The sequence below is a fragment of the Acanthochromis polyacanthus genome, chromosome 23, assembly GCF_021347895.1.
Source record: "Acanthochromis polyacanthus isolate Apoly-LR-REF ecotype Palm Island chromosome 23, KAUST_Apoly_ChrSc, whole genome shotgun sequence".
NCBI classification, from domain to species: domain Eukaryota; kingdom Metazoa; phylum Chordata; class Actinopteri; family Pomacentridae; genus Acanthochromis; species Acanthochromis polyacanthus.
In genome coordinates this window covers 6,577,141-6,721,319 of record NC_067135.1, presented here as the reverse complement: position 1 = coordinate 6,721,319, position 144,179 = coordinate 6,577,141, and the positions used below count along the sequence as shown (strand labels likewise).

General features: G+C 41.5%; 1 protein-coding gene across 2 annotated transcripts; it reads right to left on the bottom strand.

Moving 5' to 3' along the window:
- Window positions 1-42,861: 42,861 nt before the first annotated feature.
- Window positions 42,862-134,909, bottom strand: serpinh2 (serine (or cysteine) peptidase inhibitor, clade H, member 2). 2 transcript variants are annotated; one of them, XM_051944085.1, is made up of 5 exons: window positions 134,854-134,909; window positions 65,973-66,616; window positions 58,867-58,959; window positions 58,075-58,307; window positions 42,862-45,431 (listed from the first exon to the last, which is right to left on the bottom strand). In XM_051944085.1, the coding sequence occupies exons 2-5, from the start codon at window positions 66,607-66,609 to the stop codon at window positions 45,132-45,134; spliced, it is 1,263 nt and encodes a 420-aa protein (XP_051800045.1). In that variant the 5' UTR covers window positions 66,610-66,616; window positions 134,854-134,909; the 3' UTR covers window positions 42,862-45,131. The 2 variants fall into 2 exon arrangements, with proteins under 2 accessions (XP_051800045.1, XP_022049711.1); XM_022194019.2 differs by lacking the exon at window positions 134,854-134,909 and adding an exon at window positions 68,109-68,209.
- Between the last annotated feature and the right edge of the window lie 9,270 nt (window positions 134,910-144,179).

The window sequence follows — 144,179 nt, the reverse complement described above, 5'->3', positions numbered from 1 at the left end:
GCAAAAAAAAAATCTAAAATATGTAGCATAAGGGCCAACATGGCAGCTAGTTTTTGGAATTTTGAGGAGTGAAAGGTGAGTTTTTTCACATTATTTGTACACTTCCATGTACCACACACACAGAGAGAGAGAATAAAGTAGAAAAATATAGAACATGATCAGCCATTCATGGCACTGTCGATATGCTTGCAACTCATTTCCGGGCTAGAAGTTCATTCTGCCGCTGGCTGTGAATCACCTGTATTAACTTTACATCCTGCTTCGTATATTGCCATAGCAACCTCAGCAGAATTCTGGATACACTTTCAATACACACTAATCCTCAATTTAAATCACGTTTTGATGTTTTCTTTCCACAAATGAACAAAGAATATGAACATCTATAAAGAGAATACCAATTTCTAATATTCGGCCATGAATTTACTTCACTTGCTGCTTGGACAAGAATAAAAAAGATGAGCAGCAAAAGTAGAATCTGAGTCTGTTAAAAGTGGAGCAGGCAGCCGAAAAAGCAAGTGAAGGGACGATGAGTGAGTGTTGGGGATGAAAATACAGGAGGTAAAAGAGCAAGACAATGGAAAAAGAGTCTTTACTCAGGAGAGTGGTGTTTATATCTATGGGTGAATACATAAAGTTGGTTGAGCGTGAGAAAGAGGCTCCCAGTGCAGGCAGCGCACACTGGGAAGCTGAGACAGACCTCGGGGCTCTCAGAAAGCTCAGAAATCAACGAAGGGTGGATAATCTATACACCCAAACTATTGTGGGAAAAGTGCCTTTGCTCTCGGTGTATTAAAGTGATAGAACGGGCACTTCTCTATGGTCCATTTATGGGAGGAAAATGGACTGTGGTGTAAGTGGGTGATGGCAAACTGCAGAGATATAACAACTTACAGTCAGGTAAACTGTAAATACAATATAGGAGGAGAGAGAGGGTGTAAATGATGCAAGTATCTCCGGTCCACATATGAGAATACAAACACGTAATGATTATCAGACCAGTTGAAGCCATTAAATAGATGAAAAAAAAAACCCATCCCACACACACTCAAACACACAAATATGCAGAGAAGGGGAAGCGGTGTATTGATTTGACTAATTTCAGTGTGCTGAGTCGCTATGAAACACCTGCCCCAGACACAAGCGCAGCTGTTTGTCTTGGCAACAACATCACAACCCTGTAACCCCGAATGACCCCAATCCATCATCCGCGTTGCAGCACACGCAACGCACACACGTGTGCCGCCAGCAGACGCCTTTCTCCAAGACCTTTAGCCAAGTGTCAGGTGAGCGAGGGAAGGCCGGGGCGAGCCCTCACAGATTCATGACTTACAGAGGTTGTCCTACACTGTAACACGCCAACGTGTGAATATATACATGCACAAACACACATATTGCATCTACACATTCACGTCCCGCAGGCAGCTCATCCATCTTTCATCATGTCATCCAGATTACAAGTCAAATGACGTTGGCAGCTCTGAATGACAATGAAGGGGGCGTTTCTTCACGTCAGGCTCCACTGGGACGTAGATAGATGACACGTGTGCACACAAACACGTACAGAAACAAATGGCACCGCAGGCTCATTTATCCGGGAGCCACATCCTAACTATGCGTTTAATGTCAAATTAATGGACACGCGGATCCTTGTGGACAGGCTGTCTAGACGCTACAGTAATTTGCTGCACTTTGGTTTGAAGCGGTGGACAGCAGCCATTAGTCCATATGGAGGACGTAAACAGTTCAGTGTTGTGTGTGTGTGTGTGTGTGTGTGCTGTATGGATGTGTGTGTGTACCGCTCAGCTAAGAAAATGTGTTATTTTTATTATTTAGTATATATTGTTGACAATCCTAATTCTCTACTCCTTCAAATTTTGGCAATGAGACAAGTTTTTCGCCTACTCAAACTGTCTGAGCTGCACTGATATGTTGCATTTAGACACAATGTTTAACCCTCGTGTCGTCCTGCAGGTCAAATTGACCCGTTTTAAAGTTTGAAAATGTGGAAAAAAAATATTTTCACAGTGAAATGTCTGATGTCCACATTTTTGATGTTTTTAGAAAAAAATTTAACATTGTTTCTGTGGAAAAAAGAAATCTTAAAAAAAGTTTCTTGAAGAACATTCAGAAAAAAAATCAACCAAAGTCCAGCGAAATTCGCTGGACTTTGGTTGATTTTTTTTCTGAATGTTCTTCAAGAAAATATTAGAAGTTGTACTGATATATATGTAATCACTTTAGATATTTTCAGGATTTTTTTTTGAAGATTTTTTACCTTTTTTTGTTTAAATATTTACAAAAAAAATTGTCAAATTTGTGACATTTTTTTAAAATAAAATTTTTAGGGGAAACTTTTCAGGAATTATTGGAATTTTCTTCCTGAAGGTTTTGCAAATTTTCAGAATTTTTTGCTGAAGTTTTGGATTTTTTTCAGACAAGGGAACAATATTTTTTCATTCCCAGAAATGAAGACAACAGGAGGGTTAGAACAGTGGCATACGAGACAAATCACTATTTATGATGAGCTTTGGAACAAATGCTGCTTTTATGCAAACAAAATGAGAATCTAGTCATGCGGCTAAACTCCTGGGTGGGATGTTGTGCGTGCATGTGTGTTCCTGCTAGCCAAGGAAGCCGTCCCGCCTGACAGCTGTGCACAGCTTTACTCATTATTAACTGAAAAATGGTGAAAAAGATGACAAAACACCTTCGCCTGCATGTGTGTGTGAACTGGCATAACAGAGGAGATATTTTATCTCGGCTCACGGGGGCAAAGCGCCGACTCCGAGGGAAGAAACAAGATAGATTCTCAGCCGCGGCACATTTATCTCTATTACTTCCAGCAACACCAGCCATCTAAATTCTACTGATGACAGCCCAGGGATTTTAGACCAGTTATCAGCATGATCCTCTAATATCAAATGTTTAACGCTCTTCTGGCTCAAAGTTAGTTATTTTTTTCGAGAGAGAATAAACAGCGAGGAGGAGACGGTCTTGAAACCTGCTCTTTAGAAATTACAGACGAGACAGAGTTATTTACTCCTAAATTCGGTAGCAATGCGGGTTCAAGTTTCTCGACTTCACTCCCGGCTGTGCTCGGCATCCTCAATGACAGAACACCTGAACAACTCAACTCGAGAATCAAGTGCATAACAAGAGAGGAGCTTTAAACTTGGCCCAGCTAAATCCCACTGAAACCTCTCCGGTGTTTTGTCCACAAGTGTGACCTTTCAAAGGACGCAGCTTTACTTCTGGAACAGTCAACAGTGTTACAAAATATATAGATTACTAGATTAGTCCTGAGACGCATCTTGGCACACAAATTCAGCCACCTCAACTTCGCCTTTAACTTTGATATTGATATTGTCAGTATTCATTCTTAAGATTTGCACTCGAGACTTTGTTTTCTGTAATAAGTTTTCTTAACTGAAGCAGAAATGGCATTTTTCATTTGTTCTAGCTAAATTTTTCCAATATTTATCATAAACTGAACCAGAATATAGTGCATAAGTATTAGTAACTTTATTTTTTTGCTCTTTGGTATCTGCTATAAACTTATCTTGTATTTCAGTGTCATTTTTAATAAGTGCACTGTTGCAAAAAGAAAGTTTGTTTGTTGTTAATGCATAATCTTTAGATTCACGAAAGTTATTATGTAAATTACTTTCGTGACTAATAGTATATGCTATTAAGTCTTTTAGCCTTTGGTTTAAGCATGCATTTTATAAGGTCACTTATAACTTCCAAATAACATTTGTCAAGAAAATGAAATTAACTCTGTAAAAGTGATATTACTCGAAGTTCCTGTGCAGGCTTTTAAGCTTAAATGATTTTGTTGTTCTGAATAGCTCCCCAGCATAAGAAGGGATATTACACTGCTTCCACACTAATATGCTTCTGTGTTTTAGCATCATTTCAGTAAAAATCTGTGTGCATACAGAATCCCTTTTCAGACAAACAGTGCTTATGCTACCAGCTAGCTAGTGCAAGATGCTGAATACCTGACAAAGAAACTATACTTATTAACTCTCCAAATCCCTCTAAATGCAAACGCTATATATCAAGAAAAAACAAAAAAAATACAGACACAGCCACTACTTTACACCACAGACTTAACCTGTCATTTTGCCACACAAACTGTTTCCTTTGGACAAATATTGGTGCTGAAGGGTGAAAACAGCCTTCCCCCAATCCCTTCATAAGATTTCCGGCACAATTTTTACAGAAAAGACACGTTTGGATGCTGTCAGATTAACAGAAGGGAGTGAAAGTCTAAAAAGGGCCGAGACAAAACCAGAAAAGTCCCATCACATCCATCTGCGTACAGTGTGAACATGGAGCAGGGGTTTGCTTGCTTATGTGCAGAAAATAAGGACAGCTACTAAAACAGACAATGCCTGCAGCCTCAGAGGTTTCTATATTGAATTAACTAGCTGAAGTCAGGGCATACGGGTTTGTTTTCGTCTGGGAAATGGTTAAATACAGTTACAAGGCGGCACAGAAAGCAAACATAGGTGTCCATGTCTCAGTTTCTGTTTCTCCACACTAAATGAATCAGCACCGTTTCCAAAAGTCTCCTAAAATTCAGGAGCGGTGTCGAGACAAGGTGTAAAACATAACAGTGTGGTTGTAGCTGCAGTCTGTGAATAAAATGCTCCCAACCTTCACCACAGTTTACTACACTAACAAATTTTGCTTTAGTGCCCCGGAAAAAGTAGCAGCGGCACATGTTGCTCAAAATGTCGGATTTTCTCAACTGCTTTAAAGGCCATTGGTTAAATTCAATAACGCCCAGCACCGTAGCTTTGATCTAAGACGCTTTCATACTGCATGAGCTCTGACAACTCATACCAGCTAATAATTGTACTGACACTCGCGAGGCCAGGAGGGTTACTGGGGCCCATATGTGAGGATACGGCGCAAAAAACAGAAAACAGGGAAAAAATGTCATTGTCCTTTAAAAATAAATAGCACTACCTGTTGTAATCATTGTACCAGGTGGTGTTTTTGACACCTGGGACGGCGGTGCCAGCACACTGCACAATGTGTGGATGGCGGTGGAAGTTGCTCCGTATCTCCAGCAGGCAGAGAGGCTGACCTCCGGCCCCTGGCACCGGCTCACCATCCTCCCAGTGGGCAAGCTGCTGCTGGCAGTCATGTGGCGGAAAGAGAAAAAAAATGATATCCCATATGGAAGAGGCTGCTATGGAGAAAGGGGTTAAGATAAGGACAAGTATGAATAAGATGTAAAGTAGCAACACTGCTCTGCGTGACATAATGTAGTATAATCTATGTAAAATAGCTGCAGGTGGATGATAGAGATGAAGCGGGGGAGAAAACGCAGAATAGAAGAGATATGGAGGGGAAAAAAGACTGCAAAATAGGATGTATGTATTATCTATGTATATATGTTAAAGGGAGTTGGTTAGAAGACTAAATGTATTCAAGGTCGCATCCCATGGATTTCTAAAGGACGATATCAGCATTCCTGGGTATCTCCAGCTAGAGTCCACAGAGATGCTTGGTCAACAAAAGCAGTGATGGAGAGGAGATGTAGACTAGAATGGGAAAGTGGAATTGGAAAAAAAAAAACAGCTAAAGGTGAAGCTAATGGGAGCTACATCAGGATCCTGCAATTCATGAAATCAAAAGCTGCAAAAATGCATTTTGACATCTCGTTTTATACTATATTTGAGATTTTAAGTGTAATTTTAGCCCAATTAGCATGTGAATAATATTACCTGAGGAGATCTAGTTATTTAAGTTCATCTGTGATCTTGATTCTGTGTGAATAGTCGCAACTTGTAAAGCAAATATTTCACCAAACACAGAAGCCCTGGGATGATTTTTTTTTTTTTGCATATTTTTTTGATTTTTCTCCACACCTTTCCTCTCCCTCTTTCCCAGAATTATTGAGGCTGCATTAGACATTATAAATGGAAGTGGGGAGCTTTTTGGGTGCAAATGCAGGAGGCTCATGTTGCTACACAGCATGGACACCCATTCACACAAAGAGCAAATCCATCAGAGATGCAAAATCTCCAAGGATGCTTGGATGGATGACATACATGGCAGCATGCGGTATGGAACATCGTGCTGCCTTTTAACAGGCTCAACGGTTATTATGTGGCGGCCTGTTGATATCATATTTGTGAATAATGTCAGTAAATTCAAGTAAAACAGGCTTGATGGGGTCATTTCTAAACCCCATTAGGATCCTATGTAATACTAGCCCAGTGCAAAATGGGGTTTTTGATGCAGAACATTGTGGTCATTGTGGCTAAGAAATAAAAAGCTGATGGAAGTTTGAGTTTACGCAGCGAAGCCCCAGAAGTTAGCCAGTTCAGGGGCTGGTTCAGGACAGAGGGAGACGGCAACACAGCAATGTCATGGACACAAAAGGATGGGGAGGAACTACAAAGGCGACAATGCATTCCCACAGGAGAGATGACAGATAGCCACAGTTTGTATGACAAAAAGGTAAAGTCGTGGGCAAACTGTGGCGGAGATGAGAAGAAAACAGCAGGCATTCAGACATTGTTTCACATATATTCAGGAATGTGACACAAGTGGCAGAAGCAGCATGAAAACACACAATGAAGTGGATGCCATTGAATATATCTGACACTCATTTCAACAGCATGAGCCTGCAGAGCCGAGAAAGTGGACTTACAACCCTGTGTCCGCAGGTGTGTGTCCGTTTGTGTGAGAGGCCGATTCACCTCGAGCAGAACTGTGAACCTTTGAACGGAGGCATCGACCAGAACGAAAATGCCGGTTTGGTCCAGGAGCAGGACTTTGGAAAATACCCGTTAGAAATACAGATGATAGCGAGAGAGACAGAACAAAAGATACAGAGGTAGGGAGAAAGAAGTGGGAGCAGAGAGAGCGATAAAGAAATAATGAGAATGTTGCACTGACAGGGACATACACAACATGAGTAAATAGAGAGCGAGGGGGGGGGGGGGGGGGGGCAGCACAAAACCTCAAGCTGTCTTTCAAACAGACGAGACCCTCAGCATTTTAGGGCCAGGTTCCCAGCTGTCACAAAACAGTAAAATGCATGAAAACAAAAAAAGCAGTCTGTCACAGTGGCACAGGCTGAGGGATAAAGGTCAGAAAATGATCTGTCGTTGGCATAATTGCATCCGCTGAAGTTGTGTATCAGTGGCCTGGCGATTCTCAGATTGCTTTTCACACTTCATTCATCTCTTGATGGAAAGGTAATCCTGGAGACACAAAAGTTAGTGGTGGAAATGGGAGGCTGAAAGAGCGGGAGACAGACTTCAGGTGAATCCAAGGTGACACCGAGCAGACTACAGCTGCTTGTCAACTCACATAGGAAGCGAAAAAACAGAGTCAGAAATCCCCTTGTAAAAAATAATACAAATATTCCTTCATACCAGCAATGCAAAAGACATTTTCCAATGGTAAAAACTGAAATAAAATAACTGCTCCCAGATCAAGAAGGAAGAAATCCAACAATAAAAGTAAAGGCAGACTTGTTTTTGGATGTGGGAAGTTCAGGTTTTTGGTGTCCAAGTGTAATATTGAACATCCTGGTGCCTCCCATTGCCCAACTTAACCCTACTGTGGTTTCATACTCCTTGGGAACTAGCTATAAAAGTTAACATTTGAACTTTTCTCTAACAACACAATACACCACAGGAGTCTCCTCAGGTTCACTTTAGATCCTCGTACTGGTTTCCATTAACCTGCCATGTCCTGACACACTGGCTGTACATTATTATCCCGGTTTCTTTTCCCCGCTGTGGTCATGTGGCTTCTTCTCCCCTCTGCACCTTGTCTGTGATGTGGACATTCTCCTCTTGTCATCCCTCATTTACTCTGGTGAGGCCATGATTGTTGTCATGGTCACCGTCCTTGTTGCTATTGTTGCCATGTTTTCCATTATCCGCCTCCATTGTGGGGAGCGACCGTGGTCCTGCAGCTGGCCCCGTTTCACTATTCCGTTCCCACTCTTTCACTCTTGATCACTCTTGCGCCGCAGGTACGTTTAAAAACGAGCAGCTGCTGATGAGGAGTGGAGCCTTCAACTTAAGCAACCTCAACAATACCAATGCAAAAGAAAAAAAAAGAAAAGCAACAAAAAAATCAATACGAACCATATCCCAACAAGGACAACTAGCACTGGAATACAAAGGAAATAAAAAATAGCTGTGAGCTACAAAATCTGCCCCTGAAACTTCCTAAACACGATGAAATTACCACAGACAGACACACTGAGATGCAGTTAAAGAGCGCAGCTTTGTTTCTTGGTCGACAGTGTAAAAATTGCAATATATGTACTGTATTTTTTTGCCGTCAAACGTGGCCTTACTGTAGTGATTGATGAACAAATAAACTATAATAGAAACTACATGACTGTATCCAGGGGACGCAACAGCTGTGGACACAACTAGCAGGACTGTGAGGACTTTTGCAAGTGGAGTATAATTAGTGCAACAAAACAGTCGGTTTGTGTTGTCACGTTTAATTTTCCTCCGCAGTTGTATATGATGAACCTCAGGTCACCCAAAGACTGGTATTTTTACTGAACCACTTAATTAGCCATCAAATGCTAATTCAACAGCACTAGTCCATCCCATTCTTGCACTACACAGCCACAATAATGTCCTTGTGCCCCCAAAACGTCTCCAACGTGTCAAGGATTGGACTCCACAAGACCTCTGGAGGTGTCTTGGGGTATCAGTCACTAAAAAGTTAACAGCAGATCCTTTACGTGCTAAAGTTGTGAGACTGAGCCTCCATGGATGTCATTTGCTTTTCTGTCCAACCCAAAGATGCTCAATTCGACTGAGATGTGGGGAATTTGGAGGCCCAGTCAATACCTTGAACTCTGTTGGGCTCTTCAAACCAAACCAGTGCTGAACTGCGATCAGGGGTAAGTGCTGCCATCAGAGGGTGTCATAGGTGTTGAAGCAGGTGGCACGTCCAAGGAATATCCACATGAATGCCAGAACCCAAGGTTTCACAGCAGAATACTACTCGAAGAATCACACTGCCTGCATCTTATATGACAATGATGTGAAGGAAAACATTCACCCTTGTTCCGTTGCTCTTTTGTCGAGGTGTGACGCACATATTCCCATTGTAAGTGGCTTCTGTAACAGTCTGGGGTCGGCAGGGGCAATCTAACCAGACTGGTAGTACAATAAGCACCAAACTGCGAAGCAATGTGTGTTCTGACAACTTTCTATCACTTCCAACCAGTTTTGAAATGAAGGCAAGAAACAGAAAGGTTAAGCTAGCTAAAAGGGAGTTTCTTTCCAACATATGCAACCCTTAGTCTTCGATCAGATGGATTAATGACCCTGAAAACTCAGTCAAAGTTTGATTTACGCATGAAAATACAATGATGAGGTTAGAAAAGGTTGTCGACAATTTGAGCTACTGTAGCTCTCCTGTTGGACCAGACAACGTTAACCAGGCTTTGCTGCTCACATGCATCAGTGCGCTTTTGGAACCCATGACCTGCTGTCCTTCCTTGGATACAACTTGGTTCTTGTCAAAATTGTTCCAATCCTACATACAACCTGACATACAACATAGTATGCCAGGAAAAGATTTTAAGTATCCCAGAATATAGTATGTCAAATGCAATATGCCATAAAATACCAGCATGTCCTTCTATGTGCATTCCTATTTTGCAGTATGTAAGTCACCATGTGTGTCTGATCACTTTTTTAGGTACATCACATATGAATCAGTGTCTTGCTCAAGTTGCAAAGTTTAGCTGTCAAGAGTGCATATTGTGGCATTTTAAGACCGAACAAATGACAAAATTAGACAAATAGGATGTGTAAATCAAATTTAAGAGGGAACAATGATAAAATTGGAAGACCTAACCTAAGCTATGAAGACATTAATAATCCTGTGGAAAATGGCAACCCAACGGAAGCCCAGGGAGCCCATATAAGGCACAAGACTGGCAGTGTATGCCCTCTCTTCATCTGCACTCATGAGTTGAAACCGAGGTCGTACTGAACTAAGCAGAAACAATGCCAACCTAGCAGAAGAAAAAAGAGAAGATGGTCTAACTTTCGATACGATTACATCACAAACACCCTGATTGGGTCTTAAGACGATGGGTTGTGGCTTTCCAGAACAGAAGTGTTAAGAAGAAGTTTGCGTAGGTATAACAGATGATGTAAAGCTTTGTGTAGTCAGTTAAAATCTCATGAATTTGCTCATGTTTGACTCACGGCCTCTGTATTGAATAAACATTCACATCAGAATCTGATGACTGCTTGAAGACTCTTTCTTGACAACTTTTTGAAGACTCCAATTTTTGATCCTGAATTGATTTTTGACAAAGTTGCCTGATCATCACTGGTCCTTAGCAGGCAGACTGAGTCACAACATGCACAGCTAAGTGATTTCACACTTCAGATTATGATGGATATATGAGTAAGACGGTCAAAGCTGAAGGCTAGTAAAATGTCCCAGTTGTATTTATACGGCACACAACAGTATGCACTTTATAAAGGCAGCTCTAGTGTGTGCTGAAAGCAAAAAAGATTCAGGCTGATTGTTGATGTCCTTCATAATACATCCCATCTCTTGACAGGTGCCACTGCAATGAGACAATCAATGCAATTTACTTCACCTGTCAGTGGTTTCAAAGTTGTGATGTTCTGATTGGTTTAAATGGCACACACACAAAGAAGTGTAGACACGCATTCAACGTATCAGCTGTGGGGTCCTACATTCATCCCGGTCACAGCAGAGAATCCATGCGATATGAAGAAAATATGCAGGAGAGAAGAAACAAGGAAAAGGGGAGAGGGTCCACATCTGCAGTTAGGGAAGTCGTTTGAAGTTGATGTGGTGCTATTTCTCCAATGACTCAGATTAAACACTGATGCCCGTTCGGAGCAGCACATTCATCACTTCAATGATACTTTTAGTGGCCGTTCCCCTGCTCAGGCGGAAATTAACAGCACTCTGGTGCCCTGTGTGTGCATGAAACCTGCTCTCTCTCTCTCTCTCTCTCTCTCTCTCACACACACACACACACACACACACACACACACACACACACACACACACGCACACCCACACACACTCACACATATGCATGCAACACACTAATACAGAATTCTGCTCACATACAAAGACTGCAGGTGTTTTGGGAATGTAAAAGCTTTGTTTTTGACTCCAGCTATTTTCCATTCTGGGAACATAAGATCTTTATTGTATTTTTAAAACTGCAGCCCTTCATCAAACTCATTTACAGCAGGAGGTCAAGACTCTTAAATTATGTCATTAAAACATTATGAGGAATCATTTATTTACAAGCTTGATTATAATTTAAATGACAGATGATGGCTCCGGATAATGTTAACGTTGATATGATGAAAGAAAATCAGTAACAGCAGGTTTCATTATGTGCAACTTGTGTATAGTATGTATGCATACTTTAAAACTGGGAAGGGAATGAGAATTTTGTTTATTTTTAGTAGCATTCGATGCATAATTTTCAAATTAAAAGTATTAAAAGGTGATATTGAGCCCAGTTTGTGGCTATTTTAAACTCCCACGGCAATATACAGAGGTTATTTACTTTCAGTTTGCTGTGGTTGGGTGTAGAAAGAAGCCTGGCCTCTAGGGGTCTCTATTGGGGTTTTAAGGAATCAAAAGCACATTTCCATTTCTCCCAAATGATAGGTTGCAGGGTCAGGGTTTCACTATTTATGTGTGTGTGTTCTATAAATTCTCTCACACAGAACATGCAGCGCTTAGCAGAGCAGTTAGCCATGCAGCTAAGTCTGAATCAGTGTAATTTGATCGGTGCGGTCCTAACCTCACGGGATGAATACCCAATAAAAGACATTTTGGCGTCTGGATAAGCATAAATCCATCCAATTTGAGGCCTAATTAAGTAGGACTTACATAGCACCCAGGGACGGTCTGTTATAAGGGACAGAAAAATGACCGGAGGCATCAACGTCTGTGCTGTCTCAGGAGAGCAGTAGATCCAATAAGGATGGAAATAAGAGAGGGGTCACTGTGGCTTACTTTCGCATGGAAGCACGTCATCAGAACAGACCGACACACACACACACACACAAACACACACACATACAGTATGTATACACATGCTGCAGCACAAAGACTATGTTGTGTGGCCAAAAAAATGCAGAGATGCAGGATTAAAGCTGCAGTAAGTGATTTTGTAACAGTTTTGAAGCATCACAGCAGACAAAATTATGAAGTAAAGAAATGCATTTTGCTTTACACTGAGGAGCAGATGTTTGCTTTATTTCTACATCACTTTATATTATCGCATCACAAACAGCCGCGGCTATTGAACTAACTTTAATCCAACATCTCTCATAAGCACAGCTTGTTGCTTCCACTATAAACAAGCCAAGTTTTCACACACACACACACACACACACACACACACACACACACACACACACACATAAACTCCCATGATAAGCGCTATCTAATAATGATAAAAGGGCCGGGGCGAAAATGTGGATGCTTCTGTATGGACAAAGATATACATGAGTCACGTCGTGCCACAAAACAAATTAGTCTCTGTCAAAATCCCTTCAGATGCCTTCCTGTGCATTTCCAGATTTCACAGGCAGAGCAAGGAAAAAATAAAGGCCTCCTGCGATAGAGAGACAGAGAGCCATATCGGGAGGTCATCTGTGCTTCAAAAGGGAGATATATTAAATTCATTCATCTCAGTCAGTGGGAGTGCCAGTACTGTGGCTTCTATGTGATGAGGGATAGAGAGATCTCCCCCTCTCATTTGGCCTGCCTGGCTCACCGCCGTCAGACACATTGTTTGGGAAAATATCCCCTGTAACAGAGCCAGTGATTAAATAAAGACAGAGAGGTGTGTGTGCACGACTATATTTGCTTGTGTGTCTTGCATGGGTGCGCATGGAAGGAACACAATGAACGGCCGGCGTTTGGAAGCGGTCGTCAAGAAAAGGGGGGGAAATAAAGAAGAGAGGAAGCGGCTGATGAAATAAAAAAATAATAAAAATGAGGGAGAGTGGTGCAGAAAGAGGAAGAAAGAAGGCAACGGAGAGGCCACCGGGAGGACAGAGAGGAGGGAGGGCAGACGGCGGCCGACCTTGCATTCATCATGTGTCACCATGTCGTGCTCGTACAGCACTTACATACAAGATAGATGTGGTATCTCACACACACATACATACACTGACCATCTCAAGAAACAACCTTGAGGGTTATTTAAACAGACTGTGTGTTGTGTGGGTGTGTGTGCGCGGCCTAATATAAGTATGTTTTAACAATAAAGAAGATGCTACAAGACAGCGGGGAGGTTAACCATGATTCATAGCTGTTACCACGTGTCAAATCTCGACTTTGATCGATCTGCGAATGCGTTTTGCACTCCCGTGTCTCTCTGAGTCATAGTCAGCGAGAGGCGGAGAACAGAGGAGCTGGAGGTGAAGGATGCAAAAAGAAGAGGGAGACAAGTGAGGCCAAGTGAGGAAATGGAGAGACGGAATAGTTTGAGCCAGATGGAGGACTCAACACTTGGTTTATTACCTTATGAAGGCGAGGTGTTGTGTGATGAGGCCAAAAGCTGCTTCTGCGGCTCCGACAGCAAGAATAACAGGTACCTGGCAGGAGCAGAACACTAGCCCCGATTATTCATGTATCTTGACGCTTCAAAGAAATCACAAAACCCACGTTAGTGCCCGTTTCAGGAAAGTTGTTTCATATTGGATCTATGATTACACAGTAGGACATCTTAACTGCTTTGTTAAGCCTAAACAAAAAGGACTAAAGTGAGTTAAAATGTCAGTTCTTCAAGAAATGGGCATTCATACATCAAAAAGATTTACTTAACTGCAATTACAGCCTGTTCTGCGGCGTTAATGTGTCCCACTTTATTGCACTTAATACTGCGTGGGAGTGCCCAATTTATCACCACAGAAACATGTGAAAAACGATGTGTATGTAAGTCTGAGAAGTGCTTTAAGAGCAGGAAGGTGAGAAGGATGCAAACGCTCCAGTCTGGCTACTGTGGTGCCTGTAGACTTTCAATTTATGACTTTATTCTGGAGCTAATTCCATTTGCCACAGAGGAGGCTGCATTTCTTGGCGTGTGCTTAATTCTATGACAAATTCAGAAATGCTGGAATCCTGGAGGGACTAATAAATGGGTTTCCAAACTGACAGTATTGTTGTGTAGACTTTACATCTCACAGCACTTCACCTGCTTCCCCTGGATCGTGTTTTTTGCAGTTTGCAAATACGTCCAGGTTCAGTGGTGTCAGAGCCAGTGAGATTTATTCTCATGTAGAAGTCCTCTTTGGCTTATTCACACTGCATCCCTTTGATGACATCTTCTATAGCCTATCCAGCACTACTACTCCACTGGCCCTCTCATCTTTTCAACACATTTTTCTCCTGATCCCCGTCTCCCATTCATCTCGTTTCATTAGCCCTTCCCCTCATCTCCGCTGGCAACGTGGTGTGTTGTCTCCATTTATTTACCTTTGCACGTATCTACAACATAACATAAAGGGCAGAGACGGGATACGCTGTAAGGAGGTGCTAGAACACACCGCACAGGAAGAACATGGCATGCACCCGATTGCTCAGAGCCACTGGGACACGCCACAGTCGCACATTTTTACCCTTGTTGACTTCTTCTTCCATCTTCCTCCTCATTTCGTCCTCCCTCCCTTCTGCTCTCTCTCGCTGCCCTGTGACTGAACCCAGTGTGTGGACTGACTGTGATATTGGCTGTGTGGGTGACAGGCTCGCTGGTGTGATATCTGAAGGGGAGAAAAACAGATCAGCGTCTCTTTACTTAACACCCTCCCTCTTTCACCAGCCGCTGATGAAGGAAGGACTGACTGGAGATAGCAGGGAATGTTATTCATTTATTTTTCAGAAGGTGGCTATCTTTCTCAGAGAGCCTTTTTGAGTTCAAGGTCTCTTGAAAATTCCATAAATAAAGAAAAGTGACGCAAAAGGAAATAATTCTGATTCAGAGTGTTTGGAAGTTATGACTATTTCTCTCTGTTAAACTTTCACATCCTCCCTACAACGTCATTATAGTGTCTCTGCATTCTTCTGTGAGTAAGTTCAGAATAAAACTAATCTTTGGGTCATCATGTTTCTATCTGCAGAGTTTAATCGTGGAAATCGAGACATCACTATGAGCTGCAGTACTAAATGCAGGTTTTCTAAACACTAATTCATGCAACAGACCATCTGAGTATCTGCAAGGGTATATGTGACCTAAATTTCTTCTTCAAGTCCGCAAAGGTCGCGCAGATCTCTCAGTGGACATCTGCCAACAGTCGAAAATTTGTGCCTGCACAGACGGTCTACACATGACTGCAAATATGCCAGAAAAACAAATGGTGCCTAAAATGAATGCTTGTTATGAAGAGAGTCTGTGTGAGGAGTTTCTCCATCATCCCCACCTTTATATTTCATCCCTAAAAGAATTATATTCAAGTGTTCAACAGCCAGATGTTGGAAAAGCTTTGATTTGTGCATGTTTTATGGGAAGCTCTAAATTCTCCAGATATCTTCTGCTACGTTTGCCATTGAACAGGGTTGTTCAAAAAGAATGAACTGATTTCATTACACAATATTTTAATAAGGAGAAGCAATAGAAAACTCCAGCCAAGTCACAAGTATTCTACTCACAATCAACCAGACGTTGGAGGTGCTTTGATTTGTACATGTTTTCCAGAGTGGGAAGCTCTAAAGTCTCCAGAAACGCAACTAGCAGTTTTTTCCTCTAAGAAGTGTAAAGTCCCAGCCTTTCAGAAGCATCCACGGGAGTCTCGTTGATATTTCTGTGTTCGATATGTAGGGTACTACTGAGAGAATCTGTGCAGCAGAACGATGTGTTCCTACTCCAGTATGAACAGAACCGCATGCGTGTCTGCTGTCTGTCCACATCGGTTACGCTACAAACCATAAATTGGCCTTAAGCTTTATACTGACTGTTTGAAATTTCAAGTTTTTTCCCCCTCATCTCCACAAGGCAGCAAGGAATGGTAGTTCGGTATACTTGTGGTAGTACCTCCCACTGAGTAGGGACCTCTTTGTCTCCAGACACTGTTTCTATTACTGGTTAACTGAACAACACTAAGACCCTTACAGCAGTGCTTCAGTGCCATTCAGAATACACCTATCCAACAGTTGCTGTTTGTTTTAATCCCAAAACAACACCTGAAGCACACTTAAACGATCAGCAAAATTCCTGCAGTGCAAAATCACCTATTTATGTTTAATTTGCAAACACATATTGCGATTATAAGACTAACGGTAGGATTTTCTTAGGGCAAGATATCGCAGTGTGTTTCTTTTTGTGTCAGACTATGGCTGTCATCACAGCAACCATCATCACAAATCACTGCAACTAACATTCACAACATTTACTGGACAAATAAACTGAACAATTGATTGCAACCCTCATTTCCTCTCACTTCCTGGCTCCAGTTCAAAACTTAAATCCATAACAGCGAGTGAATCGACTTTACAAATACATTAACAAGTGGAAACGTTCCAAACTCTGCAACAAAGTGGTGCCACAATCACTGATTCTCTTATTTAAAGTGAATTCCACTAGAGAGAGCAACTGATGCACATTAAGTGTGTACAATTTAAGGTACTTGTACTTTGAGCATTTCTATTTTATGTAATTTCACACTTATATTCCACTAAATGTCAAAGAGAAATATTGTACTTTCTACCCCTCTACATTTGTCTGACAGCTTTAGTTATGTTAAAGATGAAAACTTTACACAATACATAATATAACAAGGTTTAAAAACACAACACTGAGTTAAGTATCAAACCAGTGGTTTCCAGACTTTTGGGTTTCAGACATCCTCCAAAAAGCAGCGTGTAGTCGAGGTCACATTTCAGATGTCCATGAGTTGTGAACAGCTCCACCATATAGTGTTGTTTTTCCCTCCAAACTTCTCACATGGTTTCAATTTAATAAATGTTCAAATGATGCAATATCTCACCAAAAATCAAAGATTAAGGAAAAAGTCCACAAACTGAAAACACATTTGTGGATCAGAACTTTGTTTTTCCTTCTTTCCTCTCCCATTAATCATCCGATGAGCCCCCAGATTTATCTGCTGTCTCAGTACATAAAGCTGTATAAAGTCATATAAACTAGCTCCACCTGCAGCAGCTACAACAATAACATGTTGCTGACACACCAATGCTTCACTATTAATAATCTCATTATGTTGTAATCTATCTGAGAACAAACCAGCATTTTTACTTTAACGACAGCTTGCTGCTAATAGTTCCTAACTAGGATTTTTCATGCAGGCCTTGAACTGGTAATGGAGTATTTCTAAAGTGCTGCATTGGCGCTTTTCTTGAAGTGAGGTATCAGAATACTTCTTCGTCTGCTGGCATATGGAGGCTTTACATAGCAACACCAAATAAAAACTTCATCAGGTCGTTGAGTGGATCTTCCCAAGCAGCCCCTCAACCGCCGTCCTCATCCTGCCCCACCCCAACCTCAGCCATCGATCAGGAACTAAGCGCCGTCTTTAATTGGTTGGATGAGGTCGATTGCCCGTGCAGACAGTGAGAGGCCCGCAGGGGTATTAGAGAGTCTGGAATGTGTGTGTGAGTGTGTCTGTGTGTCAGCCAGTGAAAACACTGGGAGCCCTTCAGGCTCTCTCTTAGGGCAATCATAGTAATGAAGTGAAAATCTGCAGTTCAGAAAACCACTGACCCACTGATTAACTGACAAGTGAAGGAAACAAATAACTTGAAGCACTGTTTCTGGGTTGTCCTCTGCCGCTGACCCGGGAAAAAGTCCTCTATTTTTTGCTTTATACTTCCATTCATCATTTGCTGGGAGTATCTCAGTCGATGTAGTTGGACACAGAGTTGTATACTCCATGAGTAAAACAGACAAATTCGAGCAAAAGGAGAGCGATAAAAGTATCTACCAATGGGAAAAGCATATGTTTGCAGTGATGTGCTGTCCCTGCGGCGGATTCAGGAGCACTATGAGGTAAGTGGGCATTCACTTCTTTTGTCACTACTGTTCAATCATGCTATCATTTAGTGAAAAGAATGTGTCATTATTATCAATAGCATCAGTAGCAGAGGTACTGAGATAACTCATTTAATAATCTCACAACAAAAAACTGCTGTAAAAGTGGTTAAGTCAATACAGTTATTATAGAGCTGCAGTATTGTGAAGATTCAGTTATTAACTGACTGACACCAAGCAGGTCTGTATGCAAATGCAACACAGAAGTTTGTTGTTCTTGCTGTAACCTTGAGCTCAAAGCTTTTCTTTCCCTTTTCTGTTCTGATAAGTAGCACTTTTATCTGCTGTAAACTAGGTCTCTAATTTAAACTCCCACCTAACACGCCTTCTTGCATTTTCTACAGATGAGATTCTATTCGACAATAAAAAAAAAAAAACATGACTGCGTCTCTTGTAGCAAACGCAATTAAAATTAGCTCTAGAGAACGAGTTGAAGCTGACACACAAGTTTATCCCCTGTGGCACCTCGTGTACCGATGGTAAACTGATGTCATGGATGATCTGATTGCTTCCAAACTTTCAGAGAACGCAACAAAAACCTCAGCACAATCTAATTATCGGAGAATAAACACAGCTGATTAAAGTATTGCAGTAAGACAACGGCACAACAAAAGGTTCTGCATATGGCTTACCCTCTCAGGAAGGATATAAGAGAAGAGTGGCCTTGTAGATTAGACATACGTGTTAAACTTAACATGCTAAACTGGAAATGAGGTGCAGCTGGGAGTGCACTAAACTACTTAAATCCCATCGGAACCCAAATTCGGCTATTATGATTTTCTAGATTATGGTGTCTGTGCTGCTGGTCTGCACAAAATAGGGCCAAGGACAATCAGCACATATTCTGACTATAGATTCAATTACAAATGTCTTTCCTCCCCATATTTACACTGTTTAGAAAGAGGTTTTGTAAGCATTGTAGGAATCTGACTTAAGAGCAGACACTTCGACTTTTTCTAATTCGTAGTGAACTATATATATATATCACCATAGCTGTTATTGTTTAAAAGAGGAGAATAAGTATTTACTGACAACATAATGAAGAACACCAAACAACCGGCCATCAATGCGCTATTTTGGCAATCATACTGGGCATATTAAAAACAGGGTCATAGACTAGAAACAGTTAGAGATATTGATGTTGTCAATGCTGCTCTTTCTAAAGACCTTGGTGAAGTTGAAGGACATTTTCCAAACCAAGTGATGGACTAGAAATCTACTTTAAGGCATTGCATTTCCTATGTGTTGTCATTTATTTTATCTGAGCAATATCTGGCACAAGAATTTCCTTCGGGATTTTAATTGATCTTATCCAGAACGTTTTCACCTACTAAGACGAGCATCTTGTCGCTAAAACGTCTCATCGCAAACTGGGAATTGACATCGCCATCGATGAAATGGCAACTTGCTCGTTGCCCTTCCCATATCCCTGCCCATTCCATCTCTCAATATCGGTCAACGTGACATCTTCCGTCTGCTCTGGACAACGAAAACAAGATTGAACAGGACTGTTTTCCGTCTTGCTACTGCCAACAAACATGAGTGTTTGCTCACTGGAGTTGACTATAAAAGTTCTGCTGTTAGATTAAGGCCTTTGTGTGTTTGTCAAGATCGCAAACTAGGTTCTCTGAGGTGATTCCTCACAGTTTCAGCAGATACTCTCTGGTTGTACACACCAACAATTTCATCAGCATCTCTGTAGCTGATCCTAAATGACTTCGTAGATGGGCAAGCTTTGAGGATGTCCAACAAATTTTGTGTCGTATTGTGTTGTCCGGAATGATTTCTTAGATATAATAAATAGTAGCGTTGTGATAATAGTAGTGACTGACATGCCAGAACTCAGCAAGCTAACAGTCAAAGTTCTTGTTTTTCTCTTGCAATCTGTGGCATCGTATCATTTGAATAAAGCTGCATTTTAAGGTGGCCTTTAATAGTCAGTGATCAAAAGAGCATCTATGTGCTCATCAGTCTATCTTATAATTGTGAAGCGACATCTGAGCACCTATTTCGTGCAAAATTGGCTAAATTGAACCCTTTTCTAATCATGGCAAAAGACAAGAAGTTGCTGACTTTTTTCAAGGTCAGAAAAGAAGAGCATTTATACTTTTAATCGGTGTAAATAAAAAGTGGTGTTTTTTAAATTCTATTTTATACTTTTCCACCAAAGCTCGAAGCTCCCTGGCACGGGCCTGGGGTCTTTCTGTGTGGAGTTTGCATGTTCTCCCTGTGCATGTGTGGGTTTTCACAGGGTAGTCTGGCTTCCTCCCACAGTCCAAAAACATGCTGAGGTTAACCGGTAATTCTAAAATGTCCGTAGGTGTGAATGCGAGCATTCGTCTCTATGTGTAGTCCTGTGACAGACTGTCCAGAGTGTCCCCTGGCTTCACCCCAAGTCAGCTGGGATGGACTCCAGCTCCCCCACGACCCTAATGAGGATGAAGCGGTGTACAGATGATGGATGGATGGACTTGTGCACCAAAATGACTGCAACTGAGAATCTAAAGAGACCAGTTTGCTTAACTGAGGTTTCATTTCCTATAGTATGATTGCTATTTTTCTGTATCAAACGGTCAGAAATAAGGTAACACACTCTCATTGCCTTTACTGTTGAGGGTACTGACCACCCAAAATACACAGTTATGACTGTAATATTCAAAGGTAAGTTATTAAATGTGACTAATGTGATTTGGATTTATTATGCCTTCAACCAGGTTTATGTTTGGCTTTCATCCCAACTCTGCTTAAACTGTCTTTTTAGTTGAATTCAGCTAATTTGAATTAAATTAAACAGATAAATCAGAGTGAAACATGGTGAAATATTAAGATTTCTAATTACTCCATTTACCACTTTGATGCTTTAAAATTTATACGATTTCATTTGCAGACTTTAAAAGTACTGTGAGTGTGTGAAGTCCCTGTATGGAAGATATTTTTCTTACTTCTGGTGAAACTGGGAGGCGGTGCGAGTAAATTTCCTTCCAGGACTGGCAAAGCTGGCCACAATCGCTGAGGTTTTGCCGACTAGAGATGGTATAGCCCCTTAAAGATCTTGTCCGGGGAGATGCTTTGGAAGTGCAGGCGAATGATCTCATTACTCATCTGCAACACAGCAGAAAACAAACACTGTCTCACACACTTGTCACAAATAATGAGCTTCGGGGGACCAAGTTACAGACACTGAGATTTACATTTATTACACGCTCAAGTGCTGAGCTATAATAACAAGTCACTGTTATACAAAACCCTGGATACGAAGTAGTCTTACAGTACAAAGTCATTAGCTACAAAAAGAGGACAAACAGCAACCAAAACCAACGTATTAGCTGATTCATTACTCGCTCCAGAGCACACATTTTGCTTTTTGCAAAGCTTAGCTGAAGAGACAGGAGGGTTATACTGGTTTAACTGGACTGGTTCTGTTTAAATTTAAGGTCCAGGCCCAGTAAGGTTCAGTGTTGCTTACAAGAAGGTGACTACAGTTGCTAAGGCTGCTTAAACCGATTAAAACGAACACAAATGCGCATGAAAAGCGAAGCAAAAATGAAAACTAATAATTAATATGTCAGGATATAAACAAACATCAAATTGGCCGTGATGTGTCAGAGCTGTTACAGTTTGTTTGGATAATTTCCACTGACACTACTACAGAGGAAAGGTTAGAGGAGAACTGTCACAAACTCACAACAACCGAAAAAACAAACACGGTAATTGCCAAAGAGAGGTTGTTGTCGATTATCATGAATATGAAAAGGCACCGCAGCACTCCAGACAGGCTTCACTGACGGATGAAAATATTACAAATAAATTCTGCTCGGTTTACAGAAACAAAGTTAGGGTTGGGGTTAGTCAGAAAGAAAACTAAAGCATGAAAAATGAAATAAAGCGTAATGCTGTAGTAGAGTACCACCCTAATCATGTGTGTTTGATTGAGTCAAGCCTCTGGCCACTGTTTATTTCCTCTGAAAATGGAAAATTCAAAATATAAGTCATAAAAAAATGAAAGGGATCATAGTGTGGCAGCTCGGATCTGGTACCTCTTGACTTTCACACCAAAGGTCACATATGGCTTTGACTTAAACTGACAGACCTTAAACTTACTTTACACTCGAGGCCTTGCCGTGTAACACTTTGCCTGAACTGAAAATTTGATCACATTCATAAGCTTAAAGCCCCAGATTGAAGCAGTTAGTTGCATATATATCCCCTGCAGGTCCAGTCTAACTGCCAGATGTGGGCCGAGCGGGGCTAAGGCACATCTGTATCGCTTCAAATGGAGACGCTCTCCAATGCATGTTAATGTTGGCGCACACACACACAACACACACACATACACAGGTGTGGCTTTATACCACAGGACAAAAAAGGGTAAAGCTTAAAGTGAGTGTAATTCAAGCAGGCGCACATTTCATAAAAGCCCCTATTTGATGTGCTGGGTGTCAGTCAAGCATGCTGTCTGGTAGACACACACACACACACACACACACACAGGTAGGAGGTTATGAGAGGAGGAAGCGAGGCGAAGGAAGGAGAGGGTGTAATTATTGAGGATGATGTGTATAGAGGCCTATGTGGAATGACAGCTTCCCTTTCATTTCTCTGATCACTGGTTTAATCCTGACAGAGCTACAGCGGGCCACGGAGCTGCTCCGTCTGCCTGCCTGGGCTCCGACACACCGCGTCTGTGTGGGTGTGTGCACGGCCGCGAGCGTGCACGTGACGGGGGGGGGGGACACAAAGTATATATAGGGGCGCCCATCTCTGCATTTGCTTGTGTCAAAACATCACGGCTTTTTGATTTTTGACTTTTTTTTAATTTTCCTTGTGTACCTGCGTGTTTTGCTCGTCATGTGCAGGACGCATTCGAGTGTGTGTGTGTGTGTGTGTGTGTGTGTGTGTGTGTGTGTGTGTGTGTGTGTGTGTGTGTGTGTGTGTGTGTGTGTGTGCGCGCCCAGGAAAATGTGTTGTACAGGCTGATTGCAGTGGCAAGCAAATGCTGCTTTTAATGAAGGAGGGAGAGAGAGAAGAGGGAAACACAGGAAATTAAATTGATATGTAAATGACGGAAATTCTCATTTGAGCTGAAGGTTGAGAGTGCTACAGCATTAACCAGCTTATGAGTTAATAATGATTTTTTTCCTCCTTCCCTCCTTTTTTTCCCCTCAGTCTGACGCCCTCCCTCCTCCTCTCTCTCTCAGAGAAAAAGGATAGGTGGGAGAGAGAGAGAGAGAGAGAGAGAGAGAGAGAGAGAGAGAGAGAGAGAGAGAGGAGGGAGGAGATGAAGACAACATATGTCCCTGAATCTCAACTCTCCAGAGATTTTCCTTGGAGCACTCGTATAATCAGTTTCCTCAGAATCCGGACCTCTTCAAAAAGACGTGCATTACTAACAGGCCAGTCATGACTTTAAAGGTACACATCCACTGGACTTTCTGTTCACCCCGGCCTTCTAACACACACATCGCTCCTTTTTTTGGTGCGTTTTCCCCCTCTGTAAAAACAACCAGATGGCCCTGAATGTATCTCGGATGGACATGGTGGAGACGAAGTGTGTCGGACAGCTTGTAATAGCGGTGTAGCTCGATGTAGCAGCGAGTAAGAAAACAAAGACAAACATCAGCTGCAGCTACAGAGTGCACCAGAGGCAAATGACTGCAGAATGATCACTGCAGCTATTATCAACCACTAGGGTTATTATTTTCTCTCCCCTCTCTTTGGTATTAGCTGGAACGAAACAGCCCAGTCAAAAGTCCTTGCCCTGCAGCCTTCAGTGATTGGAAAATGATATTAAACCAGACATTGTGTTCCCCAGCGCAAGAAAAAAAAAGAGAAAAGGAGGGAGAAAAAGAGAAGAAACACAAAGCTGCAACAAATGAAGAAAATGGTTGAGGCCCTGCAGGGGAGAGAGGGGGCAGTGGCAAGTCACACACACAAGCACAAATTTTGGGATACAACGCAGACTCACACAGTCGCAGCCGTGCAAAAAAAAACTCACACAATGGGACACACTGAGCGAATGCATTACACACAACCAGCCACACATGCTATCATGACATAAATGGACTCTGATTAGAACGTATTAGCCAAAAAACATCACACACAAATGGAAACCACATCAGTGATCTGGTTCTGCTCCAAAACAAAATAAAAAAAATGTGGAGGGCCTGCTGCCTGATGGAATCCTTTTTTTCTGCAGAAAATAAACAAGACATTTTCCATCTCTATTATTTCATACAACTGGAGAAGAACTGGGAAGAAAGGCTCCCACCCATGAGAAGAGATTGGAAAACGCAAAGCCAACAGTGTTGCAGGAGATGCCGCAGCTGTCTGACCCGCAGGTTTTCCAAGTTTCTCCGTTGCTCCGTGACACCATGCATCAGAGCAGACAGGAGCAGGTTGTTATAGCCACACTCACATACATTTTTCACACTTCAATTTGCAGCCACACATGCAAAGACAGGGGTCAGGAGTGAAGCCGGCGACACCAGCAGGGTACATTTATCCAGCTGCATAGTCTCTGCAAGGCATTGAAATGGCTGTAAAATGGCTTCAGGTATGAGAAGTAATAAATAAGTGAGCACAAGGACTCAGAAGGCAGAGAAAAGCCTTTTGTGATGAGCAGAAAATGTCAAAACATCAGATATTAGAGAAGCAACTGAATGAGAGACCCTCAAAGCTGGCTTAGGTTAAAAATCTGAAGTAAACTGAGTGAGGCACATTTATAAAATTTTACTCCACAAGCAAAACCGACTCATCCGGTAAGTCCAGAAGTGGTGACAGAGTCCTCTCCATTAGCGTGCTTTAAAGTTGCATATTAGTCCAAAAAGGGTTTTTAAAGGCACCTTGGCCACTCCGACAGCTCTGTAGCAGCGCCTGCCCTGTGCTGTCAGATCACTGCAGCCGCATCCACACTCGAAAATAATTACACCAAATGTTTTGTTTGAGCCAGTGCGCCTTGATGTAGTATCAAAGGAATAAGAGAAAGAGACAGGGCAGAGAGGAGGAAGATGAGGATGATGCCAAAAATGAAGGCAACACATAAAAGACTAAGAGGAAAAGAAAAGTCATGCAATGCAACAGGGCAGCAAATGATTGTAACAATGAGGGTTCAGAGCATAATTATTTGAGGTTAAACATTTTTCCCTTGGTCTGCGGAGCTGTCAATTGGAATGAATGGAGCCGGGGTAATGAAAACAGTGATGGGGCTTTTTATTCGGTGCACTCAGGGTATTGTAACTGTGATGTCTGAACAGCCAGAATGAGCGAGAGGGAGCTACAGTGGTGGTGATGCCTTATCAGAACAAGACAAAAAAAAAAAAAGCCCAATCCAATTGGAGAGCTGATCAACCAGTGAAAGGACATTCTGACAGCGAAAGGTTATCAGTTAATACCGCACTGCTATGAAAAACAGGACTGCTTGACTTTGAAGTTGCAGAACTCTTAATTCCATACAACAGAGATGTTTGAAGTAATAGGGCGGGATTTTTTGAGCAGACTGTGTGTATGCAGCATGTTTCAGAGCGATGTTAGCTGCTGGTGAAATGCAGGCACCTCACTGGTGCTGTAGCAGCTGGATTTGACCCAGATGATAAAGCTTAGGTGCAACTTGGATCATCTCAAGCTGTGCACGTTTTCCACAGGGCTGCTTCAGTATAGACGGGTGGGACATGTGGGACTACACCAGTAGGAAGTAGTCCTATAAACACACACAAAAAAGCATCAAAAGCCAATTACACACACTGCAAAAGAGGATTGTACAACCAACTTAAATAAATTGCTTCAGCAAAACCCAATAAATTGTCCAAATTAAGCTAACAAGTAATAACAACGCCACTAGTTTAAGTTAGATGTACTTAAATCATTTTATTCCTGTAAAATTAGCATCACAGCGTCTTATTTCGAATGAAAATCAGCTCCCATGATGCAGTTTTTCCAACTTAATTACAAGCTTCACCCAAAAGTAAAAATGTAAACATGATGTAGATTTATTTCCTTTCTTTAATCTGTAATTCACCTGGAAGGAAACATGTAGTGTCGCAATAGTAAATGTCACACCGTTAAACAATGAACTTGAACACATTTTTTTTTTAACAATTTACTGTTATTTGTTAATTTAGAGAAGTAGATTTTACAGAACTGTAAAAATTCTAAATAATATCCTCACTAAACATCTGTATTTATATACATAATTTGTTCTTTTGCAACATTGGACCATAAAAATCTGTAAAATAACAGGAAATTGTTAATTTTTTCCCCTGTTTTTAAGTCAGCAAAAAAATATTATTTCATAGACATTTGTGGTAATTGGAAAGAAAATGATATATATATATTAATAACAAAGACAATCACAGAAAAAAGTAGTAATTTATGTGTTAACCTTAAATACAACTGGTGGAAACTGTAAATAAAGCACACATCAAAAATCTGTTCATTTGTTCATTCACCACGTGAGACCATAAAATTGCAGTTTTACCATCTTTAAGTCAGCTAAAAAGACTATTATTTGACAGATATTTGTGATTATTTTCAATTTTTAAAATTGTTTTTCAGTATTTAAGTACTCCAGCGTTTTAACATAATTTTTACGGCACCCTTACTGACTGATTTACAGTTTTACTACAAGAAAAAAAAAAACTACAGTGACGCAACGGGGCTAAAGAAGCAGCAAACTGAACTTTCACTGACATTCGAAGACCAGTTTAAATGGACAAAACATGTAACTTCAAGTTGATAGACTCCAAAACAAGTGATCCACCTTCACCAAATCAGAAAACTAAATGAGATTCATTCGAAAAAGCATTTCACTTTACAACAATGGCTCAAATAGACGTTTTACAGTGCAGAGCGTTGACCTGCCCACCAGCTGCACTTGCTGGTGAAAGTAATGAGAAACATTTATCCACACCCATCCATCTCAAACATCTCTTTTCTTGGAACTCGTTTCTATACACCGCCTGTACAGTAATCTACAGGTATTCTGTGCTGTACCTCTGGTGATAAATGGCAAACGTCAACCTCTGCTCCATGCTTCACATAAAAGAGAAACGTTGATAAGAGTGGAGTGAGCGTCTGCCTCACAGCTCCTTTCTGCTTTGCCTCCTGTTTGTGCACACACTGAGACTTTACCCACAATCCTTTACTGATGCCCACCTAAATACAGTCAGAGACAAAAAAAATCTCTGGCTTCATTCTGCCGTACACACAAACAGTGAGAGAGCCTCAATTCCACATCCAAGCTGGTACGTTTGGGCAGAGTCGGTGTTAAATGGATTGTTTAGCCGGTTAAGTCGACTCAGAGCCGCAAAGCACAGCGGATAAAGCCTCAGTATTCTCAGTTTGCCCATAAATCATCATATTTTGCTGGCATGGGGGGTTATATTCCAGTCAATATGTGGGGTTGGCCTGAGCTATGTGCTGTGTCACACTGCTCAATTTAAAAGCTGTCAGTAAAGAGCCCATGTGATGGTTTTTGGGTTTCCCCCCCTTCTTTTTCTGCGAAATTAAAGTCCACGTCAAAGCGAAACTCTGCCAAAAACACCTCGTTTGAAAGCCATGCTTTCCTTCCGTTACTTATCGATGTCATCATGCAACACATTTGCATAACAACCGCCTCGTTTCTGGCTTCAAAACACAGATGTCTGCCATTATTTCCTTGCTACACCGACTTCAGCTACAGCTTTCTGCCTGTACTCATAGCACTGAGATTACAATAAATAACCACTATTACCTCATGTTCACCGAGCCAGCGGACCAATCAGACGTTTGGGAATGGGAGACCTTTAAGAAAAAAAACATAAAATAGAGAAATTTCCATACAGGGTGATAATAGGTGATGTAGAAATGTACAGTATGACAGAAATTAAGTGTTTTTAAACAATGAATTCATTCAAATATGGAATTACAAACGTGTGAATACGCTTCATACGGGCTCTTTAAAAAGCACTGAATGCCTAGATACAACAGCCAAAACTGTTTAACAGCATAACAAGCAGTGCCACATAACATTTCAAACTCCAAGAATGACGGGAGATGCATTTTTGGTGCACGCAAATGAAATTTATACATTTTTTAAATCAAGATATATGCAGCTAAAACACGTCTCATGGGGCTAATTGTGGTGTAGACCCTGTAAAGACACTGCTACACTGTTTACTGACCAAGAAATCTTCAATCAACTTGACCTCTGGCTTTTGCTGCTGGCAGTTGATGAGCCCAACAGACTGTCACAGCAGCCCCTTCAGAAGCCACCTCTTCCAGGAAGCGGATGCATCCCTCTTCCTCATCATTTTCTGAACCTCCAGTCGCTCTGTTGTCTGAATGCATGGAGGGAAGGGAAGATGAAGAGGTCTGAGGAATCACGGTGGGACGACGACGGCTCAGAAAAGGCTGAAACGATGTTGGAAACCGGACACGATGAAAGGTTAAAATAAAAGCAGGGATTGGAGGAGATTGTTTAGAAATGGAGGGGGAGAGATGATGGAGGTACAAAGAAAGAAAAAAAAAACGAGGAAGAATGTGGATAGTTGAAGGTGAGAAGTGGCGAGCCCAGTGCCTCATTAAATAACATCTCTAAAGAGTCCGAGTCAGGAAGCAGATGCTAGAGCTTCAATGGCGTTTTGAACAGAGAATCGCAGATCAAAAGATAAAGTCTGTGTGACCTTTTAGACAGCATCCCCAGAGAGACCAAGGGAAAGACAAAGGCACCCCGGCACACACATTCTCTCCACTGGCTTCTTATCCTCGCCGGCCTCCTCAAGGCTGTGCTGTAGGCCTTCCAGTGGGATGTACAGCACCGTGTTGCCCGCCTCCCTACACACATTATCTGTTCAAAAATAACATGAAAACATTACACAGCTGCATCAGGGTTTCCACCGGATTACACTTAGATGTAAGATAGTGCAGATCACGCAGGAGCAAGTATTGTGTTTCTTTCAAAATACTACAGTTAAGTCATGTATATTGTCTTAAAGGAGCGCTGCCCTCCGAGGTTTCTATAAATGCAAAGTGCAAGAAACTGCATAAAAAGCGGAAAGTATCGAGAGAGTGGCACTCTTACATTTTCTGTCTCTACAAAGCTCAAGGAAAACCGCTGTTAAGATACGGGGAGTAAAACAATGTAACTCACTTTTTGCACGTACATCAAATGGATTTCAATCTGCAGCTCTCAGTGGGAGAAAGTGTTTACAACTTCACCAGGGATGGACAAGAGAAGGTAAAAGAAAGCTTCCATCTACTACTAAGAGCAGTGCAAATGCAGTGCGCTCAACGTGGGATTTGGAAATGGAAAGGACACAAGGTGGAAAAATAACATCATGCAGTAACAGAAAGAAAACAATTGGTCTTGAATGAAGAATAAGTGCGCTGATGAAAACAGACGGGAACAGTGTGGAAGCTCATAATGGATAATGAGGGGCTTTAAAGGCCAGTGTACTGGTGAGACCACAGTTTCACAGTTCACTTCCAATTTATCAGCTCTAACTGAGGCAGCAGTTATGATCAGCATGAAGAAGATGGCTGGACATCATCAAAACACTCTTTCATACCCAATGGCACCAACACGCAGCCCTCCATTAGCCTTTAAATAGAGGAGATAAACAAGACAAGGACAGGAAACAGCAGAGGAAAACAGAGCAATAATGAGCCGACTCAGAGCCCAGAAGGTGAGCTAAGCAACCGAAATAATAGAAACCTGAGCGTCAGAGTGTATGTGCAATTTGTCCAACCAGCGGGTAACGTTTTCTTCTCACACCCCTGAACACATATTACTGTGTTTATGTGTGTCTCTATGTGCATGTGTGTGCGGCTCCGTTGACCTTTTGGAGCCTGAAGTGAACGAATGACGACAAGTGATTGAGATGCAGCCCTGCTCAGAGCCAAATGAGCGCTTTGCATGATTGCTACCACTCAGCCTGACATGAGAGAGAAATCTGTACACCCAGGAGCTATAATATAACTTGTGTTCTCCATTTACATACGGATTTATGCTGTAACCCTACCACCTACAGTCACGGTGTTTCAGATCATTGTGACATCATTGTTAGAGAATCTGGGCAGCTTAGAATAAAGTTTCTAAAAAAAAAAAATAGAAAATGTTTACCCCATGGGATGGATTTGACAGTCTAGGAATTTTAAATCCTTGAAACGCATTTGATTGTTGGTGTATTGACTGAAAATGATATTGCAAAATGAGAATTTGCAGGGGGCTGAGGGAATGAAAAGGATTTCTGTCAGGATTATCCAATCTTTGTCTGATTATCCAGGAAACATGGAGCTGTGTCAGGTAGAGGAGGTTGTAATTGTGGGTGTGCACTTTTCTGTTTACCAGCAGCGTGGGTGTGTGCACATGTGTTTGTGTGCCGGGGACTGACTGTGTGTTGCTTCTTTGAAAAGCAGTGGCATTTTGTGCTCTGATTGAGATAATTAGCATGAGAATTGAACCATCACAACGCAGCAGTATGCTGTATGATTACCTCTGTGTGTCTTTTAATTCAAGTAGTCCGTCAGCGTTTACCTTTCTAGCTTTGTGAACAACAGAGAGCATTTCTTTGGCTCCGACATTAAAGAACAAGTCCAAATTGTGGAGGCGTTTGTGGTTCCACATGAAGCAGATCTGCAATTGGCTGTCAAAGTGACATTTTATCAGAGCGGGAAACACCAAGACCTTTATTGTGATGCACTACCTCTAGAGGAAATGTTTTGCAAAAAATGACAGGGTTAATTTTCGGTAGCTTTAGTGGAACTGATTAAAAGTGTTGCTGTTAAGGAAGACTAGGGCGAGGGCATGAAGGGTCTGAAAGGCAGAAAAAGAATCCATGTAGAAGGTTTAACAGCTTGATACAATGTAAAATACAAGTCAGAACACCCCTGTGCAATATCAATGTCAGATTTCAGCTCATATCACAGTAATTGCAATATTTCTGCATTAAACAATCAAAACAAAAACAAATACTTTAGACTGACTAGAGCAGTGAGCTGTGTCATGGTTCCACATGGGGTAAAAAATGCCAAAATTTGCCTCTGAGACTTCAAAGATGGAACAGGACAGAGGAAAATTGAAGCCCGACTATAAAATCTGTCAAAACACAATTACAGTAGTAATCAGGGGGTGTAAAGGCCACAGTACCACTAATCACAGCCACAGTCGTCACCTTTGTCAAATGCATGTTACTTTCAAACTATGACCTGGTCAATTGTGTCTACTGACTTAAATATCACCAAAACACTTTTGCTAGCAAGGTGACAACCCTCCCTAGATATGAGAAGCTGAAAAAACAATCTCTGAAGAATGGCAGAAGACCCCTTTACTGCCAAGCAGGATTTACCTGTCAGTAAAAACAAAGGTGGACACACAAAGCATCAAAAAGTAAACGATTTAATCTGAGTATGAAAGGTACTGGCTTTTAATACGTTGAGTTCCTACTGTGGGACCTGAATTATTAATGCATCATTTTTAGATTAAAGTAAATACCCAGCCGTTAAACTGAGAAGTAATGCAATTTTGAATTATTTGTCATGTAAGTGATATTGCACAGAGCTGCACTCACTTCTTCTCCTGGAGACTGCAAAGGGAGGGTGAAACAGAGCTTGAATTTAAGTGTCTGAAATGAACAAGTCCCTGTTTGAAATTAGCTTTAAAGCTGCATTTGAACTTGTAAATAAGACAACTCTGATCACAGAAGTCTAGTTTGTTAAGCTGTCTAGGAATTTCAGCAGCCAAACAGTCGGAGATGAAAGCAGAAACCGGCAGCAGACCAACAAACATCAGAACACACCTGCAGACCAGCGGCCCAGACTACAGGACAGATGTGAGCTGCAGGAGGAGGAAAGCAAATAGTAACCCTCCTGTTGTCCTCATTTGCGGGCACAAAAAAAACGTTGTTTCCTTCTCTGAAAAAAATCCAAAAATTCTGCAAAAAATTCCACAAATTTCTGAAAATTTGCAAAGACAATTCCAACAATTCCTTAAAAGCTTCCCTTAAAAGTTTAATTTTAAAAAAATCCCCCACATTTGGAAAGAAAATTCTTGTAAATATTTTCAAAAAATGAGTAAAATCCTCCAAAAAAAATCCTAAAAATATCTAAAGTGATTACATATATATCAGTAAAACTTCTAATGTTTTCTTTAAGAACATTCACATCAAAATCCACCAAAATCCAGTGAAATTCGCTGGATTTTGGTTGATTTTTGTGTGAATGTTCTTAAGAAACATTTTTAGCAATTCTTTTTTTCTACCAAAAAATGTTCAAAAATTTCCCAAAAATGTTGAAAATGTGGACATCAGAAGTTTTACTGTAAACATATGTTTTTCCACATTTTCAAACTTTAAAACGGCTCAATTTTGACCCGCATGACACAAGGGTTAACAAAGATGATGAATATTTGTGACTGGTTAATGTTGCAAACCATGAAGCAACCATGTTGTTCGAGCTGCCGCCTTGTGTGCTGTTGTTTGACAGTAAATTTTCTGCTTCTCTTCCACTGAGGTACCAACCTGTGAGGTCGGTGAGGTGTTAGTACAAGTTGGTGGTGTAGCTGTCCTTGATGCTCTCTTCCCAGTCGGTGCCGAGGGCAACCAAGGGGGCATGCAAACAGGTCATCTTGCCCAGCTCTGGGTGGGAGTCACCCTGCACCGTGCCAAACTGCACAGCCGCATCAAACATCTCCTCTGTGATTACCGCCTCTGACACACGGACATAGTAGGCCAGCTGCTCTGCCACCTGTGCATGTAAAAAAGTGAAGCAGAGGAGAAATGAATCAGAGTGATATAAAAGAGAACACACGGATAAAAGGAAGGAGGGGGTGGGAGAATTAAAGACAAGACAGAACGGACAGGGGATGAGAATTGAATGAGAAATTGGAAAGAAGGAAAGAAATGGAAATGAGTGTGGAGAGAGGAAGCGAAAGAGGAATGAAAAAGTGACACAGAAAGGGGAGACAGGGGAAAGACAAAGAGCAGGACCATAATGGGGATGCAAAATTTCCAAAAGGAGCAATACATGCAGAAACACTCTGAAATACATAATTAAATTGTGGCATTCAGTGATTCTCTTTTGTGATCTCTGAAAAGCTGGAAACCACTGCGGCCATGAAATGGGAGACATTTTTATTAATTCCTGTGGGTCTCTTTAGATGCAGCTCACTTGGTATTCAGGGACATCATTACCAAAATCTACAAAAGCTCTTATCAGTTATAATACTGCATAGCACTGCGCCTGTGTGTGTCGGGGTGTGTGTGCGTCTTTGACAAGGCTTGGCAGCAATCTCTGCTTCACATCTTCTGGCTTCTGAGGAGAATGGGCAGTCCGGCTTTTCTACAGTGTTTTTGACATTTCCATTAGTCAGGATGAAAGCTAAACAGGTATCAGACAAGCTGGACAAGGCTGCATAAAGAGGCCGAACAAAGGCATTTGAACACCTTCCTCTGACGGGGGCAGATATACGCACACCACATTAACTACACAAGGCCAATTAAAAAAAAAAGTTCAACAGTGTCGCGTCCATCACCACATTCAGCCACTATTTTCTCTATCAAAACACGTTAGCTGCTTGAACCTGCTCACAGGAATTAGGCAGCCCCTCCTGGGATTTTCAATGTCAGAACATTCATTATAGGGCTCAATGGGGCACAACTCTTTCATTAAGGGCTCCACAACACATCTCACTGGGGTTCTGCCGTTATCTGTTGGTGCTGCACTCCGCCGCAGCTACATTCGTGTGGGATTGGGGGTGGGAGAGGTTCGGTTGTACCTGTGAGGGCATGGAGGGTTCTTCCAGCTGTCATGGTTGCAATGGAGGTGTCCTCGCTGGAGTTGCTTCTCTCTCTCCATCCTCATAACACCCTCTGCTGGGTGGTGGTCCAACGACAAGAGAGAAAAGCCTGGTTATTCATTCATTATGATGCCGCCACCGTGCAGCTGCACACACTGCAGTGAAATGGCAAGAAAGGTTTGCGTGATTACACCCTAAAGACACGCATCACCCAGTTATAACAATGTATGTCATAATTGGAGACGGTTGTGTTCTGACTTCATGCACACCCCCGTGCCCACCTGGCCCCCATTCCTCCACAGCAATTTAAACACCGAAGCAGGTGGTGCCTAACCTACCTCCAATATTATCCAAATGATATCAATATGCAGATTATACGGGGAGCTGTCTTGTCGAATAATGCTAACAGGCAGGTACAGCGAAATATGCATGTGCCAGTGTGTGATTGTGGAAGTGTGTGTGTGTGTCTGTGTGTGTGGTCGTGCCCATGCCCAGCAGCTGTTCTCTTCAAGGGTAAGGTGCATGTACACACAACACACAAACACGTACATAAACAATGCAGAGAAGGGACTGTGGGTCACCGTGTGTAAATGCCAGCAGTGTGTTCCCAGGCAGAGAGCGGTAATTAATTCTATTAATTCAATTGATGAGAGGACAGTGACTGTGCAGGTTCACTGAGCACACGCCGGCAATTTCAACCTGGTCTCCATATTCTCCATAATCTGGCACTAAAAATGTGTTTGCACCATCTACTGTATGTCAGACTTAAAATCAGACTTTAACTACAAGCAGATGAATACCACTAAAGCTAGGTATGCAAGATGACATTAGAGGTAAATAACATCACCAGGGTGTGCAGTGCTGTTTGTCAGCATTCACATTTATCAAGGCCTAGTTTTGCTCATCAGTTTAACAGATTACAAGGAACCCAGTTAGCACAGTTAGAACAGAAATCTAATTATCTGATTGTAGATATGCTTCTGAAGAGTCCTACAGGTGGTTTAAATGAGAACATTTACTGTACATGACAGATCAGATCAGGATCAGATGAATATAGGGACTGTATTAGTGGAATAGCAACGTAATTCAATATTGCTGCATTTTTGTATTTTTTGCTGCAGCTGTTTGTTTTTTTAAATGACAATCCAAAGTAATAAGTAACTCACCTATATACTGTATGTCACATTGCATAGGTTACTATGCTGTTTGTAGCCTGTTGTATTTCTCCAGCTGGCCTGCAGGCTGATTGTACATCTACTGTAAGTACTGCATTTCTGCCTTGACCCGATGACCTGCTGAAACCAAGCCAGAGCTCCAAAATGAATTTCTCTCACAGTAATTTATTCAGTGTCAAGATGCAACACGTGTTGTTCTCATGCAGTAGAAAAGTAGAGTTTGTGTTACTGAGAGGTCAGGTGATTATGTGGAAGGATTTTCACATTTAGCCTCTAAAATCTTATGTGCGATGCATCTGAGGATAATTAGACAAAATGGAAAAGCAGCATTGATTTTTTTTTAGAAGTAAGGCCAAATATTCTGAGTCAACACTGGTAGTTTCCACTATTACACAAAAAACAGCTTCCTTAAAGCTAAAACAAACATTTGTTAAATTCTAACTTCTACTCCCTGCTTATGAAGCACATGGGAGCTTCTGGTGGAAACAGCAGGTGAGTCCTGCAAGTCTGTTTATTCTTCTGGCTGTGCATGAGAGCAGTTCATGTTCACAAACATTTATTGGACAAGGTGGAACAGAAGAATAACACATGTCTTACCTGAGCGATAATCCAGTTTAATGTTCATCTGCAATGCAGATAATGTTGATGTAACCCTGCAGAGTGCAGCTGTAGGGGTTTGGGAAGCCGTGACCATCAATTCTTCACTGCTAGCAAGATTTCCATTAAGACATTGATGGCTTTATCAAGTTAACAGCGGACATTGTGTCATTTGTTTCAGCTCCTCTGCGGATCACAGCATGTGAGCACACACACACACACACACAACATTTGGACAGATGTTCAAAATACAGCGCTATACTGAAGGACACCAACTGTCACTTCACACAGTCACAATGATCCACCCTGTCTGTTCTCTCCTATTTTACCACTGTCATCACTTCAGACTTCTTATAATTGTGCTGTGACTTGCTATTGTACACTGTAAATGAAAATCCAAACTCCTTAGACTAAAAAAACAAACAAGAAATCAGTGAATTTCTTTCTGCAAGAGGTAACCACAAAATTAAATCCCATGGTATTCTGGAGGACGATTATGAGACGCATTGTCATTTTCAAGATTTGTTGGACACCAAATCAGAAAAAAAAAATACAAAGCTGTGAATAAATATATAAAGGGTATGGATTTAAACCAAATGAAGCAGAACATTTACGTAGCTCACTCAAATAGCAATATTCTCAAAATATTTCAGTGTGTGCTGTCAGTATGAAAACAATCACGTCTTTATGTATGTGTTTTGTTGGCACATTTACAGCATGTATACATCCCCATGTGTAGCCGTCAGTACTGTTTACCTGCGTGTTAAACTCACTATAGTCGATAGCAGAGACTTGAGGCTGTCACAGAGGTTGTAGCCTTCAGCCTCTAAATACAGAAAAGCCAAAAGGTCAAGAAACTTAAAGGGGGGAAAAAAGGTTTTATAAAAAAGCAAGAAGCAGCCCTGCAGTACCTTTACATTTTCCAGGTAAAGCTGCAATGACTACATGCTAGAATGATAGCGTTTATATACTTTTCAAAAATCTTGCCAAGTATACATGCACCTGAGCTCATGACAAACTTACAACTCCCATCTTTCCTCCCAACTCCGAATCCTGGGATTGACAGCTGAGGCCTGTAGGGAGCACGATGAATAATTTGTGGGCAGAAAGAGCTGCAGGCAGGCGGAAAATTCTTAGACAAAAGTAATAAAATGGTGGAGTCAACAGCTTCATGAACTATTTATCTTTCTGGAACCGATATGTCCTCCTTCAGTCTCTTTCTGTACTGCTTCACTCCAGCCACCTTACTTGTCAAAGCCTGCAGCACTTCAGGCTTTATTGAAACTTTGATTCAGTTTCCCAAGTTGTCACTTTCTAAGGACTGTGTGCAATAAAGGAGACAGGTTATTGGGGAGAAGAACAGAGAAAGGGACTAATGAAAAAAGAAACCTTTACTGGAAAGTAAAAGCCAAGAAGCAGCCCGCTACAGTGTGATCTGAGGCTGGAAGAAACACAAAAGTTGACAATGATCAATAACATTAATATGGGCTGCCGCAGACAGGCTGCTTCAGGCAGATTAACTATCCGCTGGTGAAGAAGACAATAGACAGTGTGACAGAATGAAACTGTTGTGTAATATTTAGCCTTCAAAGGATTTCAAAAGCTCATGGTTTGCAGGAGTGATGCCACTTATCACTAATAGATTTAAAGCTACATGCATCTATATAAAACTTATGTGCTGAATAGTTTGGCGCATGAAAAATCTTGATTTAAAAGTGCAAATTCCTCTTGGAAAGCTTGAAGAAAGTTGTATTGGCTTTTGTACATCCACTTGAAACTCAAATGCTGCCATAATTTCATGTCATTATATCAGAAAGATATAATGACATGCGGTTTCCCTCCACATTACAGAGGCAACATGGGACAAAAAGCTGCTCACTAAATCCAGTCCGAAGACATTTTTCAATCAAAGTCTGGTCACACTAGACATATTTCTCGACATATTTCTGAAATTAGTTGAGTCAGACATTGAGTGAAAGTTATTTTCCATTACCGAGAGTAAAGCAAAAACCGAATGCGGCGGAAGGCCTTCAAGTAGATTCTCACTGCAATAATAAAAACACACAAAAAACAGTTTGTCGCTCTACATATAAAATAACATTCAGTCTTAAAGAGCAAAGCACTCAAGCTTATTGCTGGATGCTCACCTGGTGGATCAGTCTTGATGGATTTCTGACAGATAACTAAATGAACACGTGTCAATAATTGCTGTATTCCACTCAGGTCAGACACAGTAGACATGTTGACTTGTAACAGCAGAGAAAGCACAGGTCGAACTAATTCAGCTAAGGATGGATCAGTTCCATTAAGTCCCCCAGTGAGCCATGTCAGAGAGCCAGCATGTGAAATATCAAGGCCATGGGAGGAGCTCATCTAAAAGGAATGCACTGATTCATGACATGTTATTAATTACATATGTGTGTTTTTTCCCTGCTGTGACACGCTGAAATGTCTACTGTGAAGGCATCAAAAATAATGCTGCATGCTGGCCATTTTTTATGGCGGACAAGGAGGTATGAACAAAGCAGAGACATAAGTGATATGATGAGTTACACCTGTGCTTTGTCCGTCATGACAACTCAAAACGACTGCTTGGAGGAAGGTCTACAGTATGCAACAGCGGTGACTGCACCTCTGTGCAGTATCATTTTAAGGTCAAATAATTCACTGTGACATCACCTCAATATTTGCCTTACTTCCAATTCGGCAAGTAGTTCCTCAAAAAACGATTCCTTAGAAAGATTATATGGAAAAGACAGCCCCAAAAGTAAGGCAACAGAAGGAAATACACTTATAGTCACTGAAACAGAAGTTAGAAAACTCAGTTTTGGACCCATAGGCTGCGTAGATTCGCATGTCTGCATCGTGGCTCCACAAGAATTACCAAAGGACCAGAAAAATCTCCTCATGAGACTTCACAAAGATGGAAAAAGACACAGGAAGATTAGTGACCACCTTAAAAAAAAACAGTCAAAACAAAGTTGCAGCAGTAATCAGGAGGTAAAGAATGAACCAACATGGACTGGTGTTTATGACTGAACTGACCAAGGAATACTGAAGCAGGTTCATCAGTTCAAATACCTCGGTTCATGGATAACATCAGATGGAAGATGTGAAACAGGCATCAAATAAATGTAGAGCAGCAATGGCAAGAACAGCCTTTACAAAAATGAAAAATGCACTGACAAATAAGAAAATAGCAATTAGTATCCGTATGAGGACTCTCAGCTGTTACATCCTACCAGTTCTGATGTACGGCTGTGAATCTTGGAGCATAAATAATAAAATGTCAAACAAAATCACTGCAGCAGAGATGTGGTTTTACAGACGCATGCTGCGTATATTTTACACGGACAGAATAACCAATGAAGATGCTTTAAAAACACTAAACACAAACTATACACCACTGAACAAAACTAGGAAATGGCACAGAGGTGGGGAAGTGATGATATAAGGCCGCATGAGTGCAAGCTAAGATGGGGAGACGACATTTTTAGATGGCAACGCGAATGTCTGTAGATATACCAAAATACTGGCTGACAAGATGACTAGCAGTCTGCAGAAGCTTGGCAGAACAGGAATATTCCGGAACGATAACGATCCAAAGCATGCTGCCAAAATCACACAGGAGTTTTTAAAAGAAGAAAAAAGTAAAATCCCTGACCTGGGCAAGTATGACATCTGACTTGAATCCAATAGAACACCTCTGGGGTGTTTTAAAGACAACGGTGGAACAACAAAACCCCTCCAGCAAAGAGCAGGTGAAAAAATGGCATAACATCTCTCCAGAAATGTGGAATCATCTATGCCAAGGAGGACTGAGCTTGTCATCAAAAAATAAAGGTGGACAGAGAATCAATGTCGGGGAGCAATGAAGCTGGCCTGCTGCCACATAGTCGCCCCACTGAAATATTTTAGGCTGATCTTCATTTAATTTGTCACCATCTGTATTTGTAAAGCTATTCCAGTTCATACACTTGCTAGGTTACCTCAGGTCTGATTCTGTTATTTAAATAGCTTTTTCTCTCATTCTCCTTGTCGGTTTAAATCCTGCTGTGAATATAAATGGTGTGAGGCCGTCGGCTATCTGCGTGACTTTTCAGAATGTCAGTAAGTCGTCCCTGCAGTCAAACACATGAAACATCTCTGTTTCCATGTATCACATGCCTGCCTCTTACTCACGGCCCATCTCGAGCTTTTAACAACAGCCAGGCGAAAATGGAGCGGCCCCTGTAGTATCCCTATCAGCAAGGTGACCCCCTGTTAAGCAGAGTCACCTCCATGATTTCCTCTAAAGGGTAAGTACTGTTCTGTAACCGTGCTCTGAGTGCTCTTCCCCTGCCTCGCTCTCTTCTCCACCCCACTTGGATCATCCATGAGTTGAACCCGTCACACGAGGCAGGAGACTAGATGGGAAGTTCATGGTCCCACTTTTGCATCATATTTTATTTAAAAACAGCGATTAAACATTAAATTCCCTTAAAACCTTCTTTTTTTCCATGTATGAGGCTGAGGAGGAAACTCTACCGTTGGTGTCATCACAGAGCGTCTCTGATGGAGTTCAGCTTCGACTATCTGTACAAAACACCGCTGCTTTCTGCTGCCGAAGAGCATTCTGGAAAGAGGCACACAAACTGTCACCAAACACAAATAAAGCTCTCTCTTTAAATGCACTATGAGTACAAGTGCATTTCCTTTTGGAATATATTAGACTAAGTATATTAGGCCTAGTGTGAAAACAAATTTAAATTACTATTATCTGGATTATTACACTCTAAAACCTTTAAATAAATCCCTTTGGTTTGGGAATTATTTAGTTAACCAGAAGGAAACATTTTCTTAAATGCTGTAATCCTGAGAAAACACTGTTTAAATGGGGGGGAAAGCATTTTTAAGGGTTATGCCATAGCTTTAAAGCATTTTAGTTGTGGCTGCTGGCACTCAGGATGAAAACAAAGAAAAGCACAGAGTTTCCTTCACACAGTACAGCTGATTTATTGCTGCTCCACTGAAGGGAATTGAATACCAGGTTCAGGTCATTCTCTCTATACCGTACTGACATCAGCTGCTGTGTCGAATTACTGCAGATGCTTCATTCATTTCATGGTATTTTTTGGTGCAATCTCCTTTTAACCCTCTTGTCCTCATTTATGAGCACTAAAAAAACATAACTTCCTTGTCTGAAAAAAAATCCAAAAATTCAGCAAAAAAAAAATCCCCAAATTTCTGAAAATTTGCAAAACCTTAAGTAAGAAAATTACAATAATTCCTTAAAAGTTTCCCTTAGAAGTTTCATTTATAAAAAAAAAAAAATCCCCTGAATTTGGCAAGAAAATTCTTGTAAATATTTTTTAAAAACATCAGTAAAAATCTTCCAAAAAAATCCTAAAATATCTAAAGTGATTACATATACACACGTGGACAAAATTGTTGGTACCCCTCAGTTAAAGAAGGAAAAACCCACAATTCTCACTGAAATCACTTGAAACTCACAAAAGTAACAATAAATAAAAATTTATTGTAAATTAAATAATCAAAAACAGCCATTACTTTTGAATTGTTGATTAACATAATTATTTAAAAAAACAAACTAATGAAACAGGCCTGGACAAAAATGATGGTACCTCTATAAAAGATTGAAAACTATTTGACCAGAGTGACATGATTAACTCAGGTGTGTCATTTAATTGACATCACAGGTGTTTCCAAACTCATAATCAGTCAGTCTGCCTATTTAAAGGGAGACAAGTAGTCACCCTGCTGTTTGGTGAAAAGGTGTGTACCACACTGAACATGGACAACAGAAAGCGAAGGAGAGAATTGTCCCAGGACATCCGAAAAAAAATGATAGACAAACATCTTAAAGGTAAAGGCTATAAGACCATCTCTAAACAGCTTGAAGTTCCTGTGACAACAGTGGCTCATATTATTCAGAAGTTCAAGACCCACGGGACAGTAGCCAACCTCCCTGGACGTGGCCGCAAGAGGAAAATTGATGACAAATTGAAGAGACGGATCGTTGGAATTGTATCCAAAGAGCCCAGAGCAACCTCCAAAGAAATTAAAGGTGAACTCCAAGGCCAAGGTACATCAGTGTCAGATCGCACCATTCGTCGTTGTTTGAGCCAAAGTGGACTTCATGGGAGACGACCAAGGAGGACACCACTGCTGAAAAAAACTCATAAAAAAGCCAGACTGGAATTTGCAAAAATGCATGTTGACAAGCCACAAAGCTTCTGGGAGAATGTCCTTTGGACAGATGAGACCAAACTGGAGCTTTTTGGTAAGGCACATCAACTCTATGTTCATAGACTCAAAAACCAAGCATACGAAGAAAAGAGCACTGTCCCTACGGTGAAACATGGAGGAGGCTCAGTAACGTTTTGGGGCTGCTTTGCTGCATCTGGCACAGGGTGTCTTGAAAGTGTGCAAGGTACAATGAAATCTGAAGACTATCAAGGCATTCTGGAGAGAAATGTGCTGCCTAGTGTCAGAAAGCTTGGTCTCAGTCGCAGGTCATGGGTCTTCCAACAGGACAACCATCCAAAACACACAGCCAAAAACACCCAAGAATGGCTGAGAGAAAAGCGTTGGACTATTCTAAAGTGGCCTTCTATGAGCCCAGATCTGAATCCCATTGAACATATGTGGAAGGAGCTGAAACATGCCATTTGGAGAAGACACCCATCAAACCTGAGACAACTGGAGCTGTTTGCTCATGAGGAGTGGGCCAAAATACCTGTTGACAGCTGCAGAACGCTCATTGACAAATACAGAAATCGTTTAATTGCAGTGATTGCCTCAAAAGGTTGTGCAACAAAATATTAAGTTATGGGTACCATCATTTTTGTCCAGCCCTATTTCATTAGTTTGTTTTTTTAAATAATTATGTTAATCAACAATTCAAAAGTGATGGCTGATTTTGATTATTTAATTTTCAATAAATTTTTATTTATTGTTACTTTTGTGAGTTTCAAGTGATTTCAGTGAGAATTGTGGGTTTTTCCTTCTTTAACTGAGGGGTACCAACAATTTTGTCCACGTGTGTATATCGGCAAAATTTCTTCGAAAACAACTACATCAGTTGTTCTATTTCTGTAGTGTAGTGTAATGTTCTAGGTTGTGGGTATCAAACATGCGGCCTGCGGGCCAAAAGCGGCCCTCCAGAAGGTCCAATCCGGGCCTCAAAGAGTAAAAATTCCAGAGAAGACATTAAATTGGAATAACACAACTAGAAAGCTACGGAAGCTGTATTTTATTTAATTTTTTAACAGCTTAAAGCACATTAGTATTCTGGGACATGGTATTTTTAGCTGAAATGTAGAAAAAGTGAAATATTTCAACTTATATCTTTTGTTTGAGGAAAACAGTGGTTAAATAAAAAATCATGTTATCTATGGGTTGGATATACAGTAAAAACAGTGGCTCCACACCATTGAGAAGCTGTTTTATTAGCAAATCTTTCTAAGTCATATTATGTCCAGCTACCTGTGAGCAGATGTGAACATGCATGTTTGTCAGTGTTTTCAATAAAATGTGAACCTGAGCCAGCAGGGAGCTGATATTAGAATAAACAGCATTGATGCGTTCTCAGCACACAACCTCAGATCCATCATCAGCTTGTCTAAACTGAGCGCTCGGGTTTATCCACCGAGGACTATACCTGCAGTATTGTGCCCTTTGCTGGTCTGTGCTGCACAGAGGCCATTGTGGAGGCTTTATTTACACATGAATTCACACCCGAACAGCACATGGACACACAAACGCACATGCACGTCACACGCTGTTGCTGAGCAGACTTGTAAAGGGGGCTAATTTGGGAACAAAGCTGGAATAGAGTGTTACTGGAACAGATTTTTTTTTTCTCCGAACGCTGTGAATCAGACAGACCAGCTGTGTGTCTAGACGCACTGTAACAGGACAGATGTAGCACACATTAACATTTCTACCTACAAGAACATTCACCGCTCCTTTTTCTGAGTTTGTCGCTACACATCTACAACAAGACGCCGTGTACTTAAAGTAGTTTGGGCGTGTATCCAGGTGGACGAGCAGCACAACACAAAAGTATATTTAGTGGGAAATGCTCTGGAACTTTAAATAAAACATCCAAACCACCTAGATGCCAAAACACTAACACTGTTTGCAGAAAAACAGCAAGACGGGACAATTTTCTTTGATACATGCATACATTTTATTTCTCAATTATTCATCGCTGGGAATGGAAGAAACACATTTTACCTGACGTCGCTGGGAAGCATTCGGCAACTTATTTGACAAAGTTGCTGCTAGACTTTCTTTTGCACTGTGAGTCTATCATGCGCCACCACTAAAATTCAATAAACTGATGCTAGTTCGGGGCTTTAAATCTACCTCCATAAACCTGCGGGGCTCGGTGTCAGACGACCGTGTTGAAGGTAGAAGTAAAAAAAATAAAATATGGCCCCGTCTCGGCTCGTATCAGTGCTGTCAAGAAAGATGGAGTTGTGGCAATCCACGCGTATTATATATTAATAGTACATGTTTGATTGATTGCGTATCAAAGATACGGTGAAAACGCAGATATACACACGGAAGCTTAAGTTAAAAAAAGAGTAAAAAGAAATCCCCATCTACTCCCCAAGGCGCTAAATAAGAAAACAAATACACAAATGAGAATCAATAAGCCTGAATTGCAGTAATTATTCTAAATATTAAGCTGTTACACTGAAGTCAAGGGATGTCAGTCATGTTTGTTTCCAACAGCATAATGGTGTCATTGATCCCAGATGGCATTAAGAGATTAAAAGGTTCCCCGTCCTCTCCGTGTTGTTGACAAGCGCTGTAACGCATTACAGTCATTAGCATTAAGCTGCCTCATCAATAAGCACTTGGCTGATCCATCAGTCTTCCTCAGATGTAGCCCAGGGGACCCCAGCATAGGTTCCTGCCAGCTCAGAGAGTGGCCCCCACGGGCACCCTTGATCTGTCGGTCACCACACAAACACACACAGACACACACACCTGCCCTGGTGTTTGCCTGACAGGGAGGTTTCAGGCATCACTACGAGCTCCTGTTTGTTAAAGTTCTCTGTTGATGCAGCTGTGTGTCAGTGGAACCGCTTCTGCTTTGTCAGCATGTTACAGTTTGTCAGTGCACTCTTGTTTGTCATTTTGCTTTGTGTTGACTTGATCACTGAGCCCTTGAAAGTGTGCGTGCGAATGTAAATGTGAACGGGGGAGCCTCTCAAAGTTAGCGTTTCTGCTGTATCCGTCAGCTTTGGTAATGTCCCGTACTGTATTTTCATTTACGGATGTCATGTAGGTGTTGGTATGTGTGCGCGACTGTAAGTGTCGGGTATGGCGGTGTCAGTGTCAGTCAGTGTAAGACTATGTGGTGTCAACGTGTGACAGCCAGACGCGGTGTGAAGTGATAGTGTGCTACAGTGAATGACAATGTCTCGACTTGGAAACCAGCGCTTGAGAGGGAAATGCGAAGGGGTAAAAGACAGAGAAAGACAGATGCTAGAGGGTGCTACAGTTCGTCGTGTAAAGCCTCTCCCTCCGCGTGGTCCAGAGCTCCCATCAGCAGCAGCGCTCCGGTCGTGTCGTCTCGAACGAAGACGATGAAGGGGTGGTCGCCGTAGAACAGCTTGGGCTTTTCCACGTTCTCATCCTCCAGATCTCCTTTCCCAGCCTGACCCGCCAGCTCCAGGGAAGCCCAGTGGACGACGGCGCCGAGATGAAGCTTCCCTTTGCTTTTGTCCGACACCCCGGAGAAATCTGCCACCTTCTGGTCCCAGGCATCGGTCAAGCCCAGAGCAGACAGCTGTTTCTGGAATCGGAAAACACAGAGAGATGTAATTTATGGACCGCTTCGATTCGGCTCTCTCAGAGCTCGAGGCCACCGCGCATAGAGACATCCTGCGATTGTGTGCGCCCGAGCAGCTGCCAGGACACCGATCAATTATGCACGCGAGGAGACCAAACAACGAGTAGGAGGGAAAGCATATTTTAAAATTTCATGATGTTCTGACATTCAGAAGTGGGAGACATGCGGTGCCCTTCCCCAACCTCGCCACATGATTAACGTCAACATAAACACACCCTCCAAACCAGTCAATCGCCAACTTTTCTGAGGGAGTTCTCTCACTGAAATGCTTATTTACTTTATATCCCCCCAAAAAATTCAAGATGGGAAGGCGGCTGACAGTTGCCCTTGTTGTGAGCTGGCAGAACAAAGTGGGCGACAGGCAGAGAGGAGACGGAAGGAGGAAGCAGAGGATGAATAATTTAAGAGTGATGCCCCGTGACCTCAGCACCTCCTTTGTTTTGCCTCTGATATGAATTCCGCAGAAAGTCGTCGTCATGACAGGTAGTTTATCCTCCCATGGCAGAGGGCCACTCACAGTGACAGGCTTCTCCAGGGGCCAGATGAGAGCATGTGTGGGTGTGAATGTGCGGACTTGTGTGTGTCTGTGCGGATGCGCTCGCGAAAGGCCACAGTTAGAGGAGAGTCAGCGGCGGAGATGAGTGGGTGACGATATTGTTTTCGAGCATTGTTTAAATTTTAGCTGACTACACTCTTCATTGGAAATATCTTCTTCTGGCAGACAACAACAGTAAATCATTTGGATGCATTGTCTGGGTAAATGTAAATGCTCTGTGGGTGCCGCCTCACTGACTTCAGCTCTCGTCTTTTAAAACCACATTGTTGCAGCTCGGAATAACACTGCTTGGATCTCAAAACCACATGCTAATGGATAATTGTAATAATCCAAGTGGAATGGCTGCTTTTCTGCTTAAGTGAGATGGGCACGCAGGAAGTAGTTACACTGGATCATGTCAGCGTATGGCTAAACATTAACTAAGTAGACGTATATACAGCTGTAGGCGTATGTCAGTCCCATTCCACACACATGCCACCTCCTGTTCTAATGCACTTCTATTGTCCTCATCCATTATTCCTCCACTCACTACCACTACATCACTGTCTTCCTCGGCTGCTCTGCCACTTGCCTGGCATTCCCATCCCTCATCTAAGCCCACGTGCCTCTATTTTATCCCATTCTGCTCCTAACTCTCCTCCCGGCCTCATCCTTCTCTGACAGGCATTCTCACCCCGCTCTGCAGTGCTCTCGCAACGTTTCGATCTACATCAGCAATCATTTAAAGGTTTTTCACTCCTGAGACCACCTCCAGTGTAAATCAAGTCTTTTACCTTGTTACCACGTCCGTATGGTGTTTCCTATATACTGAAAGACGTGTCATGAGTGAAATAAGCGGTCAGTGCCATGGCCAAGTACAGTGTAGGGTTGTAAGACTTCATTTTGAGATTGTTGTGTCTTTCTTGCACCAACAAATCTGTAAAACTGGGGAAAGCTGATGTGTGTAGACTATAATAGACGCTGTAAATGATAAAATTACCAAAAAACTCATGCATACTGGTAGTTTAAAAACCCGTACAGAGCCTTTTCTGTACCAAAGGGCTGCACACCTCACTTAAAAAAAATCTAAAAGACCAGTCTATTTTTACGTTTAGAGTGCAGCTCTCCACTTACTCACGTGTCTGGTGTAGCCAGTTTTATTGACTATAATGGAAGCATATTGATGCAGGAACCACTTTGTGAATGTTCCACATGCATTATGAGTTGAGGGTAGCCATGGGGTTTGGAACCAAGCCTGTCTACATGCAAGGTGGGACGTTTTGTACCATTGTTCTCGTTCCAGAATCCATTTCTGGTTTGAATATGTGTACTTGATTCACTCCAATATTACAACTTGTCATTGTTTTGTTTTGCAGTGCTTCAGCAGAGTCTAAGGTGAGCTGGTGTGTCTGAGTTCTTAAGAGATGGAAAGTTCATACAACGCTGTCAAGGTTTATTATGTATGTGAAAATAACTTTTTAAATATGTAAATTTACACACAGATGAGTTCTTAAGGGTTTAATCAATGACCAATGAGGGACTTTAACCCTCCTGTTGTCCTCATTTACGGGCACTAAAAAATATTGCTTCCTTGTCTGAAAAAAAAATCCCAAAATTCAGCAAAAAAAATCCCCAAACTTCTGAAAATTTGCAAAACCTTCAGGAAGAAAATTACAATAATTCCTCAAAAGCTTCCCTTAAAAGTTTTGTTTTAAAAATATCCCCCAAATGTAGCAAAAAAATTCTTGTAAACATTTTTTAAAAAATTAGTAAAAATCTTCCAAAAAATCCTAAAAATATCGAAAGTGACTACATACATATATATTAGTAAAACATGTAATATTTTCTTTAAGAACATTCACAAAAAAAATTCTACCAAAATCCAGTGAAATCTACTGGATTTTGGTTGATTTTTTGTGAATGTTCTTAAGAAACATTTGGAATTTTTTGTCCACCAAAAAAGTTCAAAAATTTCCCAAAAATGTTGAAAATGTGGACATCAGAAGTTTCACTGTGAAAATATATATTTTTCCCCACATTTTTAAAACTTTAACTTTAAAACAGGTCAATTTGACCCGCAGGATGACACCAGGGTTAAGACAAGCAAGGAAAAGCTGTTTTTCTAATTCTCTTCAACAAAATTCTCGCACTTAGTTTCTGTTGTTTAAGGTGCCATTATGATATGACATAAATTTATATAAACTAGTAGAAACCAATCCTATCTGACCCAGTTGTCCTCTCTTATCCTGCTTGTCAAGGCAAAAGAGTTGGTAATGTTTCTGAAGTTAGAAATCGAAGACATTGGTGGACCCGGTGGCAGCACAATGGGAAACAGACCAGGGAGATCAGCGGAGCCCGTTGAGGCCTTGTGCACCGGAGAGGTGTGGCACTGCATTATATGGGGAGAGAAACCTCTGGGAGGTGCTCTTTGGCTGGCCTTTCTCTCCGACGCACCACATGAATCTTAGATGGAACAGGACTGGGCGGACTGCTGATGCCCCGCACAGCATCAACGAGCTATTTGTCTGTGAGTGAGAGCCACAGGCATTGTCAGCTGGTGGTTTCTTCTGTGTGTGTGGAAGGCTTCCTTGGCCTACAGCGCTGCAGTCTAACCAGGCCTGAGGTAGCATGGCATTAACCCACAGGCGTGCAGCACTCAACATCACATTATTCCACCTCAACGGGTGAGCCCACTAAGTAGCATGTCGGCTGTACCTGTGGGGGTTTTAAGGGGACAGGTCGTGGCAGCGAGGACATGTTATAGCTCTGTCTGTGAGGAGTCATCACTGCGGATGATTTTTAAAAAGGCGAGGCAGCTGTAATAATGACAATGGTGAAAAGAAAGATGAGAGGGAAAGATCAAACCGGGAGACTACTGTTCGACTTTGCTCTTTTCAGCTGCTGCATGCCAACGATGAGATCTGAACTGGGAAAAGACCTGAAGACGATTAAAATTTATAAAGACTACACACCATACATAATGACGATTTCCACCAACATACAGAGAGATGTTTTGCCTTGACAGGTAAAATGGAGAGAGAAAGCAGATGGACTGAATCCCATTTGTGTGTGTGTAGTACTGAATGTACTTGTAACTATTTGTGCTGTTTTATCTCTGAATTGTGCACGACATTTGTTGCTTTAGAAACTGCAGTAGAGTCAACACAAATTTCCCAAGGGTACAAAAAAACAGTATATTTGTTTCTATTTTAATCTTGCAAGTATTTTTTCTGTGCAGAGTTCCTGCACAAAACAAAAATCCATCAAAAACAGTGTCCCTTGCTAATTATTGCTACAATTTGTTAAGAAAAGGCAGAAAAACAAAGAAAAGGCCCTGAGTTTGGATGAGGTAGCTGATTAGGAGGCAATGCCAAATGCAATGCAAATGTAAACGACAGAGCGAGAGGAGAGTGGACTTTGTGAGAGCGAGCAAAAGTGAACCGAACTGAAAGATGATGCAGTGGATAAAAAGTCTCACTTCACAATGCAATAACTTACTTAGGGCTCAAACTATTATTCTCATTACTGGCTGACTATTTGATCAATGAAATGACAGAAACGAGTGAACTAATGATGGGCACTATTTCACGGAGTCAAACTCATTGTTTTTGCGACAGCAACGTCCAAAACCAAAGAAAAATAAAAATCCTCACAAATGAGAAGCTGGCACTGGGGACTGATGGGCATTCCTAATTGAAAAACATTGAATGATGAGTCAATTATCAAAATACTTGCATATATTTTCTTTCAGTCACCTTATTCATCTCTAGTTTTATTAATCTCAGTTTTTTGCCAGCATTTCACTGTTTCTTCCGCTGTACGATGTCAATGACAGTATGTTTATTGTGGAGTGTAAACAGCTCATACTATGTAGCCGTAACAGCTAAGTTTAGGCTGGAAAGTTTTGCTGCACGTCATCCGTTCCTCCTTTTCTCCGCTTGTTTGCTTTTGGACTCTTTATTATCAAGTGAAATAAAACTGAAATAAAACTTCAAATATTTGAGTGATTTAAGCTTTAGAGCATACAGTTTTAGCCCCAAAAAGAGAATTTAAGAGTTCTGCCCAGTATCTTAGCTGTTCCTAGGACTATATTCTTCTGAACAGAGGACTCACATGTTTACTTCAAATCTCCTGGAACTATTCTCTAAGTTTTAGGGTCAAGGTTCCAAACACTCCTACAACCACTGAGATCAGTGTGGGCTTCCACATCTGGTCCAGTTGTTGGACTGCCACCACCGCTTCGATTGGAGGAGAATTAAGTTAAACTTCTAAAGTGCTTCACATATTGGTCTTACCTCTCTTCTGCGAACTCATTCTGACACAGACTTAAGATGAATTAAGCTCGAACTGGTCGATCATGGTGCCTACATCTTAACTATCATTAGTCCAACCATCTTAACCAACTAGTCGTAAAAACTACCTTACCGTCACTCCTCCTGCACAGTTTACACCTCATGTTCCCTCTGGCTTACCAGTAACACTGTCAAATGATTCTTTTAAGCTGCTGCCACCTTAATTAACTACAGACATGTTCTGCCTAATTCAGTAGTGCCCTTAACATCCTGTGTGGGCGGTTTCAAGCATGCAGTATGTGGCTCTGGCATCATCACAGCTCCATTTCATGGACACATTTGATGTAGGCTTTTTTAAAAAATCCTTTCTCTCACATCATCAGCTCTCTTGAGGCTTCAAAGCCTCTCCATCTCTTTATTGAGTCTCATCAGTATTACTCCTACTGGTATCTTATTTACATGGGCTTTTACCTCTTTTGCACGGTCAATATGCTCTGTGTCTCATTCATTCGTTCACATATACACATCCACGGCTCTTTATTCCACAAGGCCATTCTACCACGAATAAAGAAAGGAGAAAGTAGCCTTAGCTTTTAGTGTTTAACTAATGGCCATGAAACACATGTGATTAATTCATATGATGCGAGGCTATGGTAACCGTGTTAAAACAGCTGCCCCTCGACACTGTATACGGCGGAGTGCGCTCTTGTAAATATTTGATGGCCTTTTGACCTCATTAGCCATGATTGAGTGAGCTCTCTGGTGCACCCTCATATGTCTTAGTCACCAATTGGAGATATAGCCAGAATGGAACTCAAGCTTGGCCATTACTGTGCATGTGTGTGTGGTCCGGTCAGCGGTGGATCAGAGAAAAAGGGAAAGAGCGATGAGGGTGGTTTATTCAGTGACCTCTGGGCCAGGCTTGTTAAGAAGCTTCTCCATCTCTGGCTATAGACCTCGACACAGCGTGCCCTTCACTAGAGGAAAACACCACAAATAGGGAGAGGGAAGGAAAGAAAAAGGCCAAACTCTGGAGCTATTCATAGTTCTTTGTTACGCTTTCTACCTTGTCCCCAAGCAATCATTGACCCTCCTCGTCCTCCTCTACCTCTCTTGCTCACTTGCCAGGCGAACGCCACTTCTATTTAGGTCAGCAGAGCCAAGGTGCAGCCGCTCACTGATCGCATATTAGAGACACATGTGAGACCCACAAAAAGGATTTAGATCCCAGGGACAGATATGACAGAGAGGACAGAGGTGAAGGAGGAAATGGGTGGAAAATCTCCTCAGCAAGACTCAGAGGTGTGTGATTTTTTGTTTGCTTTCATTTGCCTAGAACACAGAACACAAGTGTTGCATTCTGAAAGACACACTGCTATGATCTTCTGTTTGTGCAGATGCTGCCCTCTAATCTCAGGAGTCCGTCTCAAGCACTGACAGAGTGGTAAACAGTATTAATGCACGGTGATGAGCAATTATTTGCCTGGCCCAATTGGAAAAATAATCGTCAGAGAAGGCATGGCACGCTGTCACTGGCCAGAGGGGTTGGACAGACAGAATGAGATTGGAGAGGGTTGAGGGTTTGGAGAGAGCTTTAGCCCTTTCATAATGATTTCTCAAATGCACTCCTTTTTCTTGAGAGAGCAAACAGATTGAGACAACTCGTCACGAGTCTGACAAACAGGGGCCAGAACCCTGATGTGCTTATCCATAATTAGGCTACATAATGAGAGCCCTGTACAGCTACTTGTAGTTATTTACAAGAGTAAAAAGTTTTTTTTGCTTCTGTCTGGCAACCTCCCTAAAAGAGACAAAAGAGGATTTGTGCAACATTGTTTTCTTCTCTTTTCCTGGCAAAGCCATAGCCGTGTCAAAAGGAGTTGTTTCAAGCTTTAGTTCTAGATTACAGCCTCCTCTTCTGAGTGTCTTGACAATGTTAATGTCAAAAGCTTGTTCTTCAGGCCGTGGCTAGAAGAATAACATGGCGGCTTAGCTCTATAGAGATGCTTGTTAAACTAGAAAGAGGGCAAAGTGGATTTCATCAGTCCATGATGAGGTGTACATATAAAGAGGACGTGGTAATAGGTTCCAGTCAGCGTAGCCTGCCCTGGAGAAATGGATTTTACCGGTGCACCCGATGTCAGGTTGAACTAACCTCTCTCTTCCTCTATTCTACTTAGGCACGCATCACTCTCACTCATCCACAACTGTTATACTACAATCTATTGTATCCCTCTGGGTGTAATCACACCGAACACGATGCAAATTTTAGCAGCAGAGTGAGGATATTAATGTCAAGGATGCAAACAGATGTGAACATCCCCTAAGCTGGAGAAATTTAGGTGACTACACACCCATGCAAGTTGGAAAATTGCCAGCTTGTGCAAAAAAAACAAAACAATCTGAGCTAATTCCAAAAATGTAGAGAAGCAACATATAAAAGGAGAGAAACTGTACACTGACAGCCAGTTACAGCCACAGATTGCATATAAAGATGGACAAACGGCTACCAAGAACAGCTTTGAAGCTGAGCATGGTGGCTCCAGTTGTTGTCATCTTGGTAGTTCCTGACTCCTCCCAAAACCCACCTGATTCAAAAATGAGCAAAGAGGTGAAGTAGGAGTGGAGTCTAAGTGGGTCATGCAAAATCACAACCCGGTGTAGTTTTCATAAATTGGGGGATTACCTATACAGACCCAAACGTTTTTTGTACCAGGCTTGTTTTAAAGTTAAATATGTTATCATGGGCATCTATGTGATTTTGACGTGTTTTTTGAGACCAGTCTCGCGTGGTCATTTGAGGAACTTCAGTTTTTGTGAGGTTGCTGGCACGACTTTTACAGAGAACTGAACAGGGTGCTTATTCAGACATGAAGCCGACACATTCAGATGCCATCTGATTAACAGACAAGAGTACACGCCTGAAAGGGGCTTCAGTGAAAGACCCTCAACATCGCATTAGAAGAGAGCTGGATACAAAAACATTCATGGAGCAGCTTCACATTTTGACTCAGCACTGTTTAAAGTTTAAATGGAAAACATCTGCCTTGTAAGGTCATTTCAACTGTCACTAATTTACATGAATTCTGAAAGTAGTGGGATGACAGACCTAAGTTAATCTCGGCTGTTGCCAGGTCTGTGAACACTTTGCAAGCTATTGTCTGGGTTTTTTTTTTTTGCAAAGGATTATTTGTGAAGGAAGAAACTCCAGTTAGTAACGGTTTGCACAGTGCCGACACCAACAGAGTGAAAAATCCTATCAGGACTGTCAGCATTATGATCGTGTGGCTTGTAAAAAATAAAGATGTCAAATTTAGTAGGGTAAAACATTTTTGTTTTGCCATCAGTTACAGATGCAAAAAAGCATGATCATGACATCCTTTGTAAATATATTTGGCAAATGAAGTTTAAAAAAAGTTAATCTGTGAACTAGGACTGCAACTAATGTCAATGTAGTAACCATGTAAAAAAAAAACAACAACTTTATTTATACCATGACCCCTTGAGTAGGATATCCTCAAAGGTACGGAGGCCTGTGTGATTCTAGCATCTTGTGCTTGTGGTCTGGTCGAATACGTGCTCTTCCACCAGCCCAACAATTCTTGAACCTCGCAGTCTGCAGCCCGACACACTCTCCGGTTTGGCCTGTGTGAACCCTACCAACCCCCGTGAACTCACATTAGCATCAGCTGCCACTAAGCTGCTGCCTGTCTGCCTGGCACTCTCTCTAGTCTCTTCTCCTGACTAAGACCAGCTACCTGCTGGCTCTGAGGGCACCAGGAGCAGAGATCCAGACGACCAGCTGGGCTGTGGCATAACCTTTGAGCTCCTGCAAAAGGGGGTATGTGGGAGGCTTTGAGACCCCACCGAGAAGTACGGGTCATGGTCAGGCCCTCGGGTGCCTCTTATCTCCCCAGCAGCTAGGTTTTGAGTCACTGCTGAAGGCTGGTTGAGCCTGACGCTACGAGTACAGCTGGACGCCCTAGGAGAGTAAGAAGAAGTGACATTTGAACTCATCTGAGTCAAAGTCAGCACTGAGCTGGAAGCGGCAAGCCAAGCTTCTGCTTCAGTTACTAAGAGCACTAAATTAGGAATTGGAAGATGAAGACATAAAACGAGACAAGAACCAGAGGTCACAGGTGTAGAACGCATGGCGATAAAAGAGAGGGGAAAAAATGACGAGCAAGAACCACAGCACAACACTGAGACAAAGCAGCAAGGCACGAGACAAACGAGAGAGGATGTAAACCGAGCCAAGTGAGGAAGAAGAGGAAAGACAGAGAAATGAATGGAGAAAAATTACACTCTACGGTAAAGAAAAAGAAAACCAAGACAAGCAGAGTGTAAGTCAGGCAGAGCAGCTAGCCAAGACAGAGAAAGAGAATAAAGAAGAAGAGATGTGCAAAAACCGAAGTGGAGAATGAAGAAGGCGTAGAAACAATGAGAATGACGACTGCAACGCTTGGCGATATGAGAAAGCATATCAGGTGAAGTGAAAAATGAGTCAGGAAATGAATGAAAGAAGAAACTAGAACTGAAGCTGCATGCAGGAATCAGCTCTTTCAGACTCCAATACCGTATTAAAAAGCTGAGCAACTGCCTCTCCTCTGCACGTGTAACGTACCGTAAAAGCACCTTATTTCACCAGTGAGAGTACCAATGCAAGGAAAAAGGCAAAAGGCAAACTCAGAAGAATCAAACAGCATTACACCAACAGTAACACCTGGAGATCGTTCTCTATAGAAAGCGCTACAAAGCCGATTTCTAGAGGAGCTGAGGTGACTCTTGAAATGAGGGCGATTCAAGACGGGCTTCGTTTGGAGGGGATAGAGCACCTTGTAGTCCAAACTCGCGCATGGGTTTTCCAAAGCCAGGAAAAGGGAGAAATTGAGTGCCGTCAGAGGATGTGGCTAGGCTGAAATAGCATGCATATTAGTGGTAAAGGAAGAACGGGGATGGACAAAAGACCAGGAGAGGACCTTCTATACATTGTTGTCACTTGTATGTAATATCGTTCTAGAAAGCAACCAAGAAATGGCAGCTTTCACAATGGAGAAGCCTGCATGTTGCAACACCAGACAAAGGGTATCAGGTCCGGAGAGCAACAGCAGCATGCTCAATGTTTTCTTCAACATTCACATGGTTGCGTACCACGAATCAATCCCCCAGGGTCAGACTGTTAAGGCTAGGGCTGGGTATCGATCTAAAAGTTTCAATACCAGTACCAATACCGATACCTTCACTTCAATACCGGTTACTAAACGATACTTTTTTTGATACCAGTTTTACAATATATACTCTAACAGAATGAAAATTGCACTACACATTACTTTTCACATCTTCAGTTTAATTTTCCACTGAGTTCCAGTGCAAAAGAACATTTGCAAGCAATGTACAGTTCAGTACATACTGAGCCACCTTCGCCCCCGGACCCTTCCTGGCCGACCCGGAGCCGGTCGCGGCACACCGCCGCGGAGGAAATGCGCCCGGCGGGGGATGGCCCGCACCCGGGGAGAGGTCCCGAGAGGGGATCCTCCCGCACCGAGCGGCCGCCCCTGGCCCGCCGAGTTGAATCCCCCGGGCGGACTGTGTGAACCCCACCCGTTTACCTCTTAATGGTTTCATGTCCTCTTGAACTCTCTCTTCAAAGTTCTTTTCAACTTTCCCTTAAGGTACTTGTCAACTATCGGTCTCATGCCGGTATTTAGCCTTAGATGGAGTTTACCACCCGCTTTGGCATATACTGCACCGCGCACTATTGGCGTCCATTTTACAAAAGTAGAGCCACGTTTTACACCTCAGAGGCATCTTTTCCCACTTCGACGACACGCTTGCCGCAATCACGTGTAATGTTACAGCCAATCACAGGTTTGCTTTATCATAATCATGTGATAAGTACCGGAACATGGAATCGAAAGACGAGGCTTATTTTGATACTCATTACTACCAAAACATTTCGGACAGTGCCATTAAAGAACCGAAGTTCGGTACTCAGCCCTAGTTAAGGCACAACGTCGGTGATCCAACTGCATCAAGTGTCTAGTCGCAGTTTGGTGACACCCAAAATGAAAATTAGGTCGAAGTTCTGCCGTTTCGATAAAGCTGAACAGACCTGGGTGCTCATTGCAGATGGTGCCTGACATGTTTACATCAGGGAAACTTCCACAGAGCGTTCCAAACATTACAGAAACGCTAGGAGCTGCTTCTATGAGGGCCACAGCAAAGATTTAAATCTGTTAATGTTTTTTTTCAAATGTAAGTCTCCTGGTCAAAATTCATAAAGGCAGAAAATCAGATGGAAAAAAATCGGATTTTCAAGTACTGCTCTTATAACTACATTTTTCATCTTTTCATAATGGTTCATATTACATCACATAACTGAGTAATCTCTGAGTCAGCGCACTGTGCAGAAGTAGGTGGCAGTGAGTCTCAGCAGCTGTGTGGAAAAAAGTAGTTGTTTTTTTTCGCATTTCACAATTTTTTTTTATTGTGGTAAATGATTGCTTTTGTACAGGTTGCTCAAACTCCAGCCTGTAGGGATGATGAGTCTGAACTATGGAGCTGTTTTCTTGCCTGAGTCAGTTTTATGCAGGTGAAGACGGGAGAATTATGTTCCTGAAGATACAACAGAGTATCAGATGGAATATCTACGCTGGGACACGTGAGACCAATAGCTGGTTCACTTCCTTCAATTCACACAACCTCATCGGAGCAATGATTACAAATTGGTCAGAGATTCAGCTTCACAGTGCACTCTAAGTCTTCTTTGATGTTTGCAAACGTCTAAATTAATCCGCTCTCTCCCACCTCCCTCTCTCTTGAAACGCCCAATTTGAGTTAAACCAGCTGGTCCTAAAGCATGACTTTCTGTTATGAACCACTACCAATACTGCAGCATTAAAGAGCAAACAGCAGTTGTGTTGTATCATGATGTGCGACAGCAAACTTTGTGGAGATGTAACACAATGTTCTAACGTCAAACATTGGCCACTCACCAAGACACCTGTTCTGTTCTCCACTGCTTCTCCTCACACCACAAATTAATTTCTCACCGAGGCGGTTATTTCTTCTTTTCACTGTCTGTTCCTGGACTCTGTGACACCCAGCAGACTCATAATTATGAAGCTGTGGTGTTTCATAGGCTTATGAATATACATTCTCAACCTCCTAAGTGCCAAAAGTAGTATTATGATTCATATCTCTTGCTGTTGAATTGGATCGAGCTCGGCTGCTCAGCTCTAATTGTTATTGTATTGCACATGTGGCTTTTTCTTTTCAAAAACATAGCCTCTGCTTCATATTCCTACACCCAGATTGACTGGGGTATGAAAGCAAGGTTTTCTCATTCGGTAGCTTTAGCTCATCCCCTCCTCGGGGCTCTTTCTCGCATCTCTCTCTCATTCTCGCTGGGAGGAGCTACATGTTAGTATAATGAAAAGCCCCTCAAATCTAGAAGATAAAGCTTTCATGAAGACATGACCCTGAAATGGAACAAGGTGTCACGGTGACTCTGATTATCCTCAATGGGCTTCTCAGAAATAACATTAACCCAATCTTCTATAAGCAATAAGCAATTTAGAGCAGTCAGAGTGCCCTATGCCTGTCATGGAGCACAGGCATAATTTATTATGAGACTCAGTGTATGTGTCATAAAGCAGCGTATTTAAACTTTAATTAATACGAGTGAGTGCCATTTCTTATGTCTACATCACCACTGCAATTACACACAATCAGAAATCTCACAGCTTGCCGTACTAACCTGCATACTGAGTGTGCTGGTGATGTTAGCTTTGGGCAGTGAGATAGCCACGCTAGTAACACTGGCTTTCTCCAGCCACTTGGACAGCAGCTCCAGGGTCAGCAGCTTGTCCAGCCGAGCCAGATTTTCGACGTGGAAGGGCATGAGGAGCACGAGGCTGGCCTTGCCTCCCCACAGAGGCACCTCCACGAGCTGCACCATGTTGTCAACGTCCTCGTGGTGACGGTACAAACCTGTAGGAGAGGGCAGCAGGAGGCAGGCACGGGGCGGAGGAAAGATCAGAGAGTCAAGGAGAGAAGCAGGAACAGAATAGAACATTTCTACTTTTCAGTGCGGTACTTCTCCACGGCAGTTCTTTTGTTAGTCGGTTCAGACTTTCAGCCGTGTCACTCCATTCCTTTGGAGCTCTTACTCGCCTGAATGAACTGAACCCAAGTAGGAAACGCTAGACTTAGCTCCAAATAAAAAGTGAACATAACCTGTGATACGATGACAACAGATCACTGCAAAATATACTTCTCAAGAACTGAAAATGAATAAATAACAATGAAAAGAATGCTATGCATCTCTCAATTCACTCTGCCTTTTTGTTTTAAGACAATACATAAAATATGAAAAGCGCGCTCAATAAATCATAGAGTGCACGGTGATAAATAGTAGGGAAGCAGATTGGACCTTACAGATGCTCAAGCCATTTTGGAGCTCGATTCCTTTTCGCTGCATTTATTCTCTGGCATGAGTACAGCAGCGACAGACTGTGGTGTGTGTTTTTTTGTTGTTGTTTTTTTTTACCTGCTCTGTGCATCATCATCACTTTGGTGTATTTCTTTCCCAAGAAGGTACGGAGATCTGCGCTCCCCTCGCTGAACTCTCTCTCCCACAGCCCTGAACAAAGAAAGCCATTTAAAATACAGAGTGCCTGATGTGGACAGGCTGTAAAAAAATAATCAATGATTGAAAGAGGTGAAAAAGTCAACAGCAGGTTAAACAACGCCACGTTCATATAATGCATGTAGGCCTCACACACAGTGGCACCGCCTGACATTGTTCATTAATTATAAATAAGTGCTGCCCATTAAAAAATGTATACTGTTCTCTGTGTCGCCGAGCTGGAGTGCTATATTGAGGCAGTTATGAAGTCTTTAAAGCCCACACCTCCCACTTGGCCCTGCTAACCCTCTGACAGCTGTCAATGTAAGAGGGGCAGAGAGTGGTGGAATTACTGTTGTAATAACCTCACAACACATTCTCAAAGCCGGCGCTCCGTTCAACAGAGCAGGGGACACTGGACGGAGGTCAACAGATTATGACTTGTAGCTTCTTTGCTCTTTGTGACCCAACTGAGCTGCCAATGGCTCCAACTAATGGTGATTCCTTTCACTGATTAATCATTTGAAAAGATCACCGCCGTCACCACGCATTGTGAAGGAGGCCAAAGAAAAGTCACATGCTTCAGCTGCCAGCACGAAAAGGCTGGAGACTGATTGCGTGGTTTTTATCATTTCAGAGTCGCGTAGAGAAATTGTGTACCATCATCTTTTGTTGATATCGCTGATAGTCGATCAGAAAATACATTTAAAAACACACATTGTATGATCCCAGGGCACAAAGTGGCATTTAGAAGTTCAGGTGCGAGCAGGAGACAGATACAAACAGGAAAAAGTGGCAAACAAGCTACCACTAGCTACCTTTTGGCTCTGTACTGAAAGGGGAAAAAAAAGCCTTATTCAACTTTAGCTAAAAGATGCAAAGGGAAATGATGAAAAATTCCTACATAAAGCCAAGATAAACATATATTATACTATGTTTCAACAATAAAACCAGATCCAAAGTGTGACAGCATCACTTGAAGTAAATTGGATTCTTAATCATTCAATTTAGTTTTCCATTTTTTCAGGAGTAGAAGTTGCATTTAACGGCATAAAAAGTAAAACTAGGCAAGAGGAAGAATCTCCAGGCATGCTAACAGCTCTGGAAGTCTGCACCTAGTGGCAACTTCTACGGTTGAAGAATTAAAGAGCCAAAACATTTATTAAATGGCAAGTTGAGGGGCTCCACAAGTGAGCCAATTACTATAGATCCCTCATGATAAAACGCACCAGTTTGCAGAAGACATAACTTCTTAACAATTGTCAATTCTGAGTATTTGAGGTTCAGGTGTTCAGAGATAACACAACAGTAAAATCCTGCTTTCACATTACTGCACGAGGAACAATAATCTTAGTCACAGCAGCCATTTTTTTCCTTTACTTTTAATACCTCAGTACATTTTCTTATATATCTGAGTGCTTTCTCCATCACTGCACATTTGTCTATCAAGTGAAAAAATACCTAATAATGTGAATTAATGTAGTTTCTATGTTTTTAACCAGTGACGTTAGCACATCCACAGTCTCTGTACAGAAGGTGGTGACAAAGACTAGTGGGTTTGCTGTTAAAAGTAAATCTCTCCTGGAGTGTGAGAGAAGTGCCAGCATGTTGCTACAGTCACAGTAAAGTGCTGCTATAAGAGCAGTTAAGTTACTTTAGTCTGCACTAATGTGCCTCAGAAAGGATTATTGGTACTGAAAGTCTCTGTGTGTTGCGTTTGTTGTCACAGAAGAATCCCTGTTCATGTAACACTACTACAGTGTCCTCCTGCACTCTTTACCTGTATGAGTTTATATAACACGGATAAATGTTACCAGCAGGAACACACCGCTACATGAAGTCATCGTAGCTGTAGTGACTGTGGTGTCTTTTCTGGTTTATATTTTCATATTTACCTCAGCCATTTTACTATAACAATAGTGGAGTCCAATTGTGTCCTTGTAAAGCATTTTCTAGCAAAATTTGCTAAATTAATGTGATTGCTTATACAACAATTTGCGCTAGTTACCTACAAATCAAGTCACTCAGCAACGGCCGAGAAGCGTTACCGACTCATTAAGACAAATGCATTAGGAAGCAGAAAGACATGCAGGCATTCAGTTCACATGACTAATGGCAAAGACCGACAGCAGCAGATAAGTGGTAGGTGTTTGGTGTACACTGTTTGTAAAATAGTGCAACTGAATTTGCTTCTGAATTGATAAACAAAGAGAAAAACGCAACTTTTTGGATTATTCTTTTAGAATCCGGACTTTGGAACCAGTTCCCGATGCCTGACCCAACAGACTGGTACAAAAACTTGAGTTGAGCATCTGCCAAGATGGAGACAGCCGGAGCCACAACACTGAGCTTCAAAACCTCTCTTCAGGAAACCTCACGGTGTCATAATGACAGGCTTGCCCATCTTCACATACAGTCTATGATGAGTGCTTTGGCACAAAAAACTAAAGTGACCCACGTAGGGCTGCAACTAACGATGAATCGATGAATCGTCTAAGCATGATACGTCAGCAAAAGTGAAAGTGAGCGCATTATTCAACAGAAATAACCATCCAGGTGTAGTGCAAAACACAGATGGACATTCACGCTGTATTGTGCATGTCCATGCGATGTGTGTCCGTGTTCAGCACTCTGCCTGGATGGTTATTTCTGATGCTTTTAAAGAGGCAACATGCTTAGACAATGAACGGATTCATCGCTAGTTGCAGCACTAGACCCAACTAATGTGCTCAAAGTAGCAAAGCTAACATGTGATGCTAAGCAGGTATACTATTTAGCAAGTTCCATTTTGTTTAGCATGTTCGATTAACTGCTAACATTTACTAATTACTGCTAAATACAAATATTATGCTGTCCTCCTTCTGGTGCGAAAGGAAGTAAAGGTTAAAGGTTCACCAAAGTCTTAGGGATTCATTCTGTGGGGTCAATAGCCACCTGTGCAAAATTTAATGGTAATCCATCCAGCATTCTGAACAAAAGTGGTGAACTAATGATTCATACTGTCATTGCTACAACTATGCTGCCAGCTTGGTTTAAAAAGAACGGGACAAAACATTAATGAAAAATCATGTCAAATTGTTTTATCTTTTTTTTCAATTTACAATTTTGTTATAGTTAAGTTGAAAAGTAAAAAAACAGGCAGCAGATGCTAAAATATTCCAACATTTAGTCTTTGGTAGGACTTTTATCCCACTCTACTACCCAGATGCCATCTGTGTTATTTTTTTCAGACAATGGAAAGCTCCAGAGTTAAGGAAGATATATCACTGTTTTCAGAGACTCCTTGGTACTCCTTATGACAAGTAAAGTGAACTTAGAATGCTAAACTGTTGTTGTTTTAAACTGTTTAACTGATGATCAGATGTGATGTTGATTAATTTCCTGCTGATTAATTAGCTGTCTAATTCTTTCAGCATTTGAGGTGACTTTCCCACAAACCACCAAGGCTCCGGTGGACCCCAGCCAATCACAAATCACGGCTAAACGACATGTGATTCTCCCTCCCAGGCAAGTTAGCACATGTCACAGACATTTAGTCTGCTTCCTTTTACCAGACAGAGAAATATGATCACGCTGGAATTCAAAAACAACTGCTTGAAGGTTACCTGAAGTGGCAACCGTGTTGTTGAAGTGATGTCATGATGATGAACAATTTTCTCCACAGCGTGAGTACATGTGTGGAAGTCGAGCAGGGATTTAATGACCTCAGCAGTCTGCACAGTGCAATCTGTTGATCTGTGAGGGACTGTGCTGGCTTGCTTCTAGACGAGCAGGCCTGCTTTGGGCTGCACAATACATACAAACACTGAAAGGGAAGATTTGGTAGCATAAAGAAACTCAGCATCAGCTCGGGAAATATTTCAGCAAGAAAAAGGATGAAGCTGACCAAAAACAACTACTCTGTGGGCAGCGTCCAGCATTTTGCTCACATTATAGGAGGCAAGACGACTGATTTGTTTGATTATTTAAATCACCGCCACACCACACCTTTGTTCGTGTTACACCATATAAGAAACGTCTTTTTTCTAATAAGATTTTACTTTCTACACAGATGCACTCGTCTACATAAGCAGCCCGATCTTTCTACAATGACTAATTCTTTTCAAATAGAATTATTCAAGTCATCTTCCTACATGTTTTCATATTCCACTATACAACACAATACTGCTATGTCAGTTTCTTTCCCGGTATTGTGCACAGCCCTAGCTGTCGGCTTGTTCCTTGTTTCTGCTCTGGGTTTGCAATCCAACTGTCTCCTGGTATGGAGCCACACTGCAGCATTGAGATCACTTGAAACCTGAATCCATTAATATCCATCAGCAGTAAACAGTGGGACAATTGCACAGCTCAGAAATCCAATGCTCTCACATTTACCAATTCATACTGTAAACTTAAGGCAAAATCCAGACGGGGATCGATGAGGCCGGCTGGCTCCCTCATCAGCTTTTGATTACACAAAGTTGTGGTATTTCAGAAGCTATTATTAGAGGTTAAATATGCTGGGACTTGCTGTTCTGTCGTGCCTTTTCTACTTCCATGCGTTGCTGCCTTATCTTGTATATGCTTTTTCTATTGTCATTTTTGCATTATTTTCTCTTTTTTTTGCTGCCAGTGTTTGTTTATCTTTTAAAAAAAAGACCTGAATTAATTAAACAGTGAGGACCGGAGCTCCCAAGGCAGGCCTTTTACATCCCTCCACCGTGTCTGTCAGTCTTCCTCTCTCCCCACAGGCCACCCTCTTTTTCTTTACTTCCCTCAGTTTTCGCTCTTTTACTTTCTCCCGTCTCTTTTACCCCACTTTTCTTTGTCCCCTTCCCATCGAGACATCTCCCCTTTTACTCTTCTTTCTCTCGAGTTCTCTTTGCTTTTAACATCTCCCCACTACAAACATGTTCCACTACTAATTGGCCCTGACCTTCCCTTTCTTTGAATGCCGTGTACAGCCCAGGGAAGGAGGGACAGCAAAGAGCTTTTTATAATTCTCCCCTTCAATAATTAACTAAAGGGAACGAGAAGTAAAAACAAACAAAAATGGGCAAGGAAGCAGATGCACGTTCGGCGCCAAAAAAGATTCCGGCACCATCTCAGAAAGCATTACATTATCACACACTGTGCAACCGCTTTAGGACTTGGAAATCAAAAACAAATGAAGTTACAACAAAACCAGAGGCAGATAGTAAGAGCGAGAAGAAAACTATTGACCATTTTTTAAATTATAAATCAAAACTAAAAGAATCCAATTTTACGTGATCTAATTTGTGCGCCACAATCTGCTGTATAATCTAATTTGTGTATTTCCGCCACAGAATTAATGAACCAACCAACGAGGGGTGCTTCACAGAAAAACTAATTTCATGATGGAGTCCAAGCATCAAACAAAGAAAATTAATTAAATTGCTTATCAATGTATAGTCTGTTAGGGAACATTGTTTTTGGAGGACTGTCTATCTGTTGGCAACCTGTTTTTCACTTCAGCTGCCGTTGCACCTAATAATAAAAAAAGAGTACCTGCAGGAGGAAACAGAAGGAATAAAGGCAGATAGACGCCGATAAGCATGTGAACAGGAGACATGTGGGAAGAAGAGGAAGAGGAGACAGGGGTAGATTAGACACCCGATAAACAATGACAAAAGCACAAAAACAGAGACAAACGCCACAGAAAGAACAAGCGAAACAGAAGGATATATTTAACACATCATCATCTTTTGTGGGAGACTGCAAACAGAAATGAGATCCTACGTCAGCAGGCTCACAAACGTCGGCTGAGCTCTGAGACAGAGAGAGATGGGAGATTAAATTCCTGAAAAGTTATCGCGAAAATGGAAAATAAGCTATTTCTTTGACTCACAATAAACTAAAGTCAAGCCGCATTTTAAACACTGACAGCCTCCAAAACATAAAATTCTACTTTTAATGGCGCATTTAGAGTGATACAATGAACTTCAGATAAGCATTAGATGGATATGTTTTTGGGATGCAACTGTTAAATCACAGATGGAGCTTCTAACTGAGCGCATTTGTACAGAAATATTGACTACTTTCCACCACTGCAGCCTGTCACAAAGAACAGAACTGAGCCAAGCTGTGCCGCCGTGGACTTGGAGCGATCCGAGCACAGATGTTAGGCGTGACACCGAGGGAGAGAGTCTGGACACTTGTTACTCAATTATTTAAGATGACACATCACCCCCCAATGGAAGATGAATAAGCTCTCAGTGATAGACCCCAGAATCATCCTTTATCTGCTGTGTCCACCAGCTGGAGTCCAACGCAGACATGCACACTGCACACAGGTGGACATGCTGGCACACACCGCCAAGTAGGCAAAGTGGCAGATAGGCTCCCTGTGCAGTCTGAGCACTAAAAACGGGGACATGCGCACACCGCATTAGCATTCTAGGAGGTCTCATCCAACGCAGCAAACAACTCCAGTGCAGAGACGTTGCGTAACGCCAAATGACTCCACAATAATAAAGCACACTAATCTATTTTCGCCTCCCTCGGTCCAGCCTGGTTGCTATGTTACATGCCTACACCCAACCGCTTAATGCCACTGGATGTTCATCATAATGACATTTTCATAACGTAGACCTGCTTCATCGACAATCTCAGTTTAGAGCTGCAATAAGCTGCGATGATTAATCGATTAGGTTCCAACTACTAAGTTAATTACCAGCTATTATGATACTTAACTTATCAATGGGAATAATTATCTAAATAATAAAAAGCCTCACTTTACTGATTACAGCTTCCTAAATCAGAATACTGTCCAGTTTCTTTTCTCCTCTGTGACAGTTAACTAAATATCTTTGGACTGTAGACAAAACAAGACATTAATTGCTGTCATCTTGGGCTTCGGGAAACACTGATACACATTTATTAACCATTTTCTGACACCCAAACAACTGAGAAAATATTATACTACTATAACATTATATTATAATACAACAAGACAGACAGATAAAATTCAAGATTAGTCAGCATGATTCTGTGTTATTTTGCAACACTATTATATTGTGTCTACACACCTTTAAAGCGGATGGCATTGGCCAGGATCAGTGCTCCAGCCTTGGCCTTGATCTCTGCCTCCAAAGGAGCTCCTTCAAGCCCACTGAGGCCAGCCTTAGCCCAGTCATGGAGCTGCTTCAGGTCAGCCTTGGAGTCACCTTTCCCCAGCGTCTGGTGCTGCAGCCTGCACCTGCTCTGGCTCTTCTTCACAAACTCCTGGCTGAACGCAGGGGCCTGTTTCAAAAACACAGCTGAGGATGCATGCAAGTGAAAGCTGGTTCCATTAGCATCAGTGAAGCTCTTCAAGGCCTCAGACAGAAGCTCCCCAGTCTGGGTGCCTGCCTTGGAGGGGGCTGCTGGCTTGAGGAGGTCTTGCACCTGGCTGGCAGTGTTACCAGCTGAACCTTCACCCAGCGCTCCAAGCGAGGCGGCCACGAGCAGAGGGGAGAAGAGGGTGTTCACCGAGGCAGAGTCAGAGCGGAGGGCCCGGTAGAGGCGCAGACCCAGAGCCCAGCTCGGGTCACCCAAAGGAGGAGGAGGGCGAGGTGGGGCGGTGGTCGGGGCAGCGGGGCTCGTCTTGGATGAATTAGCGGCGCTGCCTTGCACCAAGAGAACTGGCAAAGAAATTAGGAGACAGAAAGGGAGTCTGGGCAGCATGGCAGATCTGGAGGAGAGCACAGGAAGGAAGGGGAATCAGTATGAAAATTTGCTTGCACTGGATAAACTGTTTGTGTGTGCATGGCAATAAGAGGAATGAAGAGAAGGCATCCATCTCATTCATAATGCATGCAGTCTGTATTCATTACAAATGTTTGAACTTGATCTTTAACAGCGTAGAGCTACTAATAGTGGTGTTGCAGCAGACGTGGGATGTACTGATGACGGACATTTGTTTGATAATGATTGTTTGACCCCTCAACCACCATGAAAGCACAGTAAAAAATGAAAAGTTTGGTTGCATGAACAAATCCCATGAATGCTCCTTCCCTGCCACATAACACCCTATCGTATACTGTGATAATGAAAGTCCGTCACCCATTGGTCTCCACCCAGGAGATTCCATACAGGTTTCCTCCAGGTGCTTTAGTCTATGGCTGCCTGGTTTCTGTCGTCCCTTTGGCCCCTGCATACATCCTGTGGCGGAGGAGGAGGTGGCTGCCAGTAATAGCCATGTTTCCCACCAAGTCTACCTAAAGAATCGATTCTTGGAAACCAACTTGATGTTGGTGTGGAGTTTCTGAACCATAACTTTAGTGTAATGCAACAGGTTCGCCTTTGTAAACCTCAGTGTGCCTCCAGGTTTTGCTTTATTGCTCGACTTACTGTGCATCAAAGGTGAAAGGATTCCTATAACCTTATGTACTTATGTGTGTAATTTTAATATTATTCACCAGTGTGGGCATAAATAGGCCATTTTCAACATTTAAAAAAAAAACAAATTAGTCATTTTTAAGATTAAAAAATATCAAAATTATCCATATTGACAGAAAATAAGCATTTTATTATGACACCTGGTACATGTCAGCCCTTAACATAATCCTACAGATTCACCCTTGTATCCCTCTTGTTTTTTCTTCATTTAATGTATATCAAGGTGAAATAACTCCTATTACTTTATTTATTTCTACTATTGTGTTTAAATGTATTTTAATATTGTATTATTATGAGTTACTTTGTGTGTTTTTCATTGTTGTGCTGGCATTAAAAACGGTCTATGTACCTATATAAATGGGCTATTTTCACCATTTTCCTGATTACAAATCATCACAATTACTGATAACGACTAAAATTATGTGTTTTATTGTGATATTTTTCAGCTACATAGCCACACGCTGAGTTACAATGTACATACCTATTTGATTTAAGACCATATAAACAACAGCTGCAACATTGTCACAACTTCATTTTGGGAATTCCTACTCACTTGTTATCTCTACCATTGCGTAAAAAATACAAACAAGCGGCTCGTTACTATAAACTTTGAGGAAGTTTGGAGAAAAGTTTGACAGAAAATGAATTCTGTTTTTTTCCCCGAGACGGTGATGAGGAAGTTCTGCCGTCGAGCTCTGCCTACTCCGTTATGATTTACAAAGACTTTTTGACGAGGCATTATAAGAGTAATAATAAAAAGGAAAGGCATGTTTGTTTGAAATTACCGTTAATTTATTCACGAGTGTCTCCGCTTCGCTCCGCTCCTCCGCCGGTGTCCTTCCAGCTGAGCTCCCGAAGGAAGTGCGTCTGATCCGGGGCTCAGACGTGGCAGCACACCGGAGGAAGTTTACAGATTTCAGCTTTTCCAGAAACTTTCAGGCTTAACCGTAAAGTAGCTCCAATGTGTAAAGTGCATGCAGGCTAAATATAAAGTTGGATAAAACTATAAATACTTTAAATAATGTTAGAACTGCGGTCAAACCACATTACATGTAAATACACAGCTTCGTGCGTAAAAATAAATCAGATAATGCCACTGGAAAATATGTCCCGGTCGCTTTAAGTCACTTTTAGTATCTGTTTCCAACTCGTTTATACGGGAATATTACATTTATGCTTTGCAAAACCATAATTAAATATCACTAAGCCCCTACAGGGAGATATTATAGCCTTTCCTCTGTAGTTTGGCAGCAAGTATAAGTATGTGGATGTAATGTTGGTTTTTTAAAGCGAACAAAAAAGTCCACCAGATGCAGTAAATGAGGCGTTTCTCCATACATTGAAAAGAAAGCTTTGTGGGTTTGCAGGGATAATAAACCCTCTTGTTTCTTGGCTCGCCGGGGCTTGTAGTTCCCGGAGCCACTCAAGCGGGGTCGCTAATGGTCTTCCCATCGCCTCGGCTCAGTGACCCCCGACAGAGGCTGCAGCATGCGGGGCCAGCCGGGGGCCTCCGACACCCGACACCCAGGACCTCCCACCGGGGGCAGAGCCGGCAGCCAGCAGCATCGGCCTGCTCCATCTCTGGATGTTTTCCTTCTGATTTAGTGTTAAATCTGACTGCATTATGGTTTGCTAATTAGAGAGAATGGAAACACACATGTTCAAAATTGTCCCTGTGAAGTGAAATTTTGCAGGAGACCCCCCTCCAAACACAGTCCCAGTCCACCACTTCACCTCACTTTCTGCAGTAGCTGTGGTAATGTAGTCTACTGTCAAGGAAAACTAGGGCAGACCATGCGAGCCTGCATTACGTCTGACCCTTCCAAGTGTCCTCATTCTGTATTCTCCTCGTTTCATCTCCCTAAATTGTACCTGCCCTCTCTCTCTGACAGAACAAGGAGTGGAAAGCAGATAACTCATAGCACACAGTGCTTTGGGACAGGGATTATCCCCCCAAATTTAGGGACAGAGAATGGTCATATAGGGGCCTAATCAATAAATGTAGAGATAGACTAAGGAGGTTAGAGAGGGATCAGAGAGGGATATGGGGGAAGATAACTGCTCGAGACCACCAATGCTCAGCAATCAGGCCGAACATGACAGCTTGTAGACCCAACCAATTATTTACCCCAGCCAAATCAATAGAGCTCTCTCCGAAAGATAGCCATCAGCAGCACTATCTGGAACACAATCACAGCAGAAAGCACAAGCGCACACTGAGCGCCGTGCTCGCTGTCATTCTCGCTCGCTCCCTCCTTTGCAAACACTTCCCTGACTGACACTTGGTTATCAGGCTTGCTTAAGCAATAAGACGCAAATCATGTAATTATTGAAACATTAGAAATGAGGTCTACAGCGAACATGGAATAGTGCCACGGGGTCAGAAAACACACACACATGCACATTAATGCCGGTGAATCTTTCCCCCCCGCCCAGGGCTGTGGATACATGGTGGCGGTGATGAGTCGATGTGTGCAACCACAAAGGTTGTAACCCCTCACCAGAGGAGTCACCTCCCCTCTCCAGGGACCTCCCAGGATCGCATCACAGTCAGTTTCGTCAGTAATGAGCGGCGGTACACATTACAGTGCAGGCGATGTATAAAAAAAAACAGGGCCTGTGCCACAGTTAAACGAGTCCTGAGGGAATCGGCTAAAAAGCTCCTCAGTCAGCGGATCGTGTGTTTAGGGATTTACGAAGGGATGCACTTTATCCACAATTCACCCACCCGGGTGAAGGGATCTCCTGCACCCTGCTCTCCGCCATGTCTAAGTTTGTAGCCCTGGTTCTCTTTTCTCGCTCCAGATGTCATCATCTTCAGCAGCAACTACTGTAATTCACCTCACATGTTCATACTGCCACAGTTGTCGAGGTTAAACGCCCCTGGCTCAAGGGTTCGGCAGCAGAATCAGCACCTTGCAACGAAAGCTGTTGTGGTCATTGCCAACTGGCCTGCAGCAATCCACTCGCCCCATGCCCTTTCCTCGCTCTCATTTTCTTTCTCTTCGCACAAACTGCAGCGTTTATTTTATTCTCTTTGCTCTCAGATATTTCCCTTCACACTACATTAGCTGAGCTTCCTTAGAGTGCCTTTCGCTCCATAATATTCGTCTCCTCTTTCTCTTCCTTTTCATCCAATCCCTCCATGTCCCTGCGCCTGAGGTTTGAGTGGTCTTTCTTTACTCCTCCCACCTTTAGGGGCTCTCGCACACCGATTTCTTTACTTACCGGAAGGAGAAGCGACATTTTGCAAGTCAGGACAAAGAGCAGACGAAAACTTTCCTTATGAATATGTGAGAATGTCCTCCCCACCAACAACTCCCACCTCCTCTTACTCAGTGTCAACCCCTCTCACCTCCTCCAGTTCCTTCACCCCTCACTCCTACTCGTTTACCATCTCTCATCTCCCTTTACAAGGCCGCCTTGCCTCCACATCTCACATACTTTGGAGTCGGTACAGAACAAACATGGTGTAACATGTGAGCCCCGGTTCTCGTCAGTTATGGTCCGCCTGTCTGTCATCAGCTCGGGCTCGTTTTAACCGACACAGAGGTGGTTTTGGACCCCTGTCTGGGGAGGCCCGTGAGACCCCTGGTGGTCTCCATCAAGCTCCATTGCGGTCCTTTAAAATTAGGCCTCTTGCTTAATGTCTGGCTGAGCTGCTAAGCTGTAGCCGCGATTTGAACAGAAGCACGACCTTAACCTCATCTGGTTGGAGATCTTGTGCCAAACCTCAGCTCTACATAGAAGGGAAAAACAAAAGACTCATTCAAAGGTCACCAGGACTTTGATCTTTGCAGGTTTTTATTATCAGTACTTTCTAATCTTGTGGATTTAAGGGGGGAATTTTACAACTTTTTCTCAAATGTAAAAGGGAAAAACAACAAAAAGAGATGAAAGAGGTGGAAAAAATAGAGCGAAAAGTACAAGATAAAGCAATAATTTCTGAAAACTGAAGGCAACAGCGAAAAAACATGTTTAGGTTTGCTTCAGTGGAAATCTAAAAATAGACAGTTTGGATGGGAATTGGGGAGCGGGGAGATGAGTGTGTCCCCAGACTGGGATGCTGTTTTCCCAGTTCTGAATCTGGGGCAAAACTTTCGAAGGCAACAGGAGGCACTGGGTTGGACAGATGGAAAGAGGAGAATATGTGTATTTAATCGATGGAGGGAGGAGGGGGGGGGCAGCTGACGAAAGGTGAGGAGGGAGCAGCGGCATTACGGGTCAGGGTGAACTTGTTGAACAGTGCCAGAATCACACACACATCTGCTGTTCATCTCGAATGTTTCCAATACGCTTTAAATGTTTCCTGCAGCCCTGTGAATACACGCTGAGCTGCCAAAGCAGAAAAAGGGGCTCGGTATTTGATTTTTCTTTGTGTTGTTGAAGAAAAAGGTGGTCTCTCACCTCTTTTTTTTATTTCTTTCCCTCTCTATTAGACATTTCTATAAATTACCCAAACTTCAGTGAAATGCACGGCAGCACAAAAGCAAAGGTACACATCTCTACAGGCGCAGCAAGAAAGGCAAATAAGTGCCTTTTAATGTGCTCAGTGAGTCAGACAGGGAAGCAAATGCCAAGCGCCCACAAGAGTACACAGCTGCTTCAAGCAAGTGTTGACAACTATCTTTATAGGAATTAAATATTGCTCTGAACCTCACCCCAAGTAACCGCCACACACCTGTGACTCAGATCACTCAGGCTCAGACTCCATGACATTAAATCAACACGTCCGCTTTTTGACGCATCGCACCGAGCGCACACACCCCTCAACCTGTCAGAATTATGGACACACACCTTCAAGACAGATATGTTGACACCCTCAACCACGCAACTCCCCCGAAAACACACACACACACGCTCACAAACGCACAGCTTATATCCTCTGGCTGTGAGTTTGCCAGCAGCCAGCTGGTACTGTCATGTCTGATAGGCTGGAACAGAGACAGAGACGGAGACGAGGCCGGGAGAGGGAAGAAGGAAGGAGGGAGGCAAGCTGGGAAAATGTCTACAGCAGAATGTATTAGTAAGACCCTGTCTGTCTGGATGAGTGTGTTACTGATTTGGGAAAACTGTATCAAAGCCTGGCAACTCATTACACTGTCTCACTTGGGTCCGCTGGGAGTATCTCCCATCCCTCATCCCAATTCTCTGAACTGCTCGACGGTTTTGTTTGTCTGCAGCTCCCTTTCTATTCTTGAATGACCTGCAGTCTGTGTTCTCGCTCTCATCTCAATTTTAGATGACGTTGTAATTTTTATGTAAACTAGATCGGATCACAAACAGGGCGACGAACGCTGCATTGACACTTCAAATTAGAGAGAGGTATTGTTTTTGTACCAGATCATGTAACTGTCTGAGTGATGCCGTTTGATTTATTTTTTTTTGCTACCCTGCCACACAAAACATAATTATTACAACTTTTTGATCAAGACAAATCACTCATTTATTCTGTAATGTGATTTCTGGCCTTCAAAAATAAGCTCAATCTTCTAATATCCAAAAAAAGCTTCAAGAAAAACACTATTCCAGTATTTTCTAATGTCGCTATTGTGTGTAGACAGAGGGTTCTTGCTTGGTAATGGGAAAATGTGAGGTTGTTTGTGGAGTTTGCATCTCTTTGTCGTGTTCCTCGAATCATTTCTGAGCAGTTTTGGAAATGGAAAATCAGCAGAATATTGCTTGAATAACGTGATTCACTTCACCTGTCAGTGGTTTTAATGTTGTGGCAGATCAGGGTAGACAGAAGCTGATAAAGGTCGTAGACTTCTTCATGTAAAACCAGCTGTCCATTGAAGACAAATGGACCTTGAGTTCCAGCAGCTAGTGTAACCGTCCCATTTCAAACTGCTATTTTGAAGTTTTTTCAATTCTGGTGATTGTTGACTGCCTCTGGGACAGAAATCTAATCAAATGATCTGTAGCGTCTTTGGAGATTTTTACAAATTAACCTTGTTATGCAAGTAGCAGGTAACGTCTTTAGTTCGACTCTCCATGGTAAAGTCAAAAAGAAATGCCTCACACATCACTAAGTCGCTGAGACGGATGTCACAGGGAGTGATGTGTCACATAACGAAAGCCAAAAAACCTCCTAGAAGCAGCTAAAAAAAGAATACACTGCACAGGGTTTCAGTAATGAAGGTCAAACAGCCAATGATAACTGCCTCTCTCAAATGAAACTGATCCAATTTGTTGTATTTTTCCCAGAAATAAAAGTTGGAGGTCTCTGTGTAAAAATATTAAATTAAACACTAAATCTAAAGCAGCTCCGTGAGGCTGTACTAGACACTAAATACATTTACTCAAAGGCTGCACAATTATGTACAATTTCGAGGTATTTGTACTTAACTGGAGTATTTCTATTGTATGCTACACTATATTTCCACTCCACTACATTTACTGGGCAGCTTTGCTTACTTTTAGGATGATTATTTCACTCAGTGGATAATATAATAAGCTTTTAAAATACACCACATTGTTGAACATTACACTGGTGGTTTCCAACCTTCTATGCTTCTAGCAAAAATCCAAGTGAAGTCAGGGTCAAATTTTAGAGTTCTATGAGTTGTTAACAGCTTTACCAAATAGTGATTCTTCCCTCTAAACTTCTCACTTGGTCTCTTTTCAAGACATGTTCAAATGATCTAATATCTCACGAAAAATACAAGATCGGAAGAAAAGTCTAAAAAGTCAAAAACCTTGGACTTGTCTCCTGTCCTTGCAGATAAAACTGTACATAGTAGTTCATGGTAGTGCAGTAGCTCAAAGTAGCTCCACCTCCAGCAGCTCCAACAGTAAGACCAGTGTTATACTTTCCATGGCAGTCAGTGCGTAAGGGTTCACAAATTTGTTCAAATAAATTGTGTAAATGTTGTTATCTCCCCAAGTATGCAAGAGTCTATGTAAGCCCCTGTATGGACTACTGTTGCCTCGAACGTTCGCCAATCTACTGCACATGCATGGAACAGAGTCCTCCATTCGAAATAGAAAGTATAATAAGACCAATCACATGTCTGTGGAATCAACACCTTACATGCTGCTGACACACTGATCAGCCTTGTTAATCTAATGGTGTCATATATAATTAGATATCAGTCAGAAGGGCTGAAACAGTACCTCTACTTTTATCTTTCAGCTACATTTTGCTGCTCATACTTTGTATTTTTAAATGCATGTAAAGAATCTGCATACTTCTTCCACCACAGCTAAATGCTAACAGCAACAGCTGATATTAAGAACATAATGTGTTACTTGCATGTAGGCATGTTAACACTTGCAAATAAGTACAAAATAAAAAAAAATAAAAGGACAGGTGAGAATGATAGGACTGTATTAGTTTAGCAAGTATTTGGCCATAAACCAAAGAACTGGAAGAACTAGTTTGAAAGCCAGCAGACTGAGTTCTAACAATTCATCCTCAGGGAAACATTAATGTCTCTACCAAATGTCTAAGCCTGTCATGTGATTGTTGTTAAAGACCCCCTCAGGTGGAAATCAAGTTTTTACCTCATTAACACGGCCATGTGGAGCTTTTTTTATATGCTAGGATACATGGAAGCCAGGTGGAACAGTAGGGAAGTGGTTAACACTGTAGCCTCACAACAACAAGGTCCCTCTGGCCCCTCGGTGTGGAGTTTACATGATGTCCCACAGTTGAAACACATGCATGGTAGGTGAATCTGTGGTTCTAAACTGGCTGTAGATCTGAACATGCATGGTTGTCTTGTCTCTTTTTGTTATCCCCGTGATGGACTGGCAGCCTGAGTGTGTCCCGCCTTGTGTCCAGTGCCAGCTGGGAAATGTGCTGGGACCCAGTAACCATCCACATGTGGAGCTACTGGATGGATTTTTAGGACATTTTAAGGTCAGTAAGCACAGCTTTTCTGGAAAAAAAAACTTCAAAATGTCTGGATATGATAGACAGGAATGAGTTTTTAGGGGTAAAACCAATGATTGGAGACTAAATTGAACAAATTTTGGTCAACAAAACAAATATTCAACCAATGGTGGCATTAGAGGAAAGTCAGGAAAACACTGGGCAGCTGGGAATTTTCATGGAAAAAAACTTCTAAATATCTGACTTTGGTACACAAGAATGAGTTTCTAGGGATTACACCAATGACTGGAGACTAAGTTTAACTACTTTTGGTGAACAAAGCAAACATTCAACCAACGGTAGAGGAAAGTCAGAAAAATAAGGGGGGCAAGACATTTAACAGAAATTTGCTCCCAGTGCATGGGATTGGTGTATGAGTGTGTGTAAATTGGTGGATGATATAAGTGTAGACCATTTAAACGTCAGGGGACCATGAATGTCTGTAAATGTTTTAGCCGGTCAATTTAGTTGAAGTTGACATGTTTCACAGGATATGGAAAAACGGTGACCTCTCAGTCTCACTATCAAGATTGGGGAAACCATGGCTTTGACTGGGGTTCATCCCCTGGGGACCACGGACATCTGCGCTAAATTATGCTGTAATCCAGTCAGTGGATATTCCAGTCACACAACCAGCATAATTAGACTATTTTTTAATATCCTCTATGGGCCATTCATTCCTACAAAGGTTACCTTAAAACTAAAAAGTAGAGAAGTATATTAGCAAGACAGATATACCCCAGATATGTTAATGAGGTTTTTCATAACAGGGAGAAAAGCTTATCTGGGTCATTAAAAGCAGGTTATGATGTTTACATGCATCAAATAAACAACACAAGTCCATCAAAATGAGTGATGCCTCCAGAATAATAAGTACTTCTGCTGCCCAAAGTTTTATTAGAAACAGGACCTTATGGCTCCCTCTTAATTATACTCAAACTTTATTGCAAAACTTTTTTTATGGTTCCTGGCATTTTTTTCAAAAGTCATTGTTATTGTAATGCAATTCCCATCGTAAAGAGCAGTCAGATAGCACATATTCTCTTTAGCATAACCTACAGAATACAATGACATTTGAACAGGATATTGTGAAGTCCTCACAATCACAGCCAGGTAGCGGCCTCAGAGATTAACATCCATAAGGAGCTCCATCGCCCGCTCCATGTTTTATTCACAACCTCCCTCCGTGCATTACCATCCATATTTATAGGGACAACTGCATTTACATGTACACGGACACCCTTCAGCATGCACACACATACGTGCACACACATGCGCACAGAAGTTCAGCCTCTCCCTGAGGGCCGGAGCTGTCATTTTAGTCCTTCACAGTGGTTACTGTACACGTGTCTTCCATGGAGCACACACAGATATTCATTGTGTGTGTGTGTGTGTGTGTGTGTGTGATTCAGATTGACTGATAGATGATGGCTGCAGGGCAGGTGGGCACTGAGTCATTTGTGGGTGATGGGAGGTGGATGGATGGAGGGGAAATGGGTGGAAAATTCGAGGCCAGGGAGGGGCAGAGGAGATGAAGTTAGGTAGAGGTAGACTGTCGGTCAGGGCTGCCACTCAGCCTCATGGGAAACTGGCTCCACCGCTCGCTTAAGGGCACGCTGATCGAGAGCGGAAAGCGAAATAATGTGGGAAAGAGAAGCGAGGCTGAAGGGGAAAGGGCAGAAGGTCAAAATATGGGGCACAGGAAAGGGGTCGGAGGAGCTGGGAGATGCAAATGAATAACGAGCGCCACCGCTTTGCTAATCACAGCCTTGGGAACGGTGGAGGGTGCGATGGATGCGGGGGAATCACAGCAACGCACGTTAAGGATACATCCAAAAATAGGGGAATTCTGGCAAAGTGAGAAGCAGATGAGTAATGCCACAGGAATGACAGACGAGATGAGTGGCGTGCAGGGGGCAGAATAGAAAGAGCAGATAGAAACGGGGGCAGAAAAAAAGAGCAAGGAGTGTAACGTATTAGCTTTCAAATCAACAGGTGATGTCATCTGGGTGAATGCAACCCCGTCGGGCTGTTTAGGGCGACAGGTTTAAGATGGGTGAAGAGGGTGTAACTGCAACCTTGTAAAGAAGGGGGAGAAAAAAAATCTGCTCTCTCCATTCTCATTATCCCATCATCTCTTCCTCTCTCATAACAAAGCTTCTCTGTGTCTCTGCCTTCTCCCCACGCCTCCACCTCCCCTAAGCTGCTCTGCTATTCGCTCCGGCGAGGCTTAAGATGGAGGGATTTTGCCCTCTTCTCCCACCGTGTCAGTTCATTTCCAGTGCAGAGTGCTATATGCAGAGCCTGCATCTATCAGCAAGGAGATATAAGCTGCTATGAATGTCAGGGGTCAACCTGTGGTATTATTCTGCTGTTAATGGCCCACCGTGTTATAGGGCCTCTAATACCCCTGAAAATGACTGCTGAGCCGCACAGAATGTGTGTGTGCGTGTCACATCAACAGGCCGCAGACCACCTTGCACTGAGTCACAAGACATCAACCAATAATGGTCTTTTGAATCGGAGGCTTTTAAACCCAGAGAAACACTCTTTTTTGCGGGCTCATCCACACAGTCGCACAATTTTGGCTCTTCATTTGCACATCAGCCAGCCTCTGTACGGTTCTGACCTTTAGTTTATAGTTCCACTCCGGCTCTTTACTTTCTCTAAAGGACTACAAACAGCGATTTTGTAGAAAAAAAAACAAGAATAAATGGCATTTTATGGCATTTAGTTAAAATGCGTGCGTGCGTTTGGGGAAAATGTGAGCGTGTGTTAATTCAGTTCGCATTCATCAAAATTACATTAGTTTCAGCCTCACCCACTGTGGAGTCAAAAGATGTACACCAAGAGGCTTGTAAATATTACTTCACTGTAATTCCAAAGTGGTCACAGGTGCAGCCCTCATGCATTTATTAAAAGCACATTTGAATTTTTAAACTGTTGAATCGTGTTGTGATGCCGAGCTGCAGGACCAGTTCATGTCTCTGCCCTCCTGCTGCAGCAAGCAATGAAAGGACTTTAAAAAGAGGGAGAGAGAAAAAAAAAAAAAACACTGTCCACCACGCCTTTGTAGAGCCCCACAGATGTGAGCTGAAGAGGAAAACCTCACACAGTTGTGCAAGTTGAACCGGCATGTTCTTTTCTTTTAGCACTTCTGAGTGGAAGCTTGCTGGTTCCATGTGAAACATTCGAACATCAATAATTCAGTGTCACACTAATTTTGAGACATAATAACACTTACCATAAACAAAAAAGACCACAGCTGAGTGGAACAGCAGCCTTTATTGGCCTCTAGCACCGCAACACACCAACTGGGCAACAAAAAGTCACAGCAGTTATGGACATTGTTGAGCTGTGGGAGATGAAATGGAAGCTACTGGTCATCTCTGCTGTTGTCTCAACTGATTACTGGACATTAAATTGATGTCCACGTATTAAAAGTTACGATTTCTAGATGCAGCACTTTCAGATCTGAATGCAATCACGTGACTCTTTGGTTTTTTTGATAGTTTTTGGATGACATCGTTCAACAAAGCTGCGTCCAGTGGGTTTCGTCTGACGGTGTCGGATTCATTTCTTTAGCCTGAAGTGCCCTCGCGTTGACCTCCATACAGTTTTAATTTCACAACTTCTGTTTTTCATTTTATTAGTAACTCGGTGGAAAGAATTGTGGTGGAAAAAAACCTAATAAGGAAAAAGAACATTACGGCAGTGCAAAAATACTTCATCAAAAGTTCAAGTCCTGCATTTAAAATTCAATTCAAAAGGATAAATATATTAGCAAGTTAATTTAATTTAGCATGAGTACTCTGTCTGAGGAATGGTTCCCTTCAGGGTATTAAATTATTAATGGCTTAAAACAAAAGCAACATTTTAATGTTCCCAAACAAGGTGGAACTAAATCTAACTATTTTATTTACTGATGGGCTGTAAAACTTAGAGCACTTTTGATGCTTTGCGTGTAAAATCTATGCGTGTTAGTAACTGCAGCTGTGAGAGGAACAGGGCGGAATGAAATGTATTATATTATTACAGATGTTGTACAAACTGGAAAACACCAGCCGTTGCAGAAAACAGAGAGGTTTGGAGCAAAGAGACGGTATAGCAAGCCTGTGGGTCCACTTACTGAGTTTCGGACTTGTCAGCTGCAGTTTTATCGAGTAAATGCAGCTGGTTCAGCACAGAACCCGAAAGGAATTTTACTGGAAATAGTTTTGCTTCTTTAATCATGATCCTAGTTGGGAATCAAGAACTGGCTCCAATTTAGAACTCGTCACAAAATTCCGATTTCAAGGAAATCATCAAGAATTGTTAATTTAGGTTATGTTGATCAGCTCCGAAACAAATATCACACACACTAGGTTCAAAGACAGTTTACTGCGAGCACTTGGCACCTGGAGACCTGGCTATATATCCATGTCAAGCAGGTTAAATGCCTGCATTGCTTTCTGTCTTCTAACGCATTTGTCTTAATAAATGTGGAGTACAGTTTGATTTTCTGCAAACCTACTCAGGTTCCATTCAGTTTTATTCATATAGCACCAGTTCACATCATTTCAGAGCGTTGGAGTTAGCTGGGCTTCCTGATTAGCAGGTGACCAGCACACATTCTTTGATTGTGTTCATATTTTAGCAAATGCTGCTACAAGTCCCTTCACAAGGATGGATCTGAAATCATGTAGTATTACAGTAAAGCAGCTGAAGGAGAAACCAGTAAAGAGACCACATTAGAGTTACAATCAAGGGTAGACTGGCCGTCTGCATACCGGCACTTTCTCTCGTGGGTGCTGGTCAACAGGTTGAATGAAATTTTCTGGGAAAGTCAGAAATAACACAAAGACCAGTTGATTAGATTTTGGCAGTGATGCAGCTTATAATCTCGATCCACAAATTCTTTAAAGATTTCAACAGTCGGAAATGATACGACTGAGCAGCCTTGGCGGAGTACTGCGCTCCCTGAGTGCTTTTTTTGTTTGATTTATTGGTCAGTAAAAATTTGGAAAATAGTCAGAAATGCCATCGCAATTACATAAAAGCCCAAAGTGCCCCCTTCACACTGCCTGTTTTGTCCAACCAACTGTAAAAACCTCAAAATTAGTAAGTAATTAAAAGTGAAAAACAACAAACCCTGACATTTCTGAAAAGTGGCAATTATCAAAATAGCTGCCAATAAAAGCGAAATAAACAATTGACCTGTTTTGATGAGGTGTCAAAAAGAAATTAAACTGAGGACTATTAAGAAGTGCACTCAGTCAGCAGATCTAGAATCAGAATTGTTAAAATTTAAATGATAGCTTTACTGTGTTACTTACAATAGAAGAAATAGGAGACCAAATTCATTGTTCTCCTCTCATGCAAAATATGTTCCTTGGTTTATCTGAATTCAAAAACAAAGAGCACTGTGGTTTCTGCCCCTGAAATCTTCCACCATATGACATAAACAAGAGCTTTTTAATGGCCAGTATGGACGGGAATGATGATTAAAGCTCGACCTCATCCTTTCATGCAGCCACATGGTAGCTTGGTTCAACAATGCATTCGATCTCCTTGATCTTTCTGAGGCCTGGTGGACGACTGTGACTCTTTAACTCATTAAGCGATCGGTTTTCAGCCTGTCTATCGTCCTCGCTTTGTCACCAATGCAGTCCTTCCCATGGCTGCTGCAAATGTTGGTAGGAGATGGCGCCTCGCAAACTGCTTTCCAGCACCCTGAAGAGTCGTGTAAATGTACAGATAAGCCTTGCGATCTAATGAGTTTTTGATTAGGTCTACTTTTCTGTCTGAAGCAGATCCTGAGACCACCTTGCAGAGCATTACCCGACGCCCAGCGATAATAAAGCAGCCCTTTTAGAAAAGGACACTGATTCTAGTTTTTCATCGCCCTCAATAACCCCCATCGTGTTGCACTACCTGGCTTGATTTACGGTCGTCAAGGTAACCACTCCATTATGAGCCTAACAGCTCGCACCGAACAATGCACGTCATAATTTTGACAAATTTCTGTATGGCTTGCTGAAAAATTACTGACACCATAATTGCGACTGCATGCGTGTAGCGCAGCGTGAGCACATACCTGGGCACCTGGCGTATATTTTTTAAATGGTCTGGTTCTGACAGCACAGACAAAGAGGGCAGAACAGGCGCCACAATGAAATCTGTTCAGTGCAGCTTTTTTCTCAGACTCCTACTGTTTGCTGTTTTCTTTTTGAAGGCGATTTAATTTTTTTCCTCTCCTTTAACAATTTCTTATTCACACAGCAGGCGGCTGACAGAGAGGCAAAAGAGAAACATTCTGCACGGCCGGGACTCTGTGAGCCACAATGATACAGAGCGGTGAAATTCAAAAGGAGCAGCTCCTTTGCAGTGGGATCATATTCCTACTTTGTAGAAGTGATGAGAGCCGCACACGGACTCGCTAACAAACCGGGAGGATGTATTCTTAGATATGCCGGGAACTTTCACATAATGAACAGTGTAATTTTCTCCTCCTGTAGTGTATCGTGTCGGGCGTTAATTCTCAAAGATGAGGTGGACAGAAGGCAGTAAAGAGCGGACAGGCTGTTGCAGGGTTTAGTGTGCTGTGGCCTCAGCTGTAATGAAGCAGGTGGATGCAGTGGAGGTAGAGGAGGGAGCTGTAATCTGGAAAGCTGTCTGCTTTATTACCCCACTGTCTTGTCATGAGGACGCCACATACACACCGAGAGAGAGAGAGAGGGAGAGGAGGAAAAAGAGCAGAAAAGGAAAAGAAAAAAAAGAGAGAGAACAAATTTCAATGTGTGAAGTAGAAAAACCAGAAGGGGGGGAGAGGCAGGGAGGAAGCAATCAGCCGCCTGGTCCCAATCATGCTCCTCTCCGTTTCTTTTTCACTGAAGCCCTGCTCCCAGCTCCGCATTTGGACACATTGAGTTGCCTAAATTATTTCACGAGCATCTCGGCCTTCACCACCAGCGAACGGAGAATGCAAGGGAATGATGTACAAGGCGCTGATTAGACCTAATTATGAATCCTGATTAAGGCTTTTAATTAGTCGAGCCAGCACTTCAGCTGGAGAGGGCGGCAGAGATGGAGAAGACAGTGGGAGAGGAAGGGTGGAGGATGGGCGGGAAAAGGGAAGAGGAAGAGTCTGTGGAAAGCACTGAGGTGAGGCGTGAAGTGAGAGAAGGCGATAGTGCAAATGAGATGGATGGAATATTGGAATATTAATGCAGCATTGATATTTCTGAATAGAGGGTAAGTGACACATGGGGCAGATAAATCCATGACAGGTGGGCCAGGAGCTGGGGTGGGCTTGATCTAATCTGGGCAGGAAAGACTTCAGTCAAAGCCAAAACTGATTCAGCACTTAATCGCTTTTTGTGAGCTCCCAACATATTTTAAGATAGTTGACACTTACTTATAGAAGATACTGAAGGAAATCTTTTTCCAATAACACTCAGCAAGCAATTACTGGATGAGGATGTGCAAGAGGGCCATGGCTCAGCTCCATGTCAACCCAAATTAAAGCCAAATATACCATCACGGTGAGGCTATTTTTCTTTTATGAAACAGTTTTATGAGAATGGATCTAAACTCGAAATGAAGCAGAGGAAATAGTTTCGGTTCAGCAACAATAAAACTGCAGCTACCTGATGGTTCGTCCATGACTTGGAGAAGAAAATCAGCAGTTGTCAAAACAATCGCTTGTTGCTGAGCTTTCAGTCGTGCCCTGTGATCTTCTTCAGTAGCTGCGGTTTTGTCGTGAAGGCTGTAATTTTTCCAAAAAATTAACTCTGCACAAATTCAAACTAACAATTAATTTGTTTTATGCAGCATCTCCACTGCACCACAAATCCTTGCTGTAATAAATCTAATATATTTCCTTACATTGGGGAATAGAATCCATCATGTTTCCACACCTTCCTTCCCACAGTTTATCTACACAGGAGGCGTAGTGTGAGAGGAACATTAACAGAGCAGTGTGTGCTCCATCTGTAGTAGTGACAGTACAGAGCGCGGCCTTTAGCACTCACACAAAGAGAATTTTAAATCCGAGCGATCATTACAATTTCTATATAACTGTAATTATGAAAGACGTTCAAACAGTAGCTCACATTCCAAGCAAAAGCCGACATGCTCCAGAAGCTGATCATGTAAAGTTTTAACATCTGCTGCTCCACAACAACAACTGAGCGAACCGCTAATGACCAAAACCCACAGATCTATCACGCTTTTGAGTAACTGATTGCAACATTTTTTAAATAAAAAAACAAAACAAACGAAAACAAGGATATGATCAAGAAACAAGAAGACATGAAAAAAAACTGCTATGTGTGAATGTGGATCTTTAAAATGTGACAGTGGTATGACTGAAAACTGCAGCAGGGTTGAATAAATTGGGGGAAAATGCAATTTTCTCTCACAAATTGCAATTTGATTTGGAATAAAACAGTCTTAATCGGGCTTCGGTTCAATATGCAGAGAGATTTAAAACATGTGATGGAGCGTCACCAACTGAGATATCATCAAAAGCCTGACTGTCACACATGGAGGAGGACGGCATGAATTTGTAAAACCACTGACATGACAGTTTCAACTACGGGTCACATGAGCTGCAAAATGAATGAGGAGCTGCTACTGAATAACAAGACTGGGCTTAAGTCAGTAGGACCAGTGTTCATGCATGAACGTATACATTGACTAATCCCTGAGAGTTTCAGTCAGTTTGAATTAAATAAAATTAAATTAGCATAAATATTTAGTAGTAGGACACCTTGTACATTCTAAACTGCAGCCTTAGCGGTTTGATAACTGCATTGCTTTAAATTGTGATTTCCATTTAAAATTATGTGCCCATGTGCTCTGTGCTCCGAGTGAATTTGAGAAAACTTTGGAATTCATCTATGGTTTACACCTGCCAAGAATCATAGGTCAACAGTTGATATTTTCGAACCTACTTAAAAAGTGAGCAAAGCTGAACAGTGACTTGTTCTGAATCTGTCTGTTGGGTTAACTTTGGGGCTGCATGATTATGAACTAGTGCTGGGAATGGGTGGGGGGTGGGGTGGGGGGGAAATTAATCTAATTAATTAAAAGACTTTGTAAATAATTAATCGCAATTAATCACATTTTTGTCAAATAGTTATGCCCGACACACCTAGCAAAGTTTTTCAATTCAAATATATTTTGGTTGGCGACTGAGTCAATGAAGACATATATGTGAGCTTTAACACTATTTTACCGTTTGTATAATATTAGATCAACAGAGCTGCTTTCAGTTTCATATCATAACATACTGTAAAGCATCACTGTTGAACCTCCCTTGCAGATGGCATACAGACAGCTGCAGACTCCCCAGATGTGTACTTATTATTCTAATATTATTGACACAGACACAAAATTATACCTTTGCATATATGGATAGTACAACGCAGGTTTTATGGATATCTGAGTGGATGTTGCACATGCTCACGCTAGCAATGCTAATTTCTTGGCCATGCTGCACACACATAATTCTCAATCTCTCTTTGCATATGATTTGTTCTTATGTAATACCGCTCACCAAAATACTTCCAAAGAGCAGATGATAATCAGTTCTGAAAAACTCTACTCTTTAACTTTAGTTCTGGATATTTGATTTTCATTTTGTTGCATATGACTGTTGTACTCAATCCAAGAAACTTTTGCACAGACGGCTGCACAAAAGTGAAGCGAAAGCATCTTGATCGCTACTTGGTGTTTTGTTCAGAGTGTAGGAAGAGCTTGATTTGATATGCAACAAGCAGAGTATGCAGTTTAAACACCCATATTGAAGTTGGTAATGTTCTTTAATTAATTAGAGCTAAATTTGTAATCAAGGATGAAGCTGAACAGCAGGCCTTCTACATATAAAGGAACACCAGTTACATTAAAGCATTGCTGACTAAGCCTATGAGAAAAAGGTAAATCTCTCTGTATTTCATATATCTGCAATTTAAATCTGGTTGCACCAGTTTTGATGTGTTTTACCTTAATTAACTAGGAGCAAGATGAAGCCTATGGATAAAAAAAAGATTCTTATACTCCAAGTGGAAAAAAATGAAATAAAATTTCAAATGGGTGGCGGTGAGGATTACGACATGCGTCAACAGTGTAGTTACTCTCACTGCCAGTAGGGGGAAACAAAACTTAATAGCGCCGCAGGTTTAATATTCGAATAAATGTGCAGTCGGAGTTAGCTCACAATGCGTTTTAAATGGATTTTCTTTACAGACAGCACCTGCTACTTCTATGTTCTCCCTGTTTTCATCATTTGTGGAAGCTCAGTCAGAACGTGGTCAGCTTTCACCGACGTAGCGGAAACTCAACCCGATTAGTCAGGGGTGACCGGTTTGTGGCTTAAATTGGGCTGAATGTGTACAGTGCCAGCTCAGCTTTACTGAATCTTAATTTCAGAATGTTTCATGCACTATGTTTAAAATACGGCCTGGAAAAAAATATGTTATTCCAGAACATTTAAATAAATATGAATAAGATTTATTGGGTTAAAAATAGCACGCTTTTAGCATTTTGTACAACAATTCTACAATTATGCCTTTTCTAATGTCAATCTTAAAGATCATAAATGCATTTTCTTGTCACAGTGGTAGTAAGTTAAACAGTTAATTGATATAAAAACCCATTTCTGCTGCTGGGAGTGTGTAAATTAATGAACAGCTTCAATAGTTAAACCGACACATGCTGCTGGAAATTAGCTCCAAAGCTACTAGCAACTCTACTAATCATCCAAACAGGGAATAGAAGTATATTTTTATGAAAGACAATCGGAGTTTAATCTCAGTCTTCAGTCTGACCCCACCGGTCCATGTGATCTAGCGCTCCCATAGGAGTCCCTCTGTGGAGTACAGGGACATATGTTAAGTATGAGACACACATCTGTGCCTTCCACCAGAGAATAGCTGATATTATCTTTTGACTTCCCCACTAGTGTTTGCATCCATCCTTCTGATCTTCCTCTGTAGGAGAGCCCTGATTTGCCTCCGCGCTGTTGATCTCCTCGTCTTGACAGATCCTCGTTACAAACATAACCTCTCAGTTCTTACGTTCTTCGCCTCTCATCTTACTCCTTTCCTCATTTTCTTGTGCTTTTCCTTTGTTCTACTTCCCATCTGGCTTTTTTTTCTCCCCCCCCTCGCTCAAAGTACTTCATACGCTTCCTCTCTCCCTCTCCTCTCTCTCTACTGTAGACCATTTGGCACAAACCTCATCTCTCCTCCTCTCATCCCTCGCTCTCACCTCAATTTTCGGCTGTTGCATAATTAATTAGCAGCACTGTTCACTATCAATGCAATTACTCCAGAGAATGGAGAAAGAGAGAAAGGCAGAGAGAGAGCGAGGGGGGGGGGGGGGGGGGGGGGATAAAATGGGAGAATAGGGCCAAAATGGAGATGCCATGAAAAACACGGAATAAAAAGGAGGAGAGACAGAAAGGGAGGGTAATTTTAGCCCTTAAAGGGATGAAGTCAATATGGGCTAAAATCAAAGTGGTAATTTTGACAATGCAAAATCCATTTGGAGGCTCAGGGATCCAGATGGAGACAACGCAGCTTTGGTTGAAAAGGGAGTATTAGAGTACAAATCCTCGTATTAAAAATTTCTACTTCACTTTTAAGCATTTCATCGGCTTATTTATTTATCTGAGCCGCATTCAAGACTTTTAATTTGTGTAATTACACACCTCGTCATTGTTTCTCTGGGGCCAGATTTGGAGCAGCGCATAGTTTCCTGACTACACATCTGCATATGCACAACAGTTGAAAGCTCCGTGGCAGATTTATACATCTGAGTCATTATGAAAGTGTTTGCATGTGTGCAAACCCAACGCCCATTCTCAAAATTATTCATAAATTTATGTCAACACTCCCCTGTTTAATCTTGTTTGGACAAAGCCCAGGCTCATTCCGTTGCGGATCTGGATCTGGTGATGCTGATGTGTTACACACAACCATATGTGTCGGTGCACTGCGGATTGTGACCCATAATAGCAGACAAATAGGAATAATGATACATAGGTGGGTCACATTTAAGATTTTTCTGCTCATATTACCGGGCGACCGCGTAAACAATTTACACAAGCTGGAATAAAAATGGAGAAATAAAGAGATTTAGTCAAATCTTGTTTCAAAAAGCTATGATGTCATGAAATAAGTTGTGGTTACACATGGGGTAAAGCATGTGCATATTTTCCACAATAAATACCAGATTTGGTGTGTTTTTCTTTATACATCTGGTCTCCAGTGTTTTGTGTTTCGCAGGCCCAAAGGGAGGCTCTACAATTCCAGGTCAAAACAAGGTGACATGTTTGTTAGTTATTGACCCAGATAAGTACAGTAGCGTTTACTGGAAATGACAGTCCTCCTGCTGTCTGGTTGGTAACAGGCCCATCAGCCGGTAAGTGTTACAACAGAGAAGGTATTTCAATCGACTTGCAGTTAAAAAAAACCCTACAGTATCACCACGCGAAGATGGCATTATTTACTGTGTCAACAGCAGCGTTTTCGCTCCATTCCATTTACCAAAGCTGCTGGTGAGGAGGCAGACTGGAAGCAGAGTCTTGTTTCTTTCCGAGCAGACTTACTGTGGCAATTAACACAAAGCCGGTGCGTTGAAGGATCAATGCCATTTGTGTGTCTTTAAATTCATATTACGCTCTTGATGCTGGAGTCCAGCATTTCATCCGTGACTGAGCGATCTGTGGAGTGGGATGCATATGGAGAGGCTCACCACACCAAATCGCCAACAGAGAGAAGATGTTCTCTGGAGTCTGACAACCCGTAAATGACAGATGGACTAATACGACTTAATTCCTTCCGCCTGTAATTTTCCCGTCTCGTTCTTAACGACGTAATTACAATTCAAGGCTGGATGTATTTTCATATACAATGCAACTGGTGTCATTATATGCTATTCTTGGCTACGTGCTCCGTCATGAGCTGTCAGGTCTATTTGATTCAAGGCAGATACTCGTCGTCTTTACACTGAAAATAATAAACAGGACGTGTTAAAAACATGTCAAGTAAAGAGAGATAGACGCACAGAGAAAGCTATTTCAGTGTATCCTGTTCCCTCTATTCATCTGCGGCCCATTCAGCCTCTTTTGATTGTGGTTTGTTTTACTTTCAGACATCCATTACGGAAATAGCAATTCTATGAGCATTAATGAGTGGAGTCGCACAAAAGGCCGGCAAAGTGGAGAAGAAAACAGTTTTAAAGGAATTTATTAAGACGGCACACACACATACAGTCATTTGTACGCACACGTGAAACACACACACACACGCACAGAATAAACCGAGAAGGTATTCCTAATTACAGGCAAATGTATTCAATGATATTGTTGCAGCACTTTATCATTGCAGGATGTGATTTGCATTGAAATGTTTTTTTTTGTTTTTTTTTTGCTGTTGTGTTAATTGTTTACTGTGGGCTAATTAAAGCCCGCCTGTCATTAACGATGATCACTGCTCTCAGCAGATGGAGGCAATGGTGACAGACCCTGACAGAGGGAGGACGGGAACAAAAGGGGCTGACAGAGGGTGGGGGGAGTGTGGACGCTGGAAGGATCCATGTGAGGGTTTTTATTTTTTGTCGTTTTTTGCTCTCGGGGTGGCAGTGTGTATCCATGAGTTCGGTCCAGATTGACGTATCTCAGGATAGATTGACAGGATGATTCTGATTGAGGACGACGTTGGAGTTCCCATGGCTTTTTCTCTCATCACCACCACCAGGGATAGCTTTCACTTACTGTGCAAAATAGCTTAACATCTACCAACTGGATTGGCACACAGTTCCCCACAGATAGTCATGATGTATCTCCATGACTTGGGTGATATCCTGTTTTTTTTTTTTATCCTTTGGAACCACCATGAGCATGACATTTGGGGATCGGAGTGAAATATCTGAACAAAGATTGGAAGAGTTGGGGCTGCGCAGTTAATGGAATATTGATCATGATTTTGGGTTCCAATGTAGTGGGCTGGTTCCAGGTTCTGGCAGCACAGAAAGCCCATTTAACCCTCCTGTTGTCCAGATTTACAGGCACCAAAAAACATTGTTTCCTTGACTGAAAAAAAAAAAAAAATCCAAGAATTCAAGAAAAACATTCCCCAAATTTCAGAAAATTTGCAAAAGCTTCAGGAGGAAAATTCAAATAGTTCCTTAAAAGTTTCCCTTCAAAGTTTTAAATTAAAAAAAAAAAATCATTCAAATGTGGCAGGAAAATTGTTGTAAATATTTTCAGTAAATGAGTAAAAGGCTTCAAAAAAATCCTAAAAAAATATCTAAAATTATTACATATATATCTGTAAAACTTCTAATATTTTCTTTAAGGACATTCACAAAAAAATCAACCAAAATCCAGCGAATTTCGCTGGATTTTGGTTGATTTTTTTGGCAATGTCCTTAAAGAAACATTTTTTTTAACATTTCTTTTTTTTCCACCAAAAAAATGTGAAAATGTGGACATCAGAAGTTTCACTGTAAAAATACATATTTTTTTGAACATTTTCGAACTTTAAAACGGGTCAGTTTGACCTGCAGGACGACACGAGGGCTAAAAACGTGCATTGTGAGTTGATTAAGGCTGCATAATCAACTGAATATTGAACATACAGTGCAAAGCTAAGTCTCATACATAGAATACGCCCTCACCAGTGACTGCTTTCTTTTTAGACTGTATCTTTCCTTTGATTGCTGAGTTTCTTTTTGCTTTTCTTGGATATCATCTAGGCGTTCTTCCATACCGCTGCAGCTTACTTTCGCTCTGGCAAACCAATCTTTGCTTGGTAATGTAAAACACATCACCACTGGTGCACTAGCAAGAGAATGTCAAGATGACAAGATGAAAAACAGCATACTGCAAAACACAGAGGGCTCACTGTGTCATTTCATGTAGCGGTGGGGCTCGGCCATTTCATGTTTTGTTCAGAGTTTACTCACTTGTTATTTGGGACCCGACACTATTTTGGTAGAATTTTGAGAATTTCATGTGTTTTCAGACCCGGGGGTCTTTGTAATTTCACCCAGGAAAAAAAACATCTTATCTAGGAAACGATTTTAAGGTTTCAATATCGCCAGAAATGTATTTCCCAGAGCCATGAAATTTGGTGAGGCCACAGATGAGATTGTTTACAGCAGATCCAATGACAGAATGGTCCCAGCACAGAAAAAAAAATTGAATTACTGGCCCTTGAATATGGAAAAAAAAGCGCACAATTTTCAAACAGGGTCATACTGGTGCATATATATGTATGTGTCCATATTTCCCACTAAAAATACAGTCCTTTGTCAATATTTCACCAACTTTTGAGGCACTTTTTCATCTGTGGCATTTATTTAAAGCCGAGGCTCCAGATTCTTGCTATTTTGACACACCAGAATGGTGTCTGTATGGCTTCATTATATGTGAAAAGTCACAAATTGCTTTCATGTTGTCTTCATAGTGAAATTTAACAACATATGAAGCTCATTCCCAGCTCAGTTCAGCCCATACATGTTCACAGAACTAAGATTTATAAATAGTAAATAGGGAAACAAAATCCCAGATGGTGCAGCAGCTATTTTCTGAATTCTATCTGATACGACACTGACTGAAACAGAGAGATGTACCTGGCACTGATTGGCTTAATCAGCATTGTGTGAACTTGGTAGATAAGGGCTCGAATGTTACAGATGTTCATTTATATTGAAAAGTCTTGCACTCTAACTTCAATCTCAATTATGTTTTTCACTTCCAGCAATTAAATGAAGATGATCGACTGCGATGTTGACAATTAAAATGCTCATAAAAACACTGCTGAGTGCATGTCAAATCAAACACTTCCTCAACCAAGAACCAGCCAAGAGGTTTTAGCTTCACTTTCGGGGAACTGTCAAACGTACAGGTGATTTCTGAGCAGTATGGGTGTGCGTGTGTAGCACCAAAATTACTGTCCGTTGTGGCAGTAGTCCAAAGCAGAAGAGGTTAGAGAAGCATATACACAACAGAGAACAGCAGGTCTTCTGTTTGGAAATATTTTGGATTTAAAATCGAATCAAATCCACCTTAATGCAATTCATCTGTACATACAGCCGCAGTGCATTTCAGTACGAATTCAATAACAGAAGGGGAATAAAAGAACATTATTTCAAATGTCCACACATCAAATGGTAGTGAGCAAATGATGTAATCACATCATATGCAATGAGTGTATGAAATTTGTGTCTGCGCTGCAAAACAACACAACTAACTTGGTAAACCGCCTGAAAAAACAAACAAACTGCAGCACGATGAGCGTACAATAGTCACTGAGAATAACAACGTGAAAGTTAAAGCAGCTCTGTTGATTACATTTCAAACTTGAAAACAAAAATTTAGATTTTTCTCCAATAAAATGTGCTACTAGTCTTATTTTGATGCTCAGATTTGCACTTTAGCAAGAACATGGAATTGAAAGCAGTTTGAATGGGAAAGTGCTGTTAAAACATTTTGCCCTGAAAAATCAATAAATAATTGTGCTTATTTATGCAAATTCATCACAATTATAATTATCTGGCTTGAGCAGAACTGGTCCATTTTCTTATAAAGGTGAAAACCTTTTGTTTTGAGGACGAACACGTTTCATTATCGTCCACTAACGACAGCTCTAATCAACCTTGGCTATACTTTGCATTTTGTACAAGTCAGGGAATGTTCACACGGTAAAATAAGATGGTGAAAAGGGCAAACATTATATCTGTTTAACATGTTATCTCTTAATTATTCCATTAATGCAGCTGTCTTTATGAATTACCGATGTGGCCGCCGTTATTCAAAGAGCGCGCAACCACCAATTTATCGCATCTATCTGTGCAGCATCACTGCAGTGACCCCTCAATCACCATCATTAAACATCAGCCACATGATCAGTGATCATTTTCAAGAGCTAATCCTGAAACAGACGTTAAAAAGGTTTTACAGTTGAGTATAAAATTAGAAGGTCGTTGAATGGAATGTAAATAAAAAGCTGATATGAACATTTTATCAATTGTACAGGTTGCCAAGAAGACAACAAAAATGATAAAACAATCAGGAAAATCTGCAAAGAAAACAAAACACCTGTTTACTGTAAGATTATATCGCTTTTATTTAATCTCCTCCTTATCATAGCACTCGCAGCTGGCCCTAAAAAACTCGGTGCACGCCTGGTTTGAAAAATGTTACACACATTTTCAGTGCACAAATACCAGCTAATGTGTGGAAAGTAGTTTATGAATATTTCTTTTTGTGTGCGTGTGTGTGTGTGTGTGTGTGTGTGCAGCTTTTATGCATGCTGCCCCAGGACCCTGAACTGAAACTTAAATGGAATGCAGTTGTTATTGATGTCATTAATTACACACACATCTCTGCTGTGAAAAATCCATCGCGGGCATGTTGCCATGTTAGTGTTTAGCTCAGAGCGCCACTGTGTGTAATCAGTGCTGCCTCGAAAAGCTGCTACCACGGCTGTGGTCTTGTTTACCTAAAAATGAGGCTCATATTCTGTAAAAATTGGATCTTCACAGGTGAACTTTTCATTTTAATTGAATTGAAATAAACTGAATAAAGATATAAGGGCATCTGCACGTTATTTTAGGATATTTCTGGTGCTTGAGGTGGGACGTTTAGGTGACTGGCTTCAGCCGATGGCGTCCGTACATCGACTTAAGACGATGCATGAATGTTTATGTACACTTATGACATTGTGTATTAATTCCTTCATCATATTTAACTTTCATTCACTAAATGGCTCTTAGGATGGCTCCCCTAAACAGTCGACGTTGCTAATTAGGCAAATTTGATTGGTTGGTTGTTGCAGGAAGAATCCAAACTACATAGAAAGTAGTGACACACTGGAAAAATGCCCTTCTCAAAACAAGAAAAAAATAACTTATTTCAAGGAACTTTTACCTTGCAATAAGTGTAAAACATCTGCCAATAGAACAAGTGAAAAATGGCTTCATAAGATTTCTTGAAATAAGATATGATATTTAGAATCTTGAGATCTTAAAATTAGCTGCAAGGACTTATTTTCAGCTATATTTTACCAGGACTGTCAAGCCTCCTGTTGTCCTCATTTACAGCATCAAAAAATATTTTGCCTTGTCTGACAAAAATCCAAAAATTCAGCAAAAAATTCCGCAAATATATAAAAATTTGCAAAATCTTCAGGAAGAAAATTCCTCAAAAGTTTCCCTTTTATTCAAAAAAAAAATCCCCAAATTTGGCAAGAAATAAAAATTTTATAAATACATAAATAAAATTGCACATATTTTATTAAAAAAATAAATAAAAATCTTCAAAAAAAAATCAGAATAATATCTAAAATGATTACACATCTATCAGTAAAATTTTAATATTTCCTTTAGGAACATTCATGAAAAAAATCAACCAAAATCCAGCGAAATTCGCTGGATTTTGGTTGATTTTTTTCACGAATGTTCTTAAAGAAACATTTTTTAATGTTTCTTTTTTCCCCATCAAAAAATGTTCAAAAATTTCCCAAAAAATGTTGAAAATGTAAAAGTGTTCACTGTGAAAATATATTTTTCCCCACATTTTCAAACTTTAAAACGGGTCAATTTGACTCGCAGGACGACGCGAGGGTTAAACAAGATAATTTGAAAATTGTTTGACCTAACAAGATATTTAAGATGCGTTGCCTTAAAACAAGTCCCTCCATCTAGCTAGAATGTCACTTGTTAAGTGAATTTATCTTAAGTCAAGTGGGATGAGACATTTTAACTAAAAATAAGAAATAGACTTGGTAAGATGTTGAGTTTTTGCAGTGCAGTCCCCGTAGTTATTAGATAGTAATCATGTATCTTAAGCAGGAAATGGTTAAGGATGAGTCCAAGACGGTGATGTGCAAACTTTGGGTTTCGACTGGAAAATTAGTTGGAGTAGGCCCAAGGGAGGCGGCAAGCATCATGTCCTCATGTGAACTCAGAATACAGGTAAAGAGAAAGACAGAGCTGGAAAAAAATGTTTTGCATATTTACAGACAAACAATTTGCACAGTTCTGCAGATTCTGTACAGCTGTCCAACGTAAAATAACACTGCAGAAAGAGGGATTCATTTTCAAATTCTTTAACATCTTTCCCGGATCTCAGCCGACCTCAGCATTAAGGATCCTGCAGTTTCGAGGAGCTCGCTGGCTGCGTTTTGTCTGCCCCGAGGCGAACTATACGATCAGGCTTATTAACAAAATGCTCAGCCTCCATGCTAGCTTTTCCGACACAGTCATTAGAACTTTTGCCGGTGTTGTTGCGGCTCGCTTAGTGCAAGCATTTGTAAAATTAATATTTTAAGGTCTCATTATCAGCTGCTGTTTTGTATTTCTCTCTAATGTAGTGCAGTGTTAACAGCGCTACTTACAACATTCTCTTTTGGTCTGGATCATTTTCTGATGCCCCCGCAACAAAAAAAAAAACACTGAGATAATTCAATTAATATCATAAACGACTAGACTATGTGACTGGAATGTGTTTGACAATAACAACGCTTTTTGACATATTCATTTGCAATTGTAAACATCACGTTTCCACAGCTTTTTACATATTTGACAATACATTCTAATGAGATATATTATTAAAAGTCCAAACTGGACGTTCTGCATAGACTTAAAAGTGAAAGAAATCAATGGAAACCAGCTTGAGTGAGCATGCATCAAAGTGTGTCTTTACAGAGCATCATGAACTTGGAATCATCAAGTCCCGTCTTGGCTTTGGCTCAGGAATAAACATAACTGGCACCAGTTGAAAAGGAAAACTGGGTATCATTTTTTTAATTATTGAAACACACAAAGTGCGGTCGCAGCTGTTGTAATACGATGAGTGGATTGTGTGTGCGTGCTGTTTGTTTTTAGGTCTGCAAGTCCGTGCGCGGTTGCGTGGGTGAGTGTGTGTTAAAAAGACGGAGAGCTTCGCGCAGGCTTGTGTCAGTCACCGTTAGCTGGAGTGGATGTGTTTGTTAGTGCATGTCTTTCTCCATCACCGAGTGTCCATCCACATTAGATCCTATGGCAGGATTAAGTGGCACTGCTGAAGGTACACGGCGGCCAGGAGTGGTTATATCTTCATTTACGACTGACAGCCAGTGATTTGTTCCTGTGCACATCTCACAAGTCTGTGTGTGTGTGAGTGCGTGTGTGAAACAGGAAGGGACTGTGTGTGTGTCTATATGCACGGGAGTGAATGGGGAGTGAAGAGATTTCAACTCAAGCTGATCGACCGTGTGTGTATCACATGTAGCGATAAGTGTGTGTCTTTGCATATGTGTGTGTGTGAGAGAGAGACGGGGAATAGATGGAGTGATAGATGGTAAATGTGAGGGGAAGGCTAATCTCTATTGATAAGAGAGAAAAGATCGCAGGTGAAGGTTGCTGATGTAGAATTGATCAGGAGAACGCAAACCAGGTTTGTTCTCTAAAAACAATCTCGGCAGGAGACGCTTGGGAATGCAACTTACAAATGGAACCAGATAAAATGAACACCGGAGCAGAAGAGAGTGCTCTGTGCAGAGCAGTCTCACCCTTTAAAATGTCAGTAGTCACCTCTAAAATCAGAGTAAAAGCTCTTTGTCATTACAGGATAAGTCCAGCAACGTAATATTGCACTTTGATAAGGCCTGACTGAAAAGGAATAATTAACCCTCGGGTGTCTCTCTGCTCGAGAAAAGTCCAGAGACCCCACATTACTGAAGACCTCTACAGAAACCAAAAGCACCTCCACACACCACAACAAAAACAAACAAGCTGCTTAAACTCACAAGGATCTGCAGTGGTGTTTACTAAGCTACCAACTTATAATAGAAAGTAGTGATTTCAAAAGTGAAGCTGATGAATCACTTGGTGAATTTGTGTATTAAGAAGCTATGTTGCACAAACTACAAAATAAAAGCATGTTTTAACTAATCACTGGCTTTTTTCTTACATTTGACAATCTCATAGCTGTTCGAGTCGCGTTTTAGTGCCAAGACTTTCACATCCGTGTGACAGCAAATGCAATTTTTAAAAAAACAGACTGAGATAATAGGCAATGAAAGCAGCATTTCAGTTGTCAAATCAAATGCAAGGCCCGTGTCTGTGACATAAGTGATTTGCTGAAATGTTCGGAGACCAAGCATTGTCTTTTCTCAGAGACCAAAATGATTCTTAAAGGCTTAAGTCCCACGATACCATAATTTCTTGCTTTTATATTTCTATTTCAGCTCGGTCTCACAAAAAATGTATAGTAGCTACAGCAATTCCAGAAAACTATAACAGCTGTAAAATCATGCAATGCCTACTCATTTTAATGGCTGTTCTGAGGGCAGGACTCTTTGCCTTAGCAACATCGAAAACAACAGGAGTTTGGTGTTTCACATCTGCAAAGTGCATTCTAACCCAACATCATGATCTTTATCATCATAATTGTGGTTCTTAAATCACGATCTTGACTTTCAAATAACGATATTGTCCGTAACCAAGCGGTTTTCATGAGAAATGTGAAAAATTAGGTTTGTAGCAGGAACATAATCGGACACTAACTGAAAACAAAAGTAACAAGAAAAGCACTCAGAGAGCGCCGGACTCCGCCAAGGCTGTTCACTCACTTATATGGCAAAACAGTGACTGAAAATGAGCTACATAATTCAACTAAAAATGCATGAAATAGAGTTACTGGAGAGAACTGAAAAGAGCAACATGTATCAGCTACTGAAAGCAGCTGACAACAGCGACTAAAACTTGTAAACTAACCTAGTTTGAGTAAAAACTAACCAAGAACCACAATTTGGTTCATTTAAAACAGGTAACATTGTATTCTATTATGGATCTCCACCCTGCTCTTGCTTAATCTCACATAAAAACATTCAAGGAAAACCAGTCTGAGAAAAGCCCCTCCTCTCTATTTACTCAAAACACCAACTCTGCAGTGGTGAGAAGAATCACACAGTTTCTGCCTCTTTATTTTCTAGCACATTAAAATTGCTGACACACTGAAATTTGAACTATCTTGAAGCTTTATGGTTGCTAAAAATAGCTTGATCTTCCCACCAGACCCAGGTTACCACCTTCCTAAATATTATTTATTTATTGTTCCCAAAACGCTTCCATTTAAGTGGCACAGGTTTGAAGTTATCCAACAAGACAAAACTGGAATTTCAAGGCCACAACAGCATCTGTGCTGCTGTGTGTGTGTGTGTGTGCGTGCATGTGTGTGTGTGTGTGCGTATGTGTATGTGTGTGTGTGCGTGTGCGCGTGTGTGTGTGTGTGCGTGTGTGTGTGTGTGTGTGTGTGCGTGTGCGCGTGTGTGTGTGTGTGCGTGTGTGTGTGTGCGTATGTGTATGTGTGTGTGCGTGTGTGTGTGCGTGTGTGCGTGTGTGTGTGTGTGCGTGTGTGTGTGTGTGTGCGTGTGTGCGTGTGTGTGTGTGTGTGTGCGTGTGTGCGTGTGCGTGTGTGCGTGCGTGTGTTTGTGTGCATTTGCATTTTTAAGTGAGAGAAACAGGCACGGTTTGTTCGGAGCCATCTGCCAATTTTACCGCCCCACGGCAAAAACAAAATGACTATACATAAAATAAGTACAAAGGAATTAGACGCACTGATGTGGGATATAAATTACACAGTTTGCAGCATGTGAGCCGGTCCATGTTAATCTGGGCCCAGCCATGCCTACCCGCCTATGTCCTTCCTCGGCCAACCTTACGATGCCAGCTTCCACCGGCACCTGCTTCCTGCCGGCTCCTGCATGCACGGACCGAAACGTTTTCATATCAGCATCAGGTTCTGCTTGACGCTTTTCCTTTTGGAGAGAACAATAATTGCGTGGAGCAAACGAGAGACTGACAGCAAAAAAATCTTAAAAAACACAATGTGCTTTTAAAAAAAGGTGTGCAAACTTCCTCCCTGGACTTAAAAGCTGGGTAAACTATGTGTGTTTATCCTCTAGCGGTGCCAATCAGCTCTTTGTCTGCGTCGCTGCCCCCGGGGTCCTGGCCCATATGCCTGCCTGGTCTGCAAGCCTGATCACACAGGTCAGGACCCTGCCAGCCTCACTGGAACATGGGTGTGTGTGTGTGTGTGTGTGTGTCCATCTGTTACAATCGAGGTGAGTCGTGTGACAGATCACCCCTGACCTCGCCCCTCCTAGACAGAATGTGTGAGCGAGGACTGCTCCTGTTACACCCTACAGATGTAGGGTGTTCATCTGAACATGTACAGCAGAGGTGTCAAACATGCGGCCCACGGGCCAAAACTGACCGTCCAGAGGGTCCAATCTGGCCCCGGGATGATTTTGTAAAGAGTAAAATTTACAGAGAAGACATTAAATGCAAATTGTAAATTTGTAAAACTGTAAATTTAAAGTAATTTCTGGACAAGTTGTTTTTATCTTAAAGTAAAATATTAGATTGCTCATTGTTCTTTTGTCGCTTTGTGTCTCATTTTTGTAATATTTTGTGTTATTTTTGTTGTGTTTTGTCTGACTTTTCATTCTTGTTTTTGTCATTTTGTTGTCCTGTTTGTCATGCTTTATTGTTTGTCTTATTTTTCTTATTTTGCGTTATTTATTGTTTTGTGTATCATTTTGTGTTTTTTTTGCCTAGCTTGTGTCGTTTGTGTCATTTTTTATCTCGTTTTTGTCGTTTGTCCATTTTTTTGGTGCTTTGTAACTTTTTTGCTCAAGTTTGTCTTTTTTCTGTTTTGTTTCATGCCGTTTGTCTTATTTTTTTGTCGTTTTGTTCTCCTTGTCATTTTGTGTCTCATTTTTGCAATATTTTGTCTTGTTTTTGTTGTGTTTTGTCTTTTCTTGCCTGACAGTTGTTGTTTTGATCATGACTTAATGTTTTGTGCCTTTGAGGACACACTGTGATCTGTAAGTCCGGACTTGAACGTGCTCTATAAATAAAAGTTATTATTATTATTAGAAGTTGTAATGTGCAAATGATAAACTGAGGCATATTACTGCTGAAATTGACTATTTGTCTGAAGAAACTTCAGGTTATTCATAGCGTTTTGTTCATTAAATGTGAACATTGGAAGAACATACTTTTTTTGCATGAAAACAAAGGAAAAATTGGGAGCTTTATGGGTTAATTTGCTGTAGTTTAACTGGTCCGGCTCACTTAAGATCAAATTGGGCTGAATGTGGCCCTTGAACTAAAAGGATCTACAGATTTGTGTGCTTGCATGAGGCCCCATATGTCCAGATCTATCTTTATAAGTAACAAGCGCGCCTGAACCCACAGCCACCAACGTCACCAGTCCTATGAAATCACCCTCCCCCCTTTCTCCTCCCCTATCAGTGTGTTCTGAACCAGATGGGGTGCCAGGGTCACCTCTGACCCCACACCTCTCTGTGACTGATGGAACAGCCCAGCCCTGTCACCCCCGCTATTGTACCCTGATGGGCATCTGACACAACTCAAACCCATTCATTAAGAGCTCTACCATCACGCACCTGAGCTTCTTAATAAGTCTGCCAATCAGTGTTATCCTATAGGCAATACGTTTCAATAACTCTTTGTGGTCGCAAATTTGTCCGAGTGGTCTCATCAGTCATGTGTCGCGTGGCACCTGAACTTAATAATAATGCTGACAATCAATGCATTAGGCGTTACACAGCAAATGACCCGTAGGTAAAGGGTCAATTCACACAATTACAAAACATTTTACCACTTGTCTCTTGTGATACGGAGCCAAGCTGATAATTTTGCCTTTATTTGAGATTTTTGTCTCCGAGATTTCTGCCTCGACCTCAACACCGCAGGGAAATGGATGAAATATTGTCTGTGGTGCTTGCAGAATTGAAAAAGAGACATAAAAAACTGACAGTAAAATGGCTATCTAGAGAAATGTGCCTTTGAAACTCGGGATATTTCACAGACCAGCAGGGAACTATTTTCTCTGTAGATATAGTTCCAAAAACAATAGTGGCATCTAAGCATCTACAACAGGGCAATACGTTGACATAACCAGTGACATTAATGCAGATAATGAATCAGTATTTAATTAACAGACGCATGACTTTTATAATTCCTGAAATGTGAAAATTTTTGCACTAAAACAATGGAAAAATTTGGAGTTGTGGTTATTTATAGGCTATTATGCTCTGTTTCACTGGTCGGACCCACTTGAGATCAAACTGGGCAGAATATGGCTTCTGAACTAAAATGACACCCCTGCTTAAAGCTTCAATTCCTTACATTACAGATGCTTTTCTTTAACATCACAATATCATTGCAGCCATCAGACCTCACTAGTGGTTTTTCAGCTGCCGTTAACACTACTGTTTATGGCAATACCGGCGGCTGATTTGGACCCTAGATTTAAAAAGTATCCTTCAAAGTCAACACAAACCAGAGTTTGACGGTTTTCTACAGAGCTATTCCTCTGAATTAGGTGATATTTTCAACAATTTAAAACAAACTTGGATTGTTTTCAGAGTTGCACTACTGACCTCAATATTAGACCCATTTTTTTTTTTATTTAGTCAAGAGATTTCCGAATAAAAATATCCAAAACGACTCAAAATTTGCCCAAAGTGATTTTAACATGTCAAAATCATTACTAAAAAATTGTCCAAAATAACACCAATTTATCAGATATGAACCAAACTTGGAAACTTTTCCAAGAATCATGGAGAAAATGGTCTAAAATTGTTTTCAATTTTGTCCAAAATGGCTCAAATTTCTCCAAAATAATTTAAAAAATGTCCAAAATGACTTAAACTTGTGTGAACTAGTGGTGAAAAAGAAAATGTGGAACGTCAGTAAACCTTAAAACAACGGCTTTCCCAACCTTCCTCTGCAGATTGTCACACTGTCAGCTATGAGCAGACTTTGCATTCAAGACCGTTTTTACTCAACATAAATACATTTTAATCAAAGGAACGCACCGTGTTCAGTAATTCTCTGTGGGATTGTATTCATCAATGTATTCTCACTCGTGTCCGTGTCGTGAACTCTTCCTGGGACGTGAAGGGTTGCTATTTTTATGTGTAAAGTGTACTTTGTGCATCAGGGCCACCAGGAGGAGGTGGATGTTTGTCACAGAGAATCCGAGGGAAAGCCTTATGCTAACCCCCCGTAACAAATTAGCATACATACTGAGCCGTAGCTGTTGTAAATCCATTTTTCTCCTCGCAGATCTGTAATAAACACCTTCTTTGCTTATGAGAACTAGTTTTTTTTTCTCTTGTGATGATTGCTTTTTTCCCAGTGTGCATCTCACACTATTATGCGATTGCTACACCATGCTGCAATATTAACTGTATTTTTTTGGGTTTTTTTTTTGGCATGATCCCTATCAGTATGTCGGGTGAGATTGAAATCCTATGGCTGCATGGGCCCAGTGGCGTGCAAATCTCTTTAGGGTAGAGGTGATAAGCCAAAAAAGTTATTTCCTCCAAAATGCCAGGGAGGGTTGAAGAGGTCAATCTGCTTCCCTCACAGAAAAAAAATGATTATCTCTGACTTTTGAGAGACAGATTACAATTTCCATCCATTAGGAAAGTGCAATTTTTCAAAAGTGTATTAGCCTGTGGCTATACTGAGAACACTATGTGCTCGGTGCACTTGTTTTTGTTTTATCATTATCTTGAATAGATGCAACAATATTACAGGGAATAAACACGGAACATAACACGAACAGACGAGATAAGTGCAAGTGGGACATAGTGTGTGGGAAGCAGCGAAAGCATGACCGTGTCACAGACAATACAAACAACACATGAAGCGATGTTGTTTTCCAGAATAATCATCAAACCTTTTACAGGGACTGTCGGCACAGAAAACTGACTCGTGGGGCTTTTATCAAGTTAGAAAATTCCGCTTTTGATTTATCGTATTTTGCAAACAGTAGGGGGGAAAATGAAGTTTTGAACCGGGCTGAGAGCGCGAGGGGAAAAATCTGAATGAAAACAATCCAGAGAGCCATTTGCCATCTGCAATCCATATCCTTTGGGAAATGTGCATATGCAACAGTGAAATAACGGAGGAAAAACCATTTGAGGCTTTAAAGGTCAAATGTTGGCTGTGAAGCGCTGTCCATACTCAAATGAAGCCCATGGGGCCATGTTTTGAAGTGAGCGTTTAAAATGAGTACAGTGAATAGCACAACGGCTCACCTCTCACATTGTGAAGGTTACATTATTTAAAAAGGGCACCCTGTCCTAGAATGAAGGGCTTTCAGGACTGCGTGCCACATACAGTAGTTCTGCAAGACCATGACCAACTGCTCTGAGACGACAGAAACATAACGGGTCTTCATGCTGAGCAGTAGCTAGATGAGCCTCCAGGATTTGCACCTAAATTGCCGTCAGGCTTTCATTAGGAATTTCCACAGCAGGCTCTGTAACATGCTGCACCAAAGGAGAGACAAATGTGCAGCAGAAATCCTCATGGAAAATAAACTGGCCGGGGATTAATGAGATGCAGATTCTCACTGGATAAACTATCATATAATCACCATGTTTGGCAAAATATTCAAATTCACGATGGATTTTATAGATTACAGAGATGGCAGACTCATATGGGATTAAGAACACGGAGAGCTCGTGCAATTATTGCAAATCCCAAGGTGGCCTGAGGTGATACAAATCCTTTGTAGAGAATTATTATGATGCTAAACAGACAACATATTCCAAACAGATTAGTTTGAATGCCATGCAAATTTTTTTATCTACAGCTATAATTAACCTTTATTCAGATTGCGGTGAAATGACTACATCTGTAATCTGACAATCATTCATTGCTGCAAGAATATTGTTGCCTCAGCGACAATCAGCATCATTGTTTCATGTGGCCTGATTGGGATCTGGTGACTTGACTTTGAGAAAACTTCAGAGCGATGAAAAGGTTAGGAGGCAGCTGCACAGAAAAGAAACGACAAAATGGTGACTGGAAGGTGGTTCGGAGCAGAACCGTGTCACATTGGAAGAAAACCGACATGGTGAGATTTAGTTTTTCTGCAAAAAAAAAAAAAAAAAAAGAATTTTCACCCGATGATTTTAATCAATGAAAGAATTACTCATTCTAGATTGATAAGATTTTGCAGGGGAGAACATCTGTACTGAAAATTAAACATTATTTTATTTCCTTATATGGTGCAACACTGTCAAATGCATCTGAAATATGTTTTGCTTTGGATGGCATTCAGATCTGGCTTTGCATACAGAGCTTTGTAGTGCAGATTTAAATGGTCAAACAAATTAGTTGTGCTGTGTCAGATAACCTGTTTTTGGTGTGTAGCCAACAGAATTCAAAGCTGCTAATTAGAGCTGCATGATTAAGGTCAAAATGATCATTTAAAGCTGTTTTGATCAATATTGAAACCATGATTAGCTTGTACATACAATAAATCATTGATTTTAGTGACAAAATATATTCATTGTGCTTTAACAGTTAATCATACAGCTGCCGAAATGAAATTTGACCAAATTGTGTTTACATTTGAATAAATCATTCTCTAAATGCTACGGTAGGAAGTCAGTTTGCTGTGCACAAAGAAGCCTCTAGTCTCCACCCTGTTCTTGCATTGTGGTCACTCAGAAACATGTTTAAAAATAAGATTTTAGTGTCAGATTTACCCCAGTTGGAATCAAACAATTTTACCGACATGGGATGTGTTTTATGAGTGAAACATTTCAAACCTCATTTTCACAGTTGATCCCGTTTATTTAATCACTGGAAACCAAAATCATCATCATGATTAATATTCTATGAACTGTGCAGTCCAACAACTGGTGCTTTGTTTCTTTCAGCAGCAGAATCTTTTCTTTTTGTGTTTCTGTCCTGTTCCTTGTTAATTTTGCTGGACATATATGGCGTCTGCGCATTTACCAAGTCTGTGTCTTGCAAATAATGCTACAAAAAGAATAAATTATGTTCTATCAGACAGACCTCTCTTGTAGATTAGTCATGAAAAATGAGAATTATGCAACTTTTCTGTCTGTATGAAGCTGCAACAAAAAAACTTTACTTCACATTGCACTTCCTGTGATGCAACTACTGCACTTGCACACATCTCAATGTCTATGCTGGACCTATATGTGGTGTAACATTCAGCAGCGATCCAACAAAATGTGACCCCAGTTTCTCTCACAGTAAACCTAAACCACTAAAGGGTCTTCCATATTTTTTTTTATTACTGTCTCGAGTTATTTTTCCTTCAGATAACTTTAACTACACCCTCTAAATGTTCGCTCGGTGTAAGAGGGATGTGTAATTAAGTCAGGTTTTTCTGTTTCTGCTGCTGCCATTGCACAGTTCTGGATGACCTTAACAACATGTGTCTCATTCAATATTCCAAAGGCTGTAAGCATTGTTAGATAGCGCCGCATTGATTTGGAAGTGCAGCTTGTAAGCGTTTGCAAATGGTGCTGGGTAGGAAGGCCTGACCGCCCCCAGCCACTTAATTAGTTGGTGTCACAAATGCCATCAATCCTGACATACAAACTGACTTACAAACTGTGCTCTACAAGCTCTGGGGCCTCATGTAGGGTAGTAAGTACTAACATAATGAAATATTGAAAGTGACATTGTGAGGCTGTCAGTTTGTTACACACAGAAGGGCATTAGCTGCTTTTACCCTTTGCTACTTTTCTTTGTGGTAAATGAGCTGGTGTGCACATGATGAGTTGGGATTCAACGAGCCTGAAGCAGTAAAGCTTATTGCTTTTGTTCTGCTGCTTGCACCAACGCCATTCAAACTGCGGTAAATAACTACAGACGACTACTGATAAATAGCCCTCCAAACTTTGTAAACTTCGCTACAGTCTGTGGTCCTCGGTGGACACAGAAATGGCCTGTAGACTTCTAGTGATGCAGGTGGCGAAGCTTTGGTTGTGACAATATTTGTTCAGCAGTCCACCGCTTTGGTGTGAATGGAAATATTTGGACAACTGCTGGATAGATGACCATGAAATGTGGCATATACACTCCCTAGAATGAGTTCTACTGGGTTTGGTAATTCCCTGAAGGTAGGCTTAGACAAGGGGAGGTTTAAATCCTAACAAATTTTTAAATTAGGTTGCATCACACATATATGGAGTCACAGGAGTGCCACATCAAAATATAAATAAATACATAAATAAATAAATAAATGTGGAAATATAAAGAGAAATAAATAAATAAATAAATAAAAAGGAAAATTTTGTCTTTGCTTTTACCTTTTCTGTTTTTTTCCTTACATTTATCTCTCTTTATATTTCCACATTTATTTATTTACTTATTTATCTTTATATTTCCACATTTATTTATTTATCGTTATATTTCCACATTTATTTATATTTTGATGTGGCACTCCTGTGACTCCATACACACAAAGGGAGAAAATACACATATAGTTTTTCTCTCTAATCTCAAATATATACACACACAGACACTACTAAAGACTGTGATTTCCCCCAAAATTGCATTAAAGAGGCTGATATATGCAAATATGAGAATAATTGCCCATACAAAACTGACCTGTGCATCCACCATAAGGCTATTATTCATAAAACAACCTTAGCTACGCAGATTTTTTCAAAATGGCCGACATTTCCAAGCTCCAATATCATATATTTTCACACAGCATGATCTTGTTGGGCTATTTGCTAGGTTTTAGTGTCAAATTATTAAGAATTTGTCATGTACAATCAACATTTGCATGTTCTAACAGGATAATTTGAACCTTTATAGCAAGCTTTTGGTCAAGGGTGCAATCTAAAGCAGATCCCAGTCCGTGAACTCATATTGACCCTTGTTCGACATTTCTTCCATTCTTTCAAATTTTGTGATATCGTTTCAGCATTCCAGGTAAAATGTAAGAAGTTAGTCTGGCAGACACTGGACATTTAGATGTTCTGTATGTTCTTCAGACGCTTAACTGTGAGACTATTAGAGTAAAACTGTTTGAAAACAACCGTGCATCAGTGTTAATATGTGCTTTTCCAGCTAGAGTAAAACCTACTTAATTCGAGCTCTGATGATTCAAAGGACCCTTTTAATTAGAAGTGTTTTTACTGTTGTGACAGTATCACTAAGCTTGAAAAAAAAATGTTGATTCAAAATTCCATTACAACTTTAATTAGCAAGATTTTACTGTATTTAGAAGGTTCACAGATGCTTTCTGACACCAGAATCAAATTCTAAGGTGCCAAAAATGTATTAACCAACGTGAAAAACATAAAATTTGGATAAGTGATGAAATCCCAAAATATGATGCCAATTACTGCCATCATGGAAAATGGCCACTATTTTGAAGCATTTTTGTTTTCTAAAATGACAACTTATAAGTAAGGCGCATGTTAAATTTGATGCTATTTGTCTGTCATCTGCCTCACTACCTCTGCAAGTGCAGGTGAAGCAACAGGTGTGCAACAATTCTGAGAAAAAAACACCTCAAAATTGACATATGGAGATATTTGATGTTGAAGTTATTATTTGAAAGGAGCCCAGTTATAGAAGACGAAAAGCAAGAATGCAACCAGCATCACATTTTGGAACAAAGGGAGGAAACATTTCGAACTGATCTAAGCAAGACATCTTGACCAGTATACAGAATTCAAGCTGAGACAGTTGTAGTTGTTGCTTTATATTAACAACTTGTCGCCAATTCTGAAATGTTACTGTTAATGTCTGATCTGTTGTACCAATGCTTCACACAAAGTCAACACAAAGGCTGGGAAGCTACCAGCATTACCATTCAGCCTGTCAACGTACAGAAGAGTGTTTTTATATGTGTGCAGCAGCCTCTGCGGTTTCCCTAATGTTCTTTTCACAACATCAGAGGAGAATGATGAGCAGGAGAGACCAACATACACAGCAAACTGCATCTAAAAATTTATGGGAGCTCAGAAAATATGAAAATATGACAAAAGCTCATAACAAAATCCTCACAAAGAAACTGGATGAGCGAGTTTAAGAGCATAATATTTAGTTTTAAGTACTTGAAGACTACATTCCACAGTTTTTGCAATGTTAATATTTTGTTCTTGTGTTTATTGCGCCGCAGCTACAGAGCCTATAAAAAATATTCACCCCCTTGGAAGTTTTCCCTTTTTATTGCTTTTAAACATTAAACCGTGGTCAATTTAATTTGGCTGTTTTAATGCCAATTTATTAAAAGTGTAAAATGTGCAATAAGTGACTGGGTAAGTATTCACCCCCTGTAAAGTGATTCATCTAATTCAACACAGGTGCAGCCAGTTGGTCCTGGAAATCACACAGTTAGTGTAGATGGAGACTATCTGAATGTATCTCAAATGACTGTAGTATAAAGACAATTGTACATGGTGAATCAAGACTCCTGGCTTTGACTACACCATGACGACACTCCAAGAAACTCCCTGAAAAGGCTATTGCTTAGCACAAGTCAGGGGATGGACACAAGAAAATGTACAACCTACTGGATATGACTGAGTAGAGTTAAATCCACCAGAAATGGAAGGAATGTGACACATAAGTAGAGCCGCCTGTCCTCAAAAACAGAGTGACCCTGCAAGAAAGAGACTAATGGGAGGCCACCAAGACACCTTTGACTCCCATAAAGCAGTTACAAGCTCCAGCAGCTGAGATGGGAGACACTGTGCATACAACATCTTTTGCCCTCAGTCTTCACCATTCAATGATTTATGTGAGAGTGGCAAAGAGAAAGCCACTGTTGGGGGGAAAAAAAGCTCATATTAAATCTTGACTGGAGTTCACAAGAAAGCATGTGGGAGACTGAATGCAACTGAAAAAAAGCTACTCTAAAGACCAATATTTAGCTTGTGGCCCTGCACATGAACATAAACACACCATTCCCACAGTAAGGCAAGGTGGTGGCATCATCATGATGTGGGTATCTGCAACAGGCCCTGCAGGGCTTTCAAGGTAGAGGGGCAAAAATAATGCATTAAAGTATAGGCAAACCCTGGTGAATAAAAGAACTGTGGCTTGGGAGAAGAACTGGTTTCCAGCAAGACCCGAAGCATTCCACCAAAACTGCACAGGTGTAAAGAGAACAAGGTGAATGACCGAATCAGAGCCCAGAGGGGAAAACTTACAAGGTGGGGTGAATACTCCATAAAAGGCCTTGAAAATAATATTGGGCTCTGCAGTAAGCTATGCCACCATAAATAACTTAGAGCTTTTTAACATTTATATCATTCTAACAGATTTAAATAATAGATTACTTGGTGTACTGTATTCCACATTTTTAAAGTGAAAAGCTGAGTGTTAAAATGAATTCATTTCAGTCATTTATTTTTTGTTGTGGTATCGAAATTGGTAGAATCACTGATTTTTAGTCGTATTGGGACCAGCTATCAAATGTCTGGTATCATGGCATCCCTGGTGTGGACATTTGGTTGGGGCCCTAGTCTGCACTCTTAGTCACAAAACAAACTGGAAACCAAATGTTTGAGCCAATATTTGTATCACACTGTTCCTTTATGTTTTTATAACTGGTCTCACTGCCAAAGATGAACAATTTAACAACAAGCACAGGCATGTCCAGCAGCACAAGCCAAATTCTCAGAGGTAATGAGATGACAGATCCCGGAAACTGTGCCGGAAAGTCTCTGTGACTTGTTCGCAACAGGATAGAGAGTGTCTTGCTGTGCCTTAGCAAAGGGCTAATATGTGGGTGTACTTGGGGGAACTGGTTGAAGGCACAGAATAAAAAAGAAGGGGTGCACAGTGTCTGTTTTCAAGCCACAGCCTACTGGTAATGAGGTATTGTGAACCTTCTTAAAACAAATATAACAAAGCAAGCTTTGCTACTGTGGTTTGGACCACAGAAAGCCAGCTGTAGGTGTCATATTGGCCTGACAGTGTATTCCAAAATCTAGCACACTGTCCAGCAGACATTTCTGTTCTTCGTGGACGTCTTGTTAAACACAATGAAAAAATATTTATTCGTATAGTCAGTGCAATTTCAAAGGAAGTGCTTTCACTGTGGCTCAGGAGAAATAACTCATACTGCCTCACTGATGATACAGCCTGTAGTCAATGAGATGGAGGAATAGGGGCCCTGAACAATGATTTGACTCATTGTTTGTATTCCAAAGACTTGCTATGGGAAATGTCCACTCTCCACTTCTTCTCATTCTGTGGCCTTAAAATCACTGTTTGTCAGCGTTAGTCATCCTCTCAGCCTCCTTCCCTTACACTCGTACCTTTTTCTTGGTCGCCTCTTTCACGATCTGTCTGCCTTTTCCCAGGCGACCCCTGAAGTGCCCCTGATTCCAAACAAAGGTAGAGCTCTTGAATTGGCTTTGGGGGGAAAAGACTAAGAGCATGTAATGTATCTGTTTCCATCCAGGCAGCCAGTGGGAACAAATATTGACATGTAATTCTTTCTTCCCCCCCCCCTCTCTGTCTGTGGCCAAACCTTCAGTTCCATTACAGCTGTGAGGGAGAGTAGGAGGCAGAGTCGGTGTCGCCGGGGAGACCGACATGAATGATATATTTTTCGTTCTTCTCTCCCGCTCCTTCGCTCCCTTCCCGTGCTCTTTCTTTGTCGAGGCTGCTCTGCTTTTGCTCACGTCCTGTTGTCGATCTCTCCGGTGAGAAAGAGAAGCCCTTTCCAACAAGGTAAATAACCATTAGTGGGTGAGTGAGTGGGAAAGAGGGAGATGGCGAGGCAGAGGCAGAGAATGAGAAAGACAGGGAGAAGAGATGAAACTTGGAGAAGGTCATTTGTTGCTTTTTCAATATCCTCGAGCCCCCCTGTCCTACCTTTTATTTTATCCAAGTGCCTATTTGTCTTTGCCCGAACTGTGTCCAGACCGGAGCGAGACAGCGAGGGCCTTTTACTATTCACAGCTGGCAATATAAGACCACAATGGTAGCTTTTCACAATGTCCTAAGATTTCTCATTACATCTCTTTATTTATCTTGCAAGCACCGAGACACGGAGAGAGGGATGAGGAAACACGGAGACAGACTGTGATGTGTAGAGAAGGGAAAATAAGTGATCTCTTTTATTATTTAAGCCCAACATCCTGCTCCATGAGGTGTAGTATTTTGCTATGGGTGGCATCGATGTAACATATCCAGGGCCCGAGCACGGCTGCTACTCTACACATTGGATGCATACTATTGATCACAGATGCTGCTGGTTGCTTTGGTTGCTTTAACTCGCTTCGCCCTCTGTCTTGCCGTCTGTCTCCCTTCCTTTTTATGTCTGCGTCTCCCTTCCTCCCCGTTTCTTCTCCCTTCCATCCTTCTGCCTTTCCCAAGCGTCCTACTTCTCATCTTCCTCCATCTGCCACCCTTCTCCGCATCCCCTTCTGTTTCTGCTACCATCCCTCTAACTGTCTCTTTGTCTGTGGCAGCCCTCTCTCCTGTCAAACATCTCCCTCCTCCTCCTCCGTCTCTGAGTGTCCTTAGGAGACACTTGTAGACGATGCAGGGGCTCATATACTTGGAGGTTATGAAGGAGAAACAGTGAATCAAGTTCAGGACTGTCCAAGTGTTTGCTCGGCATCCGAGCGCCCTTGCTCGTTTGTGGATTTCATGAATAATTGATTAAATAATGGAAAATGTAATGAGGGAGATGTTTTAAAATTCAAATTCAAATCAAACAACTAGATGTGGCATTCGCCCGCTCCTCAATAAGCAGATCTCCCCGGTGATTGGCTTGAGGATGGGGCTGCGCGACTGCAGTGTTCATTGAGGCATGGAGGGAGGAGATTAATTTGAGGATATTTTGGGGAGTTGCAAAACACACAGGTGAGTTGGAGCGTACTCAAGCGCGCAAAACTTGCTCAAGTTCAAGCAAGTGAGCCTTAGCATTTGCGTCTGCGCCACTTCATCTTCGAGACTAATTTTCAGTGACACAGCTGCCTCTTCCTACAGGCCCGCCATGACCGTGATGCATATGTTTATGCTCGGTGTGTCATGTGCGTGAGCATGTGAGGGCCGACCTGCCTGTACTCTGTCTAAAAAAAAATCTATCTGCACGTCTCTTCATATAGCGCCTCAGCTGCTCCAACTTGGATGTGTGAACGAGCATCGGTCTGTGTATGTGCTCTCATGTGCCTGTCGGTATCACGCATGTCCATTAATGTCGTGCTCCAGTGGCGGTGCGACATGACGGATCAGATGCCGGCGCTGGCTCGGTACCGAAGGAAGAGAAGCCACGTAAGGAAGCTGTGCCGTACTGAAAATGCATTCACTTTCCCCCTGCAGCGCCATCCTTCACTCCACTCCAGACTCCTTTCATTTGTCACTCCCTCACTCTTTTTCCACTTACTTTTCGGCTACTTCCTCGTTTCTCCCCCTCTCCTTCCCCTTCCTCTGTCTTTCCCCGTTTCCTTCGCTCTCCATCACTCACTCCATAATTTCACTTCTGCTCTGCATCACTCCCCGGCTCCCTCTCTCTCTCTCTCTCTCTCTCTCTCTCACTCATTCAGACATTTTGGTGCCTCTCTCCGACACTGCCATGGCACAATGCAGGGATCATTAGTGACTTAATGGAGGTAGCCATTTTCTTCAGGGGGGAATAACAATGGCAATGAGCAGTATCCACTCCTCTGCCCTCCCTTTCCTCTCTGCTTCCATCCTGCTCTCCCTTTTTCTATCTTGTTGACTCTGCTTCTTCACACTCGCTCCTCCTGCAGTGACAGTGACACGGAGTGCTGTGTGCACGCACTGTAAGACTGGTCCTCCTGTCTCATTTACACTGATGTTGGACCGGGTATCGGGGGTGCATGTGTGCGTGCGCGTGTGTTTTGACATGGGAGCGACCATCACTGCCAAATAACTGCATAAGCGTACCGTGGTCTGACACATCGGCGAGAACAAACGCAGGTGGGATGCTTACACAATCATGCACACACACACACACACACACACACACACACACACACATAGATACACACATGCTCTCATGCACAATATTTTCAGTTCATATTCCTTCATCTGAGTAACTTTCTGACAGTTTATTTTTGGTGCTATTGCTGCAAAGAGAAGGGGAGAAAGTGGTGATTCAGTGACACATGGCTGAGGCCTTATGGGAAAGAAGTGGAACTGGAAAATGTACCCAACATGTAGCTATGCACACAAGCAGACGCACAACCTCCAAATAGATGTTTACATTCAGGCTACTTGACGTCAAGTGTTCGCTCCACCCAAAATCTTGATGTAGAAACAACAACAGCGGAGATGCAATGATTGATTGAATATTTGTTAACTGCTAAGATTCCTTTACTTCTGTATGACAGTAAACTGAATATATTTGGGATGTGGACAAAACAAGACATTTAAAGACATCATCTTTGGCTTTGGGAAACACCAATAGACATTTTTCACTATTTTCTGCCCCAGTTGTTGTGACACTGCAACTGCTGCTGTCAGTCTATGGCACTTGGGACTAGAGGTGTCATGAGAACCGATACTGTAACACAAAGTGTATGCCAAAATTCCTAAAATGTTGACAGCGCTTGTTTTTATACAGCATCTACAGCACTGAAGGTACCGTGGTTGCTGTGGGTTCTTGAGTTACTGGCCAATAACATCATGTGGAATGATGGCGGCAAGTGCAGCAACAGGTCAAAAAGAATGATTATTGAGATATTTGGCATTTGTGTTGGATGATCAGAGATGAGCTAGTGACAACCGCAGTTTGCATTGAAAGGACAGACAAAACCTGCATTCTCTCTGACGGCCAGCAGATGGCTACTCCTCTGGCTGCAAAAGAGTCTGATTATATCGAAGTTTATAAGGAAAAAAACCTTAATTCTTAATTGATTTGTTCCCACAGTAAACATTTTCCTGATAAGGTGATGATCTTAACTGTTAAGTTTCAAGTCTTCTTCAGAACCGCATATTGTGAATTTAGTAAATTATGGTCACATTTCCAGAAAAATAGTAACTAAAAAAGTGTATTAGGGGGCTATCCTGTAATTGATAGGTCACTCCAATATCACCATGCGTAATGTCATCTACTCCTATGAACAGATCCTCTACTCCCACATGACTATAGCTGCAAGGATTAAACAAAAATCAATAAAAATCAATGGCCAAATTAGTTGCAAACAAATTTAGTTCATGTCTAGTTGGTTACATGTAGAAATTAAGCATACTAGAGTAGAGTGTGCTCGTCCGTGTCGCAGCAATTCACACAAATCCGAAACGCACAAGGAGCATCTCTGTCATCTTTATTGTTAGTTTCCACAAGCCTAAAACAACCTCATGCGAAATTTCAAAAAGCTGATATCCAAGTAAGAGTCATTTAGCAGTTATACAAATAAATAGTTAATTTCAGTGACTGACAGAATGGTACACTATCAAATTTGTTTTTAGTTGCAGCTCTATTTGCTGAACCAGTGGTAGAGGGCAGACTCATAGATTTGATTTGGGAGAAAATATCACTCTACAAAAACATTAATAAAAGTCCTTGAATACAAATTTTACTGAACCTTGCTGGAAGCACAAATGTAATAACAGCAAAATGTACTTAAAGTATCAAAAGTAAGTGTACTCAATGGGCTTGGTAGCCACTTAAAAGTGTTATAGTATTATATGAATTGCTTTACTCACTGTTGGGTAGTTTTATCTATAATACATCACATTTTAGTAGCTGATAACGTGTTGCAATAGAAGCCTGTAAGTAACCACAATCTTAAAAATGATCTCGTGCTGCATAAAGCACATGAGCACATTGAGTAGTCGCAAAAATTTAAATACTCAATTTAAGTACGCCCTAATTGTACTTATGCACAGTATTTGTGAAAATATACAACATCATGGATATCTGTGGGAAATTTTGCAGCCATTTGATAAGCAGTGCTCCCCACCACCACCGTTAAAAGAAAAACAGTACAATATCTGTATAAATAAGCTTAGCTCTCTCCCCACTAGAGCTTCACAGAGAATATATGCAGTGAGGCTGCTGGTGGACCAACACTTAACCAATACACGAGTGTTTGACTTTAATTTGTGACCCATCTGTACGTACCCTACACACTCATCCATACCAATTCCTCCACTAATTGTGCACCCTGATGTACACTGGGCAGCGTGTCGCAAATTGTTGGCATTAAATTTTCATTGTATAGATTTGGCTCATTAATATGAATGAGGTCTGCTGTGTGTTTGCAGCAGTCCATCTGCGAGGAGCTTCACGGCAGAGCATGTGTGTTATCAGGGGCACAAACACACACACACACACATAACGCTCACATGCATCATGCAGATTTACTGACTTAGCACAGGTCTGCGCCCGCATACACATTCATATATAGACACAGGAACACACACATACACACACACAGACGTGCTGGCACAGTGTGTCTGGCCTGACAAACTGCTACTACACAACTCACATCCCTTTATTTACCCAGCGATGTGCCCTGTGTCCCTCCACGCCTCTCTCTCCATCCCTTCTTTTTTCTTCCCCTCCTTTAATACAAGTCTACCCTGCAGTTACCTCCTCCCCTATCACTGCTGGCTGCCACAAATCACAGCAGCAGAAAGACTGAAAGGGCCGAGGGAGATGGTAAAAAAAAAAGAGAGAAACAGAAAATGTTAAAGGGAGGGGAGGCATTAGTGAGGGTCTCTTTTTTTCCTCCTCAACAAAAGACCAGTGGGCATCCATCTCAGGCCTATCTGTTGACACAGGGCCACAGAATAAGCAGCCAGCTGGCTGGATCAACATGGATGAAAAATAGTAGTCACAGCAACAACAACCACCACAACGATGACAACAGTTGCTCCGACGAATACAACAAATATAAACAACCAAGACGTTCACGATAAAGCAACAACAAGGGCGACAACCACAACGATAAAAGCATCCAAGAAGAAGAAGAAGAATCCCCACTACCTGCAACCAAAACTACTTCTTCTGAGACATCAACAATAACAACCACCTACACAACAGCAATAACACCAGCAAAAATACCGACAAAAGATTGCACAAACTGCTACAACTACAACCATAGCAACAGCAGCAGCTTAGAAAACATCCCCAACCTCCACTACCACCTTCAAAAATTGCAGTGTCTGCTACAACTATTATTATTTTTGCTACCACTCTGGGTTTTATGTCAGTTTGTTATTTTTTCGCACTTTTTCATTCTACTTCTCCATTTCTCCCCCAAATCTCTCTCTCTCATCCATTTCGCAGCTGCGGTGGTGTGAACATCTGAAAACCCTAAATCCGAAATTTGCGCGAGGGGGCAAACAGCACCCCGTCATTTCTCCGCCGCACCCGATCATCTTCCCTCTCCATCTCGCCTCTTTCCTTCTCTCCTCACAGCCATCAACCACAGCAATCAAGCGAGATCTTCACTGAGAGCTGAGAGGGAGGGCGCAGGGAGCATGAAGAGGAGGAGGAAGAGGAGGAGGAGAGAGGGGAGGAAGATTAAGGAAATAGATGTAAGAGTGCAGCTGCTTGACATTACAGGCTAGAACTGACTGGTCTTTCTGGGTACCGATGTCATTAATTTGATTTTGGTTCGTTTGAAATTCGAAGCACGACAGTATTTTTAATGTAATAATCTGCGACGGTTTGGGAATATCAATAATTACAAGTCATCGCTGATTCTCTAATTGCTTTTCTAAACATCACACCTTAAAAAAATGGACCGCAGTTATGAAAGTGAGACTTTAAACTGAAGCTTAGATCGGTGTCTTTAAAGGCTCAATATGTGAAACTGAGAGCCACTGGATGTCGCTAGAGCACCGGCATCTCAGACCGAGACAAACGGGCAGGTCAGCCACACCTACCCTGTCCTTTCATATTTTATTTAAAACCAAACAGGTTGTGTACCAACAGAAAAGAATCCAACCATGACCATTAGTCCGCATTTTAAACCCCATCGAATGGTCGTAATGAGTTGAGCAACATCTTCAATTCATGTTTGTTTCAAAACCACGGTCAGATCCACCACTGTACATTTGTCTTGTGGACACGGAGTAAATCCATGCGGTGAAACAGACACACAGAGACTGAATCCAAACAAACATGAACAGACGAAGTCACTCTCGGTCTGTTAATAAGGCCAGCAGTTTCAAAGGGAGGGATTCATATGCACTATCATACACAAACAGCCAGAAACTCCGATTGCGACAAACACAAGAGTATGACGCCATTACTCCACCAAATGTTCGTGCACGTTATATATGTGTGCTGCTTATTAATGCTACATTTATGCTAAAAAAAATCTCATATTGGCCAAAATACAACCTTAAAAGTTAGATATTACCAAGTTGGACTGATGGCCGGACACATGCACCTTAAAATCTTACCAGCACAGTAAAGAACTTACCGGTGTAATTCAAGGAGATGGAGGTTTTTTCACTTTGAGTACAGTAAATGCATCAGAAATTATCCATAATTTTTGTCCTTTGCAGAATGTGAAAGAAAAAATAATAATGTCGGGAGAAACCAAAACTAGCTTCCCAGACTGAAAAGGGAAATAATTTTAACGATGACCATAACAACGTGATTTTGTTAATGGGCCTGTTTAAAACATTAGTAAAATGTTATTACAGTCAACAAGATTGTTATTTAAAGCTCTGCCATCTGGTTTCATTAAAGCTGCATTAACCCTACGAGCCCCGGGCTTTTCTCAGGGTAATTTCAGTAGCTCTTATCCTGGTCATTATAAGGACTAGTCATACTGTTGTAGCTTGTTTAACAGGCAGATCTTCCAAAGTGATAATAATATACAGATTTTTAATATATAGAACAAGCTAATTTATGAAATGATATAGATTAATGGATCTTGGATTTTGTGGAATCTGGCACGATCAGAACCATAATGATGGATGTCAACCTTAATAATGCTGAAGCTGGAGTGCAAACTTTTATGGTAGATATGTATGTCCACTGGATTCAACCCCTAATCAAACAGGCTTTTACAACACTGATTAAATCTGGTCACTGAGGCAGTATTCTTAAGTTGTCGCACAGACAAACACACAACTGCTTTGTCTTTGTCACTGCAACTCTGCATTGATAATGACTTATTCCTCAAGGAAGTAGAGGAATGTTTTCAGTGTTATTTGTCTGCAAGCAGGATTATGCAAAAACCTACCAGGCCAAATTGCATGAACCTTTGTGGAGACGTGGAGCGTGGCCGGTTACATTTTAGTGCAACTTCGAATCACTTCCTTTGGAATTGCAGGGTAAGACACTGAACTTGGTGGAGAACTGCGTTCCGTGGTTCACAGGCATGACAAAACCAACAGCAGGGCTTGTATGGATCGTGCATCACAGATCACATACGGCACATTACGTCACTAAGCAGCAATGATGGTGTCGGCTGAAGCAGCTAGGAGTGTGTTGGAGTCGGTAGTTGAAAAATTAAGACACATCCAAGGAAGGGGTCTGATACTACAAACAAACAAAAAAAAAGACATTCAGGCGGAACGATTATAGTCTAAACAGAAAGTGATTAACAGTAAAGCATACTGTGTTTGTGTAATAACTGTTAGTACCAGAAGGGGGAGCCCAAAACTATCCACTGCAAGTTCAAGGCTAATATTCATTGAGCTAATTTTGCAATCTTACATTTGATCTTCTGAAAGCATTCAAGGATTAGCACATCAGAAAGTTTCCCATTTAGCCAAACGTTATTTCAACATGCCTTAATTTCTTTTTAATACATTACATTTCAGTCATCTTTAGCCATCTGTGGGCAGCTCAAAAAGCAACACCCTGCAGGCAGGAACTTTCTATTTAAGTCGTGCTGGACCACAAATTTCCAGGCCGATGGCGTTGGTGGAGATGGAGGAGGAGAGTGAGCGATGATGGAGCAACCACAAATTAGTTGAGAAGCGAGGAGGGGGCAGAGGGGACTGGAGAGGGAGGACTGAGATAAGGCTGGTGAGGGAGGCAGTGAGGGCCGGAGCAGCGAGAAGTGACGAGAGCTGATCTTTATTGATCACCGCAGACAGCTTCATTATCAGCACTTACTGGACACACCGTGAATTCAAAAGCACTTCCTCGTGTACGTGTGTGTGTGTGTGTGTGTGTGTGTGTGTGTGGGCGGCGGTGTGTATGTGCAGCTGAGGGCATGTGTGTCTATGCAGTGTTGAGCACATTACTTTCTAAACATAGTCTGGTGGAGATTTTCAAGTTGACAATATGCTTCGGGGTGGTTCTGCGTTTGCTCATCTCCGAAATCCGCTCTTGAGACAACAGACACCTTACGTGACTTTCAGAACTACAACAGACAGGTGCTATTTGTTGTAATCAGATTACTCTAGTACACTGAATTTAACCTTGTTTCTTTGCGTGTGTTCATATAATTATGTGTACCCATGTTCACGTATCTCTGCAGTCCTCCACCACAGTGAATGTGAGCACTTTCACCGGTAGAAGATTCTTGAATTAATGAGCACGGCTGTGGAGACATCTCTCTGAGAGACGGAGGAAGTATTGAGCGATCAAGGAGGAACGTAGGAGAATGAAAGGAGGAAGGAAAGAACAAGAAAACAAAACGGTCTTTTGTGAGCAATAACAGCGAGGCCTCCCTCTGTGTAATGCATTTGTAAAAAAAAATCTGCTATTCCTACTAATCTACTGATACAGCTTTGAAGGCCACAGTCAATATCAGTCCAGATAATATGTTGTTTCGCAACTTTAGATTTTTCTTTTTTACGCAATTATCAGGCAAATTGTATTCCTCGGGATTTATGTTCTTGAGAATCAGACTTGAGTTTTACCAAAGGAAAAGTTAATAAATTAACAAATTAAGGTTAGGCAGCAAACAAAAGAATTTCATCCACTTGTTTTAGAGTAAGTGTATCAAAATAGTCATACAAAATATCAATTGAATAACATCTTTGGCCAAAGAAATGTGAGCAAGTGAGCAGTACAGTCACCCTTCTTTTTTTTTATAACTGCCAGTAGCCTCGTTTCAAAGAAGTGTATTGTCCTCCTTCACTGTAAAACTAATGTTTGAAAGGAATCCACAAGTTTTCAAAGTGATTTAAGGCATGTAAGAAGAAAATCAGGTTATATTTAAGGCCTCTGCTGACTACCCAAGGTCTTCTTGAAAGCTGCAAACTTCCCCCTGTAACACAACATTTAAGAATGTACCTTCCAGAAACTGGCAGAAGGTTTGAATGTTGATTTTTGGTCCATTTTCAGCCCGAAGAGGTCAAACTACCTCATCCTTAATGATAAGCAGCCCATACCAGAACCACTCCTCCAACTCGCTGGCGCCCGACTTGAAGTGGTGTCCATTAGCGATCCAGTCACGGGTCCATCAATCTGCTCCATCAAGAGTCTCTCATTCCCTTTCATCTGTCCCTAAATCCTTTGAAAGATCAGTCTGTAAGTATTTCTTGGTCCAATCTTGACGCTTCATCTTGTGAGGTGGTCGTGTTTTAGCTTTCTTTATTTCGGCCGTGTCTGAGTACTTGACAGCTTGTACTTCTGGACACTCCAGGTAGGGTTTAGTTCTGGAATGAGGTGGCACTGGAGGACAATAGGCTCCTGATAGCTTCATGTTGAACTTTTCTCAAGTGTTTTGCAGTTAATTTGCACCCTTTGTCCTCTAGGAAAATGTAGCCACTCTGCTGGCTAACTGTAACAAAACATTTGATTGTCCAGTGGTCCCCCCTCAATAGTTCAGCCATTTCAAGAGTGGTGCCTCTGCCTGAAAGGTGTTTAACTATTTTTGACATTTTACCCATGGAAGCTGCCTAATAATTATGCACACTTAAATGCAAGGTGTTACTTGCAACATATAATCTGTCAACAATTAAATCCAATGAGCATTCAAGTTGATATGGTTTGGTGTACATAGAAATAATAAGGGCAGAATTCCGACTTGCCTAATAACTGTGCATGCAGTGTATATTTGAGCTCTGTTCTGAGCATTCTGAAAAAATACTTCATCGTGTTGGCAAATAGGCTTATTTGTTTTGCATGCTGATAATGTGTCCATGTTTGTATGTCAAATGTGTAACAGCATAGCATAAAAACAAAGGTAGCGTGGGTCTGTCCCCAAAGGTAACAGCATTTGCCCTGCAGCACCACAACAGCTCACTAATTACCATGCTATACTGTAGTTTTTGTTTAGTTGTTCTTTTACCATTTATGTTATTTAAATTCTACATTTGAGTAAAGAAAGAAAATGGCATGGATGCTACTTTATGCTAATAATCCAACAATGCAATGCAGCGTATTTTCCAGATGTCCCAACAGTTAATGACAAAATGAATGGGTGATTTTTAAACGTTCAGAATGTAAATTTACTGCTAACTATCCACTGTCCATTGTGGGCATAGTAAATAAGTGAACAAAGGCGTGATTGTTGGACAAAGCTCTAAAAGTCAACATTGGTTTCCTGGCAACTACATGTGGCCTACAAAGTGTCACATACACCCCTGTAAAATCAGATTAAACTAATGAGATATCACGTGCCAATTAGCGAGCTTTAGGGGTGTTAGTAGGCAAAGTTTCACCTTTGGACCAAGCTAGCTGTTTGCTCTGTTTCCAATCTTTATGCGACGTACATCTGAGAGTAAATACAACAGAATGCTAAGCTAAGCTGAATGACTGCTGGCATGCGCTTCATATTTACAAGACAAGAAGTGACACGAAATAATGTTTACCTCTTTCTTAAATGTCAAACTATTCCTTTAAAAACTTAACACAGTATATAAAACAGGACTTACTGACATAAGTCAACATTAAAATACGGCGCATACGGCAACACATTACTACAAACTATTTTATTGACACAATACTGTAAATAATCCCATTATCAGCAGCCACTCTGCTTGTATTATGAATTTCACATTTTTTCTTAAGTACTTTTACTACGTGCTAAAGCAATTACCCACTAATAACAACTATTTGAATAATAAACTCTTTAAGCCACAGCTTTAGAGTGCTGAACGGATAAAAGCAAGCAGAGTGAATGTCACCTTGATCTATGAAAACTTGTGCTACTGCCTGACATTAAATAAATCATCCAGAAATAGTCAACAGTTTAACTGATAATGAAAGGGAGTTCTTCAGAGCAACAATTCTGAGTGGTCATAGTTGGAAAAGCACAGGTGTTACTAATAACATTAATGGTGGCTCTATTCTCTATGCAAAACTGTTCAGTATTTAGGTGGCAAATGAGTCACACTTGATAATTTTTCTTTTGTAAAATTAAAAACTGTTTGGATTAATAATACTATAAATACATAGAGCTGTAGCTTTTATTTTATTTTATTTAGCATTTATTTAACCAGGTTAGTCCCATTGAGATCAAAGATCTCCTTTACAAGGCAGACCTGGCCAAGAGAGCAGCAGCATAGTCACATTCTCTCTTGTGTGATTTTGGCAGTGTGCTTTGGATCATGATCGTGCTGGAATATTTCTCTTCTGCAAAGTTTCTGCAGATTGGGGGTCAGCCAATATCTTTGCATATCCACAGACACTGCTGGAGCCATCTGTACGTCATCTCCTCTACATCTTTCACCTGTGTGTGTCACTATCAGGACGACGCATTCACCGTGGTGGTTCTAACCAGATTCATGCTAGAACTCCTCTTTTTGTGCTCCCATGATTCCTCAGGCTTCTTTTCATGTTCTTTTAACGCACAATGTCATCTCATAGCTTTTTTTTCCCTTGTTTTTGGAGGAACAAATTATTTTCCTGGATGCCATTCATAGAGTTTAGTGTTTTGCCATGTCCTTCACACTGCCACAGAATGTCTGATTTCCACTGATAACTCCTGAACCAAGTAGGAAGCAGCAGCAAGAATTTTTATCACTTTGCAGCCCTGATTAGTGGTACTACAACTCACTCTGTACCTCCTGCTGCTAGAATCTTTTTAGTTGATCACCGACTTTCCAGTTCCTTTTCCATCTTTGTGAAGCATACCAATCAGACTGTTCAGTTACTCTGGCAGTTCTTTTTCATGTGGAGCCAGGATGCTGACATGCAAGCCAGAGGTCCAAAAAACTGATTTATAATCATGCTCATACTAAAAGATTCACCTTTGTTTCACTGAATCTCTACACTGGGGTCTGTATTTTCAATATAGTCTTTCTAAAGTATTTGTTCATGACCGTTCATGAGAGGAAACCTACTACTATTTAACTTAGAAATAATGCAATTGCTGACAGATGACTCAATTTTTGTATCATTTGACATATAAAATGATATTGCACAGAAATGTACTCAATTATGTTCTACACTGTATGTCTCAATAGACCACTTGCTTTGTAAACATGACAAGGATTTGGATGATAAAAGCAGCAAATTGACACTAAATATACACGTTAAATGTATAATCAAACATTTGATGAGCCACAATGTGGAATGTAATAAAAGGGTTGACTAATAATAATGCTTAACATAACTAAAACAGGGTAAAACAGGTTTAACATGTTGTACTGAAAGGTTTGTCAGCGAAGGCAACATGCACAGCATTAGCTCCATGTTTACGGGTTTCTCTCGTTGGTTCCCCCAATAAAACTTGGGAACACTGTCCACTCCACATCCAGCCATTACATCAATGAGAGCGCCATCTGAATGCATTGAATAGTCAATAGGGTAAAGCAGCAGATAATATGGCAGAGGGAAGGGAAATGGGGGTATAATGCATGTTCACTTCAAATCTTCTTTCTTTCCTTTTCAGCATCCTCCCTCCTTCCCCACACACCCTCCACTTCATATCTTCCTTTCATTACCTGGAGAGGAAGCGGCGGAGGGGAGGAGGGAGGGGTTGAGATTGAAGGTAGTTAGTGGTTGCTGGAGTTAGAGGTGTGTGTGTGTGTGTGTGTGTGTGTGTGGTGGTGGGGGGGGAGTGACGAGAGAAGGGAAGAAAGAATGAGCGAAGGTTGGCGAGGCGTTGCCTTGGCAACGGGGAGCGAGGTCCTCGTTAGCCCAGCAGGTGCTAATAGAGATAACAAGGGGGTGTTGAAGGGGGGAGTAGGGGGGAGGGACACGGAGACGAGACCAGAAACCCCATTTATGCCACTCTACCTCTCCCAGCATCCTTTGCTTCTGTACTCCTTCTGTCTGTTTCCTTTGCCTCAACCTGGACGCACTCCCCCTTTTTCTCCCTCTCTGTCTATCACATGCCGCCCTTAGTTCTCCGTCTTCTTCTCTTTGTTCCAGCTATTCCACTTTAACCATCTCTTTCCATTTCAGCTGCACCGGTTGCACTCATTTCAACAACTACCGGCCCCATTTTTTTCTCCCTCCTCTCTCTCTCCATTTCCACTTTTCTTCTCCAATCCATTTTTGCCTCCCTCTTTAAGCCTCCTCCTCTTTTGCACCCCTTCATCCTGTCCTCCATCCATCCTTACAGTGCTTCAAGATGGATAGAAAATAAAGTCCTCCAGCGGCTCTCTAGATGGAGGCGGAAAAAAAAAGGCAGACAGACAAGAAAATAAAAGCTGAGGGGATGGCGAGGGCAAAGGAGAGAAAGGGGAAGAGAGAGAGAGAGAGAAAGAGACTGAGGGAGGACATTCAAATCAATACTTCTGTTTGTCAGGTTGCATTTTTCCCCACTATACTTCCTCTGTATCTCTCCAGCTAAACACACACACCCGTGCTCTGGCCATGAACCCAGCAGCCGCCGCCATTTCAGGTTGTTTTCTCTCGCTCCGAGCTCTCTCTCCCTCGGCTGCCCTGGCCATTTTGCCGTCTCTGACAAAGCCTCTTCACGAAGCATTCAGCAAAAGGACAGATCTTACACCATCATTTCATGCATTTCGAGTTCATACAACCTGATGCTAATTAAAATACAAGTGCCCAAGGCCTAGGCACTTATCAGCACAAAGAAAACACAGGGACTCTATTCGGCCACTTCACATCAATGCAGCCAGACGTGTTTAAATGCGAAGCCCTCCGCTGCAAATTTGCTCACGTTGTACATTTGTTGTTATGTAGCCTTTAACGTGACGGTGTATCCAGAATCTTGATTTTCACAAGGTCAGTTTTTCTGTTGAGGCATGAACACATAAACACCAACTCACGTATGCGTCACCAGTAAATCATCAGCTCTCGTGCTACCTGCTAACACTTAATAAATTATTGTGATATAGCAAGCTGGTAGAAAGTAGGAAGCCTGACCTTTTGGTAATGTAGTGAATGTGATCCAGACTGCATGCACAGAACAGACAGGGTAGCCCAAGGTACATGTGCACCTTTACCCAAATGCAAATCTGTCCCTTGCTCTTTTTTTTCTTAATGCTAATCCAATGGCAGAAGCTCCCTCTATATACAAACATAGCCTTAATATGCTAAAAAACATTCCCACATGCCAGACACTCAGCCCCATCTGTTAACATACCTGTCAAGTCTCTGTTTTTACCCGTGAAACTCACATTCTGTGTCTTAGCTGGCATCTCAGGGCCATGAAATGAAAATCTCATGGATCGTCACACTACCAAACAAAATAAAAAAAACAGGCGTATGTTGTCATCCTGCTTCAGTGATACAATTCCGATGCACTGGGGAGCGAGCTTCCTGCCTTCGGAGTGGGAAGCAGTTTAGCGGGGTAATTTCCATTGTCTGCTGTTTTTCAGGCATCATATGGCTGACCTCGAGAGTGCTGTGAGACTGTGCTGCAGCTGAGAGCGGCGTGTTAGTGCTGCGGTGCTTCAAGGACTAAAAGGTCTGATCACAGGTTACACTGATTCCTACCGGTTTTACATCACCCTTCTCTTCTTATTTCCGCCGCAGTTGTGTTGACAGGTATGTGTTAAGTGCTAGTTTAAGTGCTGTGCAAGCAATTACAAGGTAGTAAGCAATTGATTGCTGCCCCAAATTGTAAGCAGGCTTATTTACTCTGTGTAGGAGTAACAAGTCTTTTCCTCTGTTTGTTTAAATTCCAGCCTACAGTTTAAATATCGATAGAAAGCAGAGAAAGGGAAGCAAAACACCAGCATATGAGAGAGTTTAAAGCTAGAATTCAAACTAATTCATTTTAATATGAGGCAAGATCAGTATGACATTGGATTAATCAGTAAAACACCACATTAAGCAGACGTCCTACACTGGTTTGGTGGAGCTAACCAGACATTCAAACTCCTGTGGATGCTCTGTCGGATTGGGTTTTGAGGAGTTTGCAGGCTGGGTCAATGCCGTGGCCTCTTGGTCGTGTTCCTGAAACATTCTTGAGCAGTTTTTGCAGTATGACAGATTACATAATTTCAAAAATAATGCCATGAATAGTTTTTACTCACTAGTTATCTTCAGAAATTAAATCAAAGCATATTTGATGTGACCACTCTTCGCCTTTACAACTCCCTTCATGTAACCCCAGCCTGTCTTCATCATGCTGACTTCAGAGTACTTTAAATTATCTCAGACAAAAAGGTGGTTTGTGCACTGTTGGCAGCAGCACAATGCACAAGCATCTGAAGAGAAAACAGGGGTGCAGTTCTGAAGATGCAATGCCAGAAGTAGTAAAACCATCCTAAGGAAAGCTTTTTCATATCTTTTTGCAGCTGCTAAATGCATTCATAAAACTCAAAAAATTAAATAAACTCAGTGGTCTATTTTTCATTTTTTGGAGAAACAGTAATTGTTTAGATTATTGGTTAATTAGCAAAACAGTTGATGAGTTGGACAAATAGTCCTTGGTGGCAGCCCTATCTAAGATAACACTGACTGATCCTTCAGTTAGTTACAGACAAGCCTTAAGAAAATCAAACCATATAATTTAGACCTGTGGCATGTCTCCCAATCCCATTAACAGTTTATCAGCCCCACCTCCACCTCTACATTCACCTGCACTGCCTGTAGTTTACCCCGGAGGGGGGAATTTTTTATTGCCTCGCGTCATTTGTACTCTGTGCAAGCTAAAGTATATGCTTAAGGGAGTGATGAGGTCACAGTCTACACTCCAAAGAGTATTCAGAAATGAACAAAACCGTTCTATATAGTTGGCTGGATGAGCATTATATTGTCCCGTCCTGTGTAACCTTCACCTTTTACTTCATAAAATATAATAAATATATAATACAATATTGCTTCCATGGTACTCTGGCATAAGCAATGTTTAAGTCCTCATTATTAAATATAAACTCCAATCCAAATCCAATCTCCCAACAAAACTTTTCTGCCCATTTCTTTAAATCTCTTGATACCATTGAGATAAATCCTTGTGAAATTGTCTGCACTCAAACTACTGCAGAGCAGCCTGGATGAAAGTGTCCCACCAAATGGCATATTATGCATATATTGTGTATGCATGCAAGATAGAGGACACATAAGTAAGTGCAGCGATGCACAAACCAACAAGGACACTGAGGCACACACAACCAAGCGCATACACACTTATGCAGAAGAAGCCGAATGAATAAACCAATGATGCAAAGGACTACCTCAAGGACTCGCTCTCTTTTGTCTATTTCTCTCTCTGTTTCTCTCATCCTCGCTTCACAAAAATAAACCAGGTGTGCATCTGGCGTTCCCTCCTCCCTCTACCTGTCACCTCAGGGATGAAGCAATGAGTGAGAGCGAGAGAGACGAGGAAAATAAAGAGCGGGGGTGAGAGAGAAGAGGAAATTCCCAGAAGAGGAGACGGGAGTACAGACATTCCTGGGGTGTGAATTGTAACAACCCCTCCTTTTCATCCCGCCCTACTCGAATCGGGTCCAAAATGCCCGGGGGCAGATATGACCCTGAAACACACACATATGCATGCACGCTCATTCACACACAGTCTTCTGAAACAGCTGGATAAAGACATCATCTGTCATGGTTGTCAGCTTACGCCCCTTGCTTCTCAGCAACAACACCAAAATCTTCTTGTACGCCAGCGCGTGCACCGACACCCCCTACACAGACGCTGGCTGAAAAGTGTGTGTGTGTACGTGACAACTGAAAGCCACCCTCCCACCTCCAGTAAATCACATGGACAAACACACATTCGTCCTTCGCTCTCATCTCTCTATAATGGTAGGATAGAGACGTCATCTGTCACACTCAACTGTCAACTGTCCAAACACAGCCGCCTACCTGTCCACACACACACACACAGTCTAAACAGATGCAAACACAGTTCTTCTTTCACACACACATCATAGTATTTCTGTCTGTAAACACTCCAATTACCTGAGAGCAGCATGGGGTCTAGGGGGAAATTGCTGCTTCATTATCATAGCAGTTATTATGTTAACCCACGTGTCGGAGCCATGGCCGCACACATGTGAAATGATGGGGTCACGCTATAGGGCTGACAGCACTTCCATAGGCGGATGGAGGAGGTCATCACGACAAAAATACATGCATTTGATATCAAGAGGAAAACACATGTGCTCATAATAACAGGTATTTGAACTATACAAACAAACAAGTGTGCGTGTTTGTTTGTCACGTCACTATAGAGACAGAAAAACTCCACCTCGTATGGCAGCACATTCGCTGTCACAGAGGACAAGCTGCTGCCAGTTTCAACCGATTTTAGTGTAACAGAGTCACAGCTGCTTGTACAAGAGCAGCAGTCTCGCTCTGTTATGTATTGTTCAATATTCTGTAACTATGTTAAAGACCAGCTTTAGAGCAGCTCAGCCATTACCGCTAAGTGCTTCCTGATACACTTCATCCTGCGTGCTGCTTGTTTAGAAAGAAATATCAAAGTATGTAAAGGGGAAGCAGGTTTAAAAGAAAACTCAGGAACTGTTGCAGTAAAAAGTTGTTGGTTTTTTTTGTTCACTTGTATGCATTTTATGATTTTAACCCTCCTGTTGTCCTCATTTACAGGCACCAACAAATATTGTTTCCTTTTTTGAAAAAATACAAAAATTCAGAAAAAAAATCCCCAAATTTCTGAACATTTGCTAAACCTTCAGGAAGAAAATTCCAATAATTCCTTAAAAGTTTCCCTTGGAGTTTTATTTTTAAAAAATCCCCCAAATTTGGCAAGAATATTCTTGTAAATATTTTCAAAAACTGAGTAAAAATCTTCAAAAAAAAAAATCCTAAAAATATCTCAAGTAATTACATACATATATCAGTAAAACTTCTAATGTTTTCTTTAAGAACATTCACAAAAATCAACTAAAATCCATTGAAATTCACTGGATTTTGGTTGACTGTTTTGTAAATGTTCTTAGGAAGCATTTTTAATATTTCTTTTTTCCACCAAAAAATGTTCAAAGAATTCCCCAAAATGTTGAAAATGTGGACATCAGAAGTTTCACTGTGAAAATATATTTTTTTCTCCACATTTTCAAACTTTAAACCGGGTCAATTTGACCCGCAGGACGACACGACACTTAAAGCTGCATATGCTCTCTTTCTGCATTCTCAAGCTGCCACATTCACAGCCTCTTCATTCAGTTCCCGCCACCTGTGCCCGGTCAGTGCAGGTTCAACAGCAGAGAGTTTCCCAGAGACTAAGCTCATAAAGCAAGCGGTTTTGGACACCTCCCTGGACTGTCACCGGCCGCAAAAAATATACTCCTTTATTCCCACTTGACAATGACTTTTTGCTTGTGCTGGCGCAGCTCTGCAATGAAATGAAATGAAATTGACTGTAGAGAGAGCTATGGCTCAGCAAAATCTACTTTTGAGCAGTGTTTAGCCCCTCTCTGACGGTGTTGGCTCTGTCATCCAGTCAACGGATTTAGCAGGCCAGACACACATTCAATAACATCCTGATCACCGTCCAACCCTAATATGGGCTCCATAAAATGCTCCGCTGCCAGCCGAGCTCATAACGTTCGACATCGCCACAGAGAGGGCCGAGTAACGCAGGGATCACATATTTTCATAGTCCCCTGACCTTGACGATTGAAAGTTATTTGTTTTAGGATAATTCTCAAGTGTATTAACGGGCCCAGTGTTTCACGAGGCTGGTGGTATAAACACAAGCTGTGTTTAGGTTTGAATGGGCCCAAGCATTCCTGAATGACAGGGAAAGGCAAATAGCGTGGTCAGAGCTGTTGGCAAGCGAGACAGTAGAATAGAATATTGAATCTGCCCAAATATGGAAACAGCCATAAAACAATCACATCAACAGCAGGACTCTTTCAGGACAAGCGTTTTTGTGGGTGTCCAAGTGAGGAGATTGAAATGGCATACATGCTTGCACTGGCGCGCACACACACACACAAACACACTCATTTACACAAGCACGAAAGCACATGCTCACGCACACACACACACACAAAGTGTTGAACAGTATCTCCATTTAAACAGGGGAGTAGGGGGAGAAAGCACATAATGGCAAAACAAAAAGCACCAGAGAGACAATTAGCTCCTGCTCCTACAAAGTCACAATGGAGTGTGTGTATTTGTGTGTGTGTGTGCGCTCATTAATGTTTGTGCGTTTATTTGTGTAAGTGTGCAGACGTGTGCCAAACTCGTGTGTCTCTGTGCATGCGCTGCAGCCGGCCTGTATGTATGCATGCCAGTCTACTTGTTTGCTCACCAATCAAATACGCGCCACTTGTGTGTGCATTGTAGCTGTCACTCTTCTCCTGCCCACAACACACTTACACACACACACGCGCACACACACTGGTTGGCATCTGGGTTGGCATTTGCATTGGCAACATGGCACCCATGTCTGGTTTCCACACAAAGAGGCAGAGAGCTGTAATCCAGACCCAGCCCTTGGTGAGTTTGTGGGTTTCTGTGTGTGTGTGTTGCATGTGTCATCAAGAGACACAGTTGTCGTCCTTTGTGGGTTGCGTAACAGCACGCTTCAGCCTCGCTTTCCTCTTTCTCTGGCACAACACGCCACAGTGACAGCCAGACAACTAGCGCTCAGGCCCTGGAGAGGTGTGCCTGGCTACGGCTATGTGTGTGTTTGTGTGTCGGCGTGGTTGCAGCGTGTCTATGTCTGTTTTTATGTGGCTGGGTGTGTAGCAATGTGGCACAAATGTATGAGTCTGAAATCCTCCCAGGTGTGTATAATGTGGCCCGTCTCAGACTGTGTGATATCACACGCAGATACACACAACAATCACTGTTGCACAGGTGTTGCAGTGCTGATATGCTTTTGTGTTCTCACACAAGGACAGATTTATACGAGTTACATATCTTTCGCACCTTAAACCACTCACTACGTGATTCGTGTGTGTTTGATTGTGTATGATTGCGTGCGAGTGTCTGTGCAGAAGACTCAGGTGTGGATTAGCAGGCTGGGGCTCCGGGAGCGAGCTCAACACACAGCCACTCCTGGGGGGGTTGAGTTGGGTGAAGGGGGTTAATTAACAATGGATACACAACTTCACATAGACAAACACGCTCTCGCACAGGCGCATCTACACACGATTGACTCATAGAAGAAGACCTCTGTTTTGCTTCATCCCCAGCAGAGTACAGGTGTAGGTTTAAGGAAGGCATGTGTGAAGGCGGAGGTGTGTGATTGGATGGTACAGATATAGAAAAGTAAATTGGAGTCGGACAGACAGGAGGAGAGGCAAGAGGACAACGTGGAAGACAGATGAGCAGACAGACAGAAAGCAAAGGTCAATAAACAGAGAGTAAGAACGGCAGAATGCAAACAGACGGAGACAAACAGGCAGAGGAGCAAATACACCAAACTAGACTGAAACTAGAGGAAAAAATATGGAAACTTGATGGTTCAAGATTCCAGGAGTTCCTGCAGAAGAGGCTGATATCAAACTAATAAAGATACTCAGTAACAGGAACATCAAAACAACTTGCCTGCTTAGGTCAGACCGATAATAGGTTTGTTGACATCCCAGTCAGTCCTTTGTGCAACATCCATCCATCCATTATCTTAATCCTCATTAGGATGGGAACAGATTTTCAAGCACATTGCACAGATGCTGAATCAGGAGTTTGGAGGCCAAGTCAACAACTTGAACTCTTTGTCATGTTCTTCGAACCATTCCTGAACAATGTTTGTGGTGTGACAGGGAGCATTATGCTGCTGAAAGGAATACAGCTTCCTTGAAGAAGTGTTCATGGTCTGCAACAATGTTTAGGGAGTTGCTATGTGTCAACATAACATCAACATGATGAGACAAGAAGAAACCAGAAGAACATTTCCCAGGTGTCTTTTCTTGGACCTTTTTTCCTTGGTATCAACCACTGTATAGTGGAAAGATGCCACAAACTTGCTGCTTTGCTCGAACCTAGTCATCCAGTCATCATAATTTGTCCCTGATCAAAGTTAATCAGACACCAATGCAACACATCAACTTCAAGAGCTGCCTGTTAATTTTCTGTCTACTAAATTTAACTCCTTGACATGTTCCATTGTCACTGAATACCTCATCTTATTCACTTTACCTTGCGGTGGTTTTAATAATGTGGCTAATTAGTGTTTATGCTCCAGTCAGACATTCATCAAGTTGTCATCACTACTGTATTCTAGTTCTATAAAAGTTCTTTCTGTCTCCATTTGGAGGGCTCGTTAAAGACTGTCAAAACATCAGTATCATGGAACTAAGCTGCAGTACAGGAGGTTGAAGGTGATTGTGGGTTCAGGTCGGGTGATGCAATTTGAACCCATTCAGAGAGGAACTGCCAGCACAGGTTTGATAACGCACAACACTTCTGAAGACAGGAAAAAATGGAATTAACCTCTGGAGAGAAGAATTTTTTTTTAATCCCTCTTCATTTCAGCTGAGCTGTAACGTAACATTATAATAAGATATTCTCCAAGTGTATATGAATTAATTATTATTGTGATTATCATTCTCGGTATCAGTGGATTTAGCGCGGCAGGTTTCAGTGGACCATGCCTAATGCTGCTTCAGTGGAATTTCCAGTCTGGTACAGTTCTAAGAGAAACTATGAATAATGATTGGATTTTAACATGAATATATAAATGATCAGCAAATGGATGCTTTGTTATTGACCATTAAAGACAGCAATTGAACCCTGCTCTGTGCTTTTTTATTTTTTAATTTTATTAAACCATTAATGGAGAACTATTGATTGCTTTCAATCTAGCGACGCCAGACTAACAGTCTGTGTCTGTAAAGGTCAGCAAATGAATCAATTGATCGGCGCTCGTTATCAATAGAGACAGAGAGAAATGCCAACCAGAGACAGCCGGCCCGAGTGACGGACGTACTGTATAAACAGGAAGACATACAGACAGCAGAAATATGGGCCCTGGACAAACTATATTGAGGTCATGGCAACAAAGTGGAGGCGAGTCAGACATACCATCTCATATAGGAGAGCAGAGATAGAGGGAGAGAGCAGGGGAAGGCACAGACAGGCAGATAGCAGACAGTCAGTGGGGAAATTACTGAGGGGTGCAGAGCGAGAGATGGCGGCCGACACTGAGAGAACGGTAAAATGTCAACTCAACACACACATTATGAAACACAGATAGAGGAAGGGAGGAGAGACAGGAAGAGAGAGGAAGGTGGGGAATGAGAAAGTGTCGAGTATCTGTGTTTGTATCTGAGTGTCTGAGGGTACATATGCAAATGCTACCGAGCATATAGGCTGATTTTGCTCTGCATATAGGTGAAAAACACACACAGCAGAGCAGTCACAAGGCACTGGGTGGAGGAAGGGGGGAGCGCAGGGAAAAGCGGGCTAAAGCTGGAATATGATGGTGATAAATATGACTCATATTCACATAAGAGTCAAAGGAAAACAACCAATTTGTAGCTATTTTTTGCACATAATTAAGTTTGAGATTTGAAAGGGGCATCGTTTTGCTTAGATAAAAAAACAAGAGACTGTGACTTGGTCACATTGGTGTGAGTACATGATGATCATTACGTGAGGTGCGAAACACTCCATTTAGCTGTTACTGTGTTCTGAACATGAAGCAGGCTATAGCTGATTATTTAATTTTTTCGAAAAAGACGAAATGAGGATGGAGAGCATAGTTTTCGATTGAGACACTTCCTGACGTTGAGAGTGCAGGTGCAGGCAGGGAGATACCGACTGAGGCAGCGAAGAAGAAGAAGTTCTACATTCAGTCACAATGGCTAATGGTACCCAGCAAAATTAAAGGAATATTAATAACAATCAGAACGGGCTTCTCACAATTAAATCAACATGATCGACTGCATTACTGACTGTTCAGCATGTAGAAACTCCACTCAGACAAATGGTTTCCTTTTACTACAGTAAATGTGACATCAGAACGCTTTATTTCACTCTTTACAGTGATTTTATTTGTCGCAGCTGCATGTTGGGAGACTAGAGGCTTCTCTGTGCACAGCTGCACAGCTTTGAACAAGTGAGGAGTTAAGCCAGGAGTGTCAAAATCATTTTAGTTCAGGAACAATTTCATCTCAAGTGGGCCAAACCAGCAAAATAAAAGCATAACAATCTAAAAATAATGACAACTCCAGATTTCTCTCTTTGTTTTAGTGCAAAAAAGTACAAGTATATTCTGAAAAAGTTCACACTTGATGATGAATGAAATATCTTTTTACAAAACATTGTGAACAACATGAAATTTCTGAAGAAAAGTAAGTTTGGTCCTTATTGACTCTGATTGGCTCAGCGACTGCAGCATCAGCCTCCTTTGTGTCGCAGCGTTCAGCATCTCACCTTGTCCATTTCACATAGACCTCTGATCGCTGCACATAGTGTTGCTCTACGGTGTTGTGCGGTGTGTGGGAAGGATTTATGAAGCCTTAAAATATATAAAAACGATAAAATAAATATGGTCGCTACTTCACGAATATTGGACGAGGGACCACGGTACACACGAGCTTTCAAACTTACATATCACAGTTTATCTAGAATGCAACGACGTAGTATTTTGCTTTATGATCAAACCAACTTGATAAGATCTAGAAATCATCTGAAATGTGTGGTTGTACAAATGTACAATTTACAGTTAATGTCTTCTCTGTAATTTTTGTCTTTTGCAAAGTCATTCTGTGGGCCGTATTGTGCTCCTGGTGGGCCGGTTTTGGCCGTATGTTTGACACCCCTGAGCTGAACCGTGAATCCAGTCTATCGCAACAATATTAGACAACCTTTTGCAAAAGACTGATAACAAAACGAACATATTTTCAGATTCCATATTTTGCACATATTAAATCTCAAGCCACTGTCCAGTCAGCGTCAATGTAAGACTATGGTATTCAGGGACGACTGTTCATCGGTGTGCCAGGCTGATTAACACCATGCTGAGACTCAAAACGTCTGCTGGTGCAACTAAATGAGAAACTTGGTAGCAGTGCTTAGACTCACAAGTGTTTCTCATTTGTGGCTGGCATGTCAGATTCATTATATTTAGTTGGGTGTTCTATTTTAGCCTCATAATATTTTGAGTACAAGATGAGTACTTCACATATTAGTGGCATTTGTTCATGCCTTTTTAGCAGAGTATTTGTTTTCCTACTTGTCTTATTAAGAGACAATTACAAAGTGTGTATTTTTGATGTTTTAATGCCCTTCATGCTCTTTATTGCTGTTGTTCAATTCTGATAATGGTGTTTACTTGCAGTGCCGTGGCTCTTTCCTGCAGTATCATCACAGCTCATTTGATATGCCAGCTGTAAACACTGTTGATGCGCTGCGTCTGAGCAAAGACATGGGGCATTAGGTCATTTCTGGTTAGGCAAAAGGTCAGCAGATGGTTTCATTTGGGAGAGGGAGGTCTGTAGCCTTCTGTAATTATGAATGCACTGCTGACCAGTCAGTGATAAACCCACCACTAGTCCCTGCGACTAGCTCCAGACTCATTGTCGAATCACATTCTCAGCTCTATTGTACTGTTCTCCTGTGGGAGAGGAGCTGGAACAGGCAGCTACATGGTGGTTTTCCTTTATCATTTGTTATTGTCAGAATAAACAGAGCTCACCTCCAGCAGGTCGTGGTGTGTCATGGCTTCCTCTTCATAGCAACATAATGCACACTGTAAAGAAAAATAAAGAGAGTGCATTTTAGCTGTTTTCAATGGGATTTTTCGTTGTTATTGTACAGAATATACCTGTTTGGTTCAATTACAGATGACAAAAACAAACAGGCCAAAAAGGATGAATAATGTCCACATCAAAAATCTGGATTTTTATAGATGGTAATGTGTTCCTTCACAATGTTTGACCAAAAATACTGTTATTTTACAGATAGTAAGGGTCATTTGAAAGACAATTTTGTACAGAAAAAAAGGTAATTCTATATGCACGCTCACTGTAAGAAAAAGCAGGGCAAACTTGTATATATTAACCACGAAAAAAATGTTCTTTCACAGCATTCAGCCTTATAATTACAGGTTTACTGTATGCAAATTAGCAAAAAAAAAAATTGATATTTTACAGACATCAGCTGTCATTTGTAAGAAAAATTATGTACATGAAGGATTAAAAACTTGCAAGTAATTTTAAATGAATGCTGACTGTATACCCACATTAAAATTTTGTAGGTTTACAAACGTGTAATATGTTCTTTTACAACGTGAGAACACAAAATAACACTGTTTAACTGAATTTAAATCATCAATTTATCATTTTTTAAATCATTTTTACGGAAACATTTGCTGATATTTTCACAGTTTTTCAACTTTACAGTATTCCATCATTCAAAAACTGTTCAAATCTGACACCCTTGCTGCCAGATATGGACAGTTTTTGCGTTTTTTTAAACAGATTTTGAAACTGTTTTTCACTGGTTATACTTGTTAAATGAAAAAGTCAGGCACAATCGGGCAAATAATGTAAAAAAGTTTGGTTAGATTTGTGCCTTTTAGAAAACAGGTATAAAAAGACACATGTTGAAAGAAGAAAAACTTCACCCTGAGGTGCTACCGTCCTGACAGATCTGACATCGGCTGGGTGTAATAACCTTCTAAGACAATTAGGGCATGTCTATGTATATGTGTGGGGGCGGTGTAGTTGATGCTCCATATGGGCCACATGTCATCATTAAATATTCATGCATTGGATTTGTCTTATTAACTACTGAACAGATCCGCATAAACATGTGTGTGTGCACTTACACAGCCATGACAAGACAGAAGCTATACATTTAAGTTATCGAGGGCCACCTAATATGAAGCAGCGGTTTAAACGTATAGTGCACAGATGCTGCACGTATACACACACGCTAACTCACAGTGACAAACACACACGCTGTAATGGCATCTCCAGGCGCTGCAAATGACAACGTCAAGAGCGCCCAATTACCACGGCGACTGATCTGACTACCATTTTCCCTGCCTCTGTCAAATGCGCTCTGTCACACAGTCACCTCCCCCAGCTTCAAACACACACATACACACACACACAAATGCACATACACCCAGAGAAGTGAATGCATAATAAAGATTCACCCATATGCAGCACATATCTGTTTTTTCTCCCCTCTTCTCCTTGCAGACACGCCTACACATACATGTAAACCCATGCACACACACACACACACACACACACACACACACACACACACACACACACACACACACACACACACACACACACACACACACACACACACACACACACACACAAACACAAACACAAACAGAGGAAACCCTTCTCCCTCTTTCCGCCCATCACAGCAGCCTTGGCATGGCGTAGAGAGAGGCAGGAGGCCACATTTAGAAAACAGAAGGGGGCTGTTGCTCTGCCTCGATGGAGAGCTCACACCAGGAGACGCCTGCAGCTTCAGTGCAAAAGCCAGGATGAAAGAGGAGCAGAAACTCTCCCACACTCTTCACTACACATTAGCCAAAATTCCCCTTCTCTCCTCTTCTTCTTCTTCTCTTTCCCATATCGTGGCACGCTGCTTAGGGGGATTATGTTGTAAACAGAGCTGAGGAGTGCGGCGCTACATAGAAAGGAACAACAATTTGGCTAGTAGCTCCTGTTCTGATTAGATTGTGGAGACATTATATTTTTTGCTCTGTTTTTTCAACATTTTCTGCATCTTTGACTCTGAGATACACTGCGGTTTGTGGTTCTGGCATTAGATTTCCTACTTGCCAGTTACACGGTGCAGGCAGAGGGCGACCGCCGTGTCTTTTCCTTTGGGTTTTTGTTCTTGAAACTTGAGGTACGTAGGAGACATTCTTTCCTTGTGTTCTCTTCAGTCGTAGCATTTGTCACCACTTATGCCTACCTCCCAGCTTCTCTTGTGGATCCCAAACCAGCTACTCCTACATTACTTCCATCCTACTTACCGAGGCCTTAAGCGAGTATAGGTTGAATCAACAAAAGATACTTATTCATATTACCCAGAGGTGGAAGAAGTATTCAGATACTGAATTTTAAGACCTTCTCAGGTTTTGTACCTTGGTAACATGATCATATGGTGTTTTTTATATGGGTCAGTATCTGATTAGAGGACTTTTTGTATCATAGTTGACATTTATGCTGTTTTCAAGCCTAAAATCAACATGGCCGCCTAGAACCAAACACCACATGGCATTTTTACAGAATTATTCTTCTAAATATCACATATACAATTGAGTGAAATTGAAAGTTATTTATGAAGATATTGTAGTAATCCTGTTGACATGCGATAAATCCACATTTGACTCTCACACTACTTTATATTAAATAACTCAGAAAGCCTTGAAGTCTGTCAGTCTTTTCTTCAGGAGGAAATGACATCATGTGGAGCAGGTCATGTGATCTGGAATTAACACACTTCCTTGAGAGGTGTTTTTGTAATGGGTAACTTAGTTGACACAGATACAATTTGTCATTTTCCATATAAAATTTGATATATTGGCAAAAAAGAAATATCTGTCATGATTATCCCATCTTAATAAAAAGAACACAATCAAAGCAGTTTTTGAATAAGCTCATTTTTTTATTGTTTAGCTAATTAGAAGGTGGTTGTTATGACACTGGGATGGTTATTTAGTTGACATTTTAGTGATATCCAATCTTTTTTTTTATTAAAAAGTGATTGTTGACATAATAAATAGTTATGGAATTTGTAAAGGCATGATCATAACGAACATATAAACCATTTGTTTTTTTACTTTTTAGAAACGTACGGAAGATATATCCCATGGACTTCAATTATATGGTGGAAGACACATCATGAGCAAAAGTCTGAAAAATACATATTCAGACAGCCGGGATCTCAGATGGAACAAACCAACATTTGGTCAAAGTGTTGGGTGGGGCTCTATCTATTATTCTTCTTCTTCAGAATTGGTTTCCAGTGAAGGAATTACTGCAATGTTTCAACTTGTCATTGTGTACCACAGAGTAGTTTAAGTGTACTTGAGCTGCCATTGGTGGGGAATCTGCAAAATTTAGAGAAACAGTGAAGAGTTACACCTAAGCCATTATTTTGAAAGGAAAAAGTTCTAATGCTTAACTCTAAAATAGAGAATAGGGATTTGTATATATGCTGCTGCACATTTGAACTACTTTTTCCCAGTTTTCTACACAAGGATAGCTGATAAATCTGAGTTGTCACTAATGATTAATGAGAAAAGGAAAGAAGAAAAAAAACTTAGATACACAAATCTGTTTGCAGTTGTTGGACTTTCTCTCTAATCATTGATTTTTGGCAGAGATATTAGATCATTTGAACACTAATTAATCTGAAACCCTGTAAAATGTTGAGAGGAAAAAGTCACTATCTGGTGGAGGTGAGAACAGCTGATCTCAAATGTTGACCTGAGAACACACTGCTCTTTGGTGTAACCTTTGACAGTAGTTATAAAGTTGATTTTATCTGCTGTGTGAAATCTTCATATAAAAAATAACTAAAGGCGCAAGCTAGCTAAAATATAGCATACCTCAAAGCTGACCTGAAGCCCAGTGTTTTCAGAAATGCTCTCAGTTACTCTCCCCCACTGCTCACACTGTTTTTTAAAGGTCATTACTTCAAGGCTGATTCGAGGCAGAGTTTGCCGCCTCCACCGCAATACAATCGAGGTGAATGGAATTTTGTTTGTACTAAACTATCAACTGTTTTCTTTGGCAGTTTGCAAAGTAAAGCGCCCTCGGTGAGGTCACAGAGAGAAACTGGAGCAACGCTGAGTTTTGAAGTGGTGTTTTGAACGGACTTTTTCACTGTTGTAAGGAGCATAAACACCAATTCATTCATCTGCATTGTTCTGACATCAAAAGAGAAGTCACAGAGAGGAGCCTCTGAAAATCTGGATAAAGTATTTACACGGCTATAAACCACTGGAGGTAAGTGAGAAAATATGTTAGGTTTTTTTAATTTGGCTGAACTGACACTTTAATTGCACCTCTGCTTGTATGCCTTAATTAGCTAATTGCAGATAATTCTAACTTGATATAGCAATTATCATAAAAAAAAATAACAGGATGGGGTAGAACTCCGTGCCAGATTCCAGGCAAATATCAACATTCACCACAATACACTGTGCTTTCTCATATTCAAAATAAAGGCTTTTCCAGGTTATTGTGAGAGGGATTTGATGTTTACGTGAGCCAACTCCCAAACTTCGACTCGACTTGGATTTCTTGAATGTTAATAAGACGCTGGTGTGTGTGTGTGTGTGTGTGTGTGTGTGCAAACTCTGAGAGCATTGTTATGGACCCGGGTTCAGGAGAAAAATAGGAACATATGGAGAGAGGAAAATGTGCCAGAGACTGGAGAATAAAGTGGACTTAATAATGGCCAGAGGTGTCATTTGAGACACACAAAGCCCTCCAACCCCACCTCCACCCCTGCACACACACACAAACACAAGCACAAACAAATGCGTAAGCTCATTGACACACAAACATTTAGGCTGGCCTCATTTCAGCTGCTCGCCTCTTTCTCTTTTCCCTGCGACTCTCTCCCACACACACACACATAAACCACACATCCCTCTTCTCTGGCCAGGCAGTCGAAGCCGGGTCAGAGTTCAACTCAGTAATGGAGTCTCTCCCACCTGGCAGTGTCAGGTAATACACAGAGGGGGAGGTGTGTGACTGCATGCGTGCCTGTGTGTGTCTGTGTGGGGCGGCTGAAATGGGGCTGAGCCGAATGACCCAAATTGTGGCGGCAACCTTGAAGAGCTCAGGTGGTACACGATGAAAAATAAAAAGCAGGAGGTAGAGGGAGCAGGAGAGAAAGAGAGAGAGAGAAAGTGAGGCTGGGGGAGACAGGGTGAGGAGGAGGGAGGCAGACAAGGAGCGCTGTGGTAATACGTGTCCTTAAACTGATTTCAGTTGTTTTCAGAACAAGGTGTGGTCCTCTCATCTCTGCATGGCACTGCTGCTGATTGAAGCCTGTTAGAGGTCTGCGTCAGAGTGTGTGTGTGTGTGTGTGTGTGTGTGTGTTCTTGTACTTGCTACATGGTGAGTACCATTTTCTGCATTTAACTATCAAAGTGAGGACATTTTTACAAAGTGAGGACATTTTGGCCGGTCCTCACTTTGAAACAGCCATGTTTGAGGGTGAAGACTTGTTTTTAGAGAACAGGTATGAATTGAGGTTTGGTTAGGGTAAGGATTAGGGTTAGGCAATCAGTTGTGATGGTTGAGGTTAGGGTAAGGCTCTAGGAAATGCATTACGCCTATGGATGTCCTCACTAAGATAGAAGTACAAACATGTGTGTGTGTGTGTGTGTGTGTCTCTGAGTGTTTGTGAGAAACACACACAGAAAAAGTAAGACTGTGTGACTGTCTTTAGTGTGTGCACAAACGCATATATTATGTGCATTACACTTGATTCCTTACCTAGATGCAATCACAATTTTTGACACGCTGTGTGTATTCTGCTCTACTTTTGTGTGCGTGTGTGTGTGTGCAGAAAGTCGTGATAGGCTGAGCAGCTGGCTGTTTCTTAGCGTCTCTGATTAGTAATCAGTCAGCATTGTGCCTGAATGCAGATTGTTAACAGGGCTGATGGACCTCATCAGAGCCCCAATCTAACCCTTATTTGGCCTCATACATTTCCGTCTGAGTATATTCAAATAGATTGTAATAGGAGGTCATATGATTGGACTCCGCATTCACCTGCACATCCCTGGTTATAGATCAAGGCATCCACGCTGACACCTTCAGCTCACATTTCAATGAATGACTGTATAATGGTTAAATGAAATCACTGATAACTGACAATTTTAAATGATTCTGACCGAGTCTTGCTGGTGAAGTTACACAATCTGCATTTGTGTTGCCACAATGCCAGAATTATGACTTTGATACAATACCTGTCTAAATATATCAATACTGAAACAATAAAACCTAGAACATCAGGAAAAGTGCGCAGCAATAGATGATGGAACTTGGAACTTAAAAGTTTATTGTTTAGAAAGGCAATGCAAGACAGGAGTGGATGTGAAAAGAAGCCATAAAATAAGGAAAGGGATTTATAAAAAGCTGCTGCTTTTGAAGGGAAGAATCCTTGCAGGGATAAGTGCAGCAGTACTTAGTAGTGCACATTTTAATTACCCACTTTCTGCAGGAATTTAGCTGGTCATTTATCACAGGTGTTGTTGATTTAGCTACTTGTGAACACCAGATTTTTAGTTCGGTTTACGATGTCCTCGACCTACGGCGTTTTATCGTTACTGGTTACATGTAACGAGTTGGCAAGAGGAGTGGACAAATCCGTCAGCACGCGGTGGTATAAGACGGCTTTGTTTACATTCTCCCGTTGTACCGCACCTTGGATTGTGCTACATCGGCTAACATTTTTCCGTTCATTATGGCAGACTCTTCTGATGATATTAAAATTCTGGGAACAGGGCAAAACACCGCCGAACATCGGTGAAGTTGTAAAAACAGTGCAACATATTGTAGTGCCCCTCTGTGACGAATGAGTGAGACTATATGTCGTTCTCTGGTCATTTATTGAGCCGTCACACAGGCTACTGTGGGCGTAGCCAACGCCAAAAAATAACTACAATAACCCGATAACTTAGCTCCAGAATTGGTCGCCGTTCCCAGCTCTCTCTTGCTTGACACACACATCAGCACAGAGGAACACACATACACACTACTGCCGACTCTGAGCCAATCACAGGTGAGCTAACTAAACATGGCATGTTCACTGACATTAGGTAAATCTCCAACTGAACAATAAACATTGATGCCTGAACATCAACAATAACATCAGCCAGTTACAATATTCTGTTATCTTCTTTTAAAATCACTCATACATGCATGAAAGTCATTGGTATTCACGACTGTTATGAAGAACTGATCATATCGTGATGCACCTAACGACTTTGTTTACATCTTCTCCAGAGTTTCGACTTATGTCGAAAATCGACTTGCATAGATCAGTAGGAACGGAACTCCGACTTAAGTTTAGGACCCCCTGTGGAGATGTTTGACACCTTTTTCAGTTGGCTAAAAAGCCAATTTAAACGGTTATCATTGCCCTCACCTGCCTCATCAAAAAAAAAGCTCACTTATCACAGAATGAATCACACTTCTTTGACTTATATTTCAGAGAATTATGTAATCATGCTTTGTATCACATTCGCTAAACAGTCCCTCTTTAAATTCTTTGAAAAAGTCGGCTCGTCTGTTGGCGGGAAGCTTCGCCGTGTTGGCCTCTTCGGTCTGTGTAGGTAAAACATCTTTTACAACAGGCTTTGTGGTGTCTGTGGGCTCGCCCCGACCATCGGCTCTACGCCAAATAACGCCATATTTTGCAGTGAGCGCGTTGCCGACCGTGCCGCTCCTCTTCGCCTCGTCACCTCCTCGTCACGGCGAAAGCTGTAGTGTGCTCACAAGAGAGGAAAGAAGCGGCTGGTTCGCCCACTACGCCTGCAGAGAGCTGCAAACACACACTGCCCCGCTGTCGAGGCGACTCTCTGGAAATATGGCTTCTATTAAAACACTGACATTCTCTAATTCCTGATACTAATGGCGAATGCTGTCATTTTGATGCACATTTAGTGTACAACAATGACTCTAGGAAATGCTTGGCTGCAGCTGGAAGATGCACAACTTATTTTTGAATCAGTGGTCTTAATACACACTCATTATTTGATGTGCCTGTACATTACAAGATTGTCAACACTTGCACAAATGTGTAACTTCAGTGTCATATTGTATGTACATCAAGAGATCCATCCGAGTATAACACTAACATACACTTAATATAACCCTTTGTGTCAGTGTTAAAGGGCAGAACAGACGCATTGGATTATATTAGATTCTACAGTAGTGTCCAAATGTGATTCTCTTTCTCTATATTGCAATTATATTCTTATTATTATTTCTATATCTACTGTGTAGATCATCTACTGCATGGCCATCCTGGAAGACAAATTCTTTCGCCGTCACTGTCCTAGTTGACTGTATAAAAATAAAAGTGACCTGACCTGACCTGTACTGAGGTGCTAACAATGTATTGCAGCCGACGCTTATTACACAGAGTGACGCGAGTGGCACTGAGGTGAGGATATAGTTTGCAGTCACTGGATGTTATTGGTTACTTGCTATCCCATAAACATAACAATTCTATATAGGTCCTCAAATCATGTTTATTTTCATTGTTGCATAATCTGTTGACGATTTTCTTAATTAACTAATTAGTTGCTTGGTCTAAAAAATGTCAGATAATAGTGAAAAATGTCGATCAGCGTTCCCCAAAGCCCAAGATGACGTCCTCAAATGTCTTGTTTTGTCCACAGTAGCCAAAGAAGAAAAGAAACCAGAAAATATTTTTTAAATTGAAGAAGCTGGAATCAGAGTCTTTAGACTTTTTTCTCCAAGAATTACTCAAACTGATTATAAAAATAGTCAATTTAATAGTTGACAACTAACCAATTAATTGCTGCAGCTCTATTTCCAGTTTGTGTCTGCGTCCTTAAGAATAATTTTGACTTATTAAAACTAACAATGCAGTACTACTGATAGGAATATTCTCCCTCAAAAAAAAAAAAAAAAAGCACAGATTTTAATTAAGTGAAGCAGCTGTCTGCATCGTACATATTACACTTTAACTCAGCACAGATCTGCTTTAGATGAACGTACAAAAGAGAGAACAAAGATGCAATGAAATTCAAAGTTTATGGCTCGCTGCTGCCAGAAATAGTCTGTTTCAATTTAGCTTGTGATGAAGTTTTTCAAACATTTCTCCCCCGTATTTGTTTTGAATACGTTTTGGTCCATTATTTCGACATTTTTCACTGCTGAAAAACATATGGCCGTATTGATGAATAGGACCTATTGTTGGAGGTATTATTTGTCATTCTGACTCGCTCAGAGTGACGGATGTGTGTGTGTGTGCGCGCGTGTGAAT

Coding starts and splice junctions, on each gene's coding strand:
- serpinh2 (XM_051944085.1), bottom strand. CDS start 66,609: ATGCTGCCCAGACTCCCTTTCTGTCTCCTAATTTCTTTGCCAGTTCTC. Junction 58,960..65,972: donor CAATGCCATCCGCTTTAAAG/GTGTGTAGACAC, acceptor TTCTTTGTTCAG/GGCTGTGGGAGAGAGAGTTC. Junction 58,308..58,866: donor GATGATGATGCACAGAGCAG/GTAAAAAAAAAC, acceptor CCTCTCCTACAG/GTTTGTACCGTCACCACGAG.